Source organism: Ascaphus truei, chromosome 12 (assembly GCF_040206685.1).
Source record: "Ascaphus truei isolate aAscTru1 chromosome 12, aAscTru1.hap1, whole genome shotgun sequence".
Classification (NCBI taxonomy): Eukaryota; Metazoa; Chordata; class Amphibia; order Anura; family Ascaphidae; genus Ascaphus; species Ascaphus truei.
The window spans coordinates 50,203,267-50,347,445 of record NC_134494.1 but is presented as its reverse complement, the minus strand read 5'-3'; the positions used below and the strand labels follow the sequence as shown (position 1 = coordinate 50,347,445).

Sequence of the window (144,179 nt, the reverse complement as noted above, 5' to 3'; positions counted from 1 at the left end):
GCTCTTGTTGATGTGATTGAAGACAAGCTGAAAGGGGAGATGATGGATCTGCAGCATGGCAGCCTCTTCCTACGTACACCAAAGATCGTCTCTGGGAAAGGTTGGTTCATCTCCTGTACTCCAGAGCGGATACAGACTTCTGCATTAATCTTCTAATGAACAATAAGGCCGCGATTATAGTGAGCACGATTTCGTGCGCTGCACGATCAACGTGCAGCAGCTCGGTCAGGCTGGCCATGGTGCACGCGGGCGTGATGAGCAAGCGCGCCGCGGATTTGTTCAAAAGACAATGAATTTTGTACTTTTGCACGACAGCCGTGTCACGTGAGCGGTTCAGCCAATGAGGGCGAACCAGCCTGGTGACGCGTCCGCCACGCCGCCCCATCGCCTCAATCCTAAGCGCACACATCGCTCGGGCGACAGACTCGCGTGACGCAATGCGCTCCGTCGTGCCTCTACTATAATCTCAGCCTAGGTGCCTGAGCAGCCGATCGAAGGACACATGCAACGTTGCAGCTCCACTGACCATGTTCAGAAATAGATGTCCATTACTCTCCTGCCATTCTAGTTGACCTGGAAGAAGCACAAGAGGAGACTAGTCGTACATCGGGCAAATGAGACATACTGGCTGTGCTTACTTGGTGCTGCTATTTCATACGGCTCCTTACAGCTTAATGTCACTTGTTGAACATCACAAACCAAAAGGCTACTATTCAGGCAGCTGAACCCCATTTCTTGTATATTACTTATTATTTTCTTGCACTGCAGTGTATGCTTCATTTTGGATTTAATAGTGCAGGCTTAAAATAGATTGTTTTGGCTATTGCACAAGGAGATAGGGACTTGTTAAAGGTCACAAGGTTAACACCGTGGTTGCCTTTACTATGGCTTTGAAGGAACCATGGCTTTGAAGGAGGGGACCGCTAATCCACGTCAGTCATTGCATTTTAGTGGATCGGCTCAGCTGCGCTGTAACTAGCTGCGCTGTAACTAGCTGCGCTGTAACTAGCTGCGCTTCACAGATTACAGTGTTACTGCAAACTCCAAGCTGGTCGTGGTCACTGCCGGGGCCCGGCAGCAGGAGGGAGAGAGCCGCTTGAACCTGGTGCAACGCAACGTGAACATCTTCAAATTCATCATTCCCAACATTGTCAAGTACAGCCCCAACTGCATGCTGCTTGTGGTCTCCAACCCCGGTGAGTGCCGGTCCCATATAAGGTGTATTATTATTATGTGCTGGTCCCATATAAGGTGTATGGAGATAATAATAATAATAATAATAATAATAATATCTGTAGGATCCACATGTCTTTCATGCCTTTGGGGTCTGGATTGAAGCGCTTGAGGTGCTTTTTGGGGGAAAAGGGCATAAATTGAATTTGAAACAAAGAATGGGACAGCAGAGACTAACCACTTGGCCAAATAAACTGCCTATATTCCTGTCTGCGGTAAAACCTCTATTTTGATCACTGGCTTTATTTCATACATAGCCTTAGATTTATCCCAAGCATTGCTTTCCTCCCATCCCTGTATGAGCCGCTACCAACTCTGGTGAGAAGCTATTCCACCAATCCACCACCTTGTCTGAAGTATCACATTTACCCCAAACCTGCCACCTCCAGAATATGGCCTCTTGTCCTAGAACTCTTCTCGAAAATACGCTTCCCATCTGTACCGTGTTAACTCTTTGCATGGTTTGACTGTTCCCATCCTATCCAACATCTCTTCCGCAAGCTGTACCTGTAGCTTCTCCTATAATGGCAGCTCCCTCAGTGCAGAACTGTTTCTTTAACTCCGTGTAAGGCTATCCTATACCTGTTCATTTGACACTGATGCATTGTGGTAGCTGTTTGGGCTTTATTGGAATGATCACCTATATATTTACTCCCCCCCCCCTCCCCCCTCTCTGCTCAGTGGACATTTTGACGTATGTGGCCTGGAAAATTAGTGGCTTCCCCAAACATCGGGTCATTGGCAGCGGCTGTAATCTGGATTCTGCCCGTTTCCGTTACCTCATGGGCGAGAAGTTTGGTATCCACGCCCTGAGCTGTCATGGGTGGGTCATTGGCGAGCATGGAGACTCCAGTGGTGAGTGTGAACCTTATACTACCTTTTTTTTATTTTGTTTTTTTTTTTAACTAGCAACAAGGACACTGTTAAACTGGTCTGAAACTCCAGTAACACTATATACATGATCTATATTTGTCTGCTTTGCAAAGGTCACTAATGTAATACAAGTAGGTCAGACACTCTGGCCTTAACCCAAAGGAGTCAAGAAAGCGGCAAGAGATGCCAGTGATAAAACGCTGCGTTCCTCGGCCGTGCCCAATGAGAAGAAATGTTAACCCTGTTGCTGCCAGAAACTAGTCCTTGTAACAGAATACCAGAAGGTGCTGAATCTAACCACTTGCTAATATATCGCAGAACTAGAAAGTATTACGTTCCCTTTAGAAGGCAATTCCTCACTTACATATTTCAATAGTGTGTTTTTATAAGGCCTCTAGTCCGTTCCCTCCCACCACTACTAACGCTTTTTTGAGGTGGGCGACAATTAATTGTAATGAACTTTGTAAATCGGCATATTTTGGGTCATCTTTCTACGATGTGCTACACGCTCAGGCAAATATTACATATCTAGGCTTAAAACGGCCCTGTCTATCCTTCCAAAGACATCCGACATCAGAAAATCATGGCTCCCATTTATAGCCACTAATGGGTTAATTGTAAACACACTATGTGGAACTACAATAAAGCAGAAATTGGGAAATATAAGCTCGCAAGACTGTTACAAGATCATTGAATTACGGTATGTGCTGTGATCATACAGGACAGGGGTGGCCAACCCCAGTCCTCAAGGGCCATCAACAGGTCCGGTTTAAAGGATATTTCTGCTTCAGCCACCTGTGCTGAAGCAGGGATATTCTGAATACTGTTACGGGCCTGTTGGTGGCCCTGGCGGACTGGAATTGGCCATCCCTGATTTAGGACTTCACTTCTGCATACATCATTGCAGAACCCCATGATCATAACAAGTGTGTTTATTCTTATGGCCAATGCCACTTGTAGGCCTCCTGAGTGGAACGTGGACAGTAAGTGATGGATTTGCTGTCCCCTATACCCATCATTCCTCGTCCTTGTGTGTTTAATGACTTTCCTTTTCTCAGTGCCCGTCTGGAGTGGGGTTAATGTTGCTGGAGTGTCTCTGAAGACTCTGAATCCGGACATGGGAACGGAAGCAGACAAGGAGAACTGGAAGGAAGTTCATAAGCAGGTGGTGGACAGGTAACTACATTCAGACCCATGGCAGCTGCAACTTAACAATGAAATGCGTGACACAATGTGTCTGTCTTCCACCAGCAGGTGTGCAAATCTGTCCAGCATAACTCCCAATATTTTTAGAACCATACGGAAGACACTAAATGATTCATCTTGAATAAACCGAAGTTTGCAAACACACCGTACCTAGGTTTCAGATTCCCTTATGAGTAATAAATAGTGTAATAGAGCTGTGGTTTCAGTTGAGATGACCAGACAGTCTCTTGTATGTCTACATACAAAAGCACAATAATAACAATCTTGTGACATTGCAGATAACGCTCACAAATGTAGGTGACTGACAGAGCAGGCAGCAAATGTTCCCTCTTTCTTAAATTGCAGTTTACAGACCGGATTACATAAATTACAATGCAAGGGTGTTCTCTTTGGCCACTAGCAAACACAGCAATTTGTCGGACCACATATAGGTCTGCTTAACCACACAAGTAAAAGGTTCTAAATAGACACCAGGACTACAGTCCCAGATAGAGACATCTGATTTTGAACAAGGAGAAACCACAATAAAATGCAATGTGTTTTGTTATTGAAAAACAATCTCTTTGACCGTAGTGCCTACGAGGTTATCAAACTGAAGGGCTACACATCTTGGGCCATCGGTCTCTCCGTGGCAGATCTTGCTGAATCAATCATGAAAAATCTTAGACGCGTGCATCCAATTTCTACAATGATTAAGGTAAATCACACAATTCTGTTGCTGACGGCTTTCCGGAGTGTAGGCAATTCCTTCTTCCAGATATTTGGATAATAGACTCTGCATGTGTTGTGGATTTAGGCCCTGAACCAGTGTATGCTAATAGTTAAACAGCAATGCAATTACCTAGTCATATCCCAATTACTTAATTTAGGTAATCTGCTCAAGGCTTCTATTAATACAACATGCAATAAATTAAGTGATTGGTGTAATACACCAGCAGGGCAAATGCTTCCTGCAGCCAATTAATAGCAAAAATACAGACTACAGTAAAGTCTGCAGTAAATCATGGCTTGGACTTTGAGAATACAGCACATTATCGGTCTATTACGTCATGGAAACAACCAGCATTTCTTCTTCAAACCACCTTTGTATATTAGATTAGACCTTCAGCCGATAGACCTATCGTGCCTCTAATATTCATCATACAACTAGGAACAATGACCTGGAAACTCAATCCCCTATATGTGATTCTTTCTTCCAGGGCATGTATGGTGTGAACGATGAAGTCTTCCTCAGCGTCCCGTGTGTTCTGGGAAACTTGGGCATCACAGACGTGGTGAACATGACCCTGAAGTCTGACGAAGAGGCCCGTTTAAGGAAGAGCGCAGACACTCTCTGGGGCATCCAGAAGGAATTGCAGTTTTAAACTGCACTGTAATGTTCATTGTCTGTGTGTTTGCACTTTTCAAGTAGGTCAAATCCATCGTATTGTGATCTCCCATATTTGTGAAACCCGTTCAGTGAGGGGGCAGCAAAGTAATGCGTTGCAGGCTCCTATGGTGCAGGAAGGGTTAGTTTGAGGCCAATGAAAAAGCAAATTAATTATTGATTGTGGCAAGACCTTTTTGTGTTCTTCAAAAGACACCACACTATCACAGCCAGATAGAAAAATCTCAGAAGTCCCACCTTACCTTCTTTCTGTCCTTTTTGACCAAGCCGATAAGCTCCACGTAGAGTTTCTCCAATGCATCTTTCCTTCTCAATGGATGCCACAGGACTACTTGACCCAGTCAGGGAAACATTACTAGTGCAGAGAATTGTCAGTAGTATTCGTTTATCGTACTCCGGAGTGTGATTGAACCTAAGGTTATTTATAGTTCTGTATTAAGTGGTCCGTTGATAAATTGGTTGGAGAACACTTTCATGGTACCAATTGTAACCTAGCCCAGGGGGGTTCTCAACTCCAGTTGGCGTTGAGAACCCCTGACAAGCCATAACCACCAGTGTGGGTTCTATTTGTCGTGTGTAATTCCCTGGAAAAAACACAAATTCCTGTATTTACACCTGAGAATGTATGTTGTGTATGAACAACTGTTAAAAATGAAAGGCAACACATTTTTGGTTTAAATGAAATACGAAATACTACTGGTGTGTGGGTGTTTTATTTTTATTTATAACCATTTTCAATGGCCCACCAACATGACTACACATTGGGCTTAAATGTTATTCAAGTAACAGTAGCAGAGTAACTATTTTTCAGCTATAAAGGAAACTAAAGCTGTATAACCAGCAAGAGCACCGCATTTCCACCTAAAATCAGCAATCTCCTCCAGCAACCTAAAGGCGTTTAACTTGTATGTTAGTATCTGTCTCCCTGACATACGCCTGCTTCACCGGTTAGCTGGGCTCTGGTGAGAGCTCCACTTTAACTTCCCACACGTCGTGTTTCAAACGCTTCTCTTCAACGGAGCTTCAGATTATAAATAAAGAGGGTTGAAAAGGCTAATACAATATCTATTACATGAAGTAGACAGACTGCTGCTTTAGTCTATTCTCACAGCTTTGGTACTTCTGCTGCCATTAAACCACTGGTGTAATATTGGAAACGATGTAGGACAACATCCCCCAATAGCTGTGTAATTTGTGATGGATAGTACAGAACGCTAATGGCACGCGCACACACAGATGTCAAATGTTTTTTCTGGTCCACGTTGAGCAACTGATACTATATGGCCACGTTCATGGTGGGAGCGATTCCATGCGTCTGAGGCAGACCATAGAGCACGCATGCACAATGAGAAGCAACGGTGATCCATGAGGAGACAAAAACATTTTTTGTCGTGCGATGCTGGTGTCACGTGAGCGGTTCACCAAATGAGGGCGAACCAGCTTTGACGTCACGTCTACCCCATGGCCACAAATCGCTGCTACAGGCGCCATGGACGCGGCCTTACTGTGCTCACTCAAGGTGAACAGTCTTCACTTTTTCTAAACCGCCTTACATAGTTTGCGTTGGTCTAGGTTAATTTTACCAACTACATTTTTATAATGCAATAACAGTGCTGTGACTTAGGAAGGATGTTCTAGACCAGGGGTGCGCAAAGTTTCTGCACTCTTGCTCCCCCCTCTGTGAACTGGCGTCAGGTCATGTGACAACACCCCGCAGCGTCATTTGATGCTTGTTTCCATGGTGACAAGTCACGGCATTTGACGCCGTGTTGCCATGGCGATACATCCAGAAGCTGGCTGAATCCCGGTAAATTGAGGTTGCAGAGGCCTCGCACGGTTCCCCGGCATTTACTTTAAATGCTTCGGGGAAGAACGCGGGACGTCCACACCACCCCCAAACAATCCTGTGCACCCGTTCCAGACATTGCCTGCGAATGAATACGTGCTATGTTTGTATTGCACGCTATGGGACTTTTTCTGTACGCGCGGTTCGTGCCATTTTCAGCCAAAACACTATTTAAAATGGGCCAAACGGTCACTTCGGAGTGTGTAGGAATTACCGTTAATATTACATAATGTTGGGGAGTGGGGGGGGGGGGGGGGAAAGGACGTCAATCAATTTACACACTAACAACCTGTTTAGTTTCCTTGTGCAATCCGCATCTTACCCCATTTAAATTACCAGATTTAACATTTAACTAAGGGGGTTATTAAACTGCAATAGTGCCAATTAGGACATAATTGAACCGTGCAATATTGTTCTGAACGGTAATAACCCCCTAAATGTATCTATAGATATAGATCAAAAAAACACCCTCCTAACCCAGCCCTATCAAATACACTTCTCTGTACTCCTGCTGTCGCTGGGTCTCCCGGCTGGCTGTCGCTGGGTCTCCCGGCTGGCTGTCGCTGGGTCTCCCGGCTGGCTGTCGCTGGGTCTCCCGGCTGGCTGTCGCTGGGTCTCCCGGCTGGCTGTCGCTGGGTCTCCCGGCTGGCTGTCGCTGGGTCTCCCGGCTGGCTGTCGCTGGGTCTCTGCCCCGCAGAGCTTGCTCACTACCTTGTTTAGAACGCGCCATTAAATGACACGGAATTTGTACATTCCCATGGTGACACGGATTGTTCCGACACCAACTCCAGGCCTCAGGCTTACACACAGAGCGTGTCCGGTTGTTTTAGTTGTGTACTTAATGTATCCAGCTACACACACAGCACAATCACTGACACCTGGAGGCCCAGAGCTCTTGAAAGCTCGCGTTTATTTCATTCAAGAATGAAAAAAAAAAAAAAAGATCCATTTGTAAACCCTTCTGTGCAATGATGCTTTGCAAGTCTTCAGCTTGGAAAGTGTTAGGCTGAGTCCCCGCTGGCGCTGAGCGCGCTCGTGCTGGTAGAGCGCTCCAAGCATGAGCGCCAGGTGTCCTGTTGTACGGGGGGTAGGAGGGGGGAGGGGTGTTGAGCGTGTGGATAAATATAGATTTTTTTATTTGCCTAAATGCCGATCGCGGCTGAGCGTGTGCATGCGCACGAGCGCCGCGTGAGCGGGGACTTGCATATCTATATATGTAAGTATCCGCAAGCGCCGCCCGCTCAGCACTAGCGGGGACTTAGCCGTACCTTTTCAGCATCACTCTACATAATTGTACCTACACAAAATAGAAACACTTCCACCTACAAAATGCCCAACCATAATTAGTTACTGTACACATGAAATACATACAATTAGTGGAACTATACATCTCTTTGTAACAGTAATGCTGCTTGGTGCTAACTCCGTGGGAATTCAGTTGTTAGAATATTCCCCTTTTTTTTACTGCCAGAGGGGCTTGGAAACAGACACATGGCTCCACAAGGATTAAAAGGGGTTTTAACCAACTCCAATGCCGTATTGGCCTCTCCAGGGCACGATTCCCTAAACGAGGCAGACTTGTCCATTCTACTTCTGTACGCCAGCTTGAATGTCTTTCTAGCAAAATGAACATATATATTTCAATTTTTACAAAGTTATATCTAGATCTATCATCACATTAAGTTATGGTGGGTGAAAAAGGCAACAAGAAACCTCCAGCGTATAGCAAATAAAAAGATCACTTGTGCGCACATTCACGTCTTAGACAGGTCTGCACCCCTGTCTTTTACCATCACCACCTACCATACAGTGCTTCCACTGCAGCAAGGGATTCTGGGAAATGACATGCAAATGAGCACGTCACCTTTTACCTGAAATCCATTTTTGCATTGAACCCTTATAAATTAGTGCTCGCTGTTAACACAGCCCTCTATATATCCAAGCAAAATCTTTCCAGGTTTCTGATCTGTACAGCTGTTGCCAAAGGAACAAATACTTTACATTTACAGGTGATCAAAGTGGAACAAAATTAAAAACCATGGAGTAGCTGAAATGGTGATTTAACTGAATCAGCAACTGGATGTACAAAGTCTTAAATCATTAGACCAAAATAAAGTTCTAATTGTGCTGAAAACAACTACTTCGTATTGAAGCCCATTGCATAAAACAAAGAGGACAACGCCCTTTCTACACCAACTCAATGCGGACATGGGGTTTCTTACATACTATCCAGCAAATAGCAATATCACTTGTGAGCACATTCATGTCTCAGGCAGGTCTGCAACCCTGCTACTCCCCCTTATCTCTTTGCATACAATGCTTCCATTGTAATATTTCTCCATACCTCTGCATTTCAATCTCTTTTCCCCTGCTGCACATCCCCTTCACACTGCTGATTGATACGTGGTCCTACATACTCTTCAGATTTCTCAGTATCCCTCCAATTTATTTATTGCCCTGTGTTCATTTACCACCCCCTTCACAATGAATTCTCCACGTCTCACGCCTCGGATGGCTATCTGTATTAAACTCGTGGAATCTCTGTAAATCCGCATTGCTTGACCTGAGGAAGAGAGAACACTCGAAAGCCTGTCATATCTATTGCTAGTCCAAAATTTAAAGTTGACACAATGCTAAATAGCGCACAAAATAATGCAGGCGTTCGTTCAACCATTGAAATTTTTTTTTTTATAGAGCTACTGTTAAATAACTCGGAATCGATAACGTAACACATTAACCGGAGCGCCAACATCAGCTACATCTGTAAATCAGTTTATTAATAGTGACAGATCACTGCAAACGGAGCGACGCATGTTGAGAATTTTTGAATGCAACATCCCCACTTATTCAAATACTGTAGATTACAGGATTCTAAACGTTAGCCATGTTCATCCTAAAGCCTCGCCCACCGTGATTGTAACCGCACGTGAACAAGAGACGGCGCTCTATGGGGCCGGCCATAATACGCCCGTGCCAAGTTTGTATTTTGGTGCGGCAGCCGAGCGATGGCTGCGTCACGGCGGTGGTTCAGCCAATGAGGGTAAACCAGCCGCGTGACATGGCCCCGCCCCCAAGAACTCTGAGGTCCACAGATCACTCGGGCAAAGGGCACGCGCGCCGTCGCACATGACCACTATGGCCTTAGCCTAATAGTGAACCCTAAAGCATGGTGAACCCGAGACTGCTAAAGCAATTCCAATGATGTGGTCACAATGGCAGAGCTTCCAAAGCAGTGCTGAAAAATACCAAACATAGGATAAGTATCGGACGTCTACATGTAACAGGTTGAACTCGATGGACACACGTCTTTCTTCAACCTCTACTATGGAACACATTTAGAGCAATGTCAGCGTCACTGCCCTTTCAGATCACATTCAATATAAAATGTATCCAACACCAACATTCCAAGCGAATAACATTTGTAACGGGAAATTTCAGGTCCTCAAGCTGATGTCGCATAGAAATCACAATAGTAAATGTTGGACATTTTAGTTGTTCCCCCTCTCTGCAGGATAGGAATTGGGGGTTCCTCAGTGCAGAACTGCACGGTTCTCAGCTCCTGGGATCACCTGGCTCCCGAGATACTTACCGGTGAAGTTACCAGGTTTAAATCTCCAGCCAGGGAAAACAAAATGCCTGCCAAATCTAGGGCCAGTAGGAAGCCACCACATCAATCTGTTGGGGCTTCCAATTACCCAGCCACATCAATCCCCATTACCCAGCCCCATCAATCCCAATTACCCAGCCACATCACTCCCTATTACCCAGCCACATCAATCCCCATTACCCAGCCCCATCAATCCCAATTACCCAGCCACATCAATCCCCATTACCCAGCCACATCAATCCCCATTACCCAGCCCCATCACTCCCCATTACCCAGCCACATCAATCCCCATTACCCAGCCACATCAATCCCCATTACCCAGCCACATCAATCCCCATTACCCAGCCACATCAATCCCCATTACCCAGCCACATCAATCCCCATTACCCAGCCACATCCATCCCCATTACCCAGCCACATCAATCCCCATTACCCAGCCACATCAATCCCCATTACCCAGCCACATCACTCCCCATTACCCAGCCCCATCAATCCCCATTACCCAGCCACATCAATCCCAATTACCCAGCCACATCAATCCCCATTACCCAGCCACATCAATCCCCATTACCCAGCCACATCAATCCCCATTACCCAGCCACATCAATCCCAATCACCCAGCCACATCAATCCCCATTACCCAGCCACATCAATCCCCATTACCCAGCCACATCAATCCCCATTACCCAGCCACATCAATCCCCATTACCCAGCCACATCAATCCCCATTACCCAGCCACATCAATCCCCATTACCCAGCCACATCAATCCCAATCACCCAGCCACATCAATCCCCATTACCCAGCCACATCAATCCCCATTACCCAGCCACATCAATCCCCATTACCCAGCCACATCAATCCCCATTACCCAGCCACATCAATCCCCATTACCCAGCCACATCAATCCCCATTACCCAGCCACATCAATCCCCATTACCCAGCCACATCACTCCCCATTACCCAGCCACATCACTCCCCATTACCCAGCCACATCCATCCCCATTACCCAGCCCCATCACTCCCCATTACTCAGCCACATCAATCCCCATTACCCAGCCACATCAATCCCCATTACTCAGCCACATCAATCCCAATCACCCAGCCACATCAATCCCCATTACCCAGCCACATCAATCCCCATTACCCAGCCACATCCATCCCCATTACCCAGCCACATCAATCCCCATTACCCAGCCACATCAATCCCCATTACCCAGCCACATCAATCCCCATTACCCAGCCACATCAATCCCAATCACCCAGCCACATCAATCCCCATTACCCAGCCACATCAATCCCCATTACCCAGCCCCATCAATCCCCATTACCCAGCCACATCAATCCCAATCACCCAGCCACATCAATCCCCATTACCCAGCCACATCAATCCCCATTACCCAGCCACATCAATCCCCATTACCCAGCCACATCACTCCCCATTACCCAGCCACATCAATCCCCATTACCCAGCCCCATCAATCCCCATTACCCAGCCACATCAATCCCCATTACCCAGCCACATCAATCCCCATTACCCAGCCACATCAATCCCCATTACCCAGCCACATCAATCCCCATTACCCAGCCACATCAATCCCCATTACCCAGCCACATCAATCCCAATTACCCAGCCACATCAATCCCCATTACCCAGCCACATCAATCCCAATTACCCAGCCACATCAATCCCCATTACCCAGCCACATCAATCCCCATTACCCAGCCACATCAATCCCTATTACCCAGCCACATCAATCCCTATTACCCAGCCACATCAATCCCCATTACCCAGCCCCATCAATCCCCATTACCCAGCCACATCAATCCCCATTACCCAGCCACATCAATCCCCATTACCCAGCCCCATCAATCCCCATTACCCAGCCACATCAATCCCCATTACCCAGCCACATCAATCCCAATTACCCAGCCACATCAATCCCAATTACCCAGCCACATCAATCCCAATTACCCAGCCACATCAATCCCAATTACCCAGCCCCATCAATCCCCATTACCCAGCCCCATCCATCCCCATTACCCAGCCACATCAATCCCCATTACCCAGCCACATCAATCCCCATTACCCAGCCACATCAATCCCCATTACCCAGCCACATCAATCCCAATTACCCAGCCACATCAATCCCCATTACCCAGCCACATCACTCCCCATTACCCAGCCCCATCACTCCCCATTACCCAGCCACATCAATCCCAATTACCCAGCCACATCAATCCCAATTACCCAGCCACATCACTCCCCATTACCCAGCCACATCAATCCCAATTACCCAGCCCCATCACTCCCCATTACCCAGCCACATCAATCCCCATTACCCAGCCCCATCAATCCCCATTACCCAGCCACATCACTCCCCATTACCCAGCCACATCAATCCCAATTACCCAGCCACATCAATCCCCATTACCCAGCCACATCAATCCCCATTACCCAGCCACATCAATCCCAATTACCCAGCCACATCAATCCCAATTACCCAGCCACATCAATCCCCATTACCCAGCCACATCACTCCCCATTACCCAGCCACATCAATCCCAATTACCCAGCCACATCAATCCCCATTACCCAGCCACATCAATCCCCATTACCCAGCCACATCAATCCCAATTACCCAGCCACATCAATCCCAATTACCCAGCCACATCAATCCCCATTACCCAGCCCCATCACTCCCCATTACCCAGCCACATCAATCCCAATTACCCAGCCACATCAATCCCAATTACCCAGCCACATCACTCCCCATTACCCAGCCACATCAATCCCAATTACCCAGCCACATCACTCCCCATTACCCAGCCACATCAATCCCAATTACCCAGCCACATCAATCCCCATTACCCAGCCACATCAATCCCCATTACCCAGCCACATCAATCCCAATTACCCAGCCACATCAATCCCAATTACCCAGCCACATCAATCCCCATTACCCAGCCACATCAATCCCCATTACCCAGCCACATCAATCCCAATTACCCAGCCACATCAATCCCCATTACCCAGCCACATCAATCCCCATTACCCAGCCACATCAATCCCAATTACCCAGCCACATCAATCCCAATTACCCAGCCACATCAATCCCCATTACCCAGCCACATCAATCCCCATTACCCAGCCACATCAATCCCCATTACCCAGCCACATCAATCCCCATTACCCAGCCACATCCATCCCCATTACCCAGCCACATCAATCCCCATTACCCAGCCACATCAATCCCCATTACCCAGCCACATCAATCCCCATTACCCAGCCACATCAATCCCCATTACCCAGCCACATCCATCCCCATTACCCAGCCACATCAATCCCAATTACCCAGCCCCATCAATCCCCATTACCCAGCCACATCAATCCCCATTACCCAGCCACATCACTCCCCATTACCCAGCCACATCAATCCCAATTACCCAGCCACATCACTCCCCATTACCCAGCCACATCAATCCCAATTACCCAGCCACATCACTCCCCATTACCCAGCCACATCAATCCCAATTACCCAGCCACATCAATCCCCATTACCCAGCCACATCAATCCCCATTACCCAGCCACATCAATCCCCATTACCCAGCCACATCAATCCCCATTACCCAGCCACATCAATCCCAATTACCCAGCCACATCAATCCCCATTACCCAGCCCCATCAATCCCCATTACCCAGCCACATCCATCCCCATTACCCAGCCACATCAATCCCCATTACCCAGCCCCATCAATCCCCATTACCCAGCCACATCCATCCCCATTACCCAGCCCCATCAATCCCCATTACCCAGCCACATCAATCCCCATTACCCAGCCACATCAATCCCCATTACCCAGCCACATCAATCCCCATTACCCAGCCACATCAATCCCCATTACCCAGCCACATCAATCCCCATTACCCAGCCACATCACTCCCCATTACCCAGCCCCATCAATCCCCATTACCCAGCCACATCAATCCCCATTACCCAGCCACATCAATCCCCATTACCCAGCCACATCACTCCCCATTACCCAGCCACATCAATCCCCATTACCCAGCCACATCAATCCCCATTACCCAGCCACATCAATCCCCATTACCCAGCCACATCACTCCCCATTACCCAGCCACATCAATCCCAATCACCCAGCCACATCAATCCCCATTACCCAGCCACATCAATCCCCATTACCCAGCCACATCCATCCCAATTACCCAGCCACATCAATCCCCATTACCCAGCCACATCAATCCCCATTACCCAGCCACATCAATCCCAATTACCCAGCCACATCAATCCCCATTACCCAGCCCCATCAATCCCCATTACCCAGCCACATCCATCCCCATTACCCACCCACATCAATCCCCATTACCCAGCCACATCAATCCCCATTACCCAGCCCCATCAATCCCCATTACCCAGCCACATCAATCCCCATTACCCAGCCACATCAATCCCCATTACCCAGCCACATCAATCCCCATTACCCAGCCCCATCAATCCCCATTACCCAGCCACATCAATCCCCATTACCCAGCCACATCAATCCCCATTACCCAGCCACATCAATCCCCATTACCCAGCCACATCAATCCCCATTACCCAGCCACATCAATCCCCATTACCCAGCCACATCACTCCCCATTACCCAGCCACATCAATCCCCATTACCCAGCCACATCACTCCCCATTACCCAGCCACATCAATCCCCATTACCCAGCCACATCAATCCCCATTACCCAGCCACATCACTCCCCATTACCCAGCCACATCAATCCCCATTACCCAGCCACATCACTCCCCATTACCCAGCCACATCAATCCCAATCACCCAGCCACATCAATCCCAATTACCCAGCCACATCAATCCCCATTACCCAGCCACATCAATCCCCATTACCCAGCCCCATCAATCCCCATTACCCAGCCACATCCATCCCCATTACCCAGCCACATCCATCCCCATTACCCAGCCACATCAATCCCCATTACCCAGCCACATCCATCCCCATTACCCAGCCACATCAATCCCCATTACCCAGCCACATCCATCCCCATTACCCAGCCACATCAATCCCCATTACCCAGCCACATCCATCCCCATTACCCAGCCACATCAATCCCCATTACCCAGCCACATCAATCCCCATTACCCAGCCACATCAATCCCCATTACCCAGCCACATCAATCCCCATTACCCAGCCACATCAATCCCCATTACCCAGCCACATCAATCCCCATTACCCAGCCACATCAATCCCTATTACCCAGCCACATCAATCCCCATTACCCAGCCACATCAATCCCCATTACCCAGCCACATCAATCCCCATTACCCAGCCACATCAATCCCAATTACCCAGCCACATCAATCCCCATTACCCAGCCACATCACTCCCCATTACCCAGCCACATCAATCCCCATTACCCAGCCACATCAATCCCCATTACCCAGCCACATCAATCCCCATTACCCAGCCACATCCATCCCCATTACCCAGCCACATCCATCCCCATTACCCACCCACATCAATCCCCATTACCCAGCCACATCAATCCCCATTACCCAGCCACATCAATCCCCATTACCCAGCCACATCAATCCCCATTACCCAGCCACATCAATCCCCATTACCCAGCCACATCAATCCCCATTACCCAGCCACATCAATCCCCATTACCCAGCCACATCAATCCCCATTACCCAGCCACATCACTCCCCATTACCCAGCCACATCAATCCCCATTACCCAGCCACATCAATCCCCATTACCCAGCCACATCAATCCCAATCACCCAGCCACATCAATCCCAATTACCCAGCCACATCAATCCCCATTACCCAGCCACATCCATCCCCATTACCCAGCCACATCAATCCCCATTACCCAGCCACATCAATCCCAATTACCCAGCCACATCAATCCCCATTACCCAGCCACATCAATCCCCATTACCCAGCCACATCCATCCCCATTACCCAGCCACATCCATCCCCATTACCCAGCCACATCAATCCCCATTACCCAGCCACATCAATCCCCATTACCCAGCCCCATCAATCCCCATTACCCAGCCACATCAATCCCCATTACCCAGCCACATCCATCCCCATTACCCAGCCACATCAATCCCCATTACCCAGCCACATCAATCCCCATTACCCAGCCACATCAATCCCCATTACCCAGCCACATCAATCCCCATTACCCAGCCACATCAATCCCAATTACCCAGCCACATCAATCCCCATTACCCAGCCCCATCAATCCCCATTACCCAGCCACATCAATCCCCATTACCCAGCCACATCAATCCCCATTACCCAGCCACATCACTCCCCATTACCCAGCCACATCAATCCCAATCACCCAGCCACATCAATCCCCATTACCCAGCCACATCAATCCCCATTACCCAGCCACATCAATCCCCATTACCCAGCCACATCAATCCCAATCACCCAGCCACATCAATCCCCATTACCCAGCCACATCAATCCCCATTACCCAGCCACATCAATCCCCATTACCCAGCCACATCAATCCCCATTACCCAGCCACATCAATCCCAATCACCCAGCCACATCAATCCCCATTACCCAGCCACATCAATCCCCATTACCCAGCCACATCAATCCCAATCACCCAGCCACATCAATCCCAATTACCCAGCCACATCAATCCCAATTACCCAGCCACATCAATCCCAATTACCCAGCCACATCAATCCCAATCACCCAGCCACATCAATCCCCATTACCCAGCCACATCAATCCCAATCACCCAGCCACATCAATCCCCATTACCCAGCCACATCAATCCCCATTACCCAGCCACATCACTCCCCATTACCCAGCCACATCAATCCCCATTACCCAGCCACATCAATCCCCATTACCCAGCCACATCAATCCCCATTACCCAGCCACATCAATCCCCATTACCCAGCCACATCAATCCCCATTACCCAGCCACATCAATCCCCATTACCCAGCCACATCCATCCCCATTACCCAGCCACATCAATCCCCATTACCCAGCCACATCCATCCCCATTACCCAGCCACATCAATCCCCATTACCCAGCCACATCCATCCCCATTACCCAGCCACATCAATCCCCATTACCCAGCCACATCCATCCCCATTACCCAGCCACATCAATCCCAATTACCCAGCCACATCAATCCCCATTACCCAGCCACATCCATCCCCATTACCCAGCCACATCAATCCCAATCACCCAGCCACATCAATCCCCATTACCCAGCCACATCAATCCCCATTACCCAGCCACATCAATCCCCATTACCCAGCCACATCAATCCCCATTACCCAGCCACATCAATCCCCATTACCCAGCCACATCAATCCCCATTACCCAGCCACATCAATCCCCATTACCCAGCCCCATCACTCCCCATTACCCAGCCACATCCATCCCCATTACCCAGCCACATCAATCCCCATTACCCAGCCACATCAATCCCCATTACCCAGCCACATCAATCCCCATTACCCAGCCACATCAATCCCCATTACCCAGCCACATCAATCCCAATTACCCAGCCACATCAATCCCCATTACCCAGCCACATCAATCCCCATTACCCAGCCACATCCATCCCCATTACCCAGCCACATCAATCCCCATTACCCAGCCACATCCATCCCCATTACCCAGCCACATCAATCCCCATTACCCAGCCACATCAATCCCCATTACCCAGCCACATCAATCCCCATTACCCAGCCACATCAATCCCCATTACCCAGCCACATCAATCCCCATTACCCAGCCACATCAATCCCCATTACCCAGCCACATCAATCCCTATTACCCAGCCACATCAATCCCCATTACCCAGCCACATCAATCCCCATTACCCAGCCACATCAATCCCCATTACCCAGCCACATCAATCCCAATTACCCAGCCACATCAATCCCCATTACCCAGCCACATCACTCCCCATTACCCAGCCACATCAATCCCCATTACCCAGCCACATCACTCCCCATTACCCAGCCACATCAATCCCCATTACCCAGCCACATCAATCCCAATTACCCAGCCACATCAATCCCCATTACCCAGCCACATCACTCCCCATTACCCAGCCACATCAATCCCCATTACCCAGCCACATCACTCCCCATTACCCAGCCACATCAATCCCCATTACCCAGCCACATCAATCCCCATTACCCAGCCACATCAATCCCCATTACCCAGCCACATCAATCCCCATTACCCAGCCACATCCATCCCCATTACCCAGCCACATCCATCCCCATTACCCAGCCACATCAATCCCCATTACCCACCCACATCAATCCCCATTACCCAGCCACATCAATCCCCATTACCCAGCCACATCAATCCCCATTACCCAGCCACATCAATCCCCATTACCCAGCCACATCAATCCCCATTACCCAGCCACATCAATCCCCATTACCCAGCCACATCCATCCCCATTACCCAGCCACATCCATCCCCATTACCCACCCACATCAATCCCCATTACCCAGCCACATCAATCCCCATTACCCAGCCACATCAATCCCCATTACCCAGCCACATCAATCCCAATTACCCAGCCACATCCATCCCCATTACCCAGCCACATCAATCCCCATTACCCAGCCACATCAATCCCCATTACCCAGCCACATCAATCCCAATTACCCAGCCACATCAATCCCCATTACCCAGCCCCATCAATCCCCATTACCCAGCCCCATCAATCCCCATTACCCAGCCACATCACTCCCCATTACCCAGCCACATCAATCCCCATTACCCAGCCCCATCAATCCCCATTACCCAGCCACATCCATCCCCATTACCCAGCCACATCCATCCCCATTACCCAGCCACATCCATCCCCATTACCCAGCCACATCCATCCCCATTACCCAGCCACATCCATCCCAATTACCCAGCCACATCAATCCCCATTACCCAGCCACATCAATCCCCATTACCCAGCCACATCAATCCCCATTACCCAGCCACATCCATCCCCATTACCCAGCCACATCCATCCCCATTACCCAGCCACATCCATCCCCATTACCCAGCCACATCCATCCCAATTACCCAGCCACATCAATCCCCATTACCCAGCCACATCAATCCCCATTACCCAGCCACATCAATCCCCATTACCCAGCCACATCAATCCCCATTACCCAGCCACATCAATCCCCATTACCCAGCCACATCAATCCCCATTACCCAGCCACATCAATCCCCATTACCCAGCCACATCAATCCCCATTACCCAGCCACATCAATCCCCATTACCCAGCCACATCAATCCCCATTACCCAGCCACATCCATCCCCATTACCCAGCCACATCAATCCCCATTACCCAGCCCCATCACTCCCCATTACCCAGCCACATCAATCCCCATTACCCAGCCACATCAATCCCCATTACCCAGCCACATCAATCCCCATTACCCAGCCACATCAATCCCCATTACCCAGCCACATCACTCCCCATTACCCAGCCACATCAATCCCCATTACCCAGCCACATCAATCCCCATTACCCAGCCACATCAATCCCCATTACCCAGCCACATCAATCCCCATTACCCAGCCACATCAATCCCAATTACCCAGCCACATCAATCCCAATTACCCAACCCCATCAATCCCCATTACCCAGCCACATCCATCCCCATTACCCAGCCACATCAATCCCCATTACCCAGCCACATCAATCCCAATTACCCAGCCACATCAATCCCAATTACCCAACCCCATCAATCCCCATTACCCAGCCACATCCATCCCCATTACCCAGCCACATCAATCCCCATTACCCAGCCACATCAATCCCTATTACCCAGCCACATCAATCCCCATTACCCAGCCACATCAATCCCAATTACCCAGCCACATCAATCCCCATTACCCAGCCACATCAATCCCCATTACCCAGCCACATCAATCCCCATTACCCAGCCACATCAATCCCCATTACCCAGCCACATCAATCCCCATTACCCAGCCACATCAATCCCAATTACCCAGCCACATCAATCCCCATTACCCAGCCACATCAATCCCCATTACCCAGCCACATCAATCCCCATTACCCAGCCACATCCATCCCCATTACCCAGCCACATCAATCCCCATTACCCAGCCACATCAATCCCCATTACCCAGCCACATCCATCCCCATTACCCAGCCACATCAATCCCCATTACCCAGCCACATCAATCCCAATTACCCAGCCACATCAATCCCAATTACCCAGCCACATCAATCCCCATTACCCAGCCACATCAATCCCCATTACCCAGCCACATCAATCCCCATTACCCAGCCACATCAATCCCCATTACCCAGCCACATCAATCCCCATTACCCAGCCACATCAATCCCTATTACCCAGCCACATCAATCCCCATTACCCAGCCACATCACTCCCCATTACCCAGCCACATCCATCCCCATTACCCAGCCACATCAATCCCCATTACCCAGCCACATCAATCCCCATTACCCAGCCACATCAATCCCCATTACCCAGCCACATCAATCCCTATTACCCAGCCACATCAATCCCCATTACCCAGCCACATCAATCCCCATTACCCAGCCACATCAATCCCTATTACCCAGCCACATCAATCCCCATTACCCAGCCACATCACTCCCCATTACCCAGCCACATCCATCCCCATTACCCAGCCACATCAATCCCCATTACCCAGCCACATCAATCCCCATTACCCAGCCACATCAATCCCCATTACCCAGCCCCATCAATCCCCATTACCCAGCCACATCAATCCCCATTACCCAGCCACATCAATCCCAATTACCCAGCCCCATCAATCCCCATTACCCAGCCACATCAATCCCAATCACCCAGCCACATCCATCCCCATTACCCAGCCACATCAATCCCCATTACCCAGCCACATCAATCCCCATTACCCAGCCACATCAATCCCCATTACCCAGCCCCATCAATCCCCATTACCCAGCCACATCAATCCCCATTACCCAGCCACATCAATCCCCATTACCCAGCCCGATCAATCCCAATTACCCAGCCACATCAATCCCCATTACCCAGCCACATCCATCCCCATTACCCAGCCACATCAATCCCCATTACCCAGCCACATCAATCCCCATTACCCAGCCACATCAATCCCCATTACCCAGCCACATCCATCCCCATTACCCAGCCACATCCATCCCCATTACCCAGCCACATCAATCCCCATTACCCAGCCACATCAATCCCCATTACCCAGCCACATCAATCCCCATTACCCAGCCACATCAATCCCAATTACCCAGCCACATCAATCCCCATTACCCAGCCACATCAATCCCCATTACCCAGCCACATCAATCCCCATTACCCAGCCACATCAATCCCCATTACCCAGCCACATCAATCCCCATTACCCAGCCACATCAATCCCCATTACCCAGCCACATCAATCCCCATTACCCAGCCACATCAATCCCCATTACCCAGCCACATCAATCCCCATTACCCAGCCCCATCAATCCCCATTACCCAGCCACATCAATCCCCATTACCCAGCCACATCAATCCCCATTACCCAGCCACATCAATCCCCATCACCCAGCCACATCAATCCCCATTACCCAGCCACATCAATCCCCATTACCCAGCCACATCAATCCCCATCACCCAGCCACATCAATCCCCATTACCCAGCCACATCAATCCCCATTACCCAGCCACATCAATCCCCATTACCCAGCCACATCACCCCCCATTACCCAGCCACATCAATCCCCATTACCCAGCCACATCACCCCCCATTACCCAGCCACATCAATCCCTATTACCCAGCCACATCAATCCCCATTACTCAGCCCCATCAATCCCAATTACCCAGCCACATCAATCCCCATTACCCAGCCACATCCATCCCCATTACCCAGCCACATCAATCCCCATTACCCAGCCACATCAATCCCCATTACCCAGCCACATCCATCCCCATTACCCAGCCACATCCATCCCCATTACCCAGCCACATCAATCCCCATTACCCAGCCACATCAATCCCCATTACCCAGCCACATCAATCCCCATTACCCAGCCACATCAATCCCCATTACCCAGCCACATCAATCCCCATTACCCAGCCACATCAATCCCCATTACCCAGCCACATCAATCCCCATTACCCAGCCACATCAATCCCCATTACCCAGCCACATTAATCCCCATTACCCAGCCACATCAATCCCAATTACCCAGCCACATCAATCCCCATTACCCAGCCACATCAATCCCCATTACCCAGCCACATCAATCCCAATTACCCAGCCACATCAATCCCCATTACCCAGCCACATCAATCCCCATTACCCAGCCACATCCATCCCCATTACCCAGCCACATCAATCCCCATTACCCAGCCACATCAATCCCCATTACCCAGCCACATCAATCCCCATTACCCAGCCACATCAATCCCCATTACCCAGCCACATCACTCCCCATTACCCAGCCACATCCATCCCCATTACCCAGCCACATCAATCCCCATTACCCAGCCCCATCAATCCCCATTACCCAGCCACATCAATCCCCATTACCCAGCCACATCAATCCCCATTACCCAGCCACATCAATCCCCATTACCCAGCCACATCAATCCCCATTACCCAGCCACATCAATCCCCATTACCCAGCCACATCAATCCCCATTACCCAGCCACATCACCCCCCATTACCCAGCCACATCAATCCCCATTACCCAGCCACATCAATCCCCATTACCCAGCCACATCAATCCCCATTACCCAGCCACATCCATCCCAATCACCCAGCCACATCAATCCCCATTACCCAGCCACATCACCCCCCATTACCCAGCCACATCAATCCCCATTACCCAGCCACATCAATCCCTATTACCCAGCCACATCAATCCCCATTACTCAGCCCCATCAATCCCCATTACCCAGCCACATCAATCCCCATTACTCAGCCCCATCAATCCCCATTACCCAGCCACATCAATCCCCATTACCCAGCCACATCCATCCCCATTACCCAGCCACATCAATCCCCATTACCCAGCCACATCAATCCCAATTACCCAGCCACATCAATCCCCATTACCCAGCCACATCAATCCCCATTACCCAGCCACATCAATCCCCATTACCCAGCCACATCCATCCCAATCACCCAGCCACATCAATCCCCATTACCCAGCCCCATCAATCCCATTACCCAGCCCCATCAATCCCAATTACCCAGCCACATCAATCCCCATTACCCAGCCACATCCATCCCCATTACCCAGCCACATCCATCCCCATTACCCAGCCACATCCATCCCCATTACCCAGCCACATCCATCCCCATTACCCAGCCACATCAATCCCAATTACCCAGCCACATCAATCCCCATTACCCAGCCACATCCATCCCCATTACCCAGCCACATCACTCCCCATTACCCAGCCACATCAATCCCAATTACCCAGCCACATCAATCCCAATTACCCAGCCACATCAATCCTCATTACCCAGCCACATCCATCCCCATTACCCAGCCACATCACTCCCCATTACCCAGCCACATCAATCCCAATTACCCAGCCACATCAATCCCCATTACCCAGCCACATCAATCCCCATTACCCAGCCACATCAATCCCAATTACCCAGCCACATCAATCCCCATTACCCAGCCACATCAATCCCCATTACCCAGCCACATCAATCCCCATTACCCAGCCACATCACTCCCCATTACCCAGCCACATCAATCCCCATTACCCAGCCACATCCATCCCAATCACCCAGCCACATCAATCCCCATTACCCAGCCCCATCAATCCCAATTACCCAGCCACATCCATCCCCATTACCCAGCCACATCCATCCCCATTACCCAGCCACATCAATCCCAATTACCCAGCCACATCAATCCCCATTACCCAGCCACATCCATCCCCATTACCCAGCCACATCAATCCCCATTACCCAGCCACATCACTCCCCATTACCCAGCCACATCAATCCCAATTACCCAGCCACATCAATCCCAATTACCCAGCCACATCAATCCCCATTACCCAGCCACATCAATTCCCATTACCCAGCCACATCAATCCCCATTACCCAGCCACATCAATCCCCATTACCCAGCCACATCAATCCCAATTACCCAGCCACATCAATCCCTATTACCCAGCCACATCAATCCCAATTACCCAGCCACATCAATCCCCATTACCCAGCCACATCAATCCCCATTACCCAGCCACATCAATCCCTATTACCCAGCCCCATCAATCCCCATTACCCAGCCCCATCAATCCCAATTACCCAGCCCCATCAATCCCCATTACCCAGCCACATCAATCCCAATTACCCAGCCCCATCAATCCCCATTACCCAGCCACATCAATCCCAATTACCCAGCCACATCAATCCCCATTACCCAGCCACATCAATCCCCATTACCCAGCCACATCAATCCCCATTACCCAGCCACATCAATCCCCATTACCCAGCCACATCAATCCCTATTACCCAGCCCCATCAATCCCCATTACCCAGCCCCATCAATCCCAATTACCCAGCCCCATCAATCCCCATTACCCAGCCACATCAATCCCAATTACCCAGCCCCATCAATCCCCATTACCCAGCCACATCAATCCCAATTACCCAGCCACATCAATCCCCATTACCCAGCTACATCAATCCCCATTACCCAGCCACATCAATCCCCATTACCCAGCCACATCAATCCCCATTACCCAGCCACATCAATCCCCATTACCCAGCCACATCAATCCCCATTACCCAGCCACATCAATCCCCATTACCCAGCCCCATCAATCCCCATTACCCAGCCACATCCATCCCCATTACCCAGCCACATCAATCCCCATTACCCAGCCACATCAATCCCCATTACCCAGCCACATCAATCCCAATTACCCAGCCACATCAATCCCCATTACCCAGCCACATCAATCCCCATTACCCAGCCACATCAATCCCCATTACCCAGCCACATCAATCCCCATTACCCAGCCACATCAATCCCCATTACCCAGCCACATCAATCCCCATTACCCAGCCACATCAATCCCTATTACCCAGCCACATCAATCCCCATTACCCAGCCCCATCAATCCCAATTACCCAGCCCCATCAATCCCCATTACCCAGCCACATCAATCCCAATTACCCAGCCACATCCATCCCAATTACCCAGCCCCATCAATCCCCATTACCCAGCCACATCAATCCCCATTACCCAGCCACATCAATCCCCATTACCCAGCCACATCAATCCCCATTACCCAGCCACATCCATCCCAATTACCCAGCCACATCCATCCCAATTACCCAGCCACATCAATCCCCATTACCCAGCCACATCAATCCCCATTACCCAGCCACATCAATCCCCATTACCCAGCCCCATCAATCCCCATTACCCAGCCACATCAATCCCCATTACCCAGCCACATCCATCCCCATTACCCAGCCACATCAATCCCCATTACCCAGCCACATCAATCCCAATTACCCAGCCACATCAATCCCAATTACCCAGCCACATCAATCCCAATTACCCAGCCACATCAATCCCCATTACCCAGCCCCATCAATCCCCATTACCCAGCCACATCAATCCCCATTACCCAGCCACATCAATCCCCATTACCCAGCCCCATCAATCCCAATCACCCAGCCACATCAATCCCCATTACCCAGCCCCATCACTCCCCATTACCCAGCCACATCCATCCCTATTACCCAGCCACATCACTCCCAATTACCCAGCCACATCCATCCCAATTACCCAGCCACATCAATCCCCATTACCCAGCCACATCAATCCCCATTACCCAGCCACATCAATCCCCATTACCCAGCCACATCAATCCCCATTACCCAGCCACATCAATCCCCATTACCCAGCCACATCCATCCCCATTACCCAGCCACATCCATCCCCATTACCCAGCCACATCAATCCCCATTACCCAGCCCCATCAATCCCCATTACCCAGCCACATCAATCCCCATTACCCAGCCACATCAATCCCAATTACCCAGCCCCATCAATCCCCATTACCCAGCCACATCACTCCCCATTACCCAGCCACATCAATCCCCATTACCCAGCCACATCAATCCCCATTACCCAGCCACATCAATCCCAATCACCCAGCCACATCCATCCCCATTACCCAGCCACACCAATCCCCATTACCCAGCCACATCAATCCCCATTACCCAGCCCCATCAATCCCCATTACCCAGCCCCATCAATCCCCATTACCCAGCCACATCACTCCCCATTACCCAGCCACATCAATCCCCATTACCCAGCCACATCCATCCCCATTACCCAGCCACATCAATCCCAATCACCCAGCCCCATCAATCCCCATTACCCAGCCACATCAATCCCCATTACCCAGCCACATCAATCCCCATTACCCAGCCACATCAATCCCCATTACCCAGCCACATCAATCCCCATTACCCAGCCACATCAATCCCCATTACCCAGCCACATCAATCCCCATTACCCAGCCACATCAATCCCCATTACCCAGCCACATCAATCCCAATTACCCAGCCACATCAATCCCAATTACCCAACCCCATCAATCCCCATTACCCAGCCACATCCATCCCTATTACCCAGCCACATCAATCCCCATTACCCAGCCCCATCACTCCCCATTACCCAGCCACATCCATCCCCATTACCCAGCCACATCAATCCCCATTACCCAGCCACATCAATCCCTATTACCCAGCCACATCAATCCCCATTACCCAGCCACATCAATCCCCATTACCCAGCCCCATCAATCCCCATTACCCAGCCACATCAATCCCCATTACCCAGCCACATCAATCCCCATTACCCAGCCCCATCAATCCCCATTACCCAGCCACATCAATCCCAATTACCCAGCCACATCAATCCCCATTACCCAGCCACATCAATCCCCATTACCCAGCCACATCACTCCCCATTACCCAGCCACATCCATCCCCATTACCCAGCCACATCAATCCCCATTACCCAGCCACATCAATCCCCATTACCCAGCCACATCAATCCCCATTACCCAGCCACATCAATCCCCATTACCCAGCCACATCAATCCCCATTACCCAGCCACATCAATCCCCATTACCCAGCCACATCCATCCCCATTACCCAGCCACATCAATCCCCATTACCCAGCCACATCAATCCCCATTACCCAGCCACATCCATCCCCATTACCCAGCCACATCAATCCCCATTACCCAGCCACATCAATCCCCATTACCCAGCCACATCAATCCCCATTACCCAGCCACATCAATCCCCATTACCCAGCCACATCACTCCCCATTACCCAGCCACATCAATCCCCATTACCCAGCCACATCAATCCCCATTACCCAGCCACATCAATCCCCATTACCCAGCCACATCAATCCCCATTACCCAGCCACATCAATCCCCATTACCCAGCCACATCAATCCCCATTACCCAGCCACATCAATCCCCATTACCCAGCCACATCAATCCCCATTACCCAGCCACATCAATCCCCATTACCCAGCCCCATCAATCCCAATCACCCAGCCACATCAATCCCAATCACCCAGCCACATCAATCCCCATTACCCAGCCACATCAATCCCCATTACCCAGCCACATCAATCCCAATCACCCAGCCACATCAATCCCAATTACCCAGCCACATCCATCCCCATTACCCAGCCACATCCATCCCCATTACCCAGCCACATCCATCCCCATTACCCAGCCACATCCATCCCCATTACCCAGCCACATCAATCCCAATTACCCAGCCACATCCATCCCCATTACCCAGCCACATCCATCCCCATTACCCAGCCACATCCATCCCCATTACCCAGCCACATCAATCCCCATTACCCAGCCACATCCATCCCCATTACCCAGCCACATCCATCCCCATTACCCAGCCACATCCATCCCCATTACCCAGCCACATCAATCCCCATTACCCAGCCACATCAATCCCCATTACCCAGCCACATCCATCCCCATTACCCAGCCACATCAATCCCAATTACCCAGCCACATCAATCCCAATTACCCAGCCACATCAATCCCCATTACCCAGCCACATCCATCCCCATTACCCAGCCACATCAATCCCCATTACCCAGCCACATCCATCCCCATTACCCAGCCACATCCATCCCCATTACCCAGCCACATCAATCCCAATTACCCAGCCACATCAATCCCAATTACCCAGCCACATCAATCCCCATTACCCAGCCACATCCATCCCCATTACCCAGCCACATCAATCCCAATTACCCAGCCACATCAATCCCAATTACCCAGCCACATCCATCCCCATTACCCAGCCACATCCATCCCCATTACCCAGCCACATCAATCCCCATTACCCAGCCACATCAATCCCCATTACCCAGCCACATCAATCCCCATTACCCAGCCACATCAATCCCAATTACCCAGCCACATCACTCCCCATTACCCAGCCACATCAATCCCCATTACCCAGCCCCATCAATCCCCATTACCCAGCCACATCAATCCCCATTACCCAGCCACATCAATCCCCATTACCCAGCCACATCAATCCCCATTACCCAGCCACATCAATCCCCATTACCCAGCCACATCAATCCCCATTACCCAGCCACATCAATCCCAATTACCCAGCCACATCAATCCCCATTACCCAGCCACATCCATCCCCATTACCCAGCCACATCCATCCCCATTACCCAGCCACATCAATCCCCATTACCCAGCCACATCCATCCCCATTACCCAGCCACATCCATCCCCATTACCCAGCCACATCAATCCCAATTACCCAGCCACATCAATCCCCATTACCCAGCCACATCAATCCCCATTACCCAGCCACATCAATCCCCATTACCCAGCCACATCAATCCCCATTACCCAGCCACATCAATCCCCATTACCCAGCCACATCACTCCCCATTACCCAGCCACATCCATCCCCATTACCCAGCCACATCAATCCCCATTACCCAGCCACATCAATCCCCATTACCCAGCCACATCAATCCCCATTACCCAGCCACATCAATCCCCATTACCCAGCCACATCAATCCCCATTACCCAGCCACATCAATCCCCATTACCCAGCCACATCAATCCCCATTACCCAGCCACATCAATCCCAATTACCCAGCCACATCAATCCCCATTACCCAGCCACATCAATCCCAATTACCCAGCCACATCAATCCCCATTACCCAGCCCCATCACTCCCCATTACCCAGCCCCATCAATCCCCATTACCCAGCCACATCAATCCCCATTACCCAGCCACATCAATCCCCATTACCCAGCCACATCAATCCCCATTACCCAGCCACATCAATCCCCATTACCCAGCCACATCAATCCCCATTACCCAGCCACATCAATCCCCATTACCCAGCCACATCACTCCCAATCACCCAGCCACATCAATCCCCATTACCCAGCCACATCAATCCCCATTACCCAGCCACATCAATCCCAATCACCCAGCCACATCAATCCCCATTACCCAGCCACATCAATCCCCATTACCCAGCCCCATCAATCCCAATTACCCAGCCACATCAATCCCAATCACCCAGCCACATCAATCCCCATTACCCAGCCACATCAATCCCCATTACCCAGCCACATCAATCCCCATTACCCAGCCACATCAATCCCCATTACCCAGCCACATCAATCCCCATTACCCAGCCACATCAATCCCCATTACCCAGCCACATCAATCCCCATTACCCAGCCACATCCATCCCCATTACCCAGCCACATCAATCCCCATTACCCAGCCACATCAATCCCCATTACCCAGCCACATCAATCCCCATTACCCAGCCACATCAATCCCCATTACCCAGCCACATCAATCCCAATCACCCAGCCACATCAATCCCAATTACCCAGCCACATCAATCCCCATTACCCAGCCACATCAATCCCCATTACCCAGCCACATCACTCCCCATTACCCAGCCACATCCATCCCCATTACCCAGCCACATCAATCCCCATTACCCAGCCACATCAATCCCCATTACCCAGCCACATCAATCCCCATTACCCAGCCACATCAATCCCCATTACCCAGCCACATCAATCCCCATTACCCAGCCACATCAATCCCCATTACCCAGCCACATCAATCCCCATTACCCAGCCACATCAATCCCCATTACCCAGCCACATCAATCCCCATTACCCAGCCACATCAATCCCCATTACCCAGCCACATCAATCCCCATTACCCAGCCACATCAATCCCCATTACCCAGCCACATCAATCCCCATTACCCAGCCACATCAATCCCAATTACCCAGCCACATCAATCCCCATTACCCAGCCCCATCAATCCCCATTACCCAGCCACATCAATCCCCATTACCCAGCCACATCAATCCCCATTACCCAGCCACATCAATCCCCATTACCCAGCCACATCCATCCCCATTACCCAGCCACATCAATCCCCATTACCCAGCCACATCAATCCCCATTACCCAGCCACATCAATCCCAATTACCCAGCCACATCAATCCCAATTACCCAGCCACATCAATCCCCATTACCCAGCCCCATCAATCCCCATTACCCAGCCACATCAATCCCCATTACCCAGCCACATCAATCCCCATTACCCAGCCACATCAATCCCCATTACCCAGCCACATCAATCCCCATTACCCAGCCACATCAATCCCCATTACCCAGCCACATCAATCCCTATTACCCAGCCACATCAATCCCCATTACCCAGCCACATCACTCCCCATTACCCAGCCACATCCATCCCCATTACCCAGCCACATCAATCCCCATTACCCAGCCACATCAATCCCCATTACCCAGCCACATCAATCCCCATTACCCAGCCACATCAATCCCTATTACCCAGCCACATCAATCCCCATTACCCAGCCACATCAATCCCCATTACCCAGCCACATCAATCCCCATTACCCAGCCACATCCATCCCCATTACCCAGCCACATCACTCCCCATTACCCAGCCACATCCATCCCCATTACCCAGCCACATCAATCCCCATTACCCAGCCACATCAATCCCAATTACCCAGCCACATCAATCCCCATTACCCAGCCCCATCAATCCCCATTACCCAGCCACATCAATCCCCATTACCCAGCCACATCAATCCCCATTACCCAGCCACATCAATCCCCATTACCCAGCCACATCCATCCCCATTACCCAGCCACATCAATCCCCATTACCCAGCCACATCAATCCCCATTACCCAGCCACATCAATCCCAATTACCCAGCCACATCAATCCCAATTACCCAGCCACATCAATCCCCATTACCCAGCCACATCAATCCCCATTACCCAGCCACATCAATCCCCATTACCCAGCCACATCAATCCCCATTACCCAGCCACATCAATCCCCATTACCCAGCCACATCAATCCCCATTACCCAGCCACATCAATCCCCATTACCCAGCCACATCAATCCCCATTACCCAGCCACATCAATCCCCATTACCCAGCCACATCAATCCCCATTACCCAGCCACATCAATCCCTATTACCCAGCCACATCAATCCCCATTACCCAGCCACATCAATCCCAATTACCCAGCCCCATCAATCCCCATTACCCAGCCACATCAATCCCCATTACCCAGCCCCATCAATCCCCATTACCCAGCCACATCAATCCCAATTACCCAGCCCCATCAATCCCCATTACCCAGCCACATCAATCCCAATTACCCAGCCCCATCAATCCCCATTACCCAGCCACATCAATCCCCATTACCCAGCCACATCAATCCCAATTACCCAGCCACATCAATCCCCATTACCCAGCCACATCAATCCCAATTACCCAGCCCCATCAATCCCCATTACCCAGCCACATCAATCCCAATCACCCAGCCACATCCATCCCCATTACCCAGCCACATCAATCCCCATTACCCAGCCCCATCCATCCCCATTACCCAGCCACATCACTCCCCATTACCCAGCCACATCAATCCCCATTACCCAGCCCCATCAATCCCCATTACCCAGCCACATCAATCCCCATTACCCAGCCACATCAATCCCCATTACCCAGCCCCATCAATCCCCATTACCCAGCCACATCAATCCCCATTACCCAGCCACATCCATCCCCATTACCCAGCCACATCAATCCCCATTACCCAGCCACATCAATCCCCATTACCCAGCCACATCAATCCCCATTACCCAGCCACATCCATCCCCATTACCCAGCCACATCCATCCCCATTACCCAGCCACATCAATCCCCATTACCCAGCCACATCAATCCCCATTACCCAGCCACATCAATCCCCATTACCCAGCCACATCAATCCCCATTACCCAGCCCCATCAATCCCCATTACCCAGCCACATCAATCCCCATTACCCAGCCACATCAATCCCCATTACCCAGCCCCATCAATCCCCATTACCCAGCCACATCAATCCCCATTACCCAGCCACATCCATCCCCATTACCCAGCCACATCAATCCCCATTACCCAGCCACATCAATCCCCATTACCCAGCCACATCAATCCCCATTACCCAGCCACATCCATCCCCATTACCCAGCCACATCCATCCCCATTACCCAGCCACATCAATCCCCATTACCCAGCCACATCAATCCCCATTACCCAGCCACATCAATCCCCATTACCCAGCCACATCAATCCCCATTACCCAGCCACATCAATCCCCATTACCCAGCCACATCAATCCCCATTACCCAGCCACATCAATCCCCATTACCCAGCCCCATCAATCCCCATTACCCAGCCACATCAATCCCCATTACCCAGCCACATCAATCCCCATTACCCAGCCACATCACTCCCCATTACCCAGCCACATCACTCCCCATTACCCAGCCACATCAATCCCCATTACCCAGCCACATCAATCCCCATTACCCAGCCACATCAATCCCCATCACCCAGCCACATCAATCCCCATTACCCAGCCACATCAATCCCCATTACCCAGCCACATCAATCCCCATCACCCAGCCACCTCAATCCCCATTACCCAGCCACATCAATCCCCATTACCCAGCCACATCAATCCCCATTACCCAGCCACATCACCCCCCATTACCCAGCCACATCAATCCCCATTACCCAGCCACATCAATCCCTATTACCCAGCCACATCAATCCCCATTACTCAGCCCCATCAATCCCCATTACCCAGCCACATCAATCCCCATTACCCAGCCACATCACTCCCCATTACCCAGCCACATCAATCCCCATTACCCAGCCCCATCAATCCCCATTACCCAGCCCCATCAACCCCCATTACCCAGCCCCATCAATCCCCATTACCCAGCCACATCACCCCCATTACCCAGCCACATCAATCCCCATTACCCAGCCACATCAATCCCTATTACCCAGCCACATCAATCCCCATTACTCAGCCCCATCAATCCCCATCACCCAGCCACATCAATCCCCATTACCCAGCCACATCAATCCCCATTACCCAGCCACATCAATCCCAATTACCCAGCCACATCAATCCCAATTACCCAACCCCATCAATCCCTATTACCCAGCCACATCCATCCCCATTACCCAGCCACATCAATCCCCATTACCCAGCCACATCAATCCCCATTACCCAGCCACATCAATCCCCATTACCCAGCCACATCAATCCCCATTACCCAGCCACATCAATCCCCATTACCCAGCCACATCAATCCCCATTACCCAGCCACATCCATCCCCATTACCCAGCCACATCAATCCCCATTACCCAGCCACATCAATCCCCATTACCCAGCCACATCAATCCCCATTACCCAGCCACATCAATCCCCATTACCCAGCCCCATCAATCCCAATTACCCAGCCACATCAATCCCCATTACCCAGCCACATCAATCCCAATTACCCAGCCACATCAATCCCAATTACCCAACCCCATCAATCCCTATTACCCAGCCACATCCATCCCCATTACCCAGCCACATCAATCCCCATTACCCAGCCACATCAATCCCCATTACCCAGCCACATCAATCCCCATTACCCAGCCACATCAATCCCCATTACCCAGCCACATCAATCCCCATTACCCAGCCACATCAATCCCCATTACCCAGCCACATCCATCCCCATTACCCAGCCACATCAATCCCCATTACCCAGCCACATCCATCCCCATTACCCAGCCACATCCATCCCCATTACCCAGCCACATCAATCCCCATTACCCAGCCACATCAATCCCCATTACCCAGCCACATCAATCCCCATTACCCAGCCACATCACTCCCCATTACCCAGCCACATCAATCCCCATTACCCAGCCACATCCATCCCCATTACCCAGCCACATCAATCCCCATTACCCAGCCACATCCATCCCCATTACCCAGCCACATCCATCCCCATTACCCAGCCACATCAATCCCCATTACCCAGCCACATCAATCCCAATTACCCAGCCACATCAATCCCAATTACCCAGCCACATCACTCCCCATTACCCAGCCACATCCATCCCCATTACCCAGCCACATCCATCCCCATTACCCAGCCACATCAATCCCCATTACCCAGCCACATCAATCCCCATTACCCAGCCACATCAATCCCCATTACCCAGCCCCATCAATCCCCATTACCCAGCCACATCAATCCCCATTACCCAGCCACATCAATCCCCATTACCCAGCCACATCAATCCCCATTACCCAGCCACATCCATCCCCATTACCCAGCCACATCCATCCCCATTACCCAGCCACATCAATCCCAATTACCCAGCCCCATCAATCCCCATTACCCAGCCACATCCATCCCCATTACCCAGCCACATCCATCCCCATTACCCAGCCACATCAATCCCCATTACCCAGCCACATCAATCCCCATTACCCAGCCACATCAATCCCCATTACCCAGCCACATCCATCCCCATTACCCAGCCACATCCATCCCCATTACCCAGCCACATCAATCCCCATTACCCAGCCACATCAATCCCCATTACCCAGCCACATCAATCCCCATTACCCAGCCACATCAATCCCCATTACCCAGCCCCATCAATCCCCATTACCCAGCCACATCAATCCCCATTACCCAGCCACATCAATCCCCATCACCCAGCCACATCAATCCCCATCACCCAGCCACATCAATCCCCATTACCCAGCCACATCAATCCCCATTACCCAGCCACATCAATCCCCATTACCCAGCCACATCCATCCCAATCACCCAGCCACATCAATCCCCATTACCCAGCCCCATCAATCCCAATTACCCAGCCACATCAATCCCCATTACCCAGCCACATCCATCCCCATTACCCAGCCACATCAATCCCAATTACCCAGCCACATCCATCCCCATTACCCAGCCACATCCATCCCCATTACCCAGCCACATCAATCCCCATTACCCAGCCACATCACTCCCCATTACCCAGCCACATCAATCCCAATTACCCAGCCACATCAATCCCCATTACCCAGCCACATCAATCCCCATTACCCAGCCACATCAATCCCCATTACCCAGCCACATCAATCCCCATTACCCAGCCACATCAATCCCCATTACCCAGCCACATCAATCCCAATTACCCAGCCACATCAATCCCCATTACCCAGCCACATCAATCCCAATTACCCAGCCCCATCAATCCCCATTACCCAGCCACATCAATCCCAATTACCCAGCCCCATCAATCCCCATTACCCAGCCACATCAATCCCCATTACCCAGCCACATCAATCCCCATTACCCAGCCACATCAATCCCCATTACCCAGCCACATCCATCCCCATTACCCAGCCACATCAATCCCCATTACCCAGCCACATCCATCCCCATTACCCAGCCACATCCATCCCCATTACCCAGCCACATCAATCCCCATTACCCAGCCACATCAATCCCCATTACCCAGCCACATCACTCCCCATTACCCAGCCACATCAATCCCCATTACCCAGCCACATCAATCCCCATTACCCAGCCACATCCATCCCCATTACCCAGCCACATCAATCCCCATTACCCAGCCACATCCATCCCCATTACCCAGCCACATCCATCCCCATTACCCAGCCACATCAATCCCCATTACCCAGCCACATCAATCCCCATTACCCAGCCACATCAATCCCAATTACCCAGCCACATCAATCCCCATTACCCAGCCACATCCATCCCCATTACCCAGCCACATCCATCCCCATTACCCAGCCACATCAATCCCCATTACCCAGCCACATCAATCCCCATTACCCAGCCACATCAATCCCCATTACCCAGCCCCATCAATCCCCATTACCAAGCCACATCAATCCCCATTACCCAGCCACATCAATCCCCATTACCCAGCCACATCAATCCCCATTACCCAGCCACATCAATCCCCATTACCCAGCCCCATCAATCCCCATTACCCAGCCACATCAATCCCCATTACCCAGCCACATCAATCCCCATTACCCAGCCCCATCAATCCCAATTACCCAGCCACATCAATCCCCATTACCCAGCCACATCCATCCCCATTACCCAGCCACATCCATCCCCATTACCCAGCCACATCCATCCCCATTACCCAGCCACATCCATCCCCATTACCCAGCCACATCAATCCCCATTACCCAGCCACATCAATCCCCATTACCCAGCCACATCAATCCCCATTACCCAGCCACATCAATCCCCATTACCCAGCCCCATCCATCCCCATTACCCAGCCACATCACTCCCCATTACCCAGCCACATCAATCCCCATTACCCAGCCCCATCAATCCCCATTACCCAGCCACATCAATCCCCATTACCCAGCCACATCAATCCCCATTACCCAGCCACATCAATCCCCATTACCCAGCCACATCAATCCCCATTACCCAGCCACATCAATCCCAATTACCCAGCCCCATCAATCCCCATTACCCAGCCACATCAATCCCCATTACCCAGCCACATCAATCCCCATTACCCAGCCACATCAATCCCCATTACCCAGCCCCATCAATCCCCATTACCCAGCCACATCAATCCCCATTACCCAGCCACATCAATCCCCATTACCCAGCCCCATCAATCCCAATTACCCAGCCACATCAATCCCCATTACCCAGCCACATCCATCCCCATTACCCAGCCACATCAATCCCCATTACCCAGCCACATCAATCCCCATTACCCAGCCACATCAATCCCCATTACCCAGCCACATCCATCCCCATTACCCAGCCACATCCATCCCCATTACCCAGCCACATCAATCCCCATTACCCAGCCACATCAATCCCCATTACCCAGCCACATCAATCCCAATTACCCAGCCACATCAATCCCCATTACCCAGCCACATCAATCCCCATTACCCAGCCACATCAATCCCCATTACCCAGCCACATCAATCCCCATTACCCAGCCACATCCATCCCCATTACCCAGCCACATCCATCCCCATTACCCAGCCACATCACTCCCCATTACCCAGCCACATCAATCCCCATTACCCAGCCACATCAATCCCCATTACCCAGCCACATCCATCCCCATTACCCAGCCACATCAATCCCCATTACCCAGCCACATCAATCCCCATTACCCAGCCCCATCACTCCCCATTACCCAGCCACATCCATCCCCATTACCCAGCCACATCGATCCCCATTACCCAGCCACATCGATCCCCATTACCCAGCCACATCGATCCCAATTACCCAGCCACATCGATCCCCATTACCCAGCCACATCGATCCCCATTACCCAGCCACATCGATCCCCATTACCCAGCCCCATCAATCCCCATTACCCAGCCACATCAATCCCCATTACCCAGCCACATCCATCCCCATTACCCAGCCACATCAATCCCCATTACCCAGCCACATCAATCCCCATTACCCAGCCACATCAATCCCCATTACCCAGCCACATCAATCCCCATTACCCAGCCACATCAATCCCCATTACCCAGCCACATCAATCCCCATTACCCAGCCACATCAATCCCCATTACCCAGCCACATCAATCCCCATTACCCAGCCACATCAATCCCCATTACCCAGCCACATCAATCCCCATTACCCAGCCACATCCATCCCCATTACCCAGCCCCATCAATCCCCATTACCCAGCCACATCAATCCCCATCACCCAGCCACATCAATCCCCATTACCCAGCCACATCAATCCCCATTACCCAGCCACATCAATCCCCATTACCCAGCCACATCACTCCCCATTACCCAGCCACATCCATCCCAATTACCCAGCCACATCAATCCCTATTACCCAGCCACATCAATCCCCATTACCCAGCCACATCCATCCCCATCACCCAGCCACATCAATCCCCATTACCCAGCCACATCCATCCCCATTACCCAGCCCCATCAATCCCCATTACCCAGCCACATCAATCCCCATCACCCAGCCACATCAATCCCCATTACCCAGCCACATCAATCCCCATTACCCAGCCACATCAATCCCCATTACCCAGCCACATCAATCCCCATTACCCAGCCACATCAATCCCCATTACCCAGCCACATCAATCCCCATTACCCAGCCACATCCATCCCCATTACCCAGCCACATCCATCCCCATTACCCAGCCACATCAATCCCCATTACCCAGCCACATCAATCCCCATTACCCAGCCACATCAATCCCAATTACCCAGCCACATCAATCCCCATTACCCAGCCACATCAATCCCCATTACCCAGCCACATCAATCCCCATTACCCAGCCACATCAATCCCCATTACCCAGCCACATCCATCCCCATTACCCAGCCACATCCATCCCCATTACCCAGCCACATCACTCCCCATTACCCAGCCACATCAATCCCCATTACCCAGCCACATCAATCCCCATTACCCAGCCACATCCATCCCCATTACCCAGCCACATCAATCCCCATTACCCAGCCACATCAATCCCCATTACCCAGCCCCATCACTCCCCATTACCCAGCCACATCCATCCCCATTACCCAGCCACATCGATCCCCATTACCCAGCCACATCGATCCCCATTACCCAGCCACATCGATCCCAATTACCCAGCCACATCGATCCCCATTACCCAGCCACATCGATCCCCATTACCCAGCCACATCGATCCCCATTACCCAGCCCCATCAATCCCCATTACCCAGCCACATCAATCCCCATTACCCAGCCACATCCATCCCCATTACCCAGCCACATCAATCCCCATTACCCAGCCACATCAATCCCCATTACCCAGCCACATCAATCCCCATTACCCAGCCACATCAATCCCCATTACCCAGCCACATCAATCCCCATTACCCAGCCACATCAATCCCCATTACCCAGCCACATCAATCCCCATTACCCAGCCACATCAATCCCCATTACCCAGCCACATCAATCCCCATTACCCAGCCACATCAATCCCCATTACCCAGCCACATCCATCCCCATTACCCAGCCCCATCAATCCCCATTACCCAGCCACATCAATCCCCATCACCCAGCCACATCAATCCCCATTACCCAGCCACATCAATCCCCATTACCCAGCCACATCAATCCCCATTACCCAGCCACATCACTCCCCATTACCCAGCCACATCCATCCCAATTACCCAGCCACATCAATCCCTATTACCCAGCCACATCACTCCCCATCACCCAGCCCCATCAATCCCCATCACCCAGCCACATCAATCCCCATCACCCAGCCACATCAATCCCCATCACCCAGCCACATCAATCCCCATTACCCAGCCCCATCAATCCCCATTACCCAGCCACATCAATCCCCATTACCCAGCCACATCAATCCCCATTACCCAGCCACATCAATCCCCATTACCCAGCCACATCAATCCCCATTACCCAGCCACATCAATCCCCATTACCCAGCCACATCAATCCCCATTACCCAGCCCCATCAATCCCCATTACCCAGCCCCATCAATCCCCATTACCCAGCCACATCAATCCCCATTACCCAGCCCCATCACTCCCCATCACCCAGCCACATCACTCCCCATTACCCAGCCACATCAATCCCCATTACCCAGCCACATCAATCCCAATTACCCAGCCACATCAATCCCCATTACCCAGCCACATCACTCCCCATTACCCAGCCCCATCCATCCCAATTACCCAGCCACATCACTCCCCATTACCCAGCCACATCAATCCCCATTACCCAGCCACATCAATCCCCATTACCCAGCCACATCAATCCCCATTACCCAGCCCCATCAATCCCCATTACCCAGCCCCATCAATCCCCATTACCCAGCCACATCAATCCCCATTACCCAGCCACATCAATCCCCATTACCCAGCCACATCAATCCCAATTACCCAGCCACATCAATCCCCATTACCCAGCCACATCAATCCCAATTACCCAGCCACATCAATCCCAATTACCCAGCCACATCAATCCCCATTACCCAGCCACATCAATCCCCATTACCCAGCCCCATCAATCCCAATTACCCAGCCCCATCAATCCCAATCACCCAGCCACATCAATCCCCATTACCCAGCCACATCAATCCCCATTACCCAGCCCCATCAATCCCAATCACCCAGCCACATCAATCCCCATCACCCAGCCACATCAATCCCCATTACCCAGCCACATCAATCCCCATTACCCAGCCCCATCAATCCCCATTACCCAGCCACATCCATCCCCATTACCCAGCCACATCAATCCCCATTACCCAGCCACATCAATCCCCATTACCCAGCCACATCACTCCCCATTACCCAGCCACATCAATCCCCATTACCCAGCCACATCAATCCCCATTACCCAGCCACATCCATCCCCATTACCCAGCCACATCAATCCCCATTACCCAGCCACATCAATCCCCATTACCCAGCCACATCAATCCCAATCACCCAGCCACATCAATCCCCATTACCCAGCCCCATCAATCCCCATTACCCAGCCACATCAATCCCCATTACCCAGCCACATCAATCCCAATCACCCAGCCACATCAATCCCCATTACCCAGCCACATCAATCCCCATTACCCAGCCACATCCATCCCCATTACCCAGCCACATCAATCCCCATTACCCAGCCACATCAATCCCCATTACCCAGCCACATCAATCCCCATTACCCAGCCACATCAATCCCCATTACCCAGCCACATCAATCCCAATTACCCAGCCACATCAATCCCCATTACCCAGCCACATCAATCCCAATAACTCAGCCACATCAATCCCCATTACCCAGCCACATCAATCCCCATTACCCAGCCCCATCAATCCCCATTACCCAGCCACATCAATCCCCATTACCCAGCCCCATCACTCCCCATTACCCAGCCACATCAATCCCCATTACCCAGCCACATCAATCCCCATTACCCAGCCACATCAATCCCCATTACCCAGCCACATCACTCCCCATTACCCAGCCCCATCAATCCCCATTACCCAGCCACATCAATCCCCATTACCCAGCCACATCAATCCCCATTACCCAGCCACATCCATCCCCATTACCCAGCCACATCAATCCCAATTACCCAGCCACATCAATCCCTATTACCCAGCCACATCAATCCCAATTACCCAGCCCCATCAATCCCAATCACCCAGCCACATCCATCCCCATTACCCAGCCACATCAATCCCCATTACCCAGCCACATCAATCCCCATTACCCAGCCACATCCATCCCCATTACCCAGCCACATCAATCCCAATTACCCAGCCACATCAATCCCTATTACCCAGCCACATCAATCCCAATTACCCAGCCCCATCAATCCCAATCACCCAGCCACATCCATCCCCATTACCCAGCCACATCCATCCCCATTACCCAGCCACATCAATCCCAATTACCCAGCCACATCAATCCCTATTACCCAGCCACATCAATCCCAATTACCCAGCCCCATCAATCCCAATCACCCAGCCACATCCATCCCCATTACCCAGCCACATCAATCCCCATTACCCAGCCACATCAATCCCCATTACCCAGCCACATCAATCCCCATTACCCAGCCACATCAATCCCCATTACCCAGCCACATCAATCCCCATTACCCAGCCACATCAATCCCCATTACCCAGCCACATCAATCCCCATTACCCAGCCACATCAATCCCCATTACCCAGCCACATCAATCCCCATTACCCAGCCACATCAATCCCCATTACCCAGCCACATCAATCCCCATTACCCAGCCACATCAATCCCCATTACCCAGCCACATCAATCCCCATTACCCAGCCACATCCATCCCAATTACCCAGCCACATCAATCCCAATTACCCAGCCACATCAATCCCAATTACCCAGCCACATCAATCCCCATTACCCAGCCACATCACTCCCCATTACCCAGCCACATCACTCCCCATTACTCAGCCACATCAATCCCCATTACCCAGCCCCATCAATCCCCATCACCCAGCCCCATCAATCCCCATTACCCAGCCCCATCAATCCCCATTACCCAGCCCCATCAATCCCCATTACCCAGCCACATCAATCCCAATTACACAGCCCCATCAATCCCCATTACCCAGCCCCATCACTCCCCATTACCCAGCCACATCACTCCCCATCACCCAGCCACATCAATCCCCATTACCCAGCCACATCAATCCCAATTACCCAGCCCCATCAATCCCCATTACCCAGCCACATCAATCCCCATTACCCAGCCACATCAATCCCCATTACCCAGCCACATCAATCCCCATTACCCAGCCACATCAATCCCCATTACCCAGCCCCATCAATCCCCATTACCCAGCCCCATCACTCCCCATTACCCAGCCCCATCAATCCCCATTACCCAGCCACATTAATCCCCATTACCCAGCCCCATCAATCCCCATTACCCAGCCACATCAATCCCCATTACCCAGCCACATCAATCCCCATTACCCAGCCACATCAATCCCTTTTAACAACGAGGAAGTAGTGCCGCTAATGTCACTCATAAGTTTCTTGGGAACGGAGGGATCTCGGAGCTAAAAAGGAGGGGTTCCGCTCTGGAAGACCCTCGGGATCCAATCCTGTAAACAAAGGGGGTCTTGCTACGGGGGATTGTCGCTTTAAGACAGCCAAATAAAGTAGCAGTGTCGTAGAATAGGTTTTGGAATATTGCGAAGCGCGCGCACACGCAGCGCTGGGGACAGTGTGACGCAATGGAGCTGCAGGGTGGGGTCCATGCTCCTGAATGAGACCTCCCGCAGCATTAATCCTTCAGTGCCGTGACCGAGCGTGGCAGCGGCACAGAACAGTTAGGACACGGATGCCCCCTTTCAAAGCAGGGACATCATCCCGTCCCCCGTTGTTTACAAAAAGAAAATAATTACATACTTCCATATGTAAAGTGGGCAGAGGAGAGGTAATGTATTTCTATTTAATTATCATATATGTATTATAAAGTATTCACATACATGTAGAATGGACATTGCTGCTATAAAGGAAAGGCTTCAGGTACTGGAGCCGTGCGCACAAACAAAACATGGCAACTGTTCCAACTACAAGCAGATAGATCTCACCGAACAGGCTTTCCTGCTAAAGTACAATACGAAGCGGCTTTTTTGCCAAGATACATCTAGAAAAAAAACAGAAGTCGGCTAGTTTTGTTGTGTACACTGGACCTTCATAGGTTTATTTGGCCCGATAGAATTTACCAACACACAGATCCAACCTATTTGCTACCAGACGTGCCAGTAACATATGGGTCCAGTATGGTAGCAAATTGATTTAAACAGAATACAAAAGGCAGTCCCCTCTCCAACAGAAAACAACTTTGACACATTTTAAAAGAATGAGAATAACTTAATCGTGGATTTCTAATGATTTAAGGAAAGGAGAAGATAATAAAAACGTGTGATGGCCGTGAGGAGAGTCCCGGTGAAGGATATTAATACAGGTCACTCAGTCCGGCCGTCTTCCTGGCTTTCTGCATCAAGGCTCGGAGTTGGAACTGCTTGCGAGACAAGAGACGTACGTGCTAGAGGAAGGAAACACAGGGAACGCTTCAGTACTAACCCAACATTACCGCAACCAAAGGGATCTGCCAAGACGTTCGATTGAAGAGCCATTTTCAGTCCCATTATTTTAGCGCTACAGATGTAGCAGACGTTATTACCACCATTCACGCGAAATAAAACAGGCGTACTCTCCTTAACCATGATTTTCAATAGCGCTACGGTTAAATCACGCATCGCTACATCTGTAAATCAGCGTATGAGTAGAAGACGTATGTGCTAGAGCAGGGGTAAGAAAACTAGGGGCCACAACATGAGGGGTGCGGCGCTCTTCCCCACAATATTTAAATAAAATGCCGGGCGAGCACACTGATGACACGTCGCCATGACAACGTGGCGTCACGTGATGCTACCAATGCCAGAGAGAAGGTTTGGGGGTGGGGGCAAAAGGAAAAAAGGTTTGCGCACCCCTGTGCTAAAGGAAGAAGACAAGCAAAGCTTCAGGACGGATAAAACATTACCGCAATGACAAGGATCCGAAGAGTTATTTTACTTCCTGTACCCATTATCTTAAATTATTACAAACTAAAAGGGTTTTTTTAAACAATGTAAGGGTAAAAGCAGCAGGCGGGACATAAAGTAGGAGGAAGCAGCTTCATCGCCGCTGAAGCGGGGGGCTGAGAGTCCCGGTGTCAGCTCCTTACAACTCTAATTAGATTGTGAGCTCTTCGGGGCAGGGACTCCTTTTCCCAAGTGTGACTTTTATGTCTGAAGCACTTATTCCCACTGTGTGTTATTTGATATTTACAGGATTGTCGCGCGTATTGCTGCTGTGAAGCGCTGTGTACATTAATGGCGCTATATAAATAAAGACATGCATACATCTCGCTCTCTTTTCTTCAGACACCAACATTAGACGGACTTTATCACACAGGTAGATCAGGAACAAATACAGAAATCTAAATACCATAAAAGTTGTTAGCGCATTAGGGTGTAGGGGTTGCAATTCTTCAGCAGGTCCTCCAGCAGCATGTTAGGGGTTAACTGAATGCTGCCGTAACCGGTTAATGAACGCCATACCTTTAGGAAGACGTCCAGGTCGATCACGCCGCGCCGGAGCGCTTCTCCCAGATAAAAGATGGTATCTTCAATAGCGTTCTCCTCCGCATAGAGGTTCAGTATCTGTTTGTACAGCGGGGCTGTGGGGACGATAACCTCATCAATGTCTCTGTACTCTGACTGGCTTTCCATCTTCTCCACCACGCCTCCAAGCTCCTCGTCCTTCCTTCTCAGCGTCTCAATGTTCTTATCCACTTCAGTCTAAAAGGGCATTACAATAATAATAAAATACAAAGGATAAACTTGGTTTAGACAGCAAACAGATGAAAAGAAAGCACTGTACAGCTTTACAATGGAAAGAAAAAACTTCTATATGTGTGTCTCTGTGTGTCTCTGTGTGTCTCTGTGTGTCTCTGTGTGTCTCTGTGTGTCTCTGTGTGTCTCTGTGTGTCTCTGTGTGTCTCTGTGTGTCTCTGTGTGTCTCTGTGTGTCTCTGTGTGTCTCTGTGTGTCTCTGTGTGTCTCTGTGTATGTATGTGTATGTATGTGTATCTTATCTATACCTATTTCAAGAAAATGACGCTTACATAAATGTATACGTGTGTATGCATGTGCTCACCCATTTGTGAAATGTTCTGACTTTGGACTAAGGGGTTTCCCTATGAGAGGATCCCCAATATGCCTTCACTGCCTCTGTCCACCAACACAGCATGGACAGGGTTAACAGCTTGAGGACAAAGACAAACTGGAGTCCATCAGCCCCCCCCCCCCCCCGCACACACCCCTCCTGCATGTCTGAGGTAATGTGTGCAGATTTTTTTCCATTTGCACAAAAAGAATCTCTGGTACTCCCAAGTCGCCCGAAAGGTGGACAGCATAAGGGCAGCCAAAGGGCATCACAGTTTTCCAAAGCACGGCAATGTTACAGCTCATCTATTGCAATCTGAAACTCACCTGCCGGTAAATTGTAAGCTCCTTGAGTCAGGGCCTCTTCTAACAGCACATTGCAGGCCTATCCTACCTCTCCTAACACAGCACATTGCAGGCCTATCCTACCTCTCCTAACACAGCACATTGCAGGCCTGTCCTACCTCTCCTAACACAGCACACTGCAGGCCTATCCTACCTCTTCTAACACAGCACATTGCAGGCCTATCCTACCTCTCTAACACAGCACATTGCAGGCCTATCCTACCTCTTCTAACACAGCACATTGCAGGCCTATCCTACCTCTTCTAACACAGCACATTGCAGGCCTATCCTACCTCTTCTAACACAGCACATTGCAGGCCTATCCTACCTCTTCTAACACAGCACATTGCAGGCCTATCCTACCTCTCCTAACACAGCATATTGCAGGCCTGTCCTACCTCTCCTAACACAGCACATTGCAGGCCTATCCTACCTCTCCTAACACAGCACATTGCAGGCCTATCCTACCTCTCCTAACACAGCACATTGCAGGCCTATCCTACCTCTCCTAACAGCACATTGCAGGCCTATCCTACCTCTCCTAACACAGCACATTACAGGCCTATCCTACCTCCCCTAACACAGCACATTGCAGGCCTATCCTACCTCTCCTAACACAGCACATTGCATGCCTATCCTACCTCTCCTAACACAGCACATTGCAGGCCTATCCTACCTCTTCTAACACAGCACATTGCAGGCCTATCCTACCTCTTCTAACAGCACATTGCAGGCTTATCCTACCTCTTCTAACACAGCACATTGCAGGCCTGTCCTACCTCTCCTAACAATTTTAATCCTGTCTGTAAATATTACTTATGCCCATAATGATATATCTGACTGTTCATGAAATGCCTGTAAAATGAATGTGTATAACCCTCGTTCATTTAATGAAACCATTTATTATAATTTCCGGTCTTGTGTAACTAAATAATTGTATTTAATTGTAGCTCTCAAACTGACTAAAGTATTGCTATGCCCCATAAGTGGAGGCCTGTATTTACGTAAAATATAAATGATAATGATAACATGAAGCTTCCTGGGCCTCTCATGTGCATAGTGTTGTCCTCCACCAGCTAGCCTTGATCAGAGTTGTTTGTTTCGGGTTGTCATGTAGATAGCTAATGAATTATATTGAGGTGGTGGTGCTGCTATAAACCCCTTGCAGTGCTTCTATGGCCCTATTACGGGTTAAAGGTTGTCCCATACTTACCACTTCCTGATCAAGCCGAGTGACCATCTCTTCCAGCTTCTGGTGACCTTTCTTCAGGTCCTCCTCGGTTCGTTTCAGGGCGTTAAGCTCTGCCTGAGCCCGATCCATTTCTTCTTTCATCCGCCATCTCAGTTTGTCATTGACGCCCGAAATCAGAGAGGCCCGAATCGCGTCCTCACTGATCGTGCCGTCTCTAGCGGGACCTGCAAGAGCACATCACATAGTCTCAAATTTAATTAGACTGCACAAAATAAAGACTATATAACAGCGCTAAAAATATTTGAAATTATTTTCATTAAATGATAACCCTTCTTCAAATATTAAACATTTTACTAGCCAATATGACTAACCTCTTTAAAATGCAGTTCCAAGTTCTAGTAGTATTATTGGTCCTGGAGAAAAGTAGATTTTCCAAAGGCTGTGATAGATTCTGTGTTTCTATATGCTTTAATAGCTAATGGCATACTAGAACATGTTCATTTGCCCATTCTCCCCATCTGTTGTAAAATATCAGACCCCATTTGATACCTGGGTTCCTTTCATATTTAGAATAGTCTCATATCCATCACATGTATTGCTACCTTTCCTTATTAGCTTCAACCACAAATCCAACAGGCTCTCTGTGAAGTACCCCTTCCTGACATTTCCCGAACCTGTGACCCTCCAGATTCAGCACGACTTCAAGTTCTAGCACTTCTTCCATGGATATATTCTTCCCTCCTGCACCTTGTTTAATTAGTTTGTCATATTTAGACTTGCACACAGCTTACACTTCAAGAAGAAACCTAAAAGGGTTGGAAAGCCTAATGTTGGGTCTCAAAAGGTATCACAACTTACAAAGAAACTACACCTGGCTTCAAAACAGAAAATCCTTATGTTACCCCCTCCTATAGGGTTACTAGCAGGCGAGTGCATGTTGGGCCCCACCCTGTGTTACCATAGGGATTTTGACGTCACGGGAGAGTATTTAGGATAGGGAAAGGGTTCCAGAGAGGAGGTTCCTGGAGGATATGAGGAGAGGAGTCTCTGGGTGAGGAGATGGGGATAGACCCATGAATATAGTAGGGGTCTTTATTTATTAGCGGAACTAAGAAAAAAGTGGGGTCCTTGGTGTCAGCCGATTGGCTCTAATCACGGATCCGCAATAATATTCGTCTGTCTGTATGGAAGTGGCAGGTCCCAAACAGCCAAAAAACAGTACCATTGTCAATTGCAAAGGACCAGCCAGGATGCCCGTAATGGGGCTTAGTGTAACCGGGGTAATACAGATTATTATTCTGAAGTAACAAAGGGGAGGGTCGGGTCCAACACCAGTACGGCAACTAATTCAGAACACCCCCATTTGAATGTTAAGAGTGGGCACTTACGGAAGCACAGTATTCGTGTATAACTCCTAGAAAAATGTAGGGACATGAATGAGAGACTAATGTTGTACAGGCAGTCCTCGTTTTACAACGCTTCGCTTCACAACGAATGGCTTATCCAACGCTATGCAATGCATACCTATGTTCATTTTTACAACGCCAAAACTGCTTATCCAACGCTCTTACGACGCTTTGCAACGTTGTTTATGTGTATGTGTGTATATATACACATATACAGTACACAAACAACGTTGCAAAGCGTCGTAAGAGCATATATATAATATTATATTATACTACTAGCTGAGAGACCCGGCGTTGCCCGGGAGTCACAGTGTTCCCCCCCCCCCCCCACGCACACTGTCTCTCCCCCCCTCCCCCACGCACACTGTCTCCCCCCCCCCCCCACGCACACTGTCTCCCCCCCCCCCCCACGCACACTGTCTCCCCCCCCCCCCCACGCACACTGTCTCCCCCCCCCCCCCCACGCACACTGTCTCCCCCCCCCCCCCCCACGCACACTGTCTCCCCCCCCCCCCCACGCACACTGTCTCCCCCCCCCCCCCACGCACACTGTCTCCCCCCCCCCACGCACACTGTCTCCCCCCCCCCCCACGCACACTGTCTCCCCCCCCCCCCACGCACACTGTCTCCCCCCCCCCCCACGCACACTGTCTCCCCCCCCCCCCCCCCACGCACACTGTCTCCCCCCCCCCCCCCCACGCACACTGTCTCCCCCCCCCCCCCACGCACACTGTCTCCCCCCCCCCCCACGCACACTGTCTCCCCCCCCCCACGCACACTGTCTCCCCCCCCCCCCACGCACACTGTCTCCCCCCCCCCCCCACGCACACTGTCTCCCCCCCCCCCACGCACACTGTCTCCCCCCCCCCCCACGCACACTGTCTCCCCCCCCCCCCACGCACACTGTCTCCCCCCCCCCCACGCACACTGTCTCCCCCCCCCCCCACGCACACTGTCTCCCCCCCCCCCACGCACACTGTCTCCCCCCCCCCCCACGCACACTGTCTCCCCCCCCCCCCACGCACACTGTCTCCCCCCCCCCACGCACACTGTCTCCCCCCCCCCACCACGCACACTGTCTCCCCCCCCCCACCACGCACACTGTCTCCCCCCCCCCACCACGCACACTGTCTCCCCCCCCCCACCACGCACACTGTCTCCCCCCCCCCACCACGCACACTGTCTCCCCCCCCACCACGCACACTGTCTCCCCCCCCCCCACGCACACTGTCTCCCCCCCCCCCACGCACACTGTCTCCCCCCCCCCCACGCACACTGTCTCCCCCCCCACGCACACTGTCTCCCCCCCCCCACACACTGTCTCCCCCCCCCCACACACTGTCTCCCCCCCCCCACACACTGTCTCCCCCCCCCCACACACTGTCTCCCCCCCCCCACACACTGTCTCCCCCCCCCCCACACACTGTCTCCTCCCCCCCCCCACACACTGTCTCCCCCCCCCCCACACACTGTCTCCCCCCCCCCCCCACACACTGTCTCCCCCCCCCCACACACTGTCTCCCCCCCCCCCCCACACACTGTCTCCCCCCCCCCACACACTGTCTCCCCCCCACACACACACTGTCTCCCCCCCACACACACACTGTCTCCCCCCCACACACACACTGTCTCCCCCCCACACACACACTGTCTCCCCCCCCCCACACACTGTCTCCCCCCCCCACACACTGTCTCCCCCCCACACACACACTGTCTCCCCCCCCACACACACACTGTCTCCCCCCCACACACACACTGTCTCCCCCCCCCACACACACTGTCCCCCCTCCCCCACACACACACACACACACACTGTCCCCCCCCTCCCCCACACACACACTGTCCCCCCTCCCCCACACACACTGTCCCTCCCTCCCCCACACACACACTGTCCTCCCCCACACACACAGACTGTCCCCCCCTCCCCCACACACACACTGTCCCCCCCCCCACACACACACTGTACCCCCCCCCCACACACACACACACACACACACACACACACACACACACACACACACACTGTCTCCCCCCCCCCACACGTAGGCCGCGGCCTGTAGAGGGTCTGCGTTGCGGAGGGAGATCTGTGGCGTGCGTCCCGGTCCGCGGGTCGTAGAGGGTGTGCGGTAGCGGGAGGGAGATGTGTGGCGTGGTGGGTGGTCCGCGGGCCGTACAGTGTGTGAGGTAGCGGGAGGGCGATCGGTGCCGCGGCCTGTAGAGGGTCTGCGGTTGCGGAGGGAGATCTGTGGCGTGTGTCCCGGTCCGCGGCCCGTAGAGGGTGTGCGGTAGCGGGAGGGAGATGGGTGTCGTGAGCTGGCGTTCGGAAGAGCTCCGTGCGGGCCGCTGCCGAAGTGAGTAGGTAGCCGGTGGCGATGTTGTTTAGCGGGAGATGGGAGGGGCGCGGTAGCGGGAGGGAGATCTGTGGCGTGCTGGTCGGTCCGCGGGCCGTACAGTGTGTGAGGTAGCGGGAGGGAGATCGGTGCCGATGGTGTTTGACTGTAGGCCGCGGCCTGTAGAGGGTGTGCGGTTGCGGAGGGAGATCTGTGGCGTGGACCGGGGGTGGGGGGGAGTTGGGGGTGGGCGAGGGTGGTGTTTTGAAGAGGCAGTCTGCAGTGTTTGGTGTTGTGTGAATGTTGTGTGAATGTGTGTGTGTGCAGTGTCTGCAGTGTTTGGTGTTGTGTGAATGTTGTGTGAATGTTGTGTGAATGTGTGTGTGTGCAGTGTCTGCAGTGTTTGGTGTTGTGTGAATGTGTGTGTGTGCAGTGTTTGGTGTTATCGTGCGTTGTGTGTAGGTGTTGTGTGTAGCTGATTCTGTACCTGATTGGGCAGTCTGTGGTAGCAGACGGTGAGGGTTTTGATAGCTGTGAAGCGTGGCCCCAGAGCAGTGAAGGTTGTGCTGCAAATGCAAAGCGTTCCCAAAGCTCAGTGAGGGGTGGGACAGTGTGGCATTGGTGTTGGACGCAGGCCAATGAGGTGTGCGGGGGCGGGCATTGGACGCAGGCCAATGAGAGTCAGTGAGGGGTGGGACAGTGTGGCATTGGTGTTGGACGCAGGCCAATGAGAGGTGTGCGGGGGCGGGCATGGCCTGAGCCGGAGTGACAGGCCCAAGATCCTATGCGATTGGCCCTTGGGACGCAGACATACAGTGCTTTCTGAAATATATAGTAGATATAATATTATATTATTCTATATAATATATTATTTATTATGTTATATTATATATATAATACAGTATAGACACTATATAATTTATGTGTGTGCTGCATATCTTATTGCCTGCGTAAAATATTTTATGTATTTTAGCATTAAAAATGCCTTCAGGAACGGAACCTTTCATTTAAACAATGTTCCTATGGGAAAACGTGTTTCGCTTTACAACGTTTCGCTATCCAACGCCATTTTGAGTAACGCATTGTGTCGGATAACCGAGGACTGCCTGTACTATAAAAGTTCCTGGCGCCCGTTATTTCCATCCTTGCCACATCATCGCCCAGCCGCCTGAATCCAGCACCCCAAGTCAAGGCAACCCATGCGGAGTGGCCAACACTATACAACAATGTAATCTCCCTATAAGACGGACAGGGAGGGTTACACTTAAATTAGGCATTTTCCCAGAAAAACCTGAAAGCCTTCATTTCAAGGGCTTCTCCAAAACGTCTAGAACAAGCTGCATCATGATTTGATGCCAGAACAAGTACAGATGTATCCAAGGTTATTCCACCCGATAATAATACAGATCAACAATGGCAGTGATCACCCAGGATGTCACAGAATATGCCCCCATAACGCACCAGCGGGTGCAGTCACCTTCATCTGTATACAATGTAGCACAACGAATCCAGAGCTCAAAGATCTTACACTCTAATCCCAGACAAGAGGGCATGGTTTCTTATACGCTATTAAACGCAACCCCTTTGGTGCACCAACAGGGAAGCACATGCAAACTGGTCAACAGTTTTGAAAAACAATCTGTATAATTGTTATAAAACATAATTATTGTATACTCGTTTATCTTCCCAATATCTATCTCTTAGAACACCATGAAATGTATCAAGCTGCCTAACTATTATTCACACAATAAAATGAAACCACGCCAGTAACACCATCAGGCTCCGTCATGAGTTGCTGGCCGACTTCTTGACCCCCTATTGTTCCTCTCCAATTAAATTAACAGGGCAAAAATATTCTCTCGCATGGAGAAGAAGTCTTCATGACATATTACACAGGGGCTAATGGCTGAATGGCACTACCTTTAGAATTTCTACTATAGGATAATTGCCTCTTACAGCCATTAAACTAAAGGGGCTGCTGTAATAATGCCCAAGTATTGATGCACATTAGTAAAACACTTGTTTAAATAACGAAAATGTTGTTAATATGAAGACACTAGTGCAGAACATATATTTTAGCCCCATCACTGCCAATGGGCCCAGCAATGGGTGTGTGTGGGTGTGTGTGTGGGTGTGTGTGTGGGTGTGTGTGTGTGTGTATCTTGTCACTAAAGGGTTATTTTTTTGTATTTTAAATGTGCACAATAGCTTTCTTAATAAATTCAGTTTCTAAATAGGAAGTTCAAAGTAAATATCACAGAACGGACAATAAATGTTGTCTCTGTGATAGCTAATGGAGAAAAGCAGGCAGCAATTACACTGCGACAATAATTCATGCCAATAAGAAATGTTGCAATCCCAGTGGACATGTTTTAGTGTCCCAAAAAAAGTTTTCTGTCCTGACTGCATTGATCCAAAACCCTCGAAACTACTACAGAATGTCCCAATGACCATTACAGCAGGCTGCAGTGAGTGAGCAAAGCGTGAGGCAGCGATGCCTCCGAGTTCAGCTGCAACGCTTCAGAACATGACCCATCACATTTCCTGCCTGGTCCATTTATAGCTCAGCTTTGGGCTTAATGCCATTGCAAATTAAAAAAAAGAAGGAAAAGCACTTGACCTTTAGCATGCAGCGTCCCATTACAGAAATGCCCTGTAAATAACTTCAGTACAGTGTAGTGGACATAAGGACATGGGCGGGGCACTGGGGGAGATTAGTTATATCCCATTGTTGCAGCCTCCTCTGACAGCGGAATTCAAAATGAATCCACAGCTCACTTTAAGGTGTGTGGGATGGATAGCTATATAAAGATATCTAGATATCATCCTCCAGCCCTTGTTGACCCACTGCTGGATGAAGGCCTTCCCAATGATCTTCCAAGTCCTGCGGTTGCAAGCCTCTTCTCCACGTTGCTCCATCTTAGTTTTGGTCATTATCTTGGTCTTCTCTTCTCTGTTGGAATCCAGTAGAGTATCATCTTTGTCCAACAATGGCCATTTCTTCTTGCAATATGTCCATCCCATTGCCATTTTAATTTCTTCACCGTTGTGATGTCACAGACTTGTTTGGTTTCGAACCCATTCATTTTTTGTTAGGTCTTCACCTTCTTACTTGCTTCAGGGAGCTCTTGATTTGTTGCTGCAGGCCTTCTGTACTGGTGGCAAACATAATGTCACCTGCAAATCGTAGATGACTCAAATATTCACGGTTGACTGATGCCTTTTTTCTCCCGATGCATTGTTCACGATATTGTAAGTGTTGTTGTGAACAACTTGGTGACATGGTGTCTCACTCCCTTGCCGAGTGTGTACACACACACGCATAATGCAAAGGGAGTGTCCCTCCTTACAACAGAAATAAATCAACAATGCTTGTGCATGTTTATTAAATAAATAAAAAGCCATATATCACCCAAAGCGGAGGTCTGAAGAAATAACAGCACACTGAAATTCGTTAACATAAAAAAATATATATTATAGTCCAAGTAGAGCCAACGTTTCAGTCCTATCACAGAGGACGTTGGGAGAGGGAGTGGCTCAGTGAGTAAAGACACTGACTGGCACGGAGTGTGAAGCAGGGGAACCTGGGAGAAGGAGCGGCTCAGTGAGTAAAGACACTGACTGGCACGGAGTGTGAGGCAGGGGAACCTGGGAGAAGGAGCGGCTCAGTGAGTAAAGACACTGACTGGCACATGCTATTAGTATTATATTGCTTTATATTCACTAATTTCAGTGTGCTGTTCTCAATTCTTCAGATCTCCGGTTTAGGTGAAATATACATACATGAAACAGTTTGTGAACACATTTTAGAATGGCCTAGTCAAAGCCCGGACCTAAACCCCATCGACATGTTGCAGCAGGACCTGAAGCGAGCTGTTGGCAAGGAAGCCCTCAAATGTCACTGAGCTGAAGCAGTTCTGTAAGGTGGGATGGGCCTCAAACCCGCTGTGAGACTGATCAGCAGTTACAGGAAACGCTTAGCTGAAGTCATTGCTGCTCAAGGGGCGCCGCCAGGTACTGAACCTAAAGGGGGCGCCGCCAGGTACTGAACCTAAAGGGGGCGCCGCCAGGTACTGAACCTAAAGGGGGCGCCGCCAGGTACTGAACCTAAAGGGGGCGCCGCCAGGTACTGAATCTAAAGGGGGCGCCGCCAGGTACTGAACCTAAAGGGGGCGCCGCCAGGTACTGAACCTAAAGGGGGCGCCGCCAGGTACTGAACCTAAAGGGGGCGCCACCAGGTACTGAATCTAAAGGGGGCGCCACCAGGTACTGAACCTAAAGGGGGCGCCGCCAGGTACTGAAACTAAAGGGGGCGCCGCCAGGTACTGAATCTAAAGGGGGCGCCGCCAGGTACTGAATCTAAAGGGGGCGCCGCCAGGTACTGAATCTAAAGGGGGCGCCGCCAGGTACTGAATCTAAAGGGGGCGCCGCCAGGTACTGAATCTAATGGGGGCGCCGCCAGGTACTGAACCTAAAGGGGGCGCCGCCAGGTACTGAATCTAAAGGGGGCGCCGCCAGGTACTGAATCTAATGGGGGCGCCGCCAGGTACTGAACCTAAAGGGGGCGCCGCCAGGTGCTGAATCTAAAGGGGGCGCCGCCAGGTACTGAACCTAATGGGGGCGCCACCAGGTACTGAACCTAAAGGGGGCGCCACCAGGTACTGAATCTAAAGGGGGCGCCACCAGGTACTGAATCTAAAGGGGGCGCCGCCAGGTACTGAATCTAAAGGGGGCTCCGCCAGGTACTGAACCTAAAGGGGGCGCCGCCAGGTACTGAACCTAAAGGGGGCGCCACCAGGTACTGAATCTAAAAGGGGCGCCACCAGGTACCGAATCTAAAGGGGGCGCCGCCAGGTACTGAATCTAAAGGGTCACATACTTTTTGTATACGTGGATATTGAATGTTGAATCATTTGTGGATAAATAAAACATGAAAAAAGTATCATGTTTGTGTGTCATTTGTTTGATCAGGTTATCTTTATCTAGTATTAGGACTTACATTAAGATCTGATAACATTTTAGGTTTAAAATATGTGAAAATCCTAAGGGGTTCACAAACGTTCGCCACGTTACATACATACTCCACAAAGAGCTAATAATATAAATGCTGTGCACGTATCCGTTTCATTTATACAGTAAGCTTCCCACAACGAACTGCACACAGAGAAGACTCAGCCCACTTGATCTATTGATGAATAAAATGTAGTTAAATAAAACAATTATATACACATTTATCTCACACGGCAGGCTTTGAGAACCCTTTGTCACCCGCTTTCTATGTGGGTCGGCGCTGGCAGCGCAGGTGGGCGCAGTGAGGGCACCAGTGTGGATATGAGAGCGTAAGTAAGTGCTCTCTGTGCATTATCCGAGATGTGAGAGCACTGGAGTCGCTTCAAGGGCAGCTCCCCAACCAGTCTGCCTGCCATGCTTCCCCTTCACTGCTCCTGTCCGCTAAGCTGGCGTGGACAGGGTTAATTTCATAAAGGACAGGCAGCTCGAAGAACCTGGATTTCATCACCGTCACCTCCTTGCATTTTTTGTTGGGGGGTGGGAGGGGGAGGTGTTTTCTTCCAGCTGCTATCACTTCAACCCCCGGAATTCTTTGATATGAGAACACAGGAGCCCCCACAAAGTCGGCAGCCGTTTGCTGATGTTAGCGATGCTCTGTCACAATTCCCGTAATATTACCTGTAACTGTCCATATAATGTATAAGCCTGCTCATTTCATGTAAGCTTGTACTGTCATAACTGTGCCCAGGACATACATGAAAACGAGACGTTACTATGTATAATTTCCTGGTAAAACACACACTATTGTATAGAACAGTCTTCCCGTGCTCCTGTTATCCAAGTTCTAAAGACTTGTACTAAACTCCTAGTGTGTGATTCACCCGAAAATGCAAGCATTCATCTCCGCCAATTAGCCAACACAAATTGGTAACTGGCCCTTTAAAGCAGCAAAACATGAAAAATCCCTTTAAAAAAAATAAAAAAATAAATTCGTTCTATAGCATTATATAATACTATCTGCGATTTTATTCTTTTTAAACTCAATGCCATTTTTAAAGATTTGTTTTTTTAAGGTGCTGATTATCCTTTGGTTATTATTTAGGAAGTCACATCCACTTCCTCTTCTGAAACAGGCTCTGACACGCACGCACCTTTTTTGAGCTCTGTCCTTTAGCAAAAAAGTATCACAAACAGATCTGTTGCTGCGTTCCAAACAGCCGACTGTCTATTACTCTGGGAGCTGTAACAATAATGTGTTATACTTGGTAATATAATGTTACAGATCAGCTGCAGCATGTCACTGCCGGTGGCATAGAGCCATTACAGATAAAAACATGGGCACCAAAGCTAGTGAAGTACCGCTGCTTAAAGGAACAAACAAATCATAAAACAAGACCTAGCTCTCTTATCAGACTATTCACTTTGCCAGCTGCAGGTCACTGGCAAGCGGATCCTCGCTACCCCCACCAGTCCCGGGCACACAGAAAACAGAAGCCCCCTGCCGGCGGGTTATGTTCTTGGCCCAGTGTTTTCACTGGGTGTAGGATTCCAATATCCATCTCATTTCCCCATATTTCTTAGCGTTCTTCATAGCAGTCTGGTTACAAACCTCTCCGGGTTTCTTCCACACTGACAAACACACAGTCTTCTCTCTCAGCACCCCCCCCCCCCCCACCCACCCTTAAGCTTCCATGTCTCGCAGTACTCAGCGCTACTTTAGGGTGTAGCACCATCTATTGGTAGCCTACACCTGCACCGAAGAGGGAAAAAGTCTCATCCTACAAAACAGCTCTGCAAGTCTGTGTAAAATTGTTCTCTTGCTTCACCAATACAGAAGTGTTATGACCGTTATTCTGCTCGCTCTTCTAAGAAATAAAACTGAAGACGTAACTAACACAGTGTTCCCATCTAACATGGTCTAGTGGCTGGCTCCCCTTACAACAGATGATTGCAACCTATTAAGAACTGTGAAACCCAAACTTGGACAAGATTAGGGGTTCCCAATTGCACTAGGAGCTGTAGTCCTGTCCACACAGATCACTAAGCAATACTTTGAATATAGGCCCAGATCCCCTGAAGGGTACCAAGCTTTAACAAGTCTTTAATCCCATTCATATGAATGAGCGGAGCAGTGTTTGAGCTTAGCACCCTCTCCTAGGCCCGCATTGATCCTGATAACGTTTCAGGAGACGCTGGATACCAGCGATACATCACAATGCTGCTGCTGCAGATACTCACCAGAATTAGTGACCGGGTTCTGAGGGACGGTGGGCTGAGGGAAGATCTGATTGCCTGATGTTGGTGGGTACTGAGCACCAGATGGATACGAATAGCCAGGGTAGCCACTATAACAAACAGGAAGTGAATGTTCAGTACTATCGTTAAAAGCCAAGTGGTCTTACCAATGACACTGTGAAGAGAGTGTGTGATACTTCTTATACTTCTATAACAGGGACACCAGAGAAGCATAAGTACCTTTTGGGTAATGTAATTATCAGAAGGGCCGTGCCTGAAACTTTGTTAGTTCTTGCAATTGTTTGGTGTATACTTAAGCAAAGGGAGTTTTTGCTCCATTTGAAAACTGGACTTGAATTGTTACTTTGTTTCTACAGAGTGTATTTAAGCATTTAGCACCATATTTACTACGTAAAACATTCATTTCATGGGTGAAAGTCACATTAAATACCTTCGTACATTTTGATCAAAAAAGAGCCAAACTGAAAAAAGCACAACGACAAAAATAGGAAATATCAGCTATATGTATTTCTGAACCAAGGACACTAATGTAATGCCAGCGTTGGAGCCGAATAAAGCTTTTTAATCATCTAGAAAAACCCAATCGTGGAAATTTTAGGAACCCGTGCAAGCTTTGCTTTTGTGGCTTTTTCTCGTGTGCTCCCTATTTGATGACATATGGTATGTTCATCCCAAACCATTTGCAGTACCTGGGATTAGATGGATGGTTTGCTGGTGGGTAGGGCGGCATTCCAGGTGGCATCCCTGGCATGTAGGAAGCTAAAGAACAAATACATCGTGATGGTTAGCAGCAGTATAAAACGATCAAGCACTTCAGACAAGACGACGACAGCTATCTCTACTAGAAACATGAAGTGGAAAGCAATATGACTCCTCCCCAAGTATGTACTTCCATGGGGTGACCTGCAGTCTCATCATCGGGACGGTTATAAACAGGATTATCCCAAGACCACTCGGGCTGGTATCTTTCAGATGTTCAAAAGTCAGAGTGAATGTTTGGAGTGACGTAAAAGTAGACACAAAAATGTGATAACACAGTCCATTAGAGATGCAGTGCGATTACACCTTCAGTACCAACGTTAGTCCAAAGTGTTAGAACAATGGTATAATTGTATCACTTCACATGCACATTCCTAAGGCTAAAACAACACACCCAACCAAGTTGTGTGCTGGGGCATTAATCACAAATTCAAATTAGGGGAACGCGGCTGATCATGCCACCTCCGGACTTAAGTGTCTGGGAACAAAAAGCCTCTGCGTCCGTCATCTTGATTTCCCATGAGACGGAACGCTAGAAGCTGCAAGTATAGGACTACTGTGGCTTAGTTTTGCAGCCGCACGTTGAAACATATCCAGTTCAGTGAGAACTGAAATAAAGACAATTTAGGTAGACCAGGTGAGATCCGTAAAGGATAGTCACATTTGCAACATGGACTTCTGTGCTCTCAATCTTATCGCTTCACCAGGGTCCAAGGGAAACACTGCAAAAAATGTGGAACGGCACCCATGGCCATGACAGGGCAACAGTCTTCCTAAGGATAGGACAAATCATTCTACATATAATTATCTCATTTTTATAGAGCTACAAAAGTGGTGGGTGGAGGCTCACAGGTAGGTCCTTCACATATCAGTGATGTTCGTGAAAACAAAAAAAAACTCGAGACAGAATTCCATACACATGCATAAAATCAAAGTACAGCTGAACACAACACAAGATACAACAGTGTCTCACAAATACGATTTGCACAGGATGAAGTGGGGTGCAAGCTGACACACAAGGAGTGGTGTGCAGCTCTTGGCCTATTTCATGGTTGAGAGAAGATGGTCATTTACCGTTCGGGGGTCCTGCCGCGTTGTACATGGGATAAGGCGCTGGGGCAGCGGAACGGGAGAAGACCGGAGGCTCCTCTCCAAAAACCACAACCAGAATCTGAATCAATCCCAGCAAATCCGACGGAGGCTATGAAGTTGGGGAACAATAGGAAAGATTGGATGGAAGGGATTGCTCAGCTGCTGCTGTATCACACCATCGCTCTGTCCTTCATGCTATTCGCACTACTTTCCCATGCGGCTCTAGCAGGTTCTAATTCAGGGAATTTGTGCTGCCACATTGAATTTCAAGAACACACTGATGTTAGTTAGGCTGTCAGCTGACGTGTAGCCCAAGTAATACAGATGTGAGGGAAAACAAATAATCAACATTATTTGCAATACAGACTATTTTATAAACGCGCTTCTGAGCAAAAAATAAAAAGAACGGGTCCACAATGTTAAAAAAAATATCCAGATTTATAAACAAAAAAGCCCAACATTTCAACATGAAATCTGAAACGGGAAATACCCATAAAAACAAGGACTTAAACAGCCTTGAGTGTTGTACTAGTCAACAATGGCTGCCTGGCGCTCAGCGGTAAATAGCAAACACGTGGAGACTTATTCTATATCCGCCGATGAGACCCATTTTCAGTCACAGTTCCCTGATCTGCCACTTCAGCAGGTCTAGAATAAGCCTTTTGGGGCGAGCAGCGGTACACACACAGTCCTACTTACATGCTTCCATTCATGAAGGTAAGGGAGATAGATCTTGCCATTAGCATCAACGTGTTTTCCAGTCTTAATGGTCATTGTACTGGTAGGTTTAACAAAACAGATTGGGGGATTATATGGGTACGTGTCGAGCAGCCAGAGGCAGATCGGGATATTGTATGTGTTACCTACATGAAAATAAAAGATACATTACACAGGGAACATGTCCACACATCACATCGAATAGAAATCCATTGCATTTTGTTGTTCTATCTGAAGGAAGTGGACATCTTCCTGTGCAAGAGGAAGATTTTCCACTACATAGGAAAAAAGGGGGCTAATTATTACAAAAATGTATTTCCAGTACTGTTCCCTTATCTATCTCCATGACCTCCCCAGCCCACTTGCCCATCAAGGCATTGTGGGTGATTTACCACACGGATGGGGTAAATATAACCATGGTTTGGTAACATCACGGTATTAGCCGGTTTTTCTTCCTAACCCTGCTTGAATCTATTTCTGACCGATAAATGCTGTTTCCTAGAGGTGGGCACTTACCCTTATAGGGCACAGGAATAGTCCCCGTGAGACTCAGCAGCTCCCTGGAGCTCCCATCATTAAAAACTGAGAGGGAACACAAACAAGCGGTGGTCTTATAAGAGAAATGAGAAACTGTACATTTATATTGATGGTTCTACAAAGCAGGAGATCGAAACACAGAGTTAAAACAACATATCCCAATGCGTATTTTTATGGGTTTCTGTGGTGCTGAAAGGGATTTTATTCTGTGTGTCCATTTGTATCGAAGCGCACAAATGCAGATATACATTAGCCAGGGTTATTGCTCTCGCTGGTACGTTATAGCGGGATATTCTGCGTTACCCCTGCCATTCAATCCTATGGAAATTGATATTCTGCGTTATCAGTATGTAAAATAAAACTGCTGCATCTGTATAACACACACACACACACACACACACACACACACACGTTGGAAAAGTCAGAATATGTCCGCATGATGGACTGAACAAACAGCTTTTTCTTCTACTCCCTGTGCGCTGTGCCGGTATTTTGATCACCATGGTGATCATGAGTGGCTTCTAATATCTACCTTTACCTTACACCATCTACCCCTCTGCTGAGATATTGTACCTAGTGTTTTGCAGATGCGGACACACACACACACGTATTAGCAGTGAATAAATACTACAAAGTTTTTTTTGAAAAGCTACTTTAAACTTCACATTCATTTATCAAGATCATTTGCAATGGTTGTCTCTAATATTTGGGAGTGTCCACAGCAGGAATTAGAGAGGAGCTCATTGACATGTTTTGCAATGAGATGGATCACATTCTGATCAGTAATCGAGGCGAGGCAGCATGAATGACCGTATTAGATTGTAAGCTCCACGGGGCAGGGACTGTCTGCAAAATGTCTCTAAAGCGCTAGGTAAAACTAGCAGCGCTATACAAGAACATGCTATTATTAAATACACGTGAAGGACAGTGGAATTGAAAAAAAAAGGAAATAAATAAATCGCTACACAATTACGCATTGTTTTAAGAGCAGTCTTGAATTTCATAAGGGACCCAACAGCCATTTACCTCCGACTATAACACATTTCCAAAGAGAGATTTTGTTTGCGTCTCACGCAGAAGGGACACAGGGGACACGATTACTTTCTGGTCCTGGGTAACCGCCCTTTATGAATCACGGATTAATTTTCCTTTATATTGATGAACTCACCAATTTTCATTCTGTAAATCAGATTTGCCATGGGAGAATCTAACCCGCGTTATTAAAATATACCCACTAAAAAAAATGATCAATTTCTAAATAAAATACAAAGTTTTAGTTTTGACTCCAATGAAGAATCATAATAATTTTATTTCACGTTAATATTTTACTGCTATCCGCTGTTACCATGGCAACCTGTATATTACAACCTGCCGGTCTCCTCTGGGACAGAGAAACAAAGTAGATCTCTACTCACACGTTCATAATGAAGTTCTCCATTTAATGTGACGGCCAAGAACAGAGGAGAAACAACGTTTCAGGTCCCTGACCGAGTCGACCCCCGCTTTGAGTCTCTTAGAGGAGACCGGCACTTTGAAGAGTTTATTTGTTTATGTTGTGTTGGCTGCACACGCCGGACTCTCCTCGCCTGAAACTGTTTCCCGCACTTTGGAATTTAACCTGTATATTACAAAATAACCGCGGCTCATTTTAACCTCCCAGGGAGGCACATTTTCAGCAGCCAATATCTCCACAATTCAACAGAACAAAATAGAGATTAAAAAATAAAAATAATAACCAGCAGCAAAATGGTATCGTACACTAAAAAGGTGACGTTTATGTGTGTATGTTACTGTAAGCAGAGTGGGTGGTGGGTAATCTGCCTCAAGAGGTATAACTCAGCAGTTTTAAAGTCCAGTCCTCAAGTACCCCCAACAGACCAGGATTTAAGGGTATCCCTGCTTCAGCACAGGTGGTGGCTCAGTCTTTTTGCATAACCAGTTGTGCTGAAGCACAGATATCCTTAAATCCAGGCCTGTTGCGGGTTCTTGAGGAACCGCTGGTGTAACAAACACATCAGAATAGGGAAGAACTGCACTTTTGAGCCAAAGACTACAGGAGAACAAAGGAAATCGCCTGAGAACAAGACTCTGCCGGGCTACTAACATATCTCAAAAGTTGTGCTTCACTTCAGCATCATCTAATACAAGGAAACAGGCTGTATGGGGACCCCCTGGAAGAGTTACACTGAACATGGCTTGGGTATATGCATTGATAAATTCAAAAGTAGCACTTGCATACGCTGTAATCTGCCCGATGGACCTCCAGAAAACGCGGTGTTCGGACAGGAAGGGCAATAGTCGGCACCCCAGAGGACTGGGTATAAACGTGAGAGTTTATTACGGGATTAACGTTTGGGCCGTACCTGGACCTTTGTGAAGATGACAACGTTGCACGTAGGGACCGAAACGTTGATCACACAATAATCTCTCACATTTATATCAAGCCCTCTGGATTGCAGACCATTGCTTTTCCTTGGGCAAATGCATTGGCACAACGCTCCTATGCAGACAACAGCTAATTGTAAGCGGCTTCCAGATGGAAGCGATGCGCTATGGGAAGACTTATTAAGCAGTTACATGAACAAGGCGGGCATTGTTTTCCAGGACTTAAACCTCACAGAAATCAAAGGGGTTAAGTACTTTTATCCTCGACTTCCCCCCGAACGGTTTACTGCAGAAATGTAAGATGGTTTAATAGTGCCCCGAGCTTTCAGTACAAGCATTTATGGATCGGGTTGCAGTAATGCACCATCATGGTGTGCTATAGCTAAATACAAAGATCCGAAAACCATTCTTAAACTAAACATTTGTGACATTCATAGATCGTCAATGGCCCAGATTCACTAGGGTGCTACGCTTTTGCACGCCCTAACTCCGCTTCAAATGAATAATAGTGAAGATGTGCTAAAGCTAAGCAACCTTTAGTGAACAAGGGCCAATGAAAGACGACGTGTAGACGTCTTACACTAGCAGACCCCAAAATACAGAACCCTTCCGGTTTAAGGCATCAATCCCCTCCAAACTGGGGATTGCCTTTTATTATAATTGCGTGAACCATGAAGGTTCCCCAGAGTGGATCTGTGGTTCCCAGCCTCTGTGGACCAATGAGGCATTTCAATTTTGTGTCAGTGTATAGCACACAGAAAAAAGAACCTACAACCCAATAGAAAGTTGCAAGGTCATCTCCCTGCTCCAATAAAATAAATATCTCTGGGACCGGGCCCGAGTTCCAGGGGTCACCTTGGTTCATGTAATTAAACCCACCTTGCCCTCACCTAAAAATCTACCAGAACCGATAGCTGCTTTAAAGAATAGTAACAGGTGGGTGTCCCAATCTACGGACTACACTGGTTAGAACAATAACCTTTCAATACAATGACTGACATCTCTGTGAGAAAAGGGAGTACTGAAAACATGCATGCTAAGCAGCATCATAGCAGGAACATGCTGGAGAAATGTATATACCAGTGTTTGAATATTTTTGTAATTATAATCATTCATCATATTGTGAAATTCTGAGCAACCCCAATCCTCTCTAATAGCGCGTCTGAGATCAGATGCATTGTAAGGAACCCCAACCCTCTCTAATAGTGTGTCTGAGATTAGATGCATTGTAAGGAACCCCAACCCTCTCTAATAGCGCGTCTGAGATCAGATGCATTGTAAGGAACCCCAAACCTCTCTAATAGCGCGTCTTAGATCAGATGCATTGTAAGGAACCCCAACCCTCTCTAATAGCGTGTCTGAGATTAGATGCATTGTAAGGAACCCCAACCCTCTCTAATAGCGCGTCTGAGATCAGATGCATTGTAAGGAACCCCAACCCTCTCTAATAGCGTGTCTGAGATCAGATACATTGTAAGGAACCACAACCCTCTCTAATAGCGCGCCTGAGATCAGATGCATTGTAAGGAACCACAACCCTCTCTAATATATGTGTCTAAGATTAGATGCATTGTAAGGAACCCCAACCCTCTCGAATATATGTATGTCTTTATTCCTATAGCATTTCACAGCAGAAATACACGTGACATGATAACACAATGGGAATAACTGCTTCAGACATAAAAAGTAACATTAAGAAAAGGCATCCCTCCCCTGAGGAGCTTACAATCTAAATGTTAGCTGAGATCAGATGCATTGTAAATTCTCCTGTATTTTGTACAATTTTTAAACCACCTGAAAATGGCAGGGAACACTTTAAGGATGCCTGGGGAACCCTGTAGGGATGCCTGGGGAACCCAAGGGTCCCTAGGAACCCCTGTTGAAAAAACACTGGTATATACAGATATAGCACAACATAATTCCCACAGAGAACAGAACATAACTCGGTGTAACTAAGAATGTCAGACTTTCCATAGGACTCAGTGGCAGTGTTGGTGCAGAGAATCCCACCAGATGGGACAATGAAGGCCGCTACACCTGAAAAAAAAACACACACACACACACACACACACACACACACACACACACACACACACACACACACACACACACACACACTTTGCAGTATCACATTCACAAATGTACCCACCGTATGCGTCCATGATAGGTTTCAGGTCTCTGTAGAGACTAATGACATTCATGATTTCACGCACTGTCAGATCTCTGTACTTGTACTGAAAAACAAAGAGCAAAAGAGACCGCATTTACCATTGGGGGCCCACAAACCTCCTGTGTAACACGCAAAGTTAGGCTGCAGGGAAAGCGTCATGCGAAGGGACGTCGCACGAAGTACAGCCCCTGTTAGGGCCATAACGAAACCATACCTGGCCCCCTCATTAAGAATAAAACAGTTAACGGGTAGTCCTGGTGGTGATGCCGAGTTAGTACAATTCTACACATATAATTATTTTTAAATGAGTATTTGAAAGTTAGTTAGTAAGCATGGGGAACAGAAATCTGGGGCATATGAGACTTCGATTAGTGTCTCCCTTTCCTGTGAGTCGGATTGTACACAGCCCCCCCCCCCTCCCCCGGCTTTTCCCCTCCCAGTACTCTTGGTTGCTATTAAGATAGGGAGAGCATGGGAAAAGGTAAGAGAAGCCTACCCTCCCCCATTCAGCCTACCCTCCCCCATTCAGCCTACCCTGTGAAAAAGAAAACACTTCCATCTTATACTATACTAGCTGAGAGCCCCGGCGTTGCCCGGGATGTTTGTGGTGTGGGTGTGGCATTTGGGTGGGGAGTGGTCCACGCGGCCCATGTGCGGTGGTAGTGCTGCTGTGGCTGTACTGATGGTGATTGTATTGGTGTGCTGATTTGGGAGGGTTTGGTGCTGATGTGGGGGTGCGGATGTGGGTGTGCCGATGGGGGAGGTGCAAAGGTGGCGATGTGTGGGTGCTGATGGTGTTGATGGGGGCTGGGAATGGTGGGGAGCCGAGAATGCCAGTGTGCTGGGGGGGCATGGGATACCGGTGTGCTGATGTGGTGGTGCTGGGGTGTGTGTGTGTATACACGTGTGTGTGTGTGTGTATACACGTGTGTGTGTGTATACACGTGTCTGTGTGTATACACGTGTGTGTATACACGTGTGTGTATACACGTGTGTGTGTGTGTATACACGTGTGTGTGTGTATACACATGTGTGTATACACGTGTGTGTGTGTATACACGCGTGTATACACGTGTGTGTGTGTTTATACACATGTGTGTATACACGTGTGTGTGTGTGTATACACGTGTGTGTGTGTATACACGTGTGTGTATACACGTGTGTGTGTATACACGTGTGTGTGTATACATTGTGTGTGTGTATACGTGTGTGTGTATACACGTGTGTATACACGTGTATACATGTTTGTGTGTGTGTATACATGTTTGTGTGTATACATTGTATGTGTGTGTGTGTGTGTGTGTGTGTGTGTACACATGTTTGTGTGTGTATACACATGTGTGTGTGTATACGTGTGTGTGTATACATGTGTGTATACACATGTGTGTGTGTGTACACATGTGTGTGTGTACACATGTGTGTGTGTGTGTACACATGTACACACCTCCCCACACCCCCCTTCACCTCCCCTCACCTCCCCTCACCCCCCTTCACCTCCCCTCACCCACCCCTCACCTCCCTCCACCCCCCCTTCACCTCCCCGCCACCCCCCCTTCACCTCCCCGCCACCCCCCCTTCACCTCCCCTCCACCCCCCCTTCACCTCCCCTCCACCTCCCCTCCACCTCCCCTCCACCCCCCTTCACCTCCCCTTCTCCCCCCCCCACCTCCCCTTCACCCCCCCCCACCTCCCCTTCACCCCCCACCTCCCCTTCACCCCCCCCCACCTCCCCTTCACCCCCCCCCACCTCCCCTTCACCCCCCCACCCCCTCCCCCACCTCCCCTTTACCCCCCCCCCCACCTCCCCTTCACCCCCCCCGACCTCCCCTTCACCCCCCCCCCACCTCCCCTTCACCCCCCCTTCACCTTCACCCCCCCTTCACCCCCCCCCACCTCCCCTCCACCCCCCCTTCACCTCCCTCCACCCCCCCCCTCACCTCCCCTCCACCCCCCTTCACCTCCCCTCCACCCCCCCCCCTTCACCTCCCCTTCACCTCCACTCCACCCCCCCTTCACCTCCCCTCCACCCCCTTCACCTCCCTTCACCTCCCCTCCACCCCCCCTTCACCTCCCCTCCACCTCCCCTCCACCCCCCCCCCCTTCACCTCCCCTCCACCCCCCCCCTTCACCTCCCCTCCACCCCCCCCTTCACCTCCCCTCCACCCCCCCCTTCACCTCCCCTCCACCCCCAACCTTCACCTTCCCTTCACTCCCCCCTTACAACCTCTCACCCACCTCCACCCCCCCTTCCCACCTCCCCCACCCCCTTCCCAACTCCCCACCACCTCCCCCCCTTCCCACCACCTCCCCCCACCCCCCCCCTTCCCACCACCTCCCCCCCCTTCCCACCACCTCCCCCGCACCCCCCCCTTCCCACCACCTCCCCCCCCCTTTCCCACCACCTCCCCCCCACCCCCCCCTTCCCACCACCTCCCCCCCCACCTCCCCCTTCCCCCCCACCCCCCTCCTTCCCACCACCTCCCCCCCCACCCCCACCACCCCCCCCCCACCCCCCCCTTCCCTTAGGCGGAGTCACGGGCCAAAGGACACACAGGGACACAGACACACACACACACACGTAGACACACACACACACACACAGACGTAGACACACACACACACACGTATACACACACACACATACACACGTACACACACACGCACGTAGACACACACGCACGTACACGTAGACACACACACATGTACACGTAGACACGCACACACACATGTACACGTAGACACGTACACACACACACACGTACACGTACACGTACACACACACACACACACACACACATGTACACGTAGACAACGTACACACACACACATGTACACGTATACTCACACACATGTACACGTACACACACACATGGAGACACACACACACACACACATGAGACATACAAACACATACGTGGAGACATACACACACACACATGTACACATACACACACACACGTATACACTCACACACGTATACACACAGGTATACATACACATAATGTATACACACACACACATGTATACACACACATGTATACACACACACACACACATGTATACACACACACATGTATACACACACACACACATGTATACACACACACACACATGTATACACACACACACACACACGTGTATACACACACGTGTATACACACACGTGTATACACACACACATGTGTATACACACACACATGTGTACACACACACACATGTGTACACACACACACACACACATGTGTACACACACACACACACACATGTGTACACACACACACACACACATGTGTACACACACACACACACACATGTGTACACACACACACACATGTGTACACACACACACATGTGCACACACACACACACATGTGTACACACACACACACACACATGTGTACACACACACACACACATGTGTACACACACACACACATGTGTACACACACACACATGTGTACACACACACACACACACATGTGTACACACACATGTGTACACACACACACACATGTGTACACACACACATGTGTACACACACACACATGTGTATACACACATGTATACACACACACGTATACACACACCACATGTGTATACACACTCAAACATGTGTACACACACACACACACACACACACACACACACACACATACAATGTATACACACAAACATGTATACACACACACAAACATGTATACACGTGTATACACACATGTGTATACACACACACGTATACACACACACAATGTATACACACACACGTGTATACACACACCGTGTATACACACACGTGTATACACACACACACGTGTATACACACACACACACACGTGTATACACACATGTGTATACACACACACACACACGTGTATACACACGTGTATACACACACGTGTATACACACATGTGTATACACACACACACGTGTATACACACACACACACGTGTATACACACACGTGTATACACACACGTGTATACACACACGTGTATACACACACACACGTGTATACACACACACACACACACGTGTATACACACACACACCCCAGCACCACCACATCAGCACACCGGTATCCATGCCCCCCCAGCACACTGGCATTCTCGGCTCCCCACCATTCCCAGCCCCCATCAACACCATCAGCACCCACACATCGCCACCTTTGCACCTCCCCCATCGGCACACCCACATCCGCACCCCCACATCAGCACCAAACCCTCCCAAATCAGCACACCAATACAATCACCATCAGTACAGCCACAGCAGCACTACCACCGCACATGGGCCGCGTGGACCACTCCCCACCCAAATGCCACACCCACACCACAAACATCCCGGGCAACGCCGGGGCTCTCAGCTAGTTCTTTAATAACAGAAACAGAATAACGGTACCCAGTACCCATATACAGCCACATAACTGCAACACATTGTGAAGGAAAACAACTACATAACGTGCACTAGGTGGGACTGCCCCTTTAAAGCTGCAGTTCAGTCTTTTTTTTTGTCTTTTTTCTAATTAACTTTTTTTACTTCAATAGTTTCATGTGTGCAATCTCTAATTACCTAAAGAACGGCATAGCTGACAGTCAATTCGTTCTCCATGTATTGATAGGCGAAATTTGGCAAGATCTTTAAAGAAGGGATATGTTTTTCTTCTGCTTCTGTCTCTCAGTGGAAGCTCATGAATATTCATGAGCACTCCTGCACTGACATGTGCTAGAGGGAGGGCAGGGCTGACAAAGGGGTGTGCCAGGGCTTGTGACAGGACATGAAGGGGCAGTGCCTTAGCAAATGGCTGTTAAAATAGAATACAAGAAAATTGGTCTTTCAAAGTTGTTTTTTTAAAACAGAAAACTGTTTACTACAGAACTGATTTATTAAAAAAAAACACATGCAGGATATTGACTGAACTGCAGCTTTAATCAGAAGTCAAGTGATGGATGTTTGCATGGAATGGAGATTTTAGATAGACATATACAGACAGTAACACACACACACACACACACACACACACACACACACACGTCCCCAATGCCGCCACAAATTCAGCAGACGTGAAGAAGCAGCCACAATGTCACTTGCCATTTCGGTGACTCCAGATGACATCCTCTAGAGACCGAGCTTTGGAAGATCGGCAGTAAGGCAGAGAAATGGGAACCCTAATATTTATAGCTGCTCAATACGGTTTATAAACCCTACCCAACATGTGTGCAAAACAGTGTTTATTGTGCACTTTTATACATCAGAATACTTCCACTGAGACGGTCTGAAGGCCTCTGACAAAAGGGTCACTTAATCTTGGGCTAAGAAGTATTGATCGTTCATTGATAACTTCTTACCACTTCTCCAAGCAGTTACTTCCTAACACCAACACACTGCAGGCCTATCCTACCTCTTCTAACACAATTATTACCTGGTCTGTAACTATTACATAGGCCCAAAATCAGACCATCTCCAACTGTCCATGAAATTATTAAATTGAATGCATTACCACTGTTCATTTAATGCAACCATGTACTTTTCATAACCCTGTGTCCAGGACATACTTGAAAACGAGAGAACTCTCAATATATTACAGTACTGTACTTCCTGGTAAAACATTTTTATAAATGAATAAATCAGTAAAACGTTATGACTCATTATCACGTGCACCGGTGTTGTGTACTCTGTGACACGCAGTGTGACTCAGAGGGTTATGTTTATAGTCCTAGATTATCAGCACACTATTAGCCTCTAATTCTGTAATTACAGAAGGAAAGAGCAGGGACACAGAGGATAATTGAGGAATTAATGGTCATTTTTTGTTTGCTCCACCCCATGGGTAAAACAACCAGATGTAGGACCAGCGAGAAACTGCAACAGGATAATGACAATGAAGGGCGGTAAAACTCACTCTGTATTTGCAAACTGTTTCAGAATATTTCAAAATGTTAAAAATTAATGTTTGATTTTGTTTCTATAAAGGCCCAAATCATTTTAATGTCATTACAGGACAAGAAATCTCACATCCAACTTCACTTCCATATACACTACGTTCTGCAGACTTCAAATTAACAACTGTGTTTTGTTTCCTTCTCCCGATTCCCACGGCTCTGATGATTTCATTTCTCTCTCCCCCTTTCAGCTACATTCTCTCCCAGATATTCATTTCTCTTCCCATCCATTCTGCTTTTGCCAACACTTCAATCTCTCGTCTGTCTGGCTTATTTGATCCCTTCCATTTCTTTCTCTCTTCCACCATCGCTGCCGCAGCCATCCTGCGAGACGTCAGTCACTAGGACGCGCTATGAGTCTGGCACTTGGGACGCTATTTAGTGTGTGACAGACAGTATTCTGCGGCATTATTTTGACAGCTGTTGCTCTGCGTAACATCACTGCCATTGTCGTTACACCTGAAGTTCTAAAACACGATGGACTTCTTGCGCTCTGAGGGTTTTATTCATTACACTGTGATAGTGCCGATCTGGGCACAATCGCAGAAAAACTGCCAAGAATTAAAAAAGGGCCTCTGTGCAATAGTGCCCTAACAGGCACCATCACAGCTCATTAACAACGCTATATATTGTGTGTGTCAGGTGTACAGGGATCCCCAAACCACAATACGTTTGCTTCCCACTGGCTGCCGGGAACTCCGTGTTATTAAACATATCAGAAAGCCACCAAATGAATACAGTGGATAGAAAGTCTGACTCGCGAGGAAAGGCTATCCAAATTAGGTTTGTGAACATTAGAAGAGAGGCGTCGTAACGGGGATAACACTATTTACAAATATATACTCAGGGTCAATACAAGACACTTATGAGAACTATTCATCACAAAGACAGTACCAGTGGGTCATCCCTCACAGGTTAAGAAGTCAGAGTATGTGTATATTATTCACACAGAAACCACACTGGTGAGGTTGAGAGGGGACCCCCTGAACTGATCAGAGACACAGAGACACACACACACAGCGACACACACAGCGACAGTGACACACACAGCGACAGTGACACACACAGCGACAGTGACACACACAGCGACAGTGACACACACAGCGACAGTGACACACACAGCGACAGTGACACACACACAGTGACACACACACACACAGTGACACACACACAGTGACACACACACACACACACAGTGACACACACACACACACAGTGACACACACACACACACACACAGTGACACACACACAGTGACAGACACACACAGTGACAGACACACACAGTGACAGACACACACAGTGACAGACACACACAGCGACACACACAGCGACACACACACACACAGTGACACACACACACACACACACACACACACAGTGACACACACACACAGTGACACACACACACACACACAGTGACACACACACACAGTGACACACACACACACAGTGACACACACACACAGTGACACACACACAGTGACACACAGTGACACACACACACACACACACAGTGACACACACACACACAGTGACACACACACACACAGTGACACACACACACACAGTGACACACACACACACAGTGACACACACACAGTGACACACACACACACACACACACAGTGACACACACACACACACAGTGACACACACACACACACAGTGACACACAGTGACACACAGTGACACACAGTGACACACAGTGACACACACACACAGTGACACACACACACAGTGACACACACACACACACACACACACACACACAGTGACACACACACACACACACACACACACACACACACACACACACACACACAGTGACACACACACACACACACACACACACACACACAGTGACACACACACACACACACACACACACACAGTGGCATACACACACACACACAGTGACACACACAGTGACACACACAGTGACACACACAGTGACACACACACACACACAGTGACAGTGACACACAGTGACACACAGTGACACACAGTGACACACACACACACAGTGACACACACACACACACACACACACATACACACACACACACACAAGAGGGGGTCCCTCTGTACACACAGACACAGACAGACGTACACACAGACATACACACAGACACACACAGACACACACACACAGACAGTGATCCTCTGCACGAACACCCCTCCTCCCCGTCCTGGGCTCAGCCCTCACCTTGCTCAGCATCTTCCTCAGCTGGCTCTCCGTGGCCGCCATGGTGGGGGTCCCTGCTCAGCCCCTCCGCACCAGCGCCAGGCTCCCCCTTCCCCCAGTCTCGGCCGAGCTCACCGGGACCAAACCAGGCTCAGCAGGAAGCACCCACCGTTTAATGCACTTACTTCCGCTTCTGGCCCTGCGTCACTTCCCTAGATACACGTCATGCTGCTTTGTGTTACCATGGGGAGGAGGGAAGGCTCTGTCTGCCATCTTGGATGAGGGCAAACAAGAACTGCTGTTGTTAACTAATTTGTCAACTCTGTCTAGTTAATAGATAACTTTCTAGCAACTAAATGATACCAGCAGAGGAGAACCTTTTCCCTGGTAAAAGTTCTCATGACTTTATTTAATGTCCCTTAATACACATCTTCCTCTCAAACCTCCTGCATTAAAATAAAATCAGTAAAATATGAAGATATGGACATGCAAAACATCACCAGGGACAAGAAGCCACACACAGAGGCCTCAACTACTTTAATTATTCTGTTTACATGGGATGTAAGAGCTTACAAGCAAGGGGTCCCTTTCCCATGAAGGCTCGATAATAATAACACAAGAAATCTAATAGATAAAACACCTCTTGATTTATTTGTATGTAACGTGTAGCCAGGTCAGCTGATGGCTACTATTCTGCCCTTGGGAGCTTTGAGGGGTTACAGCTCTTGTGCATCCCTGTCTCATTGCCACAGTCCTGGTGGTTTTACGTGGAGTCCCTTGGAGAGTATACTGCGGAGGCTGTGAAGATTCTGAAGCTGTGTGGGGTGTGTGAGATTTGGCTCTCAGCCCCTGTGCGCTCCGGTAGTTCCAGGCAACGGCCGGGAAGGGTTGGTGCGTCACGTCCGGCCGTGACGTCATACCCGGAAATCCGGCGCCCTGTGAGCAGTTCCATCACTGGTGTGCGAGCCCAGGAGAGCTGTGGAGCGGTGTTTCTGCAACAAGTGCTGGGAAGGAGGAAAGAAAAGGAGCCACCAGCGCGAAGTGTATGAAGTCTGGGTGAGCGCTTTCCTCATTTGATGCCTACGGCACCTTCCCATTTCTACACACTTCAACACCTGCACAGTTGGTAGCGCTTTCCATCCTAGCTACCATTCTGGATTTTCACCTCTCACAGGCCACTCTTGCCCGAGTCTGTCCTATCAGACAGGGGCATTAACTTGTATCCACACCACCTGGACAATTTCTCTCTGGCAGAGACTTGTGCTATTTATTTTATATATTTTTGTGTAATTATTCATGCAATTTTATGCTCATTTCATATGTGGTTTTCAACATAAAGTGGCTGCTGGGCCTGATCCTAACTCATATAGCGCTTCCCTGTTTGTTTGTTTAAAGTCCTGGTACAATCAGGTTGCCAGTAGTTGGTATGGGGTTTTCCCCCTCCGAGGAGCTGCATTTGAGTGACAGCGGGAGGCGGTGACATCAGTCCTGGGCATGACCAATCATGAGCCAGACCTGATGCCCTCCTCCTGGCAGTTTAGAGAGAACGGAGGAAAAGTCTGCCTTCTTTGTCCATTGGTTGAAACGCAGAGCTTTCAGCGGCAGAGGGGTGCTATTTTTTTAAATTTATGTAGCCAGGTCCCCCAGTTCACCCTTGTCTCCGTTTGCTGGGAGAATAGGGAAGGTTGCAGCGAGTGCAGGGAGTGCTCTGGTGCACCGGAGGCTCCGCAGTGACCCGAGCGTTCAGGGCGCCACAAAGTTGGATGTTCGCGCATGCGAGGTGAGCCCGTGGAGGTGGTGATGGAGGAAAGGTCGTGCATGTGCAGTAGGGGTTGCATTAGCCTGCGAAACAGGAAATAATCCTAGAGGGCGTAGCGCATGGGACTACGAGTCCCAGGAGCCTCAGCGAGACCTGGTGACGCCAGGGAGCCTATAGGGCGGGCGGAATCGCGGGAGGAAGAGTTAGGAGGTTGCGCAGGGGAGCACGTTGGTCAGAGAGGACTGGGAGGAGGAAGGAGAAGGAGCTTTGCGTGTAGGGAGGCAAGTAGCCCCTACACTAGGCCCTATACCCCAGGCCCAGTTAGACCCTGAGTCATAATCAGCGAAGTTGATGCAGGGACAGGCCCTAGGATAGGAACCTGCCCCATTAGAGTAAGCGAGAGACGTGTATACCCAGAGACTGTCACAGCACCATAATAGAGGTTTGGGCTCAGACCTCTTCAAGCACAGCAGCAGACCACCGGGTGGGATCGCCCTGGAAGGTATCCCTGGAGTGTCTTCATCGTCGGATCCTTTGTGAAGTCCGTTTGCAGGTCCGAGCGATGGAGCGCTCGGCAGGTAACATCCATAAGTGCACCAACTATAAATCAGTACATAGTGGCTGCGCAGTCACACACACACATACCTTACTTTGGGGCTGGGGTTGTGGTGTGGGGAGTTGGACACGGTGTGGGTACACGGTGAGGGGCCGCGTCCTGCGAGACGCGTTAGCTACTGTGTCTCCTAGAAGAGTGACACTTCATGTATGACATGCATGGTTATGTTACTGTTAGTAAAGTCACTGTTCTTTTATATGCTGTGTGCGTAGTAGTATATTATTGTCCTGTGAGGAACAACTCCCGCTCTGCTGGGAGCCATCGCAGGTGGAGGCGCTGCACCCTATAGTATTGTTCAGGAGGATACACCCCGGGCTCTCATTGGCGGAGGCTCAGGCCTCCTGTGAGCCTCACAGGTAAAGCACCACACTGGGTAATACATATAGCTCCCCTCACATGCACCCTATCTGCGATTGGGTGGGGGAATTTGGGTTACATTTATAAAACGTTTTACCAGGAAAAAATACATTGAGAGTTAACGCTCATTTTCAAATATGTCCTGCACGTAGAGTTATGATGACAATACGTTGGTGAAGTAATATTGCTGAAATGAACATACTGTTGATCTATTACTGAAATGGACTGGGGGGGGGGGGGGTCTCTGGAGAAGGATTGAAAACGATGTTCTGTTTCCATTTTGTCTGTTATGTTTTCAGTATCCCTTTTGTGTGTAAGATGTGTGTGTGGTGTGCTGTAGATGGGGGTTTCACTTATAAGTATATTTACGACTGTGCCTGAAGTAACGCCCACATTCCTAGTGAGAGATTGTACCAGGTACCAATTCAGAGAGGTTTTAGGCCAGTTCTAACCAGGTTTAATGAGCTGTAAGATGATTGGTTGTAGAATTAAAGAGTGGCTAGTATAATCTGCCTAGTAACACATTTTAAACAAAGGAAATTAAATGTATATAAAAAAAAAAAGCCTGCTTGGACACTCCCTGGCAGGGAGTCTTATAGACTTTTGATTGAGTATGATCATACTTTGCAATAAACTACTTATCAAATGAACCCGTTTGTCAGTTTGGAACATTGACCACATGGTTACAGTAAATGAACAGAGTTTATACATTCAATTTACAGACATTTCAGGGCAGTTAGAGATAATGACTATGGGCTATCAGTTGCAGACTAGATTAAAATGTGGGAGCTGAAGTCATGAAATAACATACGTGAGGCATGGTTGCTGCCTTCTGTTAAATGATAAGCTGGAGACCTTTTTTTTTAAAGGTTTATATATTTAACTCTCTTACCTTCTCCGGCGGCAGCATCTCCCCCTGCATTGCGGTGCCGTGCGACCTCACGTTGCCATGACAACGAGATGCCTCATGGCACCGCGATGTCATGGTTCACACTACACCATGTGACGTCACGGAGCCATCTTGACGGGACCATGCAGGGGAGAAGCTGCTGCCGGAGGAGATAAGAGCTGAGAACCCCCACATGTTCCTGCACCAAACATCCCAGCCAGCCCTGCGTAACCCGGAGATTTCACATCTCAACCCGTAGCCTAGAGATACTTAGCCGAAACCCCTAGTCTCCGAGTCAAACCCGGAGTGGTGGCAACCCTGACTGGGAGGTGGTTTTGAGAGTCTCTGGTAAGTTGTTGTAGTTGTGGGATGCAGGGTAAGAGGACGAGGAGCAACCCGATTCTTGTTGAACCTTGGTTGGGACCATGAACAGTCTTTTGGAGTCAGATCTCAGATGATAAGTGCTGCGTGTTTTCGGGGTGAGGAGCTTGTTCAGATAGGCGGGCAGCTTGTCCACAAAGTATTTCACTTTGTGCCTAGACTAGGGTGACCATGTTTCATAGTGAAAAACTGGGACAACTGTTGCGCATACGCAAAAAGCCCACACAGACCGCCCTTGCGTGAACGTCCCACGATGACTGCGCATGTGTAAACAACTCACACCGATCACGCATGCATGGCTGACAACAGCTAATAGCGTATGCGTGGCCGGCAAGAGCCGATCAAGCATGTGCCGGACCGGCTCACGCCGGCCGTGCGTGCGCCATCAGCTCTCGCTGGCAACACATTCGCGATCAACGCGGACAAAAAAAACATTTTGGCACTTTTTAAAAAGTCCGCGGTACACCAGGACACAATCCCAAAAACCGGGACAATCCTGGGAAAATAACCCCCAGTTTACTCTCAAATGATGGCCAATCTTGTTCTTGGAGCATTTTGCAGTGATGCGTTCTGATTACATTTTAGTACAAAGCGTTTTAGAGGGTGTCTAGTGTGCCAAGCTGAGTTTGGGGTGCTGTACCATCTTCTTAATATATAAAATCGAAAGGTTGGTACTACCTGCGGTGAATCTGATTGGTCCTCAGCCTCTGGCCAATCAGATTGGTGGCTCTGACGTCACCCAACTGCCACTCTCTTCCCCCTCGGCCACACACACACATACACACACTCACTCTCTCTGTCCTCTCCCCCCCCCCCCCCCATCACACTCACCTCCCTCTCCGGCGCTCACTCACCTCCCTGGCGCTCACTCACCTCCCTCCCCGGCGCTCACTCACCTCCCTCCCCGGCGGGGGGACAGGCAGTTGCAGGCAGCCTGCAGCTGCCTCGCGGCGCCGAGTGCCTAAGATGGCGGCGCCGGGAAGGATCCCCTTCCTCCCTCGCGCCGCCGAGTGCCTAAGATGGCGGCGCCCGGAAGGAGAGGTGACATATGTATGTGTGTGTGTGTGACAGTGACACTGTGTGTGTCTGTGTGTGTGGGACACTGTGTGTGTGTCAGACACTGTAGGGTGGGGACCGGAGCTGCGCATGGGGGGGGGGGGGGAGGAGGGGAGAGAGAGGGGGGAGGAGGGGAGAGAGAGGGGGGAGCGGAGAAACATACAGGGGGAGTGGAGAGGAGGGACCCGGAATATTTTAAGCAACCCCCTCCTGTCCACTGTCCCCCCCCCTCCTGTCCACTGTCCCCCCCCCTCCTGTCCACTGTCCCCCCCCCCTCCTGTCCACTGCCCCCCCCCCTCCTGTCCACTGTCCCCCCCCCTCCTGTCCACTGTCCCCCCCCCTCCTGTCCACTGTCCCCCCCCCTCCTGTCCACTGACCCCCCCTCCTGTCCACTGACCCCCCCTCCTGTCCACTGACCCCCCCTCCTGTCCACTGTCCCCCCCTCCTGTCCACTGTCCCCCCCTCCTGTCCACTGTCCCCCCCTCCTGTCCACTGTCCCCCCCCTCCTGTCCACTGTCCCCCCCCTCCTGTCCACTGTCCCCCCCCTCCTGTCCACTGTCCCCCCCCCCCCTGTCCACTGTCCCCCCCCCCCTCCTAGCGGGAAATTTAACTCACGGGCAACGCCAGGTCTCTCAGCTAGTAGTCTATAATTGGCATTAGCATCTGTTGTGCGATGCGCTAGCTCAGGGAGGACTTGTTCCTATAAAAGTGTACCTAGTTTGGAATAGGTTTTGGATGTCCGAGTATCAACGTGCAACCCAAATGTTAGATAGTAAATAAGCCAAATTCCCAGATTCTTAAAAGTAGTGACAGGGGATAGAAAGGTGTTCCAGTTAGTTCTGATTTGTAGCTCTGTCACTGGAAGCTTTAGACATTTAGCCTTAGTCCCAAATACCATTGTTACAGTCTTGTCAGGGTTTAAAAACAGTTTATTTTGGGAAATCCAGTATTCAAGGCTTGAAAAATTAGATAGTCATCTGACCTTGGACACGGACTTCTAACATATAATGTAATTTATTACTATCTAAGAAACAAAATCCCGCTGTATGGGATGGATCACATGGCAGGTAGACTAATATGAAACTTTAATTCCAGTTTGATGATGTCACTGCCCTCACTTAGGAGGGAGAGCCAATAAGCAGTGAGGACGAGACCGCAGGGGACTCTGGGAGAAAAGGAAGTAACAAAAGTCTCCCTGATAAAGCATCAATCCTACAAAATATTAAATTGTTTATGAATCAGCAGAGTTTGAGATTATTGGGGGACCAAAAATGTAGGTTAATATTTGTAATTGCAGTTATTTTAAATAGCTCTTTAGCCTAGGGTTGCCACACTTACATTTTTACAATACGGGACACAGAAATTCAGTATGAAATTGTGACGTTATGAGTGGTGAATGATTTGCAAATGCTTAGAGCTGAATGGTATCTCCCGCTTGACCGCTATATTATTTGGTTTTTATCACCTGTGTTTGGCCGGGCGAGGAAAGACGCGCCCTGAACTAACAAGTAGCGGTGGGAGAAAAAGTAACGCCTATAGGAGAGTGTGTCATGGTATTGCGAGATAACCAGGTAGTGGCGTAACTTTATTATTATTATAATTTAAGCAACATCTATTGGAAAAGGTAACTATTACACTCAAGTGGAAATCTATTACGTTTTTATGGCTAATTTCATTACTGTCATTTTAAAGTTGAGGCATTTAATGTCAAGGCGCTAAAATACGGGACAATAATGTGTCCCGAGACCTTTCTGGGTCAACGGGACGTCAATGAAATAAGGGACAATACGTATGTACGGGACGTCTCGCAACCCTAGTTTATCCCAAACATTAAAGTAAATAAATGTATTTGCTAGAGCAGGGGTGCGTAATTTTTTACCCCTTGCACCCCCATGCCAGCTTTCCCCCCCCCCTCCTCACCTCGGACGGCTTCTGACGTCACGACGCCATGGCGTAATTTGAAGGCGCGTTGCCATGGCGACATGTCGCCAGAAGACGTCTGAGCCAATGTAAATGGTTACAGAGGCCTTCGCCGCTTCATCGGCATTTAATTTAAATGCCTTCAGGAAGAGCGCGGGGCGTCTGTAACCCCCGCAGAGAATCTCGCACCCCCCAGTTTGCACCCCCTGTGCTAAAGTATACCCAAAACCATCACAGGACAAATAATGAAAAAGAATAAAGCTCAAATAAGGAGATCTGTAGCAATTATCATAAGCTTTATTGTTAGAAAAAGAAGGCACTCAGACCCTACTCCCAAGAGCTTACAATCTAAGACACAGAGAAAAAGTAACATGAGTGGTTACAAGCAGCTGGCATTGGCATTTAACCTCTTCACTTCCAAAAGGGCCAGCAATCTGGCAGTGAAGGGGTTAAAATAGCATCCAACCCATAGAGCACAATCGTCTTCTAATTGTACCTGATCCTGGAGTATACTTGAAAAAGAGCAGCAGTGCGCTTACCACTGGGAACCTCCCACTTCAAGTGACAGTCACAAACATGGGTGCCACAGCAGCTAATTGGTAGGAGCTATGTGTGTCATAGCGACTCTTCTCATTTGTGTTGCATTGACGCTGCCATTTTGAATTCCCAAAGCAGCAACACTTAGCCAGCAAACTGGAAGTTTCCTTGCAGTGGTGCTGCTCACAGGGAACTCACATGGGAAGAATTGTGCTTTACACCCTCTTCTAAATATGCAGACTTCATAGCCGAACCATCCTCATGTCACTCGACACGTGCACACAACCCTACATTAAAAATATACAATAAAAGACCAGTATAGTGTCCCTGAAGGGCCAAGGGCACTATGTTGGTCCCCATAATACACAGCTCCCAAGGAAGGCCTGTCCGGGTAAGCAAAGCAAACCACGACAGGATTTACTGAGCCGGGAGAAGTTCTGTTTTACACCAGTCTCTTGTATCCCAAACCCATCGTCATTAAGACTAACCCACTCTTTTTACCATTACCTGTTCAGGATCAAAATGTATCAATTCAACCATAAAAAATGACAATAGAAACAGTGCAAAATGCATTTCCCAAAGGGTTTCCACAATTTGTTTTGCATACGACAGACAAAATGTAGTTTTGAGCTCAAGAAAAGGTGATGGCAGAACTTGCAACTCATCACATACAAAATCCCCGCACCCCACAGACTGTTTCACGCATACACAATCCCCCGCCCCACAGACTGTTTCACGCATACACAATCCCCCGCCCCACAGATTGTTTCACGCATACACAATCCCCCGCCCCACAGACTGTTTCACGCATACACAATCCCCCCGCCCCACAGACTGTTTCACGCATACACAATCCCCCCACCCCACAGACTGTTTCACGCATACACAATCCCCCCGCCCCACAGACTGTTTCACGCATACACAATCCCCCCGCCCCACAGACTGTTTCACGCATACACAATCCCCCCGCCCCACAGACTGTTTCACACATACACAATCTCCCGCCCCACAGACTGTTTCACACATACAAAATCCCCGCACCCCACAGACTGTTTCACACATACACAATCCCCCGCCCCACAGACTGTTTCACACATACACAATCCCCCGCCCCACAGACTGTTTCACACATACAAAATCCCCCCGCCCCACAGACTGTTTCACACATACACAATCCCCCGCCCCACAGACTGTTTCACACATACACAATCCCCCGCCCCACAGACTGTTTCACGCATACAAAATCCCCCCGCCCCACAGACTGTTTCACGCATACACAATCCCCCCGCACCCCACAGACTGTTTCACACATACACAATCCCCCCACCCCACAGACTGTTTCACACATACAAAATCCCCCCGCCCCACAGACTGTTTCACGCATACACAATCCCCCCGCCCCACAGATTGTTTCACACATACACAATCCCCCCACCCCACAGACTGTTTCACGCATACAATCCCCCCGCCCCACAGACTGTTTCACGCATACACAATCCCCCGCCCCACAGACTGTTTCACGCATACACAATCCCCCGCCCCACAGACTGTTTCACGCATACACAATCCCCCGCCCCACAGACTGTTTCACGCATACACAATCCCCCACACCCCAGATTGTTTCACGCATACACAATCCCCCGCACCCCACAGATTGTTTCACGCATACACAATAATATAAGAATATCCCTGTTTATAACCAACACCTTTTACGCCATTTCATATTTTACAACTTTTTGTTTTATTTTTTTAATCTCTAGTACGCTTTGGTCTCTGAGCTTTTAACCGCTGTTAGGATGTACAGGCATACCCCGCATTAACGTACGCAATGGGACCGGAGCATGTATGTAAAGCGAAAATGTACTTAAAGTGAAGCACTACCTTTTCCCCACTTATCGATGCATGTTCTGTACTGCAATCGTCATATATGTGCATAACTGATGTAAATAACGCATTTGTAACAGGCTCTATAGTCTCCCCGCTTGCGCACAGCTTCGGTACAGGTAGGGAGCCGGTATTTCTTTTCAGGACGTGCTGACAGGCGCATGCGTGCGCTGCCGTTTGCCTATTGGGCGATATGTCCTTACTCGCGAGTGTACTTAAAGTGAGTGTCCTTAAACCGGGGTATGCCTGTATAGTGCATTGGAGTTAAAATTGCGAGGACATGAGCATTGTAGATAAGATATACTGTATATGCCAGGAGTCCCCAGGTGCCGATGCGGGGTATCGTACCCTAATTGCTATCGACTTGGCGCCCGATCGGGCAGCGATACCTCACGTAGACGCTTAGTGAATCTCCCCCATGGAGGGATTCGTATCAAGAGCTTTGGGGCAATTGTTATCAGTGTGTGATTTTGGAACAGTTGGAGAAGGTGCACAATGTACTGTAATGCATCAACCTTTGTACCTTTATAATAGAGTTTTCTACCGTTACATCATTTAAATATGGCAGGTCTGAGTGGGCACGGACACCTTGGCACAGGAGACCAGCGTCACATGTATGGAGCGCACATGTGGCAAGTTTCACACATTTGCCACAAATGAAAATATTTTCTCCCGGTTATGAATTGTCTATTCATCAGATTATTGCTAATAAAACTGCTTGACCGGTCCCAGCCAGTGGAGTGTCCTGAGATTCTGGCGAGGGTATATACACCTAATAAAGCCCCAAACTGCCTCAGTGTGTGCAGAGAGCACAGGTGGTGAAGGTGTTAATTATTGGGTGAGCCTCCAAAGTCACACCCCACAATGCCTTGTCACTGTGGATGCAAAGCATTGTGGGAAGCTCCTGCTGCAATTGTCAGCTATAACTCCCTTATGCCAAGGTGCAGTTTGGGGCCTAAGTCCGCGCTTATAGTCCCGGCGATGTCGCTTCAAAACAAAAGCATTGAATCCATCGCATGAGCTTATAGTAGGAGCGACGGCGCGGTCGTGATCGCTGGAAGTCAATTACATTTGTTTTCAGCTACCACAGCATGACGTCAGCGTCGCCGAGATTATAAGTGCGGCCTTACAAAGTGTACAGTCCCCACACAGGCTCAGGAACCCGCTACACTGCCTGGGAACCCCTTGGAGACACCTCCCTGTTGGGAATCACTGGTCTACGCTTTCACGTGCAAAGGAGCATGGGTGCAGTGCGACATGGTAAATTGCTTTACAGTATCACACATTTGACCTTTGCATGAAGCCCCCCAAAATATGCATGACAATATGTCATTTGCTTCAAACAAGTCCCTCTGGTTTCTTACCAGATGCAGGTCGGTGACAACCATAGTGGATTTCTTTAGACGCTAGGAAAAGGTAGATACATGGGGAAGAGAAGTGCCATTAAAAAAAGCAGTTGTACTGTGCAGGACAGCACAAGGGGTAGAATCTCCTTAGACAACCACCTGAAAGTGTTTTATGGTATATGTTTAGTATGAAAATAGAAACACAGAGGATAAGGTTTGGAAATAGAAAGATATTGCATATCCTCTTATACCCTCCTCGCTTAAAAATATTGACCTATTCAGGGCAAGTATGGATTGCAAGACTGCACTGCAGGCTCAGGATCAACACATTGTTACTGCTTAGGTCATAGTGGGCGCGCGACACAGCGCCAGCAGACACGCACGCCTGCAGCCTGAGCGATATGTGGTTTCAGGCTGCGGCATGACAGGGAGGCGTGGCAGCTGGTTCAACCTCATTGGCTGGAACGCCCAAGTGATGCGAAAAAAAAAAATAAAAAAAATATGTGTCTGCTCAAAATCCTGCCGCCCGTTGCAAAGCATGGCCGGACTGATGCACTTGCATGCATTTGTTCGTGCCGCGCGTGCCATCGCCTGCACTATGTTCGCAGCCTTAATTGTCCACCCCACCAGGAGTCCTACTTCATGTCTATCAGAGTTTCAGCTGCTGCTGCAGACTGTGAATGGCCGCTGCGCTTTTCTGGAGAGTTTCAGATGCTACGTCGTCCTCTGGAACAGTCTTGGAAGTTCCCATCACCCCGCTGCTCCCCAGGACACATGGGATGCTTAAAAACACCTCGTCCTGTATCCCGAAAACCCCCTGAAAGGAAACAGAAGTAGGAATAAGGGTCCCGTGTCTCCTTCACACTGGCTCACTGTGATGAGGACATAAGAGAATCAGAAGTCAATTTAATTAATCAATCTATAACTTTTATTAACAGACAGTATGGCTAAACATTCATTCAATGCTTGTATTAAGGGCAACACTGTCCATGCATCCACAGAACAGAAGTGCGAGGGCATCAACAGTGGTTTCTAATATTGCTAGAGTATGGGTATATATTTAAAATATATAAAAATACAAACATTGGGCACTTCTTATTCAAGAGTTAAAACTGAATTAGCATGTACATGTAACACATGGCACAACAAAATGTACAACACCACACCAGGAGTCCTGGGTAAGAGAGACAGCACCCTATGTATATACAGTAGTGAAAAAAATGTGTGTATTGTGGTCCAAGTGTGACACCAACATTTCGGTCCGCTATGGGACCATCATCAGGATTATGTACAACATGAGAATCCAATGTGATAAAGAGATATAGACACATATACACCATAGCGGTACCCCTAAAGATATATATTTTTTTCATTTAAAGCAGCAATACATGCAAAATCCTATATGTGTGTTTTTTTTAATTTTAATAAATCAGTTGTGTAGTATTAAATACTTGATTTTTTGCCCCACTCGGTATGCCCTTTTAATGAGTTTTAATGTATTAAGCCTCCTCGGGTTGCTATAGCAAGCATTTAACAAGACACAGCACTTCCTCTTTTTAAATAGGCGGCCATAAGGTGAACCCCAGGGAATCACGATCTTTGCTGATCGATCAGCAGCTTAAGTAATTAAATTTCCTTAAAGCGAAGCAACTGTTATATCTAGCGAAGCAACTGTTATATCTATTCAAACAAAACAAAAATGCAGACGGAGTTGCCACTTTTAAGATGGTGCATGGTATTAGGCGATATGCTGTTCGAAAGGCCATGCGGGCGAGAGGACAGTGCTAAGCACGTACAGTGAGTGTTACCGTACAGTGAGTGTTACCGTACAGTGAGTGTTACCGTACAGTGAGTGTTACCGTACAGTGAGTGTTACCTTGGCAAGAGAAGAGACGGAATGGATTTTCCTTCTATCTTTTAGAATCGTGTCGGTGAGGTCAGCCACAGACAGACCAACCGACCACGATCTCTGACCCCTGCCTTTCAGCATCTCCAGGGCTCTGCAAAGAGAAACGAAATAATAAACTAACCTTAACAAATAGTGCCCAGGAAACATTCACAATGAAGTAAAAAAGGTACAACTAAACCAATATGAGATTTTAAAATATTGCATGCATGAACACACACACACAATATACACACATACACACACATATATTGAACGCACAGCGCTTCCGTACTTTTGCCACTAATAGATGTTACGTCACTAGGCATGCCGCCGAGCGTCTGAAGCAATATGAGTTTGCTTCATCATTTTGTCCCAGTAGAGCTTCCGTAAATAGGAAGTGATCTCTTAGTTGGCGCCAAAAGCGCATATGGGGCTCCCCCTACACACTATTTAAGCAGTGAAATGGAAGACTACCATAGGAGCTTGACAAAGGACCTGCTGGGTCCAAAACATACATTTATTGACGGAGTAAATAAAAGTTATATATCTTTGTATTGAAGGAGTGCTATACACACACACACACACAATGTATATACGATCCTTTGTCAAGCTCATTACTCCGTGCATGCTTCACTGCCTTTACATAGTAGAGAATAGAGCCCAGTTTCACACCACAGCGCCTGTCTTCCAGTGTTCTGGCGGCTCAGAGTGAACAGTCCGGTGTTTCAGCAAGTGAGACGGAGGCCACGTGGGGATAGCAGCATCTCTAGTAACTTGCGCAGCAACTGTTGCTAATGGTATACGTGACGCAACTCACAAAAATGAAAAGCGATAGCACACCATAAATACTTAAACAGATATGGGCGAGGGCACGCACCATACAGAATAATATAAAATCCAGGCAGAGAAAGAAGACAGCACAACTTGTAAATCTTTCTGACCTGATGAAGGCTAACCCGAAACGTTGTGCTGATTTCTCCCTCTGTCATATAGCTCTGCATATTAAATTCTTTATTCTTGCTAGCAGGTTCCTTCAATCTTCTTATTTTAAGCACTGCGGGTACCGTTGGTCCTGTATACTTTTGGATGGGTTTCCGGACCGCCATCCCATCTGCACTAACACCGCTGCTATATCTGGCGAGTGTCGACCAGATCCTATTTATTCACACCGAGGCCCACATTCGTACTTGCGTCGGTGAGTTCTCCAATTTGTTGCTGGAGGACTTTCCGACTTGTTGGCAAAAATAGCCATGTCACCAGCAAATCGTAGAGGACTGAAATATTCACCATTGATTTGATTCCTTTTTCTTCCCAATCTAATGTCTTGAACAATTCAAGTGTTACACAGTTACATAGTAGATAAGGTTGAAAAAAGATGTCCATCGAGTTCAACCTATATTCAATTTATACGACAGATACTTATCCTATATTTGTATTTACAGTATATTGATCAAGAGGAAGGCAAACACAAAACCCCAGGAAAACATAGTCCAATTAAGGTCTCACAAGGGGAAAAAATTAAATTCCATCCCTTGTTGCTGTGAAAAGCTTTGGTGACATGGTATCTCCCTGCCGCACTCCCTTGCTGATTGTGGTGACATGGTATCTCCCTGCCGCACTCCCTGGCTGATTGTGGTGACATGGTATCTCCCTGCCGCACTCCCTGGCTGATTGTGGTGACATGGTATCTCCCTGCCGCACTCCCTGGCTGATTGTGGTGACATGGTATCTCCCTGCCGCACTCCCTGGCTGATTGTGGTGACATGGTATCTCCCTGCCGCACTCCCTGGCTGATTGTGGTGACATGGTATCTCCCTGCCGCACTCCCTGGCTGATTGTGGTGACATGGTATCTCCCTGCCGCACTCCCTGGCTGATTGTGGTGACATGGTATCTCCCTGCCGCACTCCCTTGCTGATTGTGGTGACATGGTATCTCCCTGCCGCACTCCCTTGCTGATTGTGGTGACATGGTATCTCCCTGCCGCACTCCCTTGCTGATTGTGGTGACATGGTATCTCCCTGCCGCACTCCCTTGCCGATTGTGGTGACATGGTATCTCCCTGCCACACTCCCTGGCTGATTGTGGTGACATGGTATCTCCCTGCCGCACTCCCTTGCTGATTGTGGTGACATGGTATCTCCCTGCCGCACTCCCTTGCTGATTGTGGTGACATGGTATCTCCCTGCTGCACTCCCTCGCTGATTGTGGTGACATGGTATCTCCCTGCCGCACTCCCTTGCTGATTGTGGTGACATGGTATCTCCCTGCTGCACTCCCTGGCTGATTGTGGTGACATGGTATCTCCCTGCCGCACTCCCTGGCTGATTGTGGTGACATGGTATGATCCTGCCGCACTCCCTTGCTGATTGTGGTGACATGGTATCTCCCTGCCGCACTCCCTGGCTGATTGTGGTGTCATGGTATCTCCCTGCCGCACTCCCTCGCTGATTGTGGTGACATGGTATCTCCCTGCCGCACTCCCTTGCTGATTGTGTTGACATGGTATCTCCCTGCTGCACTCCCTGGCTGATTGTGGTGACATGGTATCTCCCTGCTGCACTCCCTGGCTGATTGTGGTGACATGGTATGTTCCTGCCGCACTCCCTTGCTGATTGTGGTGACATGGTATCTCCCTGCCGCACTCCCTGGCTGATTGTGGTGACATGGTATCTCCCTGCCGCACTCCCTGGCTGATTGTGGTGACATGGTATCTCCCTGCCGCACTCCCTGGCTGATTGTGGTGACATGGTATCTCCCTGCCGCACTCCCTTGCTGATCCTCATCTTGCTTGTATCTTGATGTAATGATTGATGTGGCATTCTCGTAAATGTCCTTTATATCAATATAAGCTTCTTCAACACTTTATCGTCTTAATGCATCTAGGAGCGCTGAGGTGTAGATGTAGGTGTAATCTACGGATGCAAAGCTGAGTGCTAGATCGTATTCATGACTTCTTGTACGACTTGGATTTGGTCCATTGTGTTGTAGCCACTGTGAAATCTCGCTTGTTCTCTAGGCTGGGCAAAGTCCGGGTCTGTTCCAGCCGATTAGCGAGTATCTTCGTAAAAATGTGTAAGTGATTAGAAGGAGACAGATTGCAGTTCTCGAGGTCTTCTTTCTTGTGGATGATAACTATGGCTTTCCTCCATTGTTCTGGAATTGTCCTGTCCTTCAAGCAACATGTAAAGAGCGTAATTTTCTCTACTTCTTCCCTAGCGCCTTTCAAGACTTCAGTTGTAATTTCATCTTCCCATTCTTCATGCATTGTATTGTATTAGACACACACACACACACACACACACACACACACACACACACACACACACACACACACACACACACACACACACACACACAGCGATGAACAGCTTGCATTGCACCAGAATTACCTGCTTGTTAGCTGCTCCTGGAAGATTTTGGGATATATTTTTGCAGGGGGCTGGTGATTATTTGTTGAACCGGGATCACTCCAGACAGCCACTGAAAGAACAAGAACGTTCCACTTTAAACGCACAAAACCGGAGGACCCTGTAAACCAGGGGTTCGCAAACTGGGGGGCTCGCCCCGAGATTTTGTTTTGGGGGGGGGGGTGCGGCGGTTACAGAAGCCCCTCGCTCTTCCCCAAAGCATTTAAATGTAATGCCAGAGAGCACGCGAGGCCTCTGTAACTTACCTTTGCTTTGGGCAATGCGTCGCCATGGCAACATCATGTCACATGACGCCGGTTCCTAGGCAAGGGCGGGGGGTGGGGAGCGCGCGAGCACTGGGTCGGAGCAGGCAGGGGGGGCGCAGCACAGAAAGTTTGCGCACCCCCGCAATAAACAACTTAATGCATATGGCTTTCTTAAAGAAACACAGTCAGGCTGAACACATTAACTTGACTTATGTTGAAATGAACCCTTTAGCTGCCAGAAGGATCAGCAACGCAGGATCCGTTTGCCATAGTGATGTCACAGAATATAGAAGAACTCCAGTGGTTCATCCTGTTCCACAGAGGAGGACGTTGAAAAAAATACATATATATCCATCGAGTTAAAGCCATGATAAATCCACAGAGATACAGATGTAGCCGACGTTATGACACAATTAACGCATTTTTTAACAATATCCCTATTGAAAACAATGGTTAAAGAGATAACATGCGTGATATTTCATGTGTTATTTTGCACGTTAATGGGGGAGTGGTGCTAAATCTGTACTTAACCTATACTTGCATTTATATTGATCCAGCGGTCCATGCTCTCACAATACAATTCTTGCAGACAATAGCTCACCTTTGTTTTCACCTTGTTCACCAATAATCCAGGCCTCCTGTGTGGTTTCTTGGGTTTGTAACACCTCTTCTACAATATGCTGAAACCTCCCAGAATCCAGGTTGCATCCAATGCCCATAACGTGCCCGTCAGGAAATCCACTCAACTTCCATGCCACGTACGTCATTATTTCAACTAAATAACAAGTATACATAGTAACATAATAGCAACGCATATTTAGTCACTGATACTGTACTTGCAAAATAGTCCAATCATTTTGAAACCAAGGTAAAATATCTCTAGGCAGACCCCACATTTCCTCTTTATAATTTGCCCAGTGTAAATGGAATCCATGTGATTCGGAATCCATGTGGTCTGTTAAATCCCATCTACACATGTAAAATGCTTCTATGTCATTCAGTATCTGTTTTCTTTCCCCAGACAAGAAAAACACCTTTAAAACGGAAATAACGGATTTATAGGAAAGTTAGAACAAGTGAATTGTTTATAATACAATTTGGGTACAAGACGGAGCCTGTCCAAGGCCAAGATAAGGGATAGGCTTTGTGGCCAGACTTTTCCAAGGATTGTTTCATGCTAACAAGCCATGCATCGACTAGCTAGGATTTACTATATGAATCCGTTTTTCGAGTGTATACATCAGAATGTAAAGAACGAATCAACAATACCATCGAGCAATAAAGAACGCCCGCTCTCCATCCCCAGTGTGTTTTAGTTTACCCTGCACCTGTAGATGAAGCTTTATTATTATCTTGCCTTACGATAAATAAATGAACTGCCAAGAGATTGGTTTTCGGATATTTCATTTCATACTGGATAAGAGAATTTCAAATTAAAGGAACTTTCTTCTTCATCGTCTTTGATCAAATCTTTCATATTTTCCCCCCTACTAAATTCCTCCTGCCCCCTCTTGTTAATATCAAGGAGAGAAACTCTTTGAAGGGAGATTTGTCAGTGTAAAGAAATCTTTGGGGGCAAAACATGGAGCAGTTTTGTTTGTTGAGTTGGTAAACATAGTATAGAAATCAGAAGATGACCCATCACATAACCTCTGTACAATTTATTGGAAGGCCTTCACTCACCTGGCTGAGATGCGATAAGCAGCACACTAGTCTGAGAGTGATATGCCACGGCTGGGATAATCCCACGTAGCAGATCCACGTTGCTCTGTAGGACACTAAGGTAAGACTGGGCATTGCTCCATGCATTTACTGTAATAATGACCACTTTTGAGCCAGCAGTGGAGGAGATGTCTGCGAAAACATATACAGTCAGAATGATTTCTTATGTGATAACATTTTTAACTCACTTTTTCCATCGTTTGATTATACCCGTAATGATATGCATAGATTCCCCCCGTCTTATATAGCACCAACAGCATACACAGCTCTGGACATCGAACATAACAGAATGTTTAAAATTATAGTAGCTGTATTGGTCCCAGAGAAGTACAGATGTGCTGTAGGTTATGATGTCTTTTAATGGACCAATAAGAGAGAGTTCTTTATAGATGAAATGATAATGAAACCACACAAGTATCTTCTTCAAATGCACAACACATCTACAAACAAAACAGTATTTAGAATACGAATATATAATTTTTTGCTTGTATAATTCCACGTTTTTTTTCAGCCACAAATACCTTTCTCGTTCAAGCTGCATAGGGTCACGTGGAGCCGACAGCGGGAATAAAATCAAATCACATTCATCACCCTCAAAAGCAATGGCATTATTGTTAAGCTCACAATCTCACTTTGTTGCCATTTGAAAAAGTTTAAGTTATTTGTCCACGGTCACATTGGGAACTGAATCAGTGTCACCACTGGGTTACTCTTATAACGTACATTGCTGCATTTACTAAGATTAAAGTATCACTACTATGGTTGTTATCAGAGGGGAAGACCACACAATGCTATTAATGCACCTTTACGGACTTCCACATTTGGGATGCTGAAGATGTCCAAGTCCATAGCTCCTCCTCCTTTTGTTCCACCTTCAGTGATGTCCAGAAGAACCACCTTGTCTGCAGAACCCTGAGCAAACACAAAACTCCACTCTGCATGAGGATCAAAACAGCAATAGACATACAAAGGGGATTTTCATTCCCCTTATTTTCGTTTTATCTGAAATCACCTGGCACAGAACCAATGATTTCTTACAACTGACCCTCCCATCAAAATGTAAAGTGAATTCAAGATTGACAGATACAGCAAGGGTTCCGCGCTCGGGCTGTCAGAAATCTTCTTAAAACTTTAATCCCCTTGCAGCAGTGTATGTTGAGCATCTCCCCGAAACGCTCCTAAACAAGGCCTCCCAAACAGGAAACTGTATAATGTGTGTATATTCTTGTTGAATTCAAGATTGAATTCATTTTCATTCAATTCTCAAACAATATTTAGATTCCATGCCACAACACGTCAAATACAAGAAACATCGTCAATGAATCTGTACCAGACCACAATATTTTCCAGGTAGAGATTCCAGAGCGGAAATAAAATGGATTTTGAAAAAGAAAATGAAAGATTAGTCGTTTTATAGAATTATATGGATATGCCTCTTTTATTCATATATTTTCTTGAGTTGTGTAATGCATGGAATATACATACTGTATATTTGTATTGCATGTTCTGTTATACATTCAAATGCACACCTGTGTTAAATGATAATTCGTTGATCTTTTTTTAGAAAATGTATACAATTACAATTTAATAGAGGTAAGAGGACCACTCAGAGCCATTAGATCCTGCCACGGTTGTACGTCGATCCAAACAATAATTAAAGAATAAACTCAGCATAAACAAAGAAGATAATCCAATGGACTTTATGATCAAAGTATTGAAAATGTAATGGAACTTACAACAAACGTTAATCTTTTGTTTTAAGTTCAATTACATTTCAATACTTTCATCACAAAGTCTACACAAGTGCCATCTTCATGGTTTATGCTATAAATGAAAATTTGCCATTTTTTTGTGAGTAAATTAATTGGGGGTGGGATATAGATATATAGATATATCTATATGTCTATATATATATATATATATATATATATATATATAAATAACTGTTGTAGACTTTTGTATTTGGTTGATGCCATCTGAGGGACGAGGCAAAACGCATGTGGTAGGGTCAGGTTTCTTATACCAGTGGTAAATATGCAATAAGATTCTATTTTAACCATCATCATCAGAATCTGTGTGTGTGCTCTACAGATTGGGACTGAAGTTTGTAACTAATAACTGAGCTGCTCCTCTGACATTAGCAAGTAGCGGCTTCCTTTCCTTTTCTGATAGAAACAAAAATGCCCAATGGAGTGAGGGGTGCGTCACTTATAACAAGTGAAATTCCTCTTACTGATTGGCTACTGCTGCTTATATCTTAAACTCTGCTGTGATCCACAGGAGCCCAAGCTTAATTTTGCAATCTTAGATGCTCCTCCCCCACCACAATTTTTCTTATTCATAGCACGGGAACTGGTTCCTGAGATACTCATCAGTAATATTACAGTATTAAATCTCCCTAAAGAGGAAACATAGTGACTGCCATATCTTACAGATCCAGTAGGAAAATATGGAACCGCCTAAATCCCCTTACAAAATCAGGAAGTAACACCAGTAACTTCACTGGTTAAGGATCTTTGAAGCTGAAAATAGCTTTTTCCAGCTTGGCAGGACCTTGCAGTTCAGTTACTTCACTGTAAACACAAACATGCAATCCATATTATAGAACTTGCATAGCGGTGGATACTTACCTTAGCAGATATCGCCAATAAACAAGCCATGGCTAGATCTCCCCCTCCAATCACTGTAACTTTGTTTATATCGCCATTTTTCTTGCTTCTGCCTGTCGGGGTGACGTCTACATTGGATACTCCTAACAAACAGAACACATACATGTAGTGTATGACATTCAGAAAGGAATGTCGGAGAAGGATTTGCCTGGTAGTAATATCACTGCCACTGAATCAAGAGAAACAGGTTCGAACCCTAGTGCCTTAGTCTTATGATCGTGGTACATTAATTAATCGCCATGTGCCTCAGTCACAAATAAATTGTATTTAAGTTTTATACAACAAAAAACAAAGAAGCCCAAAGTTACATCCAACATGACACTAATATACAGTGAAATACCTATATATCTCTTGAAAAAGGGTCATTTAGTTAAACCCTTTGGCCAAGGCATTTTAAGCCTGCAAGCCACTTCAAGGCATGACCAAATATTACAGGCCCTAACACTAACTGATTACAATTCTTATTTACCTCTATAGTTAGAGGAAGAATGATCGCATTGGATCTGCCCCAACCAGCTGCATGAGAGAACTGCCTGCTTGGAAAGTGGGGATGGGCGAGCTTAAACCCTGGGAGGGAGGAGCCACTTACCTCCAAAACAGCCGAGACTAGCTGGACAAAGTTAACATTATTTTTGTCTATTAATGATATTCAGAAAAAGTAGTTGCATTGTTATTTTTTTTTTTTTTTATATAGTTACGACTCTGTGCTCAGCACATCCCAGAAGTGTGATAAGACACCCAAGGGTGTCCTAAGCAGACGTTTGTTGCCAAAAATCCCCATTGACTTCAAGGAGGATTTTCAGCCAAAATACACTGCATATAAAGTGTAAGGCCCCAAGTTCTGCATCCGTGTTCCCCTACCATCTGTGACCTGTGCAATGTATGAGAGAAGATCCTTCTGTCTGGCTGCATCTGAGGCGGACAGGGAATACAGCGGGAGCTCCTCCTCGAACTTCATAACCATTTCTCTGATTAAGCCAACGACCGTCGACTTTGGCTGAAAGGCAAAAGACGTAGGAAATTCATCACGTTGTAAGGTGGTTTTTTTTCCTTTTTTCTTTTAAAGCGGACATGCAACGCAAGTTTATGTTACTAGAATGTGCAGTCCGGTTTAGCAATATTTATTGCTACACCAATAACGAAGGGTGAACCCCTTTGCCACACGTTGCAATAGCAACACACTGCTTTGCTTGTAAGCACGTTTGGAACTTCACTGATGTCTGAATTGTGCTAGGTGGGGTGGCAGGTGGAAGTTGTTACATCCTTCTCTCCCTTCATCCCAGATCAGGAAACTAGCCCTACGGAGGGCGTCCACCATAGGGTAGGCCAGTATGGGGTGGGGTCATGTCCATCTGTACAACCCTGCCCGGTTGTCCATCTTTCTCCCCATACTGCCCTCTTTGTTCTGTCACTAATCACAGCGACACCTATATTCTATGTTATGGCGTTTTCTGTCAGAGTAAGTTTACTGCTCCTATACGGAGTATGCACGATGACTTAACCTAGGTGCATTATAGTCCCACACTTCCTTTTATCACGTATATGTAAGTACTTTGGGTTTGGTATATTGAGTATAGTTCCTCTCTATTACAGCCCTTGCCAAGAGAATGCTGTCCCTAGAGAGTGTTGTGAACAGCCTGTGTCAGGGTTCAAAGGACCCATGCTTGTCCCTCCCGTGTACAAGCCTTTTGTGATTATATTCAGATTACCTCCGTGTCCCTGACTAAGCGTTTGCAACGTTTACTTTATAACAGCTTTGGGGCAATGATGCATGCGGGCGGGTGCTTGGGCACCTCCTATGATGAAGCTTGTTTTGTTTACAGTGTTTCCATGACGATGATGTACCCTGGCGCATTGGGCATTGGATTCTGATGGCAGGAGCTGCGTCCTGAGATGGGAACGCCCTCTTCCTACATGCCAATAAACGGACTAGTACATTTTTGCATATAAGCCGTCTCTTCATTTCTCCTTTTGAAGTTGATCTCGGGGTCCTAGACTGAAACAACGGGACTAACGGGGCGTGAGGGGTGGGGTGTGGGGGGGAGGGAGGGGTGGGGTGTGGGGGCACAGCAGACAAATTTGCTCTCGTTTTATTTCAAATGAGGCGTGCTACCTTTTCTGCTTTATTGTCCCTTATTCTCCTTTTAAGATGAGCACGAGTGCCCTGAGATACGGAACCAGTGTATGCTAACCGTTACGGTTATGTACCGCCCTTGGGTTAGAAATATACAACACTTTTTTTTTTTAGGGTTATAGGGTTGAAGCAGAGTTGACTGGGTTCACAATATGGCGGCTTAAAATTCCCGTGCCCTACTGGCCAATAGGAAGCCACAGCGTAATCTCTGATGTCTTTCTATTAGCCCACGTGATGCAGGATCTTTAGAACACCACGGAAATACTGGCACCCCCTACGGAGGCAAGAATCTCAGGAAGCAGGGGGTCCCCGAAGCTGAAATCAACTCGGTTCAGCTCCGGAGAACCCCTCCTTCAAGCCTATTTTATAAAGAGCATAGTGTCGCCTGGAATGCTCCTTCATTTTGCTCCGAGACATGCCGCCCCTAGGCGGTGCCTTACCTACGTCCCGCCTAGGGAGGGGCTGCTGGGGTTATGTGATCACATGACCGTGCCCCGTGCGACAGAAAGCGGAAGTGAAGAGACCTCCACTTCCATTCTGACCAGACTGGCTGATCTGTCGCAGCGGTGAACCCGATCCCACCTTGCAACAACGAGCAAGTGCTTATGACGTACCTTGTACATTGTAAGGGGCTCTGGCGTGCCTAGGACCATGTAGTACCACCTACATCAAGGGTGCGCAAACTTTCAGCGCTGCGCCCCACTGCCTGCTCTCCCCCAGTGTCGCGCCCCCTCTTACTCTTAATCCGGCATCAAATGACGCAGCTGGGTCATGTAACATAACGTCCACCCTGCTGCGTTGTCGCTCGAAGCCACTGAATTCAGGTAAGTGAGTTACAGAGGCCTCGCGCTGAAGAGCGCGGGGCCTCTGTAACCACCGCGCCCCCCTTCCCCAAAAAAATTCTTGTGCCCCACTGACCTACGTTATTAGGGCACTGCAAAGATTAATATTTCATTTTTCTTCTGATTATATTCTCACCCGTTGCACTGCCAATACAGGGTAACAATAGTGCACAGACCCCTATAAGAGTTGATGGCTATCCTTACATGGCTCCAGTTCTGCAGATATGGCAAGTAGATCCTCCCGTGCGCGTCTATGTGTTTGCCAACATGGACTCCCATGCTCTCAGTCGGCTTCAAGAAGCACAACGGAGGCGCGAATGGATGGGAGTCCAAGACCCACAGGCAAATGGGTATGTTGTAGGAGTTGCCTGTTGAAAAACAGAAGACACTTAGTAGTTTGCTTCACTTACCACGGCATCGAGGATCCCCTGTCATTGCCAAGTATTTCCTGCCAGCAAAGATGTATAAAGTTTTTGTGCCATGCTAATTTATTGGAATAATACGATGTCTTTTTTTCTTTCTATGTAGTGATAAGGAATAACTGGAATACTGGTGTGATGAGCACGTCACCTCCTATGTATCTATTTTATTTGCAGGTTTATTATTACATTAATAATAAAGAGGTGTCAATGACCACGTTTGCTGTTTGAAAGACATTTCGAAACTCAAAGACTTACTCAAACATGTTGAGCATTCATACCTATATGTTTAGGCTACAATGGGTGTGTTGCGTCTCTTGGGGTTAGTACCCCCAAAGTTACTAGTCTGGATTTGGGCTGGGCTGTACTGATGTGAGGAAGTCTCTACGTGTAATAAAAAGGCACCAGGAGATTTTCCTTATATTAAAGCAGAACCTTCCCTTATTCAATACATCAACAATAATAACTTCACCTGACATCTGTCTGTGGCCACAACAGTGTCCCTTTATGTCAGACCTGACTCAGTGACCATGCATTGCAGTGTGAAGTCCTATGGCTCAAAAGCCTGACTATCTCTTGTGGGGTGGTGTTGTACCCTAGTCAGGGGGTTCCCGTCTCCCGATTTGCCCTCCTGGTTATTCCTAGTCATTACTAACCAAGTTACTTACAACCTACCCACTGGTCCACCAATCCACTAGGATTGAGTGGTGCTTCTTGGGCGGAGTGATCAGTAACCCAATCCCTTTTAAGTGGGAGCGGGGCGGGCACATATTGTCTGCTTTGTAAAGCAAGACAATTGATGCAGGTGAATTTCAAAAGCACACATCTTGCATTACATTTGGTGAAATTATGGTCTGTGTATGTTTTATTTTCCCTATCAAAAATCCTTTAAATTTATGATAAATTTATTCAAGGAAACATGGGGGATCCATACTGGTGAATTACAAGAATATATTTTCTGTACTATTTTCCATCCCTGAGTTACCAAGCCCTGAAAACTAGGGTCCCACAGCCAAATTAAATTGCCAACCAGACTGCTGTTGAAACCCCGGAAGCCAGTTAACCCTTTTATGGTCAGATGGCGCCAGCAACGCAAAAGCCCCCCCTGTCCACAAATCCATTATACCCCCGCCCTAACACAAAGCCTTTGCTTAAACGGCTGGCTCCCTAATTTTAGATATTTTTTGCCAAAAACTCTCTCCCCTAAAGGACTGAACATTTGACTTTGATTTGGCATCTTTTCTTTGAGACTCCCTGTTCTATCGCTATGGTATTTCAATTCCTGTTGCTGAATCAATTTATATTTCTGTTTTTATCCACATTTTATTCATTCATTATTTTTTCATTTTTATTTTATTATTTTTTTTAGCTCAGTACAGGAATACCCCGCATTAACGTACACAATGGGACCGGAGCATGTATGTAAAGCGAAAATGTACTTAAAGTGAAGCACTACCCTTTTCCCCACTTATCGATGCATGTACTGTACTGCAATCATCATATACGTGCATAACTGATGTAAATAACGCATGTGTAACAGGCTTTATAGTCTCCCCGCTTGCGCACAGCTTCGGTACAGGTAGGGAGCCGGTATTGCTGTTCAGGACGTGCTGACAGGCGCATGCGCGAGCTGCCGTTTGCCTATTGGGCGATATGTCCTTACTCGCGAGTGTACTTAAAGTGGGTGTCCTTAAACCGGGGTATGCCTGTAGTGTGTTTTATGTTATTTCAAGTGTACACACCTTAGTATCAAAGGTGTTTGTTTTACCCCACTGGCACCGTCATTACGGCGCCAGTACATTCACCTTTGTTACACCCAATGTTATACCAGAACTGAAAGGGTTAAAATAGGGCTATTTAAGACAATGGGATTGATGAGGCTCCACAATCCCCTGAAGAAGTGACGTTCCCCGTCACGAAACACCTAGGGAGGAGCCTAAGCAGGTGCCGGTCTGGTGACTCATCTGGCACAGAGAGAGTGACGTCATCGCGGTGCGCCTGAACAACGCGGGATACACGCGGTGCTGTCAGGACTGTCAGAGACTGTGTACTGGTGATTAGCCGGGTCGGGCACTTCTAATACTGTTTTTAAATCACAGATCTAATGTGAGTATGTTTCTGTTTTAGTTAGGATGTGTCATTAAAGTGTCAACGATATTGCGCAATCCTTTCTCTCTTTATATCCCCGGTTACGGAGATCCAAGCACAGGAGTTCTGAGACATATTCAGAAAACATTCTCTCTGAGAAGGAGGCCTTTCCTTTAATATCCATCCGAACCAGGGACATCACGTGGGGTTGGTGTTACCCTGAAAACGATCGGATCTGGAAGACCCAACATACAGTTTCTCTCCACCGCACGCTGCCTTCCTACTTCTAGTAAGTGGGCATTCTTTTGGGCATTTACACTAGGGGGCTTCATTGCTTAAAACAATTCTGCGCAATGCTGTGTCCCTGTTTTATGTCTTATTGAACAGGACAGTAGCTGCTGTGAGGAGGAACTTTACAACGTGTATTGAGGACTGAGTCCATTTTCTATTCTAATCTATCATCATTCAGAAGAAAAGACTCTTTCCACTCCAGTCACCACCATATCCTTTATGGACTTTATATTATTTATTTCACATAATTGATTATCACATTCATGCGCCACATTTATTTCTATATTTGTATTGTTATATTGTTTTTGGGCACTATTTGAGATAGTTCCCATAATAGAACACCGGGCAGCTTTATTGTGCACTGCACTATCCCACAGGTCTAGCGCTTGTTATAGTATCACTGGTTTCTGTATTTTTGGCCACGCTGCATTTGTAACTTGTGCAGTTTTCCTTATTCTGTTTTAGGACTGAGGTGTCATTCACATCTTTGCCCGAGACTTTAGCGTTGGATGTAAGAAACGCACAAAAAAAACACGTTCCATACATTTGCCCCCATAGTGAAATGTTTGCTCCACTAAACTGAGCCAATTGCATCATATTAATACACATCCCCTTTACATTTCATCCACATAAAATACGGGGTAGTCATTGGAAGCTGTAATTACCCTGAAACTTAGTTGGAATGGTTCCTGTAAGGTTCAACAAGTCTTTCTGAGAGCCGTCGTTGAAAGCTGAAAAGAACAAAATAGTCACGTTTTACGTTATCTACGAAATGAACCTCTACATACCGAATAACACAAGTGCTGCTGTTGTGTACTAGATTCTTCAAGGTGTCTGAATTTTGCCAACCACCTTCTCTCCACACCTGTAGGTCACACCTTAAATTGAGCATTTCAACAGCCTGGACTTGTGACTACTATCCCACACCCACAGTCACTCCTACCAACCAATGTGACCAAGCACTGCCATCTACTGCACTTATTCCCTCACCCACTGTCTCTGTAACTCTCCCACTGTGCCCAAGCACTGCCATCTACTGCACTTATTCCCTCACCTGCTGTCTCTGTAACTCTCCCACTGTGCCCAAGCACTGCCATCTACTGCACTTATTCCCTCACCTGCTGTCTCTGTAACTCTCCCACTGTGCCCAAGCACTGCCATCTACTGCACTTATTCCCTCACCTCCTATCTCTGTAACTCTCCCACTGTGCCCAAGCACTGCCATCTACTGCACTTATTCTATCACCTGCTCTCTCTGTAACTCTCCCACTGTGCCCAAGCACTGCCATATACTGCACTTATTCCCTCACCTGCTGTCTCTGTAACTCTCCCACTGTGCCCAAGCACTGCCATCTACTGCACTTATTCCCTCACCCACTGTCTCTGTAACTCTCCCACTGTGCCCAAGCACTGCCATCTACTGCACTTATTCCCTCACCTGCTGTCTCTGTAACTCTCCCACTGTGCCCAAGCACTGCCATCTACTGCACTTATTCCCTCACCTGCTGTCTCTGTAACTCTCCCACTGTGCCCAAGCACTGCCATCTACTGCACTTATTCCCTCACCTCCTATCTCTGTAACTCTCCCACTGTGCCCAAGCACTGCCATCTACTGCACTTATTCTATCACCTGCTCTCTCTGTAACTCTCCCACTGTGCCCAAGCACTGCCATCTACTGCACTTATTCCCTCACCCACTGTCTCTGTAACTCTCCCACTGTGGCACTGCCATCTACTGCACTTATTCCCTCACCTGCTGTCTCTGTAACTCTCCCACTGTGCCCAAGCACTGCCATCTACTGCACTTATTCCCTCACCTGCTGTCTCTGTAACTCTCCCACTGTGCCCAGGCACTGCCATCTACAGCACTTATTCCCTCACCTGCTGTCTCTGTAACTCTCCCACTGTGCCCAAGCACTGCCATCTACTGCACTTATTCCCTCACCTACTGTCTCTGTAACTCTCCCACTGTGGCACTGCCATCTACTGCTCTTATTCCCTCACCTGCTGTCTCTGTAACTCTCCCACTGTGCCCAAGCACTGCCATCTACTGCACTTATTCCCTCACCTGCTGTCTCTGTAACTCTCCCACTGTGCCCAAGCACTGCCATCTACTGCACTTATTCCCTCACCTCCTATCTCTGTAACTCTCCCACTGTGCCCAAGCACTGCCATCTACTGCACTTATTCTATCACCTGCTCTCTCTGTAACTCTCCCACTGTGCCCAAGCACTGCCATATACTGCACTTATTCCCTCACCTGCTGTCTCTGTAACTCTCCCACTGTGCCAAGGCACTGCCATCTACTGTACTTATTCCCTCACCTGCTGTCTCTGTAACTCTCCCACTGTGCCCAAGCACTGCCATCTACTGCACTTATTCCCTCACCCACTGTCTCTGTAACTCTCCCACTGTGGCACTGCCATCTACTGCACTTACTCCCTCACCTGCTGTCTCTGTAACTCTCCCACTGTGGCACTGCCATCTACTGCACTTATTCCCTCACCTGCTGTCTCTGTAACTCTCCCACTGTGCCCAAGCACTGCCATCTACTGCACTTATTCCCTCACCTGCTGTCTCTGTAACTCTCCCACTGTGCCCAAGCACTGCCATCTACTGCACTTATTCCCTCACCTGCTGTCTCTGTAACTCTCCCACTGTGCCCAAGCACTGCCATCTACTGCACTTATTCCCTCACCCACTGTCTCTGTAACTCTCCCACTGTGGCACTGCCATCTACTGCACTTACTCCCTCACCTGCTGTCTCTGTAACTCTCCCACTGTGGCACTGCCATCTACTGCACTTATTCCCTCACCTGCTGTCTCTGTAACTCTCCCACTGTGCCCAAGCACTGCCATCTACTGCACTTATTCCCTCACCTGCTGTCTCTGTAACTCTCCCACTGTGCCCAAGCACTGCCATCTACTGCACTTATTCCCTCACCCACTGTCTCTGTAACTCTCCCACTGTGCCCAAGCACTGCCATCTACTGCACTTATTCCCTCACCTGCTGTCTCTGTAACTCTCCCACTGTGCCCAAGCACTGCCATATACTGCACTTATTCCCTCACCTGCTGTCTCTGTAACTCTCCCACTGTGGCACTGCCATCTACTGCACTTACTCCCTCACCTGCTGTCTCTGTAACTCTCCCACTGTGCCCAAGCACTGCCATCTACTGCACTTATTCCCTCACCCACTGTCTCTGTAACTCTCCCACTGTGGCACTGCCATCTACTGCACTTACTCCCTCACCTGCTGTCTCTGTAACTCTCCCACTGTGCCCAAGCACTGCCATCTACTGCACTTATTCCCTCACCTGCTGTCTCTGTAACTCTCCCACTGTGGCACTGCCATCTACTGCACTTATTCCCTCACCTGCTGTCTCTGTAACTCTCCCACTGTGCCCAGGCACTGCCATATACTGCACTTATTCCCTCACCTGCTGTCTCTGCAAGTCTCCCAACGTGATACTTAGGCCTCGGACATCAAAAAGACCGTGCTGAGGCGCGCTGAGTGGAAACATTATCCCTATCAGCGCGGCTTTAGACGGCGCTTCCGCAGGCGTGTGGAAATGCAGAAGACAGGCAAGTTTAAATTTTGCCGCTCATGCAAGCGCAGGGCCGGTCACATGACTGCCAGAAGCCAATGGCAGTCCGTGACGTGGTGCGCTAGCCCCGCCGATCCGCCTCCCACCCGGCACACAAGCGCGCTCGCTGACGCTCATGCAGGGACAAGAAAAATCTCCTGCTTGAGCAGGAGAGCATGAGCGTCAGCGCTGCCCAGCGCTGCTCCCTGCACCATGTCCCAGCGCCGCTCCCTGCACCATGTCCCAGCGCCGCTCCCTGCACCATGTCTCAGCGCCGCTCCCTGCACCATGTCTCAGCGCCGCTCCCTGCACCATGTCTCAGCGCCGCTCCCTGCACCATGTCCCAGCGCCGCTCCCTGCACCATGTCCCAGCGCCGCTCCCTGCACCATGTCCCAGCGCCGCTCCCTGCACCATGTCCCAGCGCCGCTCCCTGCACCATGTCCCAGCGCCGCTCCCTGCACCATGTCCCAGCGCCGCTCCCTGCACCATGTCTCAGCGCCGCTCCCTGCACCATGTCCCAGCGCCGCTCCCTGCACCATGTCTCAGCGCCGCTCCCTGCACCATGTCCCAGCGCCGCTCCCTGCACCATGTCCCAGCGCCGCTCCCTGCACCATGTCCCAGCGCCGCTCCCTGCACCATGTCCCAGCGCCGCTCCCTGCACCATGTCCTGCACTTAGATTGTACGCTCTCCGGAGCAGGGATTTCCTTTCCTACTGTCGGACTTTTGTTTGTTGCACGATATTGTATTATAATGCACTCTTATTTTATGGTCTCTTTTGTAAAGGGCTGAGCACACACTGGGCAGCCCATAAATAAAGCTACACATACATATTGACAGTATGTTACTTTGTAACAGCTTTGATTCGTAGGGAGCATGCAACGCCTACTAAGGACGACCTTACTTTATTCAGCACAATAATGAAATCAGGTTGCGTTATAACGTTAAAACGGCACTGCGGTTTTCTAGGTATTAAAGAGGTGCTCAGTTCACCTCCCTACAGTGTCAAGAAGATGCAGAGGGGCAGATTAACTAAACAGTGCTAAACCCCAGCATGCATTAATCACTTGCCTGTCGTCGTGCTGCTCTAGACACAGCAACCTTATGGTCTTAGTGAAGTTCCTCAAGCATTGTGGTATCTGAATAATAGAGAAGGTATTCCCTTTCCCTTCAGGGCAATGTGACTGCTCTGATAATGACCAAAAGGTCCATGTCCTCTGTATGACTTTGTTACGTTTTAATAAGTGAATCCACCGTTCGAATTCATTTCCCCGTCAGCATTATTCCATTTGGAATCACATGCTTCATTCTCAACGGCACACCAGTCCGTTATAGGAGCGATCCATGTATATGTGCCTGTACACGTCAGTTACGGACACTTACTGTATGTGTCCATGGAGAACAGGAAGTTTGGATACATCTTATTCATGTCCTTCAACTCCTCCGTGGTCAGATCGCGGAATTTATACTGCAAGCAGAACACAGAAAGTGTCAACGCTTTCTTACTTCAACTGTTGTTAAAAAGATGCCGCCATGCGTCATTTTTATATTTAGAACGGTTACTGTCCCTTTCCCACCCTGGTCACAACATACAAGTTCCAGGATTGTATTTGAAGGCAAAAAGACTGTAAAAAGTTGCATTAAAAATCTCCTTAGTCTAATTTTAACATTTGGTCACCAGAGGGGCTACCAATGCATCACCCTACTAAAAGTCAGAATTAACCAGAGGCAACCCAAGCAATATCCTACGTGTGGTTTCTAAAATAAATCAGTTCTAATGTATCAGATAATACCTACTGCATGTTTTTATTTTAAACGCAAACGTCTAAGGGCATTACATATTCACTACGTTATGGGACTGCTAGAGTGGCAGCGACAGACCCGTAATCACGTCACTGCCATTAGTGCGCAGCGACTGACCCGTAATCACGTCACAGCCATTAGTGCGCAGCGACTGACCCGTAATCCCGTCACAGCCATTAGTGCGCAGCGACTGACCCCGTAATCACGTAACAGCCATTAGTGCGCAGCGACTGACCCGTAATCCCGTCACAGCCATTAGTGCGCAGCGACTGACCCCGTAATCACGTAACAGCCATTAGTGCGCAGCGACTGACCCGTAATCACGTCACAGCCATTAGTGCGCAGCGACTGACCCGTAATCACGTCACAGCCATTAGTGCGCAGCGACTGACCCCGTAATCACGTCACAGCCATTAGTGCGCAGCGACTGACCCCGTAATCACGTCACAGCCATTAGTGCGCAGCGACTGACCCGTAATCACGTCACAGCCATTAGTGCGCAGCGACTGACCCGTAATCACGTCACTGCCATTAGTGCGCAGCGACTGACCTGTAATCACGTCACAGCCATTAGTGCGCAGCGACTGACCCGTAATCACGTCACAGCCATTAGTGCGCAGCGACTGACCCGTAATCACGTCACAGCCATTAGTGCGCAGCGACTGACCCGTAATCACGTCACAGCCATTAGTGCGCAGCGACTGACCCCGTAATCACGTCACAGCCATTAGTGCGCAGCGACTGACCCATAATCACGTCACAGCCATTAGTGCGCAGCGACTGACCCCGTAATCACGTCACAGCCATTAGTGCGCAGCGACTGACCCCGTAATCACGTCACAGCCATTAGTGCGCAGCGACTGACCCCGTAATCACGTCACAGCCATTAGTGCGCAGCGACTGACCCCGTAATCACGTCACAGCCATTAGTGCGCAGCGACTGACCCGTAATCACGTCACAGCCATTAGTGCGCAGCGACTGACCCCGTAATCACGTCACAGCCATTAGTGCGCAGCGACTGACCCCATAATCACGTCACTGCCATTAGTCCGCAGCGACTGACCCCGTAATCACGTCACAGCCATTAGTGCGCAGCGACTGACCCGTAATCACGTCACAGCCATTAGTGCGCAGCGACTGACCCCGTAATCACGTCACAGCCATTAGTGCGCAGCGACTGACCCCGTAATCACGTCACAGCCATTAGTGCGCAGCGACTGACCCGTAATCACGTCACAGCCATTAGTGCGCAGCGACTGACCCGTAATCACGTCACAGCCATTAGTGCGCAGCGACTGACCCCGTAATCACGTCACAGCCATTAGTGCGCAGCGACTGACCCGTAATCACGTCACAGCCATTAGTGCGCAGCGACTGACCCCGTAATCACGTCACAGCCATTAGTGCGCAGCGACTGACCCGTAATCACGTCACAGCCATTAGTGCGCAGCGACTGACCCATAATCCCGTCACAGCCATTAGTGCGCAGCGACTGACCCGTAATCACGTCACAGCCATTAGTGCGCAGCGACTGACCCGTAATCCCGTCACAGCCATTAGTACGCAGCGACTGACCCCGTAATCACGTAACAGCCATTAGTGCGCAGCGACTGACCCGTAATCACGTCACAGCCATTAGTGCGCAGCGACTGACCCGTAATCACGTCACAGCCATTAGTGCGCAGCGACTGACCCCGTAATCACGTCACAGCCATTAGTGCGCAGCGACTGACCCGTAATCATGTCACTGCCATTAGTGCGCAGCGACTGACCCGTAATCACGTCACAGCCATTAGTGCGCAGCGACTGACCCGTAATCACGTCACAGCCATTAGTGCGCAGCGACTGACCCGTAATCATGTCACAGCCATTAGTGCGCAGCGACTGACCCCGTAATCACGTCACAGCCATTAGTGCGCAGCGACTGACCCGTAATCACGTCACAGCCATTAGTGCGCAGCGACTGACCCCGTAATCACGTCACTGCCATTAGTGCGCAGCGACTGACCCGTAATCACGTCACAGCCATTAGTGCGCAGCGACTGACCCCGTAATCACGTCACAGCCATTAGTGCGCAGCGACTGACCCGTAATCACGTCACAGCCATTAGTGCGCAGCGACTGACCCCGTAATCACGTCACAGCCATTAGTGCGCAGCGACTGACCCCGTAATCACGTCACTGCCATTAGTGCGCAGCGACTGACCCCATAATCACGTCACTGCCATTAGTGCGCAGCGACTGACCCGTAATCACGTCACAGCCATTAGTGCGCAGCGACTGACCCCGTAATCACGTCACTGCCATTAGTGCGCAGCGACTGACCCCATAATCACGTCACTGCCATTAGTGCGCAGCGACTGACCCCATAATCACGTCACTGCCATTAGTGCGCAGCGACTGACCCGTAATCACGTCACAGCCATTAGTGCGCAGCGACTGACCCCGTAATCACGTCACAGCCATTAGTGCGCAGCGACTGACCCGTAATCACGTCACAGCCATTAGTGCGCAGCGACTGACCCCGTAATCACGTCACTGCCATTAGTGCGCAGCGACTGACCCCATAATCACGTCACTGCCATTAGTGCGCAGCGACTGACCCCATAATCACGTCACTGCCATTAGTGCGCAGCGACTGACCCCATAATCACGTCACTGCCATTAGTGCGCAGCGACTGACCCGTAATCACGTCACAGCCATTAGTGCGCAGCGACTGACCCCGTAATCACGTCACAGCCATTAGTGCGCAGCGACTGACCCGTAATCACGTCACAGCCATTAGTGCGCAGCGACTGACCCGTAATCACGTCACAGCCATTAGTGCGCAGCGACTGACCCATAATCCCGTCACAGCCATTAGTGCGCAGCGACTGACCCGTAATCACGTCACAGCCATTAGTACACTTTGGTCCTAGGATTGTCCCTTATGGGATAAGATCACTACAGTACATGTATAGAAATGTAAATTACACTTTTCAAAGAGCATGTGGTTAAACTGATCTCCTTTGTGTTAACACACACACACACACACACACACACACACACACACACACACACACACACACACACACACACACACACACACACACTTACACTTTCTTCATGTGCATTGCCCACTAGTGCTAGTAGCACTTAGATTATTCTCCACAGACTTGAATGAATCCTCAGACCTCATGCCAGGGTGGATCCCTTCTGGATCTCAGCAGGATCCCCTCTGGATCCCACCCGGTCACTCACCTTCCCCAGTCGCTGTCTCATGGCTTCTACATTGAAATCCATGTTTGCCCGGTGGGCTCCCGGGGGCGGCTCGGTGTCACTGGGCTCCCGGGGGCGGCTCGGTGTCACTGGGCTCCCGGGGGCGGCTCGGTGTCACTGGGCTCCCGGGGGCGGCTCGGTGTCACTGGGCCCCTCCTTGTGTCCTCTTCCTGCTTCCTGTGCCCGGAGTCTGCGGGAGGGAGAGGCCGCCCCTGCCCCTGTGTGAGGCGGATCCCCGCCCCGCTTCTCCCTGTGTCTGCCCCTCCCCGCCCCGCTTCTCCCTGTGTGGGAGGCTGAGCAGGGTCTCCTGACTGAGGCATCCTAATGAGGGCCCAATAGAGGGGGAACCCCTAACAAGGGAGGCCACCTATATAATCAAAGACCTCCAATAGAGGGGGGCCCCTAACAAGAGAGGCCAACTATAGAAGTCAAAGACCTCCAATAGAGGGGGGCCCCTAACAAGAGAGGCCACCTATATAGTCAAAGACCTCCAATAGAGGGGGAACCCCTAACAAGAGAGGCCAACTATATAGTCAAAGACCTCCAATAGAAGGGGGCCCCTAACAAGAGAGGCCAACTATATAGTCAAAGACCTCCAATAGAGGTCGAACCCCTAACAAGAGAGGCCACCTATATAGTCAAAGACCTCCAATAAAGGGGGACCCCCTAACAAAAGAGGCCAACTATATAGTCAAAGACCTCCAATAGAGGGGGAGGGTGATAGATAGATAGATAGATAGATGAGATGAGAGAACATCTATAACAACAGGGATACTTCCAATAGAAGTAGAACCCCCAATGAGAGACCACCTATAGCACTGATACTCCCAATAGGAGGGGAGTCTCCAAAGAGAGTTCCAAGACAGGGAGACCCTCCAGTGAAAGAGACTGACCCCCCACCCCAATGAGTGGGATCTACTATAACAAGTCTATAATAGCTCTAAGACAGATGTAGACACCCCCTAAAACAACACTGAGACCTCCCAATAAGAAAAACCCACCTATAATAACAGAGACCTTCAAAACAGGGAGACACCCCATATCAAAATTGAAACCCTCAAAAGACTCCTCCAAAAAAGGGACACCCCCAGTAACAACGCAGAGATCTCCCAAAGTCAAAGAGGGGCACCCACAATTACACTGATACCTCCCAGTAAGAGAACCTCTCTATAAAGAGATCTCAAAAAGATAGACCCCTCCACCAATATCAACACAGACTTCTAAAAGAGGTACACACCCTAAAACAACACAGACTTCCCCATTAGAGAGCCCCATAAAACATAATAGACTTTCAAAAGAGGGACAGGCAACTCTCACGAGCTGCGCCCTCGCGACATTTTTGGATCTGTTTGTGCATATTTGTCCTCACCTGTATGTAACTGCTTATGTAATATACATAACTCTGTACCCCATTGTACCGCTCTGCTGAATAGGTTGGCGCTTCACAAATAAACGATAATAATAATCCCTCGCAGTGAGTGACCCACTATAACAGGGGCGGACAACAGGGGAGTTGGAGGCAGAATTTACCAGTATTGTTGTCAAAAGGCCCCAATGATAATAATAATAATACAAAAATAATAGTAATACCTAAATCATTTTATACTGAACAGAGCTAACAAATGTTCTTGTTTGGATTCTACGTCCTACCACACATAATCAGTGCTTAATATAATCAAGAACAAGGATATGTACAGTAAAACCAGTTTGGGAAAGCTTATATTTACAGAGACACTGCAACACTGTTCTTTCAACCTATGAGTTGAGATAAAACTAGAATGTCTTTATATATATTTCATAATTACACCAGCATAACAGTATTCAGCATTCTTGTTTTAGCACATAAAAGAAACGTTTATTCTGAAGATAAATACTCACATACAAAAATGGCGGTGACATAAAATAAATTATAATATCTTCAATGACGATTGCATAAATTATTAATGCTTTACTGGGTGTAATCCTGTTTACTCTTCGTATCGTGATGTTAAATCTGGTCTCTCTCTCTCCTGGTGTTAACCCTTCTCTCCTCCTCAGTGTAATCACATCTCTCATCCAACTAGCTAAACACTGCTGGATATTTATCCAGACAATATCCCTTAGTCAGCCCTTGCTACTACTAATTCTATTACCAGATAATGTCCCACATCTTAAAACTGATGTCATATCTAATAAGGAACTGCCCATCCACCATACAACTTTATTACTAAATATGGCATGTCTTCTGGAAAGATCTTTTTTTAACCACAGTTGTAAATGGTCATTCAATTTTCACCCGCAGGGCCTCCCTTGCTCAGACAACTCTAAAATCACATTATAACTTAAAATACTTTGCTGATAACTGAATCTACAGAAGATACCAATTTACCACCATTAGAATAATATCATATTGTATATGTGCGATATAATATGTATAGAAAAGATTTTTAAGAAAAACATTTTAATTGAAAAATTACAGCTTATTACAGCAACAATAGCAGTGGGAAATGCTGTTATTGAGAATGACCATTTATGATTATTTACGTTTGTAAAATGATCAGTAAAAATGCTTCGCCAAAAATGTTATTTGTCCCCAAACAGCACCAGGATTCAGTTTTGGGTTCAAAGTTTTCATGTGATTGCCTTCAGTGTTATGGAAAGTTCCAAAATAAGAATGTTCAGCTTCGTAACAAAAAGTCTTGTAGACCAAATTCTGCACCACATTCTACATTCTCACCTATTCATTAAGGGTGCAATCCTACATTGTCGGCCAGTTGAATTTCTTAGGGGACTCTAAACAGGGAAGTGTTTGTCAATCAAGAGTTTGCTTTCGGTCTAGGACATTTGCTCACGGCCGTTGTACCGCGTCCAAGTCGCTGCCGGTGTTTAGCCGCCACTCGTCGAAGGGCCATATCTCTGCAGTCCATTTCGCCACCATGGTAAGCCCCTAACCTTATCCCTTACCTTAAAAACCGGGGTGACTGCGGCAAAGGGTCCCTCGGCAGCCAAATGCTGGCGCCGAGACTTGGTCTTGGTTCTGCCGCTACCAAATGTTTGCTTCTGGTTTTCTTTACCCTTATCTCACCCTGTCCTTATAGCAGAACCAATAAAGATAAGTGGAGGTGGGGAGGGGGGATTCTGGTTGTACAAGCACTTGCTGAAAACAGTGACATCTCATAAAGGGAGTTACCAGAGGAAATCACACCCCTTCCATGTCCAACTTCAAAGAATACATTAAAAATATTTATAGGTGTCAGATTTGGGTAAAAATTTATCAATTACCCAGATGTGACCCATCAAACATGTCACTGGAATTAGTTCACTTTGGTCTTTGGAGACAGTGGACCACTGGAGCTAACCAACATTATTCTCAGGTCCAGGGACTCCCTGGTTTCCGTGAAGCTAGCGGGTTTAAATCTCCCTCCAGGGGAAACAAAATGGCTGGAATATTTCAAGCCAATAGGAAGCTGGAACATCATTGGTTCAGGATTCTCATTTTCCTTTAAAAGCCACGAAGAAAGGCTGGTGATTTGACCAATATCTTGGGAACCAAAAGGATATGAGCTAAAAATTGTGCGATTCTGCTCACGAGGACCCCCCAGTTCCCATACTATAAAGGGGAGTAGTTAGGGTGGTTTGCTGCTTTAAACTAAGACCCAAATGCATGGACTAATAGCATATCCTTGTGCAAATAAGTTATAAATCTTATGGTAATGACAAGTCAGGTAAAATAATGGTCTAGTCATGAACGCCTGCAAACATTTTAGTATTGTGATAGAATAACTTTTTAGTGCTTCAAGGATAATGCAAGTGCGCCACCTACAATTATTAAATGGCATTTTTAATCTTATAACGTAGTGCTATACTAAATATAAACCCAGAGTAAACACAAGTTTCTGTTTTTTTGGGGCTCTGTATCAAAGTTTTGAAAGCTGCACAACTGGAGCAAAAACACTACCAGCTTTACCAAATAACATGTAGAATTACCAAATAACATGTAGAATTACCAAATAACATGTAGAAAGCAATGGGACGTTTTGCTTCAATACATTTGATGACGTTTTTTGTTGTTGTTCAGGTTCTGACCCAGTTTGGCAGCCGGGAGACTTTGATACATAGCCCCCATCGTTTTGTGGTGGTTAGTAGAATCTTCTCACTCATCTCATCATTGTTGTCTATATGTTGGGGATGGGTCATTACAGTACGTGTGTTTGTAGGTGGTCTCTTGCACGTATGAAATGCTAACTGCTAGAACATATTTCTCTTTAAAACACTTTGTTTCCTGTTTCAAATATATCATTTTTTTTAAGTATGTATAGATGACCTGATGAGCTTGTACAGAGTAAGTAGACTGTACATTTTGCTTCCATTGATAAACAGTGATCATCATTGTAGACACAAGGTTCTGATAAGCACTTTGTCTGCATTATTACTTAAGGTGACAAAACAGTGAAAGGTTTGGGAAGGGGACGATCACATTGTAAAAGGGACCAACATCACACCCTCATAAATATTACTTTATTTAAAGCAGGAAAATATCTTGCACTTAATTTTTTTAGTTCTAGGATTAAAGCAGGGGGTCTTCAGGGCAGAACTGTGTCAATTTCAGCTTCGGGGACCCTCTGCTTTCAGAGATACCTCCACGTAGGGGGTGCCAGTATCTCTGCAGCCAGAGAACTGGTGTGTCTAATGTAAACATGGCTTAAATGTCCCGTGTCACACTAGCCCACGGGAAGCCATGATGTCCTCCCTTGCGCCTTCCTATTGTCCTATATGACCCGGACATTTAAACTCCAGGGATACCTACACCACCTACAGTCCCCAGAGCTGAAATTAACAGTCCATCTCAGGAGAGACCTCTGCTTCAATCCTAAAACTAGTATTTGAGATATATATATATATATATATATATATATATTATATATAGATCAAAGTTTAAGGAAGGTTACCAATTTGTGCCAAGCTACTGCTACGGCTGTCAACAGTAGAGAGCATTGGGACTACTGTCCTACACCTGGTGGCTGGGAGTTGAAACCCAGAAGTTGCACCCTGCCGACCATTTGACCCAACTCCCGCTATTGACCGCCTGCCAGGGACCTCTACCACGCTGGTTAGAGGTACACAGGGCACCCCCTGCTGTTCTTTACAGCTGTAACTTTACTGGACAAGTTGCCCCAAATAGAGATTCAGTGATGAGAGATTTTATTATTGGCGTGTATGTGTATCGTGAAACACAAATACAAAAACAAACAAAGTTTGTGAACTGCAGTTGCACATGAACTAAATTACAATAAGTTATATGTTGGTGTGTAGTGTCTTGTGATTGTGAATGCATACGGATTTCCCAATTTAAACTATGCAAAGGATAAACACTTATTTCACAAATTGCCCAGCCTTCTTTCATTGTCACAAGGATGATGCTATAATTAAAGGGTGTTCGTTTTCTTAACCAAGTCTTAAGTAGAATTTCAGTACAATAAAGATGGAGAACAAATTAAGTTGCAAGAAGTATAATAATAATGTTTGTTCTTATATAGCGCTTTACAGAGACATTTTGCAGGCACAGTCCCTGCCCCGTGGAGCAGTCTATGTTTTTGGTGCCTGAGGCACAGGGAGATAAAGTGACTTGCCCAAGGTCACCAGTAGCTGACACTGGGAATTGAACCAGGTTCCCCTGAACCAAACTCAGTGCCAGTGTTTTTACTCACTGAGCCACTTCTTCCATATAATTAGTATTGATACTAATTATAGGGAAGTTTAGACCTGTGCATACCTCATGTACTTGTGCATACCTCATGTACTTGTGCATACCTCATGATTGCACGAGGAGCTGGACAATCGTAACATCAAGAAACAATTCATGGATGCATTTCACGCATATTTACACTAAGCAGTCTTCTTCCACAAGACACCTCGCAGTACTAGAAAACACTGTAGTTCATGGATACACTAAGGCCAGCAGCCCGTAATGTTTTAGGGCAGAACACTGCTTTATAAATATGGAGTTCCAGCAGTGTCTTAGCACTAACCCATTTAAGGTGTAGTCCCACTTAGGAACCAATTCACATCTTTACAGTGATGTGTACATTAGGTTAAAATTAATTGATCGACAAACATTCCTACAATTGTAAGTATTTTATTATTTATGGAAGTCTGTCAGTTTTCCACCTACTACAGGCAGTTTTAAGGGAGGTGACTGATTTCACGCCTTCAGCATGTCAAATGACCAATTAGAAAGACAGGACAAATGAGATAGTGGACCTCTAGAGCAGGCCTGCACAACTCCAGTCCTCGAAGGCCACAAACAGGCCAGGTTTTCAGGATATCCCTACTTCAGCACAGCTGGCTCAATTAGTGGCTCAGTAATACTGAGCCACTAATTGAGCCAGCTGTGCTGAAGTAGGGATAACCTGAAAACCTGGCCTGTTTGTGGCCCTCGAGGACTGGAGTCGTGCAGGCCTGCTCTAGATGAAGATTGTACAACCTAGTTTCAAAGAAGAGATGCCCTTGTTCTTTCTTGCCAATTAAACTCAACCCTATTGTGCCCCAACAAGTAACATAAATGATTGTCAACTGTCTCAAGTAACACCATCTTCTTAACAGTTATACTGCATCTTGCATAGAAATGTTGAGCGCTGTTAACGTTCCAATTTTTAAACGGTACAGCCACCCGAACCTGTAAATAAAATCTAATCGCATAGGGATATTGGTAGAAACGGTCTCACAGATATGGATGTTCCCTTTGAAGTTGAAATACATTCAAGAAACTTAAGTATGGAGGGGAAAAAAATGAAGTAAAATATTATAGTGTCTCAAACAGAACAATAGCAACCATTTGATTTAACATACAAAAAGTGAAGATACAGTTGTTGAAATAATTAGGGGAAAAAACAAAACACTTGTGGCCTTTATTTGAATGCATTAAGTTCATTCTGTAATGCCCTTATACACTGCCCTGATAAGGATCAATGCAGAAATATTTAGAGCAGCTGGATTAGGGCAATATGTGCTGATGTGCTGATGGATCTGAGCTGAGGTTTTTCTATGCCGTGTTAACATTTGATTGTAGAACACCAAGGACAATGCTCGTCAACTGGTGGACCATGGGCCAAATCTGACCTCTGAACGACCTTGGAGTGGCCTTTGGACTTTCTGCTCCTGCTAATTTCATTGCAGCTACCGGGGCAAAGTGAAAATGTTCACACTACACTCACTGACAAGCCAAAGGTAAATATACATGGTTTAAGGTTGTGCATACTTCCAAACATTTTGCATGTGTTGTAACGTAATTTCGGATAGATTTAAATACTGTTTGTGGCCTTTCTACTCCTTCCCAAATCCACCCCCTCAATCCGGCACTTTTTCAAAACTGAAGAGTCATGACCTAGGATGCGGCTGAGATTAAAATAATTCAGCAGTTAACGATGAGTGTGTAACGCTTGCGGTCACCACGAACAAGGCGGGACCCCTTACAATTCCTTACAGAGAGATCACCAACACTTCAAGAGAAGAGCATTACAAATCACTGTTGTAATTGATGGGACCAACAGCAATAAAAAATATCCAGCAGGAAAGAGTAAAACATGGTATGAGATACAGACATTGAGATCTTTGTGTCCACTACAAAAATGCTAGAGATACATGAATAATACCACATGGTGGGTAGTACTCAAATTATACTGCTACTAGTTGACAAATTGACTGAACTTAGTTTTCAAGGGTGTATCCATTCAATTAAAGAACAACACCTGTGAAGTGGGCTTGTGGGTTACATCCGATTTCTGAAATAAAATAAGTTCATATTTACTACACAAAATACACAAGGCATTTTTAGAATTTGGTTCAAAACCAAATAATTAGTTCACGTGCGATACAAAATCCAGACCTAAAAGGGTTACATATCTACCTCAAAAAGGTAGAAAGAAAAATAAATAGTTGTGAAAAAGGTGACAAGTTCATAGACTGTTTTTTTTTGTATCAATAATTTATTGATGCTTCTCCAACCTGTCCAAAGATCGAGATTCATAATTTTTCTTAAAAAAAAAAAAGAAAAAAAAAAGAAAAACCAAATATAAAGTAGAATTTCTGCTTTTTTTGTGGCTTTTTGTGGCAGTTTCTGGCACTCTGATTTCAACCTCTGATAATGGCGCAAAGAAGCAATACATTCTGCCAACTTAATAGCTTGGTAATCGCCTTTTCAAATTTCAAAGGAAAAAACGATTATGTAAAGAAACAAGAGTCGATTACAAAAGTATTTTTCTCTTCACTACACAATTATGTTTATGTACTGAAAGTCGCTATCCCAAATCAATTCCAGTTTTCATCCCATTGTAAATATCCCTTATCCTCTGGCACCAGTCAAGTGTAGGGTGGTTACTGCCTTGTGATGACCAAGGAATGGGATCAGAAATGAATGATTAGCCCGGGTAACAAAGTTAGTGACAGGAAATAGCCAGGGCTATAGGGTCTTCATCTTCTTGGCTGGTTTTCCTTTTTTACTTTTCATTTTTAACTCTTCCTCTTCACGTCTTAACTCCTCCAGGTCTTCTTGGATACCAAGCCGCAAGCTACCAAAGACATAACGACATATTAAATGCCAGTGTTCGATATACAATATATACAGATGTTAAGACCGTACATTTCTATAGCTTAACTGTCCGGCATCCGTCTACAATTGCTCAATTGGTAGACATTAGGAATGTGCTACTCCTACTTACTGTAGGTGAAAGAGCCTGAACCAAGGAATAGCGAGTGTCATAAAAAGCTAATGAAACCTTATGCATGTGCAGAGGATAGCCAATTAAAAAATTGTCTGCTAATCCTCAACTGCAATTTAGGATTACATGAATGGAAACCCTCCCCCTCCTCCCCCCATGTAACATCCATGACAAGTATACCTTCTGGCTTCCTCCTTCTGTTGCTCTCTAAAATTGCTCTCCATGTAACGCAAGGCATAGTCGCTTTCATCTTTATATCTGAAAAAAGAAGTATAGCACAACTTGAAATTAAAGCAGCAATCCCGATGACCGAGAAACCCCGGCACTATCAGTTAGACATAGGAGGCCTGGCATAAACTGGAAACCCATTGGCCATATTTACAAACTAGATGGTGCAATGCCGTAAAACATATTTTGGCACCGGCCGGAAGAGAACTTAAAACTCATTTAAGTGAATAGGTGAATAAGTGAATAAGGAATATGTGCAAATATGCAAAGACACCTCTGTCTTTGAATTAGCTCAATCTAATGAGTACCTACGTGGGATGGCAGATGAATGGAGCTCGAGTGACACCAATTTCAGACAATCACGTGTAAATTCTACAAATGACAGACTGTTTAAGTTCTTGTTTTAACCCATTTGCTGCAACGTATTGCAATGAAATGCGCATCGAGATTCAACGCGGACATTTAGATCATTCTAAAGTTGACGCTAAGGGGAGCTTTCCAATGTAGAACATGACCGAGTGACACAAAAAAAAAAAGGCTGAAGGAGAATGAGTGTGAGAAGGAAACTTGTGAATTTTATCCACAAGATGCAATCCTTCATGGGCCCCTGAAGAAACGGGCAAAGTAGTTACATTTACAATATACCAATATATTACAATTTGCTCAAAATGAAGCTGCCAAATCATTTGGATAGAATATTTTCTACATGCGAGATTAAGTTAGATATAGCTGTGTGAGCCCAGCAGGAAGGCTCAACAATATATGCTTCTAGGATGTGAAGAGTCCCCTTACTTAGATCTATCGTAGCCAAATATTTCTCGGATGTGCTTTGATATTTCGTCCTGGCAGTCCCCTCCATCATCGATAAAATCTTCCATCTCTGAATCATATTCGTCGTCGTCCTCAATTCTTCGTTTATAGGCTATCGTTATAGGTGGCCTAGGAGGACCTGAGCACACAGACGGTGAAACAGACAGTGTAAAAAAAAAAAAAGCATGTAGGGAAGTCGTAGAAAACAGCCAGGTACAATATGCATTTTGTGTAGTCACATACAAAGAACAGCAAAATCTATCAAGACGCTGGAACAAATACTTCTCTTTCAGAATTTGCCTTCGCTTCACCATCCTAAATCACGTGCTGTACCTAGTTCAGGTACATACCTTTTTATTTTATTTTTAAGTCAATTTATGTCTTCAGGAAACCAACCCTGTGCCAATATGTTTCAACTTACAAGTTTACACACTATTACTTAAACAGTATCCTTATTAAAGTGATGAAAAACATGACTTGTGCATTTAACACATTTAGGGACTGCAATGCATTATTAGCAATGTTGTACATGCCAATATTGACAGTGATAAAATGTATGGTGGGTAAGATGTTCCCCTTTAGCCCATAGAATGTGCCTTTCATTGCAGCATATCGTGTGCCTCTTCCATGATTTTAGGCTGGCCGCCAGTTGAAATAGGGAAAAAGTAGTCACACAGGGCTGGGATTGCAATTCCAGAAGCATACATCTAGGTGCAAATTACACTCATGTTTCACTGCCGCTTGAAGTCCCAGTCACAATCAATGTATAAACGGTGTTGCAATCATCTAAAAGCAAATTGCTTCTTTAACCCTTTTCTATTTTTTTAAATGTTTGGGATCATTGAAAACCACAAGAACAAATGGTGAATATAGCATGGAAAACACAAAATACAAAGGGTCATATAGCACCACTAAATCAATCCAACTATTAACGTAGTACCTGTATGTGGGTGCCAGATGAACAGAAAGGGACCCCCCCCTCATCCCTCAATCGTAATATACATACACACAAGTTCTTAACCAAGCTAAAACTACAGTTACTGATTGGACAGTGCTCCAATCTTGTATTTAAGCAATTATCACTGGGAGATACCAAGTAAGCAAGACCAAATTCCCATTGCATTTCTTTTTGTTTGCTCTGCAATATGCCCCTCATAGCGAACACGTTACATTAGATTCAGGGGTCTTCTGGTACAAGACTGCAGCAGGGCCAACCCACCCTGACCCAAAGGGAATAACAGATATTACTGCCATCACACAAAGCCCCAAAAGGGACACTATTCAATGAGCCAAGCAGTGTATTAGTCACACATGGATCACCCTATGACTTGTGGTCACAAATCATTTGATGCCACGTGGCCATGGTGACGCATCTCCAGAAGTAAGGTAAGTGTAATTTACAGAGGCCTTCACCGCTACCCCAGCACTTAATTTAAGCGCCTTCGGGAAGCGCGAGGGGCCTCTGTAAACCCCGCGGACAATCTCGCGCCCCCCCCCCCCAGTTTGCACACTGATGAGCCATAGTATATGTCTCTCGGGCCAAAGGCTTTTCTTGGCCTGGGTGTGATAATTATTCAGCATTACAACTCTATTTACAAAGGGCATAATGCGTAATATTCCTGCACAAATGTTATAGAAGATTAAGAGTAAAAGAGCTACAAGCGATTTTTCTGTTCTGTGTCTTATTGTATGTCACACTCGTTACACTGTAATGCCATACCTGGGGGCTGGATCATAGGTCTGTGCCCAGGAGGTGGTGTCGGTCTCACTCCATTTATTTGTCCATTGCTTGATTTACCGCCAAAGTTTTTGGATGAAATTGTTTCGGATACCACTGTACACTTGGGTTTTGCAGACACCCCAGGTACCATTGCTGAATTATAACCAGGCCGTCCAGGGCCTGAACCAGTAGAAACCCGGCCAGAACCCACACCTGAGCCACCGTTAGGGCGCCCTGAAGATGAGATACTTCCTGGTCGAGATGAGACACTCTTAGGGGTGTTACCTGGCAATGGAGGGCAATTACTTGGCCGAGCAGACCCCGAAATGTTGTTTGGACGTGCAGAACCCGAGCTGCTGTTTGAATGCGCAGCAGTGCTTGGGCGTGATGCTCCTGAGCCTGTGCCACCAGGGGGCCGGGCAGAGCCGGAGCTGCCAGGGGGCCGGGCCGAGCCGGAGCTGCCAGGGGGCCGGGCCGAGCCGCCAGAGGGCCGGGCAGAGCCGGAACTGCCAGGGGGCCGGGCCGAGCCGGAGCTGCCAGGGGGCCGGGCCGAGCCGGAGCTGCCAGGGGGCCGGGCCGAGCCGGAGCTGCCAGGGGGCCGGGCCGAGCCGGAGCTGCCAGGGGGCCGGGCCGAGCCGGAGCCCGAGCTGCCAGGGGGCCGGGCTGAGCCGGCGCCCGAGCTGCCAGGGGGCCGGGCGGAGCCGGAGCCCGAGCTGCCAGGGGGCCGGGCGGAGCCGGAGCCCGAGCTGCCAGGGGGCCGGGCCGAGCCAGAGCCCGAGCTGCCAGGGGGCCGGGCCGAGCCAGAGCCCGAGCTGCCAGGGGGCCGGGCGGAGCCGGAGCCCGAGCTGCCAGGGGGCCGGGCCGAGCCAGAGCCCGAGCTGCCAGGGGGCCGGGCGGAGCCGGAGCCCGAGCTGCCAGGGGGCCGGGCCGAGCCAGAGCCCGAGCTGCCAGGGGGCCGGGCCGAGCCAGAGCCCGAGCTGCCAGGGGGCCGGGCAGAGCCCGAGCTGCCAGGGGGCCGGGCGGAGCCGGAGCCCGAGCTGCCAGGGGGCCGGGCCGAGCCCGAGCCCGAGCTGCCAGGGGGACGGGCCGAACCGGAGTCCGAGCCGCCAGGGGGCCGGGCCGAGACGGAGCCCGAGCTGCCAGAGGGCCGGGCACTCACTTGAAGTCTACCATTTGTGTTCCCCATCACTTCTGGCCTAGAAGATAAAGACGGTTTAGCACCAAGCTCTTTGACAGATGTTAACTTGACATTTCCATTTGAAGAAACCTTTGAGACTTTAGAGTGGGAGACAGACATTTTCTTCTCTGTTCTGCTACTGATGTCACTGGATGTTTTTTTGAGAGAGCCATTTTGTCCACTTCTTGCGGTCTCTGTACAGAGGGGTTTGGCAGACAAACTGGAACTTTTTTCGTGGTACTTTGATTTTCTATCCGCTGAATGGATTTCTTTTGAAGAGGAATGTTTGTCTCCTGAGCTTTTACTGACTTTTACAATTTGTCCATTCCTCTTTGGATCTCTGTCCAAAATTTTCTTCACACTCTTGTGACTTTTCCTCTCCAGAAATTCTATTTCTTCTAACTCCTCAGCGGTCCTTGGCCTTTCGTCTGTTTTTTTCACAGGTTTTATAATTTCCACTGGCTCAAATTGTTTCTTTTCGGCAAGACGCAGCAAATCGGAAAAGTTCATTGCTGCAGGTGCAGGTTTTTTTTGATACGTGGGTTTTTCTGGCTTCTTAGGAGGCGGCTCTTCAAACTCCTCCTGTTCTGACTCAGTCTGGGAGTATTCATATAATTCCTCTTCCAGCATAAACTCTTCCTCTTCCTCCCTGCCATTTGCATTCTGATCGGTATCTGTGCTGGAACGTCTTTTCTTGGGTTTCTCTTCGAGCGGAATACCATTGTATCCTCTAAAATTGTCTTTTGTCCTCGAAGCCATCGCCCTTGCTTTCTTATCATGTTTCAATTCTCTGCGTTTTGCCAAAAGCTCCTCTTTCTTTTTCTTTTCTTCCAGTTCTGAAATGCACAAAAAACACCCCATAGTAAACAATAGATACCAAAGTCTGAAAAACGCTTCTACAAATTATTATTAATCCCTGCAACATTCACAACCATCAACAGGTACTTGGTCCCTGTTAACAGTTAATGATTTGTGCTTCCAAATTTTGGAGGTAAGCAGTAATTTGAAACAAAAAAACAACTTCATGGTATACAGTCCGCATGATCAATATCAAGCAATAGCAGGGGCGCCACGCGGTGTGATGTTCAAATGAAACAAAGCTAAAGATATATGGCAGTTCTACCCAGTGTCGCAGAGGGATTTCGCAGCTGACTTACTATTTTATGCGTGGCGTCACGTGATCGCGTTTGACGTGACCACGACGCCACTTCCTGCTGCTATGAAATACGAGGAGAGAGAAAGTAGTGCCCTTTCCCATTTGAGCGCTGCAAATACAGTGGGAGTTCATTGATGCCACAAAGAACAAGTTGGACATGCGTGGTATGTCAGTAACATCACGAGGGCCCCTAGGGTGCTGTTCCGTAACGTCTCCTGAAAGGTGCACATGAAATCATAATACTTACTGTATGCAAATACTCCGCTCGACAGGGAGCAAAACAATTACTTTATATGAAGGAAATTGGACCCACTTTTTCTGTCAATCAAAAGCTACACACTACTACTCTATATACTCTAAAGATGTATATACATATGCAAGATATATCTAAAGGCTTAAAATGTATGGGAAATAAAATAAAAAAAACAACTGAAAGATGACACGATATATAGATGATACACATATCCATACATAATGCAGCTCTTAGAGCAGTAATACCCACTAGTTTGTCCTGTCCCTCCCATCTGTCTGTCCTCAGAACACCCCAGTTTATAAATGGACTTTCAATGTCCCTTCACCATCAAGGAACAAAAGTGGTACTGTAGTAACATGGATATAACACGAGCCATCTCCCAAATTCAGTGGCTGCAATATCCGAGCCATGCACCCATCTGCATCTTCTACAAGTGTCGGGACATCAAAGGACAATAATTCCTGAGCAGTTGGTCTCAGAGAGAAGACCCCCAAAAAATCACCTAACCAAGAGTGTGATGGACAAATGCTTGAAACCAGGGGTGAGCAACTCCTGCCCTCAAGAGCCACCAACAGGTCAAGTTTTCAGGATATCCATGCTTCAGCACAGGTGGATCTATCAGTGACTGAGCCACCTGTACTGAAGCAGTGATATCCTGAAAACCTGACATGTTGGTGGCCCATGAGGACTGGAGTTGGCCACCTCTTGTTTAAATTGTATTAGAGGAAGATACAAGAAAATGGCATGCGTTCATTTCATCGAGCAAACATGCTAAGAATACGTGTTCAAGTAATGTGCAGAATATGGGATGCTTCTGCGGCGATGAATCCACTGGTCGTGGTACCTTTCCTCCGCACAGCATCATCTTGTTTCCGGAGGAAAGCCTGCACGGCTGCAGAATGCACTCCTTTTATCTTTGGATCCTTCTTGGGTGGGCCCACTACCAAGCTATACCTTTTCTGTAAAAAAGAATAAATAAGGTTACGGCGCTGACAATCACGTTATGTATTCAGGTTTAAAAATGTTAAAAGCAGCATTAAAGCCTTTGCTACCCAACGTGAAAAGAACCCTTCGAAAATCAACAAGGGGATGCAGTCCAGCACAATGTTTTATAAATGTACTAGCTTTTGTGCCCGGCTTGGCCCGGGGAATGTAATATTGAATACATGCCCCCCCCCCCTTGCTGTACCACACACACGATCCAGGCAAGGACACGCCCGCCCCCCCCTGTACCTGCACCACACCAATGTGCCCCCCCCTGTACCACAATGTGAGGTCCCCCCCCGTACCTGCACCACACTGTGATGTGTCCCCCCTGTACCTGTACCACACTGCGATTCCCTCCCCCCGTACCACACTGCGATTCCCTCCCCCCGTACCACACTGCGATTCCCTCCCCCCGTACCACACTGCGATTCCCTCCCCCCGTACCACACTGCGATTCCCTCCCCCGGTACCACACTGCGATTCCCTCCCCCCGTACCACACTGCGATTCCCTCCCCCCGTACCACACTGCGATTCCTTCCCCCCGTACCACACTGCGATTCCCTCCCCCCGTACCACACTGCGATTCCCTCCCCCCGTACCACACTGCGATTCCCTCCCCCCGTACCACACTGCGATTCCCTCCCCCCGTACCACACTGCGATTCCCTCCCCCCGTACCACACCGATTCCCTCCCCCCGTACCACACTGCGATTCCCTCCCCCCGTACCACACTGCGATTCCCTCCCCCCGTACCACACTGCGATTCCCTCCCCCCGTACCACACAGCGATTCCCTCCCCCCGTACCACACTGCGATTCCCTCCCCCCGTACCACACTGCGATTCCCTCCCCCCGTACCACACTGCGATTCCCTCCCCCCGTACCACACTGCGATTCCCTCCCCCCGTACCACACTGCGATTCCCTCCCCCCGTACCACACTGCGATTCCCTCCCCCGGTACCACACTGCGATTCCCTCCCCCCGTACCACACTGCGATTCCCTCCCCCTGTACCTGCACCACACTGTGATTCCCTCCCCTTGTACCACACTGTGATCCCCCCCCCCCCCCTGTACCTGCACCTCACTGTGATTCCCTCCCCCTGTACCTGCACCTCACTGTGATTCCCTCCCCCTGTACCTGCACCACACTGTGATTCCCTCCCCCTGTACCTGCACCACACTGTGATTCCCTCCCCCTGTACCTGCACCACACTGTGATTCCCTCCCCCTGCACCTGCACCACACTGTGATTCCCTCCCCCTGTACCACACTGCGATTCCCTCCCCCTGTACCTGCACCTCACTGTGATTCCCTCCCCCTGTACCTGCACCACACTGTGATTCCCTCCCCCTGCACCACACTGTGATTCCCTCCCCCCGTACCACACTGCGATTCCCTCCCCCCGTACCACACTGCGATTCCCTCCCCCCGTACCACACTGCGATTCCCTCCCCCCGTACCACACTGCGATTCCCTCCCCCCGTACCACACTGCGATTCCCTCCCCCCGTACCACACTGCGATTCCCTCCCCCCGTACCTGCACCACACTGTGATTCCCTCCCCTTGTACCACACTGTGATCCCCCCCCCCTGTACCTGCACCTCACTGTGATTCCCTCCCCCTGTACCACACTGCGATTCCCTCCCCCCGTACCACACTGCGATTCCCTCCCCCCGTACCACACTGCGATTCCCTCCCCCCGTACCACACTGCGATTCCCTCCCCCCGTACCACACTGCGATTCCCTCCCCCCGTACCACACCGATTCCCTCCCCCCGTACCACACTGCGATTCCCTCCCCCCGTACCACACTGCGATTCCCTCCCCCCGTACCACACAGCGATTCCCTCCCCCCGTACCACACTGCGATTCCCTCCCCCCGTACCACACTGCGATTCCCTCCCCCCGTACCACACTGCGATTCCCTCCCCCCGTACCACACTGCGATTCCCTCCCCCCGTACCACACTGCGATTCCCTCCCCCCGTACCACACTGCGATTCCCTCCCCCCGTACCACACTGCGATTCCCTCCCCCGGTACCACACTGCGATTCCCTCCCCCCGTACCACACTGCGATTCCCTCCCCCTGTACCTGCACCACACTGTGATTCCCTCCCCTTGTACCACACTGTGATCCCCCCCCCCCTGTACCTGCACCTCACTGTGATTCCCTCCCCCTGTACCTGCACCTCACTGTGATTCCCTCCCCCTGTACCTGCACCACACTGTGATTCCCTCCCCCTGTACCTGCACCTCACTGTGATTCCCTCCCCCTGTACCTGCACCTCACTGTGATTCCCTCCCCCTGCACCACACTGCGATTCCCTCCCCCTGTACCTGCACCTCACTGCGATTCCCTCCCCCTGTACCTGCACCACACTGTGATTCCCTCCCCCTGTACCTGCACCTCACTGTGATTCCCTCCCCCTGTACCTGCACCTCACTGTGATTCCCTCCCCCTGTACCTGCACCACACTGATTCCCTCCCCCTGTACCTGCACCACACTGTGATTCCCTCCCCCTGTACCTGCACCACACTGATTCCCTCCCCCTGTACCTGCACCACACTGTGATTCCCTCCCCCTGTACCTGCACCACACTGTGATTCCCTCCCCCTGTACCTGCACCACACTGATTCCCTCCCCCTGTACCTGCACCACACTGTGATTCCCTCCCCCTGTACCTGCACCTCACTGTGATTCCCTCCCCCTGTACCTGCACCTCACTGTGATTCCCTCCCCCTGTACCTGCACCTCACTGTGATTCCCTCCCCCTGCACCTGCACCACACTGTGATTCCCTCCCCCTGCACCACACTGTGATTCCCTCCCCCTGCACCACACTGTGATTCCCTCCCCCTGTACCTGCACCACACTGTGATTCCCCCCCCTGTACCTGCACCACACTGTGATTCCCTCCCCCTGTACCTGCACACTGTGATTCCCACCCCCTGTACCTGCACCTCACTGTGATTCCCTCCCCCTGTACCTGCACCACACTGTGATCCCCCCCCCCTGTACCTGCACCTCACTGTGATTCCCTCCCCCTGCACCACACTGTGATTCCCTCCCCCTGTACCTGCACCACACTGTGATTCCCTCCCCCTGTACCTGCACCACACTGTGATTCCCTCCCCCTGCACCACACTGTGATTCCCTCCCCCTGCACCACACTGTGATTCCCTCCCCCTGTACCTGCACCTCACTGTGATTCCCTCCCCCTGTACCTGCACCTCACTGTGATTCCCCCCCCTGTACCTGCACCACACTGTGATTCCCTCCCCCTGTACCTGCACCTCACTGTGATTCCCTCCAACTGCACCTGCACCTGCACCTCACTGTGATTCCCCCCCCCCTGTACCTGCACCACACTGATTCCCTCTCCCTGTACCTGCAGCTCACTGGGATTCCCTCCCCCTGTACCTGCACCACACTGTGATTCCCTCCCCCTGTACCTGCACCGCACTGTGATTCCCTCCCCCTGTACCTGCACCTCACTGTGATTCCCTCCCCCTGTACCTGCACCGCACTGTGATTCCCTCCCCCTGTACCTGCACCACACTGTGATTCCCTCCCCCTGTACCTGCAGCTCACTGGGATTCCCTCCCCCTGTACCTGCACCACACTGTGATTCCCTCACCCTGTACCTGCAGCTCACTGGGATTCCCTCCCCCTGTACCTGCACCGCACTGTGATTCCCTCCCCCTGTACCTGCACCTCACTGTGATTCCCTCCCCCTGCACCTGCACCTCACTGTGATTCCCTCCCCCTGCACCTGCACCACACTGTGATTCCCTCCCCCTGCACCTGCACCACACTGTGATTCCCTCCCCCTGTACCTTCAGCTCACTGTGATTCCCTCCCCCTGTACCTGCAGCTCACTGTGATTCCCTCCCCCTGTACCTGCAGCACACTGTGATTCCCTCCCCCTGCACCACACTGATTCCCTCCCCCTGCACCTGCACCTCACTGTGATTCCCTCCCCCTGCACCACACTGTGATTCCCACTCCCTGTACCTGCACCACACTGTGATTCCCTCCCCCTGCACCTGCACCTCACTGTGATTCCCTCCCCCTGTACCTGCACCACACTGTGATTCCCTCCCCCTGCACCACACTGTGATTCCCTCCCCCTGCACCACACTGTGATTCCCTCCCCCTGTACCTGCACCACACTGTGATTCCCTCCCCCTGCACCTCACTGTGATTCCCTCCCCCTGTACCTGCACCACACTGTGATTCCCTCCCCCTGCACCTGCACCACACTGTGATTCCCTCCCCCTGCACCTGCACCACACTGTGATTCCCTCCCCCTGCACCACACTGTGATTCCCTCCCCCTGTACCTGCACCACACTGTGATTCCCTCCTCCTGTACCTGCACCACACTGTGATTCCCTCCCCCTGTACCTGCACCACACTGTGATTCCCTCCCCCTGCACCTGCACCTCACTGTGATTCCCTCCCCCTTTACCTGCACCACACTGTGATTCCCTCCCCCTGTACCTGCACCACACTGTGATTCCCTCCCCCTGCACCTGCACCACACTGTGATTCCCTCCCCCTGCACCTGCACCACACTGTGATTCCCTCCCCCTGTACCTTCAGCTCACTGTGATTCCCTCCCCCTGTACCTGCAGCTCACTGTGATTCCCTCCCCCTGTACCTGCAGCACACTGTGATTCCCTCCCCCTGCACCACACTGTGATTCCCTCCCCCTGCACCTGCACCTCACTGTGATTCCCTCCCCCTGCACCACACTGTGATTCCCACCCCCTGTACCTGCACCACACTGTGATTCCCTCCCCCTGCACCTCACTGTGATTCCCTCCCCCTGTACCTGCACCACACTGTGATTCCCTCCCCCTGCACCACACTGTGATTCCCTCCCCCTGCACCACACTGTGATTCCCTCCCCCTGTACCTGCACCACACTGTGATTCCCCCCCCCTGCACCTCACTGTGATTCCCTCCCCCTGTACCTGCACCACACTGTGATTCCCTCCCCCTGCACCTGCACCACACTGTGATTCCCTCCCCCTGCACCTGCACCACACTGTGATTCCCTCCCCCTGCACCTGCACCACACTGTGATTCCCTCCTCCTGTACCTGCACCACACTGTGATTCCCTCCCCCTGTACCTGCACCACACTGTGATTCCCTCCCCCTGCACCTGCCTGTGATTCCCTCCCCCTTTACCTGCACCACACTGTGATTCCCTCCCCCTGTACCTGCACCACACTGCGATTCCCTCCCCCTGCACCTGCACCACACCGTGATTCCCTCCCCCTGCATCTGCACCACACTGTGATTCCCTCCCCCTGTACCACACTGTGATTCCCTCCCCCTGTACCTGCACCTGTACCACACTGTGATTCCCTCCCCCTGTACCTGCACCTGCACCTGTACCACACTGTGATTCCCTCCCCCTGTACCTGCACCTCACTGTGATTCCCTCCCCCTGTACCTGCACCTGTACCACACTGTGATTCCCTCCCCCTGTACCTGCACCTCACTGTGATTCCCCCCCTGCACCTGCACCACACTGTGATTCCCTCCCCCTGTACCTGCACCTCACTGTGATTCCCCCCTGCACCTGCACCACACTGATTCCCTCCCCCTGTACCTGTACCACACTGTGATTCCCTCCCCCTGTACCTGCACCTCACTGATTCCCTCCCCCTGCACCTGTACCACACTGTGATTCCCTCCCCCTGTACCTGCACCACACTGTGATTCCCTCCCCCTGTACCTGCACCACACTGTGATTCCCTCCCCCTGTACCTGCACCACACTGTGATTCCCTCCCCCTGCACCTGCACCTCACTGTGATTCCCTCCCCCTTTACCTGCACCACACTGTGATTCCCTCCCCCTGTACCTGCACCACACTGTGATTCCCTCCCCCTGCACCTGCACCACACTGTGATTCCCTCCCCCTGCACCTGCACCACACTGTGATTCCCTCCCCCTGCACCTGCACCACACCGTGATTCCCTCCCCCTGCACCTGCACCACACTGTGATTCCCTCCCCCTGTACCACACTGTGATTCCCTCCCCCTGTACCTGCACCTGTACCACACTGTGATTCCCTCCCCCTGTACCTGCACCTGCACCTGTACCACACTGTGATTCCCTCCCCCTGTACCTGCACCTCACTGTGATTCCCTCCCCCTGTACCTGCACCTGTACCACACTGTGATTCCCTCCCCCTGTACCTGCACCTCACTGTGATTCCCCCCCTGCACCTGCACCACACTGTGATTCCCTCCCCCTGTACCTGCACCTCACTGTGATTCCCCCCCTGCACCTGCACCACACTGATTCCCTCCCCCTGTACCTGTACCACACTGTGATTCCCTCCCCCTGTACCTGCACCTCACTGTGATTCCCTCCCCCTGCACCACACTGTGATTCCCTCCCCCTGTACCTGCACCACACTGTGATTCCCCCCCTGCACCTGCACCACACTGTGATTCCCTCCCCCTGTACCTGCACCACACTGTGATTCCCTCCCCCTGTACCTGCACCACACTGTGATTCCCTCCCCCTGCACCTGCACCACACTGTGATTCCCTCCCCCTGCACCTGCACCTCACTGTGATTCCCTCCCCCTGTACCTGCACCTCACTGTGATTCCCCCCCTGCACCTGCACCACACTGATTCCCTCCCCCTGTACCTGTACCACACTGTGATTCCCTCCCCCTGTACCTGCACCTCACTGTGATTCCCTCCCCCTGCACCTGCACCACACTGTGATTCCCTCCCCCTGTACCTGCACCACACTGTGATTCCCTCCCCCTGTACCTGCACCTCACTGTGATTCCCCCCCTGCACCTGCACCACACTGTGATTCCCTCCCCCTGTACCTGCACCACACTGTGATTCCCTCACCCTGCTCACTCTGCTGTGTGCCAGTCACAGGTTTCCCGCCTGCCTCCTGCCCATCACACCTTGGGCCGGCGCAGCCGACGCCAAGCGACGTAAAAACCCCGCTCCGCCGACGTCATACCCGTTTTTAATCCCCGTCATACAGGCCCTGGCTCCTCACCACTGAGCTGCTGCAGCAGCGCACCTCCTCCTCCCGCACCGACAGCGCGTCACAGGAGCGCCAACCCAGTCATCCCCGTTGGTACATCTCCCTCCGCTGCCGGCACATGTCCCACCCCTCCCCCCCTTCCTGGCACACACACAGGCACACACTCAGACCCTTAGTAGCCACGCCCCCGCCCTGCTCTAACAGATTTGCTGTACAGCTGAGTGAAACTTAGAATGTCTATAATTTGGGAAGTGAGTCACATTGGAAGCTCAAAATAGTTGCGTTGACCTACAAATCCGCAGCAGAATGTCCAGTGAAAGTTTCGTTGTGCTATGTGGTGCCGTTTCTGAGATTACGATGCTTCAGACATACAAACAAACGGAATCCAATTTAGAATTATAGTATAGATAGATTTCTACAATGACATTTTGTACGAAACTTAACACAAAACCATTGCTGTAAAAATAGGGAAGGGCAGTTCTATCATTCGATAACCGCAAAATACAAGTTCCTTATTAACAACAAATTTCTACATTTACAAAGTAAATTAGTAGAATATACAAGTACAATAACCCAAATCCACAATTCTCAGCTCTGGAGGCCATATTTATGCTTTATGCATCAACAGCCTATAATTCTTAAAAGTGCATGCTAGGTGTATTGAAATATATTTGGCCAACATTAAACTGGTCATTCCCAAAAAGTTGGTTTCCTGCATTTTATGCAAGCTACACGAATGAAAAGTGTTACAAATTCCTACATGTCTAAATCGGCAACATGATTTATTCTGAAAACAAAAAGGACATACATATCTGCAATGAGTCTGGATAGAGCAGCAGCACTCAGTCACACACACACACACACACACACACACACACACACACACACACACACACACACACACACACACACACACACACCACACACACACACACACACACACACACACACACACACACACACACACACACACACACACACACACACACACACACTAAAAGTAACCTTGCCAATTTAAGCTCGATGACCACTGCCTAATCCGGGGCTCTTGAACGGGTAGCCGCGTTCTTGATGTGGCCCTTAGACTACCTGTTCATTTCATATTAGTAGCCAAGGCAGCTCCAGTAACTGCAGTTTTTCACAGTGAACTCTCTTGTAAAAGAAGGTAATGTCAGTATTTATAGTACATATGTCATTAATACTTTTAAATGTGGAAATATAGTATTTCTGGGCCTTTAATTGTACCGGAATGACACTGCGATAAGCTTGTGACCCTTCTAAATGTTTTCTTATCTTGCCCCTTTGGAGAACTGGTTGAAGAGCCCTGACCTAAACCCTTGATAACTGGCAGTGTTTCAAAGTGTCGCACTGAAGAAGGCTACACATTAAGTAAGGACGACCATTTATGAGCTCTAACTAAATGTTTGAGCGATTGTCACCATATGTACATATGTCAGTGGAATGAGGGCTGCATCTGGACAACCTTTCTAGTAAACATTACACGGATCAGTTTCTGCAGCAACCACGATCATTCAGCTGTGACTAAGCCACGCTTCACTGTTCATGCTGCAGGTTCCAACAGCAGTGCAATTACAAAGAATAACTTGTGGTTTAAGGGTTTGAGTGGAGCACACATGCCCCAGTATTGACACTTACTATATATTTCTCGAAATACAGTCAAGCATCCTCCTTACAGTACCATAAAGTGCCAAGATGCATCTTACTGTATAAAATGATTGAGTTTAACCTGGCGATACACATACAGATATATTCTGTGCCTTAACGGCTATTGAATCGTACAGAAACTGTGATATTCTGAGTTATAAAACAGTATATGTTGTTTTATCACTAGTAAAAAATTAGGCTGCCTACATTTGTAACATACGATAGAGAAGCCCAATGCTACATCCAATATGACAAAAATAAACAGTAAAATACTTATATATATTCTCTTGAAAAAGGGTAATTTAGTTTAACCCTTTGGCCAAAGCGTTGTAAGCCACGACAAGGCAGACATCTGTTTGCAAGTCCTAACACTACCAGATAAAATACTAATAACTAATATATCTCTATTAGGATTACAATTCTCATTTACCTCTATTAGGAGGGAGAAAGACCACCATCGGATCTGTATCCAGTAGAATGAAAGGACCTACTCACTTGGGAAGTGGGGAGGGACGGGCTTAAAACCTGGGAAGGAGGAGCCACTAACCTCCAACAGCTGAGTATAAGTATAAGTATTTTACTGTGTATTTTTGTCGTATTGGATGTAGCATTGGGCTTCTCTGTCGTTTGTTGTATACATATGCCACGCTCAATAGCACTCCTTTTTGACACATATATACACACATATATATATATATATATATATATATATATATTTTGTGGGGGCTCAGGGGTTCCCGAAAAGAGCTTGCTGGGGTTTTGTGTGTTTTACATTTGTAACATGCATGTAATTAAATCATACTGTGTCATCATTGCCCAGTGTTGAATGTCTGTCTGGCAATAATGGTGTTAAATAAGGTAGGTTACATCAGCATCAGTGTCATTTAATAGCTATAATGGCATGTTGCTCTTCCACTGGGACACACCAAAGACTTTAGTGTGCATGATGCAATTTTGTCATCATTAATAGAATAGGTACCAAAGCGCAGTTACACACGGTGATTCAGCTTTGCTGGCTTTAACCAACATTACATTATGGTACATTTGTTGGTGCCAGAGCCAATAAAATACATTTAACCCTTCCAGCTCCAGAATGGTATGCTGAAGGAGTTCATTATACTTGCCTTACACAGGCAGTTTTGGGGGGTGGTGGTGCTGAGGGGATGATCCACCTTCTGCAGAGAACGCTTTACATTTAAAGCAGCCTACTTTTCTGCAGAAGGGTGGTCTATCTAGCGGAGCATAGCCCACTTAATCTTACGCTCCCGATTCCAGGTTCAATAACTGTTTGTTCTGTTTTCCTGACATGGCCAAAATTATTGTGTCTGGACACTGGTATCGTCAATGCTGATGGGAGAATCTAGAAGACCATTGCTGTGGCGTGAAATGTTATTGATTGTGACCGTGCCATGACTTATATGACAAAAACAGCAGTAAGGGGGTCTCCTGGGGGTGGGACCACTGAAATACAACCCCCCCCCCCAAAAAAAACAATAAGCGTTAGTGCAGTAACACACTGTTTGTAACTCTGAAAGTTTATGGGGCAGAAGATTTGGTCCAATGATGAACCAGGCCATTACATCCAATGAATATAAGGAATGATGCCCTTAACGCCGTCTCAGAAAGAATATGGCTAGCTACGTTTCCTCCCCCACCCCCCCCCCGCGAAGGGATTTCCCCAAAATTCCCTAATACTGTAGGTCCTTATCTATTGATTTGGGAGGCACCTATTGATGAGAACAGGACCACCATCCTTCAGACAGTTAAGTGGGAGAGTAAGTTGGAAAGTTAAATATGAATAAGTGATACATCAAGGAAAGTTCCCAAACACAGATTCATCAGGGTGTCATAATAATAATAATAATAATAATATATATATATATATATATATATATACACAATAAATAGATGATACCGTTCTGTGGCTAACGAAATGCTTTTATTTGTGCGAGCTTTCGAGATACACTGATCTCTTCTTCCGGCGATGTTACAATGAATGAAGCAAGGGTATACTTAAAAACAGCGTCTCTTGGAATGTTATCTGTGCTTGTCCCTCCCCCCCCCCCCCCCCGTGTGGATGTGATTTATGGCTAGAGGTGTTAAATGGTTCCTGAAAGTTAGTGATGTAAGAGTGTGTGTGTGTGTGTGTGTATCTGTGTGAATATAAATGAATGGAGAGCCCACATTGTATACAGTGCTTTACAAAAGGTGTGTGTGGAGTGGGAGTTAATATAAATGGTGTGGGTAGGTGTGGAAATGTGAGAGATTGTTGCATAACTAAAAGTGTGTGTAGATACTATGTGGTCCTTATTGGTGAATAGGGATGGAAAAACAAGGAGTATTTGTATGTGTAAGAGACAGCTGTGTGTGCATACATATAGCACAGTATGTACAGACATGGCCTTTAGTGCTCATGGGAAGAGAGTTCACTTGTGTCAGTAATGACTCAAAATTTCGATCTCTGTTTAGGCCACTGCTAAGTGTCCCGAACAGTTGCATACATTTGTATTCATGCAACCGTCTCTCTTTCTGTGTTTTAAGATTACCTTTGAGTATGGCAACCCTCAGATCGTTCATCTTATGGCAAGAGTCAGAGAAATGTTCGCCGACAGGACCGTCTCTTGTTCCGCGTGTGATGCTGTGGCGATGCAGGTTAATTCTCTAGTTTAGCCCCTGCCCGTCTCACCTATGTAGTAGCAGCCCCCTGGGCATTTTATGCACATGATGAGGTACACGACATTGCTGGAGGAACTGGTGAATCTTCCTCTTATTTTGCATTCCCGATTCCTGTGTGGTATTTGTATTGTGCCCGCTGTGTAGAGCATTGCGCAGGTTTTGCATCTTGGGTCCTGGCATGGTCTTGTCCCGCATTCAGTTGTACTGCTGAATACTTTACTCCTCACCATAATATTCTTTAGATTATGAGGTTGTCTGTATGATAATAAGGGTGCTTCAGGGAAGACCTGTTGCAGTCTTGTATCTTCCTGGAGGATGGGTTGTAGTTCCCTGGCGATCTTGCGTAGGGCTCATAGGTGTGGGTTATATGTGACCACCAAAAAGGTACCTTGTCGCTTGTTTCTTTCTGTTTGTATTCAAGGAGATCACTTCTTGGTATTCTGGTGGCTTTGTGAATTTGCTGGTCTACAATTCTGTGGTTATATCCACGGTTTATAAAATCTGATCTCAAAGCTTTAATCCGCTGGTCTCTGTATGCTGTGTCGGAGCAAATCCGGTTGTATCGTATGGTTTGACTGTACATGGCTGCATGTTTGGTGTGTGTCGGGTGGAAGCTGTTGTCCCTCAAATAGCTGGCTCTGTCTGTAGGTTTGCGGTATACAGAAGTCTGTAGTTGGTTGTTCTTTATGGTGATGGTGGCGTCTAGGAAATGTACTTCATCCGGGGAATGGGTGAGTTTGAGGTTGATGGTCGGGTGGAACGTATTGAAGTTGTCATAGAACTGTAGGAGGTCCTGTTCGCCAGAGGACCAAATCAGGAGGATGTCATCGATGTAGCGAAGGTATGTAAGGGGTTTCAAGTGACAGGTGGAAAGAAAGTCACTTTCCAGTTTTATGCAGAACAGATTGGCATACAGTGGCGCCATCCGAGTACCCACAGCGGTCCCGGTTGTCTGGAGGTATGTGTCATTTCCAAATGTGAAGTAGTTATGGGTCAGAATAAATTCGATGCATTTAGTCACTGTCTCTGTGAGTGGCTCCTGCGGTCCCAGAAAGTATCTGCAGGCTGAAATACCATCCTCGTGGGGGATGTTTGTATAAAGTGACTCTACATCCATGGTTGCTAGCAGTGTTCCTGTTGGGAGGGGGCCAATGGCATTCAGTTTGTTTATCAGGTCGGTGGTGTCCTGGATATAGCTGGGTGTGTTCCTGACAAGTGGTTTTAGAATGTCCTCCACCCAGCCAGAAATATTCTCAGTAAGTGTGCCAGATCCAGAGCATGTAGAATGTGCCAGGTTTTGGGTTAGCTGGTATCAGGTCCAGAATTTGTTCTCTTGTGTGGATCGGGAGTGTTTTAATGATCCTGTTGAGTTCTCTCATGTATTTTTTAGTTGGATCCTCCTGCAGTTGGGTGTAATACTTTGAATCAGAGAGTTGCCTGTGTGCTTCCCGCAGGTAGTCTGTGGTGTTCATTAAGACCACTGCTCCTCCCTTGTCCGCAGGTTTGATTGTGATGTTGTGGTTGGCCTTTAGCGATTCTATGGCTCTCCTCTCCATCAGTGTCAGATTATATGTTTGTTTCCTTACTTTGTCCAGGATGGTGGTTTTGGCTCTGTGTCTGAAGCTTTCAATGTACCGGTCCAATGTGGGGTTGCGCCCAGTTTGTGGGATATAGAGATATAGAGATAGATATATATGATGGAAATGTAATAGCAGCACCACAGTTCTCCAGCTAAACTTTATGTATTCCATAAGAAAACATGTTTAATTAAATGATCCCTTTAGGAACGAGTAGAAAGTACCCCTCTAACATACAATACACTATGAGCGATTCAAAAAACAATAAAATTATTGTGGTTACAACAATAATGCTGGGGGTTGGTGAAAATACTAAAGACACTTACACGGCCATGTGCAAGCAGACACGGTGATGTGGTTTCTTTTGGCAATTCCAGTCACTCCCAACAACAAGTATTGGTGGTTTAAAGGGTTTTAAAATAAATATATAAATATATCTGTACTCACACGGCCGTGTGTGAGTCCTTGCAGGAAGTTGGTAACTTTGGGGTTAAATTAACCCATCTGCATCTCCCCCCAGTGTAGACTCTTCTCTTTCTGCAACCAACGTGGGGTTCTAACCCCGGTCTTGGGCATCAGATGGGGACTCTCCCCGGTGGTGGTAGTAGGGGGGGGAGTAGGTAGAGAAAGTGAGGCACGTTGTCAGTAGGTTTTAAAACACATTTATTAGTTTTAAAAGCAATTGGTAAAACAAGACTCACATACATACATAGTGGTTGGACCCCTGGCCTCCTCGTGCAGTCCAGGATACAGTTTTAGCAGCCGTTTATGCAACTCACGCGTCCGTGATACAGGAGAAAAAACTTTTTCTCCATGTCTGCAATGGCTGCCTGGTTGATCCGGCTACGGGAGCCACTTTGGGCCAAATTCAGCAGGAACTTTAGAGCTACGCGTTTCGCCGAGTCATCGGCTTCCTCAGGATTAACCCTTCCCTGGGGTTGAAGCAGAGGGGAACTTCATGCTGGCTCAAAGCATCTGTCATAGAGCCGTGGTCTAATTTACTGCCACATTGTAAGCACACCTCATATATTAAGCTAAAGGTAAGCGCCAGGTTTTTTTTTCCTATGGGCGATTCAAAGGCAAGTTTCCTGAAAGCGCAGAATTCAGCCCATACCTAGATGTTGAATGTCTTATTATCCCTGTTAAACCAAGAAATAACTCGGAAAAAATTGCGTGCATTAAAGAGCAAACGGAATTACCATTGTCTTCAATAGAGTGACAGCATTTCGATAGCGTAAACGCATTGAAGTGTATTAATGAGTGTAAGAACACGTGCGTCATCCATAGGACATAACATACATTTTCAGAAGTATAGGATTAAAACATTTACTTCTGTAGCCATATGTCATAGAAATGAATTAGTATGGAGCAAGACAAAATGTTTATATATGTACCATACACAGGGAAAAAAAACAAGAGTCAAGATCCAATTATAACTAGACTATAGTTGGCAGAACTCTTTAATATCAGGGTTCTAGATATTGTCAAGAAGATAAAATATCTGTTTTCACATAATACAACTTAAGCCAAAATGAAAATGGCAAGCTAATCAATGCCATACCTAAAATATCCACATTAATATCAAACCCATAGTTAAAAAGATACTGGTACATACGTATGCCAAGCAGCACACATGATTGTAAATACCAATATATATTTTCAAGCGCCGTGTATGAATACGTGATCATGTACTATATCATAAATAAAACCACATGGATGCAGTGCACCGGATTTAAGGGTCTGTTTAGCTACTCAAATAAAAACAATTCAAATGGAGACAATTGCTCCATAAAACATGTTCCTGTGTAATTTTAAGCAGTTGTGATTTCTATCTTTTGAAAGATGAAATGTACAGTTTCCACTTTCATGGTCACAGCCCAAAGCAAGTATGTTAAAGGTTAAGTATCAAAGAAAGATTTACGGACTCTTAACAAAAAGAGAAAAGTCAACTGAAACATGAGAAACGTAAAAATAAATGTCCCTCATTTTATTGGTAGGGTATATGTGCTAGAAGATGACTGTTACCTGAAAGTGTAGCTCTCTCAGATGCACCACCAACACTACCAGCATTTTCTGTTGAATCATTTCAGTTGTGTTTAAAATACCCGTTGATGTTTGAGGGTAAAATCCCTAATGCTAAAACCTAAACTTGACCTGACCGGGATCCTCTCACACCAGAGATCAGTTCCTTAACCACATGGCGCTAGACTCCCATATTATTAACACAACAGTTTACATACATGTACCTTTTACATTAGCCCAGACCTACAAGACTCAAAAGCACGTTGAAGAGACAGGCACATCTTTAAGAATTCCTGTATGAATCTTTGGAAGCCCCTGTAAATATATCAGCTCTCAACACTCAAACGGTTGAATCCCTGCTGCATTCTTTCACAGACAGACATGGTCACCTAGGCAAAGTACAGTAGTACTGTATGTATAATACATTCTCTTAATGTTTACAGCGTTCATTCTCAGAGCCGCATGTCACTTAGCTGCGATATGCCAGCTATCAGATGCCAGGTCTCCGAGAGCGCCTACAAGGATCTGAAGGAGGGGAGGAGGAATTCCTTATGTTTAAAGTAGAGAGTGTAGAGATCAGGGTCACGTGATCCTTGGAACAGCAAACACACAAACCTCTGGTGGCAAGTTGTCACTAAACATTTTGGCACCAGAGATGCACTTAATGATGGCACTATCAATACAATATGTGGAATCTGCTGTCCTTTTTGCAATTAGGATTAAGACCGTAACTTCAAAATCTGTATAATATTGTTTTATTGCAAAGCAAAAATTGACAATGTAAAAGTATTTTTCTTAGTGTCACTGTGCAGAAAGATACTTGTGTAAAGCCTCTGAGGAACAGCCTCGCACCGCGGTACATGAACCCCTGCATTTTCCAGGGAACCTCATGGCAGAGCAACGTAAACCAAACACCGCTATTTGACACTAAAAAAGGTATAACTAAGTCTTAAATAACTTCAGAAGCGAAGCAGGTTGAACCCTGGATAAGTGTGTGTGATATGTTTCTTTCAAGACTCCACGTTTCTTCTAAAATAGGAGAGAAGATGTCTTGTGTACAACTGTAATTACCCATACACCTGCCCCCTTCAATAAAGCATTATAGACACGACTGCCTTCAACAATGCCCATTATTGGCTGCCTATAAGCATGACCCCTTCTACATTGCTTTATCTCCATTAACTGCCACCAACAAAATAAAGTCACCAGGAGTACTGATTTTATTAGGGAGTTACCATAAGTGTACCACACTAATCTGGTTTAAAGAAGTCACTGCAACTCTCCGTTTCAACAATGTCACACACTGCGGCCTGTTGCTTGAAATAGCACAGCGCTCCAGCTTCACAACAGGTTGCACAGAGCCTGAGCAGCCACCTGATGATTTAAACAATCAGCTGCTGACGAAGCATTTCCCCTCCCCCTCAGTACACAGCACAGACAGATAGCCCCTCTTATAACACTCCTCCCAGCCAACTCGCTCCTCTCTGACCCAGGTGCCCGGATCTCAGTAAAGTATCACCATTCATGAAACACACAGCCCCCTCTTGTACCACTCGTCACTTCAGCACCTGGGCTCTCAGCTGTCATTATCTCCAACTCCTCCTTATAAACACACAAACTCCTTAACCCCAGCTGTTACACCCCCCCCCCCCCCCCCTCATGCCACACCAGCGCCTGAGTAACCGGCTGTTGTCCCCTTATACTACCCAAGCAGCTGTTGCCATCCTCTTACCCCACCCAAACTCCTCAGCTCATAACCAAGCAAACTCCTCACCCCCACCTAAACTCCTCAGCTCTCACCCCAAACTCCTCACCCCCACTCCTCACCTCTCACCCCACAACCCTCACTCCCACCCCCACCCCAAACTCCTCACCTCTCACCCAAACTCCTCACCTCTCACCCCAACTCCTCACCTCTCACCCCAAACTCCTCACCCCCACATAAACTCCTCAGCTCACCCCCACCCAAACTCCTCACCTCTCCTCAACCCCAAACTCTTCACCCCCACCTCTCACCCAAACTCCTCACCCCCACCTAAACTCCTCACCTCTCACCCCACCTAAACTCCTCACCTCTCACCCCAAACTCCTCACCCCCACCAAAACTCCTCAGTTCACACCCACCCAAACTCCTCACCCCCCACCTCCTCAACCACACAAACACCTCCGCCCCCCCTCGGCTGTTACCCCCACCCCCTCTTACACACACAGCACCGGTGTACCCCCCTTACCAGGGCGGCCTCGTCCTTCTGCTTGGCCGCCACCTTCAGGACGCTGTTGAAATCCATCCCGGTCCCGGAGAGACCTCCCCCCGGGGGGACTTCACCTACTGACACCGACCCCCGGACCGGAGCCGGCTCCCACAATACCACCAGCGGAGGGGAGAGCAGGACACCACCTGCCCGGCTGCGGGAGGACCCTCCGTCAATTCGGTCTTACGAATGACGCACTTTCGTTGCCAGAAACGACCAGATCGCGCATCCGCTCATTTGCGTCACAGCTGGCGCTACGTCACTTCCGCCCAACTGAGGGTAAGGCTGGCAACCCAGCTGCCGGAAGCACGTGACCTGCATTCCTTGGCAGTGCGCTTGGGGAAATGTGCCACGTGACTCTTTCAGGGCCAGTGAAGCATCACATCCTCTGTTGTTATTGTTATTAATATTGTTATTGTTGTTGTTAATATTATTATTAAGAATATTATTTTTATTATAAGAAGATGAATACCCCATTGATACATTAACATTTAATTATATGAATTTATTTATAACAAGTAGTAAATATACATTATAAGTGGAAACACACACATGGGATCTATCTCAAAGCCATACTGTGAAAAGATACATTTTGTTAACCCGGCCCCTAAAAACACCACATAAATGACCACAAGAAGAGAATAACTGCAGCGATATCAAGCTTCAGGGGATCAAACCAGTGGAATTTGGGGGGGTCTGGAGAGAAAATTGATATTTTAACCCTATGGGTGCCCCAAGACGTAGTCACTACGTAAGTGGGGTCTGGCACACCCGGGGGGGCCACATGGTGTAGTGGCTCCGACGTGCGGAGCGTGGATCCATGAAGCGCAGGACACGATATTAAAGGGAAACGGGAGAGGACTCCTCTTCCGGGTTAAGGGCCGCCGCGGTCACGCCACCGCGCTATAACAGAGGGACCATGGCACTCAAAGGGTTAATGGAAAGGCAGATATTTTTTTTCACCACTGAGGCGCCAATAAAGTCAGTGGAGATCAGTGAAACCGGCACCAAATCAGTGAGTGTTTATATGTCTAACTTACATTTTCTCTGGTTTAGCAGGTCCTTCCACACAGACTTAGGCCGAGTCCATAGAAGGACAGGCCGCGCTGAGCCCCTGCATCCTCAATGAGGATGCCTTGAGAGGGGGCTCAGGCGAGCGTCCGCAGGCGTGCTGAGGCGCTGGAGTTTTCAGCCGACAGCCAAGCTGTTTTTCAGAGCGCAGTCGGCTGAAAACATCCAATTTGCGCGGAGCAGCGTCAACGTCACGGCGCCGTGACGTCGGTGACGTTGACGTCGGTGTGTCGCGGGCGATTGGCCCAGCGACGTCACTGCCCCGCCTCCCTCAGTCTCCCCCCGCCTCCGATCGCGCCCGCTGGCTCGCCTGCATGGGCATGAAAATCGCGCAGATTTCAGCAGGCGAGCCTCAGCGTCAGCGCGGAACAGCCCTGCTTCCCCTTCTATGGCCCCAGCCTTAGGCTGCACTTATAGTGCCTGGCGACGCGACGCCGCTCCAAAACAAATACATTAAATCCGTCACATGCGCTTACAGTAAGCGCTACGGAGCGACCAAAAATGTTGACGTAAGTGAAATTTGATTTGGGAGAGGACAGTCGCCACAAGTGACTGTCTCTAAATCAATCACAGCGCATATTGCACTCTGCCCTTCCCCTTCGGTACGTCACTGGCCTTGTCGCCAGCGTCGTCGCTCAAAACTAAAGTTCAACTTTCGCCAGTGGCGACGATGATGGGTGAAGTCATCGGTCGCGTCGCCGGCACTATAAACGCGGCCTTACAAATCCTCTTAAGGCAGCAGTCCACACTGTCGGGAGGAGAGGGGGGGGGAATGGGAGATGGGGGGGGGAATGGGAGGAGGGGGGGGGAATGGGAGGAGGGGGGGGGAAATGGGAGGAGAGGGGGGGGGAAATGGGAGGAGAGGGGGGGGGAAATGGGAGGAGGGGGGGGAAATGGGAGGAGGGGGGGAAATGGGAGGGAGGGGGAGGGGGGAAATGGGAGGGAGGGGGAGGGGGGAAATGGGAGGGAGGGGGAGGGGGGGGAAATGGGAGGGAGGGGGAGGGGGGGGAAATGGGAGGGAGGGGAGGGGGGGGAAATGGGAGGGAGGGAGAGGGGGGAAATGGGAGGGAGGGGGAGGGAGAAATGGGAGGGAGGGGGAGGGGAAATGGGAGGGGGGAGGGGAAATGGGAGGGGGAGGGGGGGAAATGGAGGGGGAGGGGGGAAATGGGAGGAGGGGGGGGAAATGGGAGGAGGGGGGGGGGAAATGGGAGGAGGGGGGGGGAAATGGGAGGGGGGGGGAATGGAGGAGGGGGGGGAATGGAGAGGGGGGGAATGGGAGGAGGGGGGGGAAATGGGAGGAGAGGGGGGGGGAAATGGGAGGAGAGGGGGGGGAAATGGGAGGAGAGGGGGGGGGAAATGGGAGGAGAGGGGGGGGGAATGGGAGGAGGGGGGG

At 48.7% G+C, this 144,179-nt stretch overlaps 4 protein-coding genes across 5 annotated transcripts in view; 1 reads left to right on the top strand and 3 right to left on the bottom strand.

Annotated features, from left to right (window-relative positions):
* Positions 1 to 5,393, top strand: part of LOC142464257 (L-lactate dehydrogenase A chain) — a 17,286-nt gene extending 11,893 nt beyond the window's left edge. The window contains exons 3-8 of the mRNA XM_075567678.1: positions 1 to 100; positions 1,023 to 1,196; positions 1,915 to 2,088; positions 3,165 to 3,282; positions 3,886 to 4,009; positions 4,512 to 5,393. The exon at positions 1 to 100 is cut by the window's left edge and continues 18 nt beyond it. Of these exons, the coding sequence (XP_075423793.1) occupies positions 1 to 100; positions 1,023 to 1,196; positions 1,915 to 2,088; positions 3,165 to 3,282; positions 3,886 to 4,009; positions 4,512 to 4,676 (855 nt within the window). The 3' untranslated portion in view covers positions 4,677 to 5,393. The remainder of the gene's footprint in view (positions 101 to 1,022; positions 1,197 to 1,914; positions 2,089 to 3,164; positions 3,283 to 3,885; positions 4,010 to 4,511) is intronic.
* A 38,578-nt stretch (positions 5,394 to 43,971) lies between these two features.
* On the bottom strand, positions 43,972 to 74,530 carry TSG101 (tumor susceptibility 101). The gene is made up of 10 exons (XM_075567677.1): positions 74,353 to 74,530; positions 66,188 to 66,272; positions 61,633 to 61,698; positions 61,099 to 61,262; positions 60,382 to 60,508; positions 59,238 to 59,307; positions 58,531 to 58,637; positions 47,568 to 47,770; positions 45,405 to 45,644; positions 43,972 to 44,347 (listed from the first exon to the last, which is right to left on the bottom strand). The coding sequence occupies exons 1-10, from the start codon at positions 74,392 to 74,394 to the stop codon at positions 44,258 to 44,260; spliced, it is 1,194 nt and encodes a 397-aa protein (XP_075423792.1). The 5' UTR covers positions 74,395 to 74,530; the 3' UTR covers positions 43,972 to 44,257.
* An 8,893-nt stretch (positions 74,531 to 83,423) lies between these two features.
* Positions 83,424 to 109,688, bottom strand: UEVLD (UEV and lactate/malate dehyrogenase domains). Its single transcript, XM_075567676.1, has 12 exons — positions 109,437 to 109,688; positions 105,775 to 105,859; positions 101,470 to 101,535; positions 98,211 to 98,374; positions 95,892 to 96,027; positions 94,992 to 95,113; positions 93,165 to 93,273; positions 92,323 to 92,493; positions 91,241 to 91,414; positions 90,356 to 90,446; positions 86,953 to 87,076; positions 83,424 to 85,893 (listed from the first exon to the last, which is right to left on the bottom strand). The coding sequence occupies exons 1-12, from the start codon at positions 109,476 to 109,478 to the stop codon at positions 85,726 to 85,728; spliced, it is 1,452 nt and encodes a 483-aa protein (XP_075423791.1). The 5' UTR covers positions 109,479 to 109,688; the 3' UTR covers positions 83,424 to 85,725.
* A 7,783-nt stretch (positions 109,689 to 117,471) lies between these two features.
* On the bottom strand, positions 117,472 to 141,978 carry SPTY2D1 (SPT2 chromatin protein domain containing 1). 2 transcript variants are annotated; one of them, XM_075567673.1, is made up of 6 exons: positions 141,695 to 141,978; positions 124,339 to 124,453; positions 120,909 to 122,921; positions 119,171 to 119,327; positions 118,331 to 118,408; positions 117,472 to 118,000 (listed from the first exon to the last, which is right to left on the bottom strand). In XM_075567673.1, exons 1-6 carry the CDS (start codon positions 141,749 to 141,751, stop codon positions 117,892 to 117,894), a joined length of 2,529 nt encoding a protein of 842 aa, XP_075423788.1. In that variant the 5' UTR covers positions 141,752 to 141,978; the 3' UTR covers positions 117,472 to 117,891. The 2 variants fall into 2 exon arrangements, with proteins under 2 accessions (XP_075423788.1, XP_075423789.1); XM_075567674.1 differs by lacking the exon at positions 141,695 to 141,978 and adding an exon at positions 123,243 to 123,456.
* Positions 141,979 to 144,179: the final 2,201 nt, after the last annotated feature.

Coding starts and splice junctions, on each gene's coding strand:
- SPTY2D1 (XM_075567673.1), bottom strand. CDS start 141,751: ATGGATTTCAACAGCGTCCTGAAGGTGGCGGCCAAGCAGAAGGACGAG. Junction 124,454..141,694: donor AGAAGGACGAGGCCGCCCTG/GTAAGGGGGGTA, acceptor TCTTTTTTACAG/AAAAGGTATAGCTTGGTAGT. Junction 122,922..124,338: donor TGATGCTGTGCGGAGGAAAG/GTACCACGACCA, acceptor TGTGCATTTCAG/AACTGGAAGAAAAGAAAAAG.
- UEVLD (XM_075567676.1), bottom strand. CDS start 109,478: ATGGATTTCAATGTAGAAGCCATGAGACAGCGACTGGGGAAG. Junction 93,274..94,991: donor TATTGGCGATATCTGCTAAG/GTAAGTATCCAC, acceptor GTGTTTGCTCAG/GGTTCTGCAGACAAGGTGGT. Junction 90,447..91,240: donor TGAACAAGGTGAAAACAAAG/GTGAGCTATTGT, acceptor TTGTTCTTTCAG/TGGCTGTCTGGAGTGATCCC.
- TSG101 (XM_075567677.1), bottom strand. CDS start 74,394: ATGGCGGCCACGGAGAGCCAGCTGAGGAAGATGCTGAGCAAG. Junction 66,273..74,352: donor TGAGGAAGATGCTGAGCAAG/GTGAGGGCTGAG, acceptor TTTGTTTTTCAG/TACAAGTACAGAGATCTGAC. Junction 60,509..61,098: donor ACCTTCATGAATGGAAGCAT/GTAAGTAGGACT, acceptor CCAACTTCATAG/CCTCCGTCGGATTTGCTGGG.